We start from the raw sequence: 144179 nt of genomic DNA, 5'->3' as shown, positions 1-144179 counted from the left end.
ATAGCATTGTTCTTCCTGAAATGTCGAATAACGGATCTTCAATCATGCATGAAAGACAACACCGAAGGCTAAGATTCTGGAATAAGCTACTCCAAACATCCAACCAACTACCTACATCACCACAAAGCAAAATATGCAACCAAAGTGAAGTTCTACTCAAAATACTCCCATATTGTCAAATACTATGTTCCACCTTCCAAACTTAAGCAAAATTGGATTTCATACTTTCGGTAGGATGAATCTATACAATCTGAATGGAATCACTGAGTTGGGTTGCAATCAATGACAACTCTTGGATACACTCATCTACACTTATGCAGTGTCTCTTGCCAACAATAAATACCCCTCATTTTCATCAATCACAACTACTACATCTTAGTTTAATTCTGCATTGTTATTATATTGCAAGCTGCATTTATCAATTAACATTTAGAATATCATTTTAGCATAATCTTAGCATCACATTATACCAATCATGCAATTAGGATAATATCACGTAGCTACTCATATCCTAGGTAGTCATTTTGAGGATCATGCTACTACTGAGAGCCATATTAATAGATTTTCAAGATCCTTGGGATTAGAGGAAAATGGGACATTGCAAAGAGAGCAAATTTTGCATTTCTTAAACTTTAATTTGCTTTCTATTTTATATTTGTCTCATTTATGTGTTGTTTATATTGTTTAATGATTCACACACAATTCAGACACACATGTTGCATTAGCACAAGATTAGGTCACTAATGACTAGACCACATGACACAACCTAGTCTAGGTCTAGACCATAAGGCACAACCCTATTTGCATTCGCTTGTATCTTGTCAAAGCTCTATTACACTATTCTAATCATTATTCCAAATCTAGGTTTTAAATTATAATTACTAATCATAATATATTTGTGTGTCAGCATTAAAAGCCAAAACTACAACCTCATTAAAAACACATAAGCATTTTAATATCTTTAACTACTCAATTCCTAATTCTTAATCTAATTTATATATTCATAAGATTTGATAATTTAACTAAACATAGATCATAAACCAATATTTTCATGGTCTTAAATTGAAATACTCAATATACAATTAAATGTGTATTAAACATGAAGACAACTTAAAAATGAGTAATCCAATAAAACTAAATACTCCTAAACAAAATCCACAATAAAAATTGACTTACAAACTTTTTGAAATTTTCAAATCTCATATTTTAATATTAAATATGTATATTACTCCTTTATTAATGCTCTTGATACCATGGACAGCCGAATATCCGGACATTATCAAAATCTTTCATTTGTACTAACTAGTATACAACGCAACCATTTCGAAGCCCACTCCCAAGGAAAACCAAAGCCAAAACAAAGATCTCTTCCTCACCTCCTTTTCGTACACACTTCTTCTGTTGTAAACCTCACGTTTACATCCATTACAAATAGTCGGCACGTTGCTTCCTTGTCGATATGACATGCTCCCTGGATGACGTGGACCAATCAACACAAGCCCTTTCAGAAGCAGCTCGGTAAAGATTGCTTGAATTTTATTCTAAAAAAATCATTCACGCAGTTAACTTCGACGGCTCTACATACCACGAAAAGAAAAGAAGAAGCAGTGGACGAGGTCTCAATTGCGCGCAAACGGTGGCGATGATTATAACTATTTCCAAAACGCCTTCTCAATTAAGAAAGAGGAGGAAGGCTCTGTTTCATCCAAACATATTTCTTGTCAGGCTTGTGAAACTGAATTGCAGGGGAACAAGTTATAAGTTGTCATTAGACGTCTTGGAAAAAGGTTAACGTGGTTTCTCATTTCTGCCAAATACATTATACAGGTGAAGCGGGGTGAGAAGGCTTTATAATAACATATATAGGGCAGAAAGGTGGAACTTCTGGTTATCTGAGAGGGGTAATGAACGATGGGAAATTGCTTGGAAGGGCTGAAATGTTTTGGGGTTGGGAGTATTACTGTGAAGAGGAGGGTTGGTGAAGGAGAAGTGCGTATATTCAGGCAAGTGCCCAAGGCTACAGTGGTCAAAGTGTGTTTGCCCAATTCCAACGACTTCAGCGAGCTTGCCTTTGATTACACCATAGATGTTGAGTACAACCAGGTGCGCCCATACAACCTTTCATCTTTCCCTTTTCTTCATGAATTTTCAAAAGGTGGAGACAGGAGTTATCAGATTTTAATAATTTATGTAAATATTTATTTGTTATTTTTGGATTTGATGTGTATCATTATTTTTTGAATCACCATGATCTATCATCTTACATCTTTTTAAAACTCTTTCATTTCAATGATAGATCGTAGAATGTGATTCGAAACATTGATGATAAAAATTTCATACACAATCTAAAAATAACAAGTGAATAATCAATGTATGAGTTGTTTATGATGAAATTGAATATATGTAAATTATTGACTTGTTGATTCTACATATTTTTAGAGAAATGTCCATTTTTATCTTTATTGCATCTATACCACCTTCACCTTTCAAAGAGTATAAACAATTTATGTGTTGGAATCAATGAATCAATTATCATGATGGAACTGAGCTTCATACATGAATACTTGGTATGTTGATCCTACATAGATTTTAGAGAAGCATGCATTTTCATCTTTGTTATTGTTTATTACAAATAAGAGAGAATGTACTATTGTGTGCGCGCATGTGTTTTGGTTGGATTCACATTTCATTCAATTTAGTCACATGTTCCACTGAGACAACCTATCTATTAATGAATTTGGAATTGATTTTGCTTAAAACTTTACTCGTATAGTTGTTAAATAATTTTTTTTCATTTTTTGCTATGATAATTTATAATATTTTATTTTTTATTTTTTATATGATTAATTTTCTTAAGGCTAATTACATCCATGAGAGGTCGTTTATACTATTTATACATTTCAACCTATTTGATCTTGAAGTTTGTACTCATTGAACATCATTAATTTGTTTTACTATATAAAAAATATTAACAAGTGTTGACTTATGAGTCATTCGGTACACAATCTCCCTAACATAAAATTCATTTTATTATTCCCTCACAATCATATCTCATACAACATTCATTATATTGTTTGTGCATAATGATATCTATTAGGATGTTACTTACATTGATCTTGTTACAAGCTAGGGTTGTTGTTGCACCAAAAGATCGACATGTCAATGTCCGATACAACCACTAGACTTATAGAATCCATAGGAGGTTGTTAAATCATGTCATGAATCCCCGTGAGGGATGCTGGCCCACTGCCAACAATCCCCCTCCCAACATCACTAGCTGCGACTTGTGTGATTCGAACATGTGACCAAGCTCTAATACCACTTGTTACAAGCTAGGGTTGTCATTGCACCAAAAGATCAACCTTTCAATGCTCGATACAACCACTAGACTTATAGATTTCATAGGAGGTTGTTAAACGATGTCGCAAATCCCCGTGAGGGATGCTGGCCCACTGCCAACAGATCTTACACAATCATATATCATATGATAATTGCATTGTTCTTACGCTGCGACATCTATCACATGAATAGACACAAGTATGTACATGGTTTCCCTCAATTGGTAGTAACATTGGGGTTAATCATAAGCTCATAATTGCATTATCCTTATTTCATACCATTCATGTGTGCAATGTGATTATGAATCAAATGCAATGCCATCATACATTCAATTTGAGGGAGGCATATAGTCATGTATAAAAATATCTTAGCTTTACACCAATCTTACAAGAAAAACTTGCACATACATTGTGGGGGTCATGTTGATTCCAACTCCATAAATGCCCTATAGGTCATTATTCGTTTTACATTATTGGCCCTATGTAAATATTGCATGAACCACAATATTTCCAACTCTACATAACCCTATTTGCCTTAGGGCATCATGATAAAGGTAAGTGACTTTGACCAAGACAAGCTTGGGGCATCTCCTCTCCTTTGATTACAAGCCCCACTATCCTCTTCAATGCATCCTTGAAAAACATGTTGGGAAATAAATGCACAACATGTTCTAATGGTCACATCAATACAAAGGTAGACTAGACAATTAAAAATAAGATCACATGACATGATCCAATTTAGATTAGAATCCATGACACAACCTATCCACATCAACTCATATCCTATCATACTTTTATCACATTGTTATAATCATTCCTTATATGCAAATATTAGATTTAGATTACAATTATAATTAGAAAATTGTAAATCAACATCAAAGATCATACTCGTTATGTCCCCAAGATCTCAAACAAGATAAAAATACTGTTACAACAACAGTAATGTGTTCTCCCGCCTCGTGAGATTACAAACCTCCTCTGCCATTATGTAACTAGTAATAATAGAGGCCAATAACATGTCAGCAGATTTTTATTTAGTTATCTTGTGAGCACATTTGTTTTTTTAATCTTCAGAATGAAAATTAGGAGTTCCAAAAGCTGATTCCTGATTTGCTGTGACAACAAATTTTAATCAGTTTGAAGTCTTAACTCTCCGCTTAGCAGGAACTAAAACTATATTAACCTTTTAATCAATCTCTATCCACTCTATTTTTTCAATTCCTAACCGATTGGTTTATTCATAGTCAATCCAAATCCCGTACGGGAGTTATTTGAGCTTTTTTTAAGGGAGTTCTAATCCATGGTAATTAAGAACTGATTGGTTTATGCATAGTCAATCCAAATCTCGTACGACGGGGATTTGAGCTTTTTTTAGGGATTTCTAATCCATGGTAATTACGTATTGAACACAAACAGCATAAAGCTCATATCCAATGAAGACTCAAGTTAAAACAAATTATCTTCTCACCTTTTCGTACACACATCCACAGATTCAAACATTCGCGATTAAATCGCTCAGAAATAGTGGGCACGTAGTTTGCTTGTGGAGATGTTATTCTCCCTGGGTGATGGAGACCATCCAACTGAAATCTCTTCAGAAGCAGTTGAAGTTGATTTTTTTAATAATTGAAATAAGTTTACTTCGACGACTCCGCATACCTCACACAAAAACAAAAAATCAGTGGAGGCGTCTCAATTGTGGCGATGATAACAACTAGGTACTAAAAAAAGCCTTCTCAATTAGGAAATGGGAGGGCTATGTTGCATCCAAATATATTTCTTGTAAGGCTTGTGAAAGGAAATTGCATATGAACAAGTTATATTAACTTGTCATTAGCTGTCATGCAACAAGGTTGGCGTGATTTCACATTCCTGTCAAATACGTTGTATAGGTGAAGCGTGAAGCGAGGTAGAAAGGCTTTATAAATACTATGCATACGGCAGAGAAGTGGGGTGGGGCTCCTGGTTATTTGACAGTGCAGATGAACAATGGGAAAGTGCAGAAAAGCGCTTAAAATGTTAAGATGTTTCAGGGTAGAGAATAGAGTATGAGTGCGAGTAGGGAATGACTATCTAGTCTTTAAGATGCACCAATGTATAAGTTATCTTAATTTATCATAATTTATGCATTAGTTCATCCTAAAAACTGGATAACTCTTTTCACATGAGTACCAAGGATGTTGACGGATATGCTCATGTATTCAAACAAGTGGTCAGGGCTATAGTGATGGGAAATGGCTATCTACCTCCTAGGATCCACCAATGCATAAGTTACCTTCATACATCACAACTTAGTACGCATTGGTGCATCGTAAGAGTTGGATATCCATTTCCTATTTGTTGAAAGCCAATGACTTTAACGAGCTTGCCTTTGATTATGCCATAGATGTTGAGTGTAAGTAGGTGTGCTCATGGATCCCATATTAAGAGTATATATTGAATATATGGATAGTCTTGTATATAATAAGTCAAATGGATTTATAGACAATATAATTTTCACTTTCATTTCCATGCATTTTCATCTTCACTTTTCATTAGATCTAAGTAAGAGAGAATGCACAATTATATGGGCATGAATTCAAATTTTGCGAGTATGTGGTCTTCATTTTTAATAGAGTTTGTTTATTGATAACTTTAGGATTATATATCTATATTTAAAATCTTAAATATTTAAGATTTATATTTACATAAAAATTAATTATCGTACATTTATATATTTATGTCAAGAAGTATTTTAGAATGATAGTAAATATAGAATTTTGTATTGTATATATAAAAATTAAAATATAAGGACATTTTAAAAAATTTTGAATTTTATTTTAATGTTTCCCTTTAATTAAACATGACATTTATATATTTATGTCAAGAAGTATTTTTGAATGATAGTAAATATAGAATTTTGTATTGTATATATAAAAATTAAAATATAAGGACATTTTTTTAAAAATTGAATTTTATTTTAATGTTTCCCTTTAATTAAACATAACAAAAATTTAAATAATAAAAAATAAGACAAGTTTGCCAACTTCTATTATTACAAGTGCATTTGTTCAATGTATGGAATGCCATTGCTCATTTTTTTTGTAGCATGTATCTATTGAAAACTAGTGATTGATGTGCATATGCTAATCTACTAATTTATAGATATTTGGTGGGGAGGATAGATATCTAAGATTCAAGGATGAGATCTAAGGACCAAGGTGGTAATGTTCTATATACATGAAGAATTAATATCCAAGTGACCATATGACCTAATGCATCATGATATGGAAGATCATGATGAACTTGGCCATAATGTGCCCATAGGATCTCTAAAACATAAGAATTTCCCTGCTATTCAATAGAAAAATAATATAAAACAAGTGCTTAAAGTCACTCATAAATATTCGTCTAACAAAAAACTTCCACTAACCACAACACTCTTCATAAAAATAGGTGAACGAGGCCCACAACTTGTCATCATTTAAAAAGGAATATTACACAATTGCACGAATTTATATAAATTACAATGATTCCTATCAAAATACGCTTCTAGCATCAAAACTCATATATTTCTATATAAACTAACACTCAAGTTTGAAGGATGATTTGGAGAAAGACTTATTTCAAAGTGTAAAACCTAGAATTGAATGATGTTTGTTGAAATTATTTTTCATTTGCTTCTCTAATTTTTATTTTAAGTTGTTCTTCTTCTCTCTATTATTGCCTTAACATCCACATGATATGATTTCTTACCTTCAGTGGAGTTGGTCACAATCACCAAGTATTGAGTTGCCTATGTTGCTTACTCATGACAAAACATTGTCTCAAATCTTTCAACATATACAATCCTTAGTGCTCTATTCATCATTCCTTGACGTATCATTTATTTCCCTCCAAATTATAAATTTAGTCACGTGATCTAGAAATCCTATGTAATCTAGCCTAACAAATGTAGCCACTAGATACCTAGCACAATATATGTCTTCTATGCTAACAACATAGAAATTATCCTTCATATCATACCACCCAAATTAAGGTTCGGCCAAGAGATATTCCTATTGCATCGAATAGTGAATCCATTAGCCATCATGTTGGGACAAAGGTATCCCAATCTTAGAGTCTCAACATGGATAAATATTTGATTATTTTATTATATATTTCCTAAGTGTTAACTTACTATGTTGCTACATCACTTTGTGCGACTTAATTGTGAGTTGGCTTCCTACATGTGTGGTGAGGAGCATTACATTGTGCCACTTGTCACCTAGGCACTCATCTTGGGCAAAGAAATTTATAAAATTCTAAGGAGGTGTGATTTGGTAACATGTGTCTTTGTATGTCAAGAGTTAACTCTTGCCAGGATTGGGAAATTGTTGTGAAAAGTCTAAAGAGTCATGAGGAGTTAATGTTTGGTTGTTGGTATTTATTTTTGAGTTCTTTTTAGTAGGTATCTATGTGCAAGGGGTATGCCTAATTATGACTTTTTGGCAATTTCTATAATGGATGTATTGCATATGAAAAGATAACCATTATGGAAGAGATAGGCCTAAGTGGTTTGGAAATTGCTATTTGCAATGTGTCATGGATATGACAACTTGTTGTTTTGGACATAACTTGACTAGCTAGGTGTGGCAACTAGTTTTGGAAACCATGGGTGCCTACCTTTCATATGTGAGCTCTATAGTTATGTCGGTTCCTTAGTTGTTTGAAGAGACACCATGTTTAATTTCTGAGACATTGTTATGTTGCTGAAACTGCTCCATTATTCTATGTTGTTGTATCAAATCCTAAAAAGAATTGACTCTATTTATTGTAGTGTAACCCTTGTTGTTGTAACACAAACAATCTCTATGTTTTGGAGTCTGGGTTTTTTCCCATAAGGGTTTTCCCACATAAATTTAGTATTATACTTTTATGTGTTTATTTGTTTAAACCTAAAATTTAATGTGCATCTAATCTATAATTGTTCAAGGGTTTATAAGATTTTTTTTACATTTACTCTCCTCTTTGATTATCATTAGAAGTGTTATTCCACACTTAGCTTCTTTTAAATTCTTATCAAAGTCTGGCCAACTTTGTAATCTTTAAATTGGGTAGAAGGATTTTTTGTGTTGATCTTGTTTCAGTGAAAATTGTATATAGAAATTTTTTTGTAACATTGTTGCAGAAATTTTTTGGTAACATTGTTTAACATTGTATATAGAAATTTGTAATATCTTATTATATAAATATATATGTGGCTTGCCACTTTGCCAAAAAAAAAAAAAACATTGTTGCAGCTTTGAGATGGCAAGCAAATCCAATAAGATAGAGATGACGAAGTTTAATGGTAACAATTTTGAGTTGTGGAAATTCCAAATGGAGAATATGATCATAGATGGAGATTTATGGGCTATGATATCTACAACAAAGCCTCAAACTATAGCCAAGTATGTATGCAATACACTAGATAAAAAATCCAAGGGTTTGATAAGACTCTATTTAGCCAATTTTGTGCTCCTAAATGCCCATGAAGAGAAGATTGTAGTTGAACTTTGGAAGAAACTTGGAGATATTTATCAAGAGAAATCCATGGTATTTAAGTTATTCTTGAGAAATTTGAGTTGTATTCTTAGAAGATGGAGGAAGGAGGATTCATTGCAGATCACTTGAATGCATTCAACGTGATTATTACCCATCTAGGTTTTGTTAGTATGAAGATTGATGAACAAGACAAGTGCATGGTTTTTTAATGCTCTTTATCAAACTTGTGGGATCACCTTGTTATGGCCATGTTACAAGCACGACAATCACTTTCAAGATGGAAGATGTGGTTGCTTCATTATTGTTTTAAAAAATTGAAGGAAATCTTTTGAGATGGCTAAGGAGGCCCTAGATACTCATGGTAGATCAATGGAGAAAGGAAAGAAGAAGGAAAACAAATCTAAATCTAAATCTCCATGGACATCTAATTCTCCTAAAATAAATGCCAAGGTGAAATGTTGGAACTGTGACAAATATGGTCATTTTTGAAAAGAGTGCAAGGAGTAGAATAAAAAGAAGGGTAAAAAGGATTTCTCTTATTCTAACTGTAAAAAATCCTTCAAGATGAAGAAAATTATTTTGTAATAGCCTTGGCAACACATGCATCAAAAGATGTGTGGTTGATAGACTCACATGCCTCTTTCCACATGACCTCTCACACAGGTTGGTTCTCAAAGTATGAAGAGTACATGATGGCAAGAAGGTGTATCTAGGTGATGACTAATCATAAGATTATTATTCATCAAAGAGTCGGGATCCAATTCCTTGATGGTAGAGTGAAGAGGATTGATGGTGTCCTACATATCGCTAGTTTCTAACGAAACCTTCTTTTAGTGAGTAAGTTGAATGATGCAAGTGTATAGGTCATTTTCTTGAGTGAAGGATACAAGACGACAAGAGGAGTTATGGTGATGGCTAAGGGTGTTCAAATTGGCACGAGTTCTACAAGCTAGATGCATGCACTATTTAGTAGTTATTTTGATGTACCAAAGAAGATACCTTTGTACTCTTCATCCTCATTGTTGGATTGAGAAAAATAAATAAACTATGATTTCTACATCTGATGGTTTTTAGTTTTTTTCAGTATGCGAGGATGTCAATTATTTGGAGATGAAGCTCCCAACAAAGAAAACAATGTAATGGAACCAAGGACTTGGTCATATTGGTGAGAAGGGTCTTATAGCCCCAGAAAATAATAGCCATGTTGAAGGCCATGATGATTGTAATCTCAAGTTTGATTTTTGTGAACATTTTACACACACACACATACATACATATATATATATGGATGGATGGATGAAAAACAACATATTGTTTATTTTTATTCCAGTTCTTAGAAGTCTTCTAGGGTTTTGGATTATATTCATGCAGATGTGTTTGGTCTTGTGAATGTTCCTTCATTAGACTATATTTGTGTATTTTGTCTCATTCATAAATGGCTATACTAGAAGCACATCTATATATTTCCTCAAGAGTAAATCTAAAGTTTTTAGACAATTTAAGGAATTTAAATCCTTGGTTAAAAATCAAACTCGTAGAAAAATTAAGTGCTTGAGGACAAACAATGATATTGATTTTTATTCGACAAAATTTGATAGGTTCTATAAGGACCACATGGGTTTAAGAGACACAAAACTACTCCATATAGCCCACAATAAAATGGACTTGTAGAGAGGATGAACACAATATTGATGGAGAGGGCTATGAGTATGTCAAGTGTTGTTGGCCTTGAACAAAAGTTCTGGGTTGAAGCTATAGTCACTCCATGTTATATAATCAATAGATCTCCTACTTTGGTGTTAGTTGAAAAGACACCATGGAGGGATGGTATGGAAAAAATCTTATGATGGGATATCTTAGAGTATTTGGTTGTGAGGCATATGTACAATATGCCAAGTGATAAAAGATCAAAATTGGAGAACAATGTATAGTTAAGTGTATCTTAATCGACTACGATGTCAATGTGAAGGGTTACAAGCTTTGGGATCTAGTTGCAAAGAAGGTTCTCTATCCAGGAGAAGTGTAATGTTTAGAGAGATGAAATCTTTCATCGTTGATTTGAAACTAGAGTAAGAAGAGAAACAAAAAAAGGAGGTAGTTAAATTTCCACCTACTCCAATGAAAGATGAACTACACACTCCTATTGAATTTGATGATGAGGATATCTCAAACAACTCTAAGAGTTTTGAAGAAGAGGATGAACCTCAAACTCAACAATTGAGGAGGTATGTACGTGTATTGGGCAACAATTGAAAAGATTTCCTAGGACTGTTAGAGAGGCTATGGTTATGCATGATTTAGTTTCTTGAAGAGATGATTGCATTGAAGAAGAATGCTACATGGAATATGGTACCTTTGCCTAAAGGATAAAAAATTGTTAGTTGTAAATGAGTGTTCAAGAAGAAAATGGTTTTGATTGGAGTGTTGAGAAGCATAAAATATAATTGGTCATGAAAGGGGTATTCTCAAGTTGGGTGAATTGATTATGGTGAAATATTCTTTCATGTAGCCAAGGTGACATCCATTAGGTTCCTATTATCACTTGTAGTAGCTTATGATTTGGATTTTGACCATATACATGTGAAGAAAACGCTCCTTCATGGTGATTTAGAGGAATAAATTTACATGTCACAACTAGAGCATTTAGTGGTTAAAGGTAAAGAGAAACTGGTTTCTAAGCTGAAGAAATATCTATATGGTTTGAAACAGTATCTTAGAATGTGGTACCAAATTTTTTATACCTATGTGATGTCTTTTGGATTTCAGAGATTTAAATATGACCATTGTGTGTATTTCAAACTTGATAAAGGTCACATACTCATTATAGTCCTTTATGTGGATGATATGTTTATCAGGAATGGTAGAATTATGATTTTAGATTTGAAGTTTCAATTAGCAACACATTTTGAGATAAAGGATCAAGGTGTAGCGAGGTATATTATTGGGATTGAGATCATCAAAGATAGAGATAGTAGAAAGCTTAGGTTGAGCCATAGTAGGTATGTGAACTCTATGTTGGAGAGATTCAACATGACAACTTGCAGACTGTTAGTTGTTCTAGTATAAACAAGAGAATTTTTTTTTATGGAGGATTGTCCAAAATATCCTACTGAGATGGAGGACATGACTAGAGTTCCTTATGCAAGCATTATAGGTAGTTTAATATATGTTATGGTCTGTACTAGGTCAGACATTGCCCAAGCAGTGGAAGTCCTTAGTTGGTTTATGGATAATCCTAGAAGGGTGCATTGGGATGTGGTTAAGAGAGCATTGAGGTATTTACAAGGTACATCTAAGTATTCATTATTATTTCATGGTTATCCTAGTAGACCTCGACATCCTATGAGTACTCATGGATATGTGAATTTAGATTAGGTAAGTAGCATAGACAACTAAAGATCCACCAGTGACTATGTTTTCATGATGTTTGATGGTGTGATCAGTTGGATGAGTAGGAGACAAGTTGTATTCACTTTGTCCACTATAGAAGCATGATACATGATAGTTTACTATCTGTTGCAATAGTCAGAATGCCATTTATTTAGTAAATAATCTGACCTTCCTTGCTAGAAGAAAGCATATTGATGTATAGTTTCATTTTGTTCATGATATGCTAGAAGATGGAAAAAGTTGATACTTTAGCGAATGTTGCAAATACACTGACGAATCGAGTGAGCATGAAGAAGTTTAGATGATGTGTTAGTTCTATGGGCCTTGGGGTCTTGAGTAGATGATGGAGATTGACTCTTAACAAATTTTTGACAAGTGGGAGAATGTTAGGATTAAGGTGTCTCAACATTAGAGTCTCAACATAGATAAATATTTAATTATTTTATTATATATTTCCTAAGTGTTAACTTACTATGTTGCTATATCACTTTGTGGGACCCAACTATGAGATGGCTTCTTACATGTATGGTGAGGAGCACAAATTTGTGCCACTTGTCACCTAGGGACGAGGAATTTGTGAAATTCCTAGGAGGTGTGATTTGATGGCATGTGTCCTTGTATGTTGAGTTAACTCTTGGTGGGATTGAGAGGATATGGAAGATCTCAAATTTACTAATTATTAACTAGATTACATGGTTAACAAAGTGTCCACTTTTATCCTTATTGGTCTAGTGGTGGAGAACTTGTGCTCTTGAAATAGAGGTCGTGATCTTCTACACCTCTTTGATGTATGCATTGCACACCAAGGTGTGACTACTACTATTTAAATAAAAATAATTGATTAGTAAATGCAATTAAAGGATTATAATGTTTATTAGAATGTTAAGGAAAAAAAAAAAATAATCAGTAAAACGTGTATTATAATGATTCAAAAAAAGATATACATGATGAAAATGTCAAGCCCCTTCATTCATAACGGACAAATTCATAGTTTCCTATATCCCCTTACATTCAAAAATACAAAAAACGAATGTCCCATTCCCGACTGCGGCTATAGAATATCGACGTTCAAAAAAACATATATGAAAAAGCAAGTCGAAACCTACCACCACCTAACCCTCCTCCAACACAGCCTTGCCTTTCTCCGTTTCTGCCACCATTACCATCGCGCTCTAGCTTACGATCTCTGGGTCAACATTACAACCTGAGGACTCACCTTGAAATAAAACTCGAACAATCCTCGACCTCCTCTTGCCTGCAAGTCGCCCTCGCTTCCTTCTTGAAGGTGCCTGAGTAGCCTTCAAAGCCCGGTAATTCTCAAAGGGCCTCCATTTCGCCTGTCCTAGACGAGTCTCCCAAGCGACCAAAGACGAGATTTATTATTTCACACCTTGCATCCCTATCTGCATCGATGCCTTCCTCACCTCCTTATTGTTGTTTGCACTCCACAACAGGAATGGCCTAAGTGGGGGGCTGAATTAACTCACGTGTATCTACGCTCCTCCAGGACATGCAAAACCTTCCCTATCACGCCATGGATAGCAAACTCTCCATACCCTCCAGCTACCCTTTCTTCACACACCTTCTCACAATCTCCCTCACCAAGCATTTTGGCTTTAGTTCAAGACACAACACCATGAACATTGAGGCAATGTCCGCGTTGGTGCGATATCTAAATTCACCTCTGAGATATTCTTCCCCGAGCACAATCTTCACTCGAGTAATGAAGGTTCGCTTCTCAAAGGCAAATATGTTAACCGATCTGTCGTTCGTTACTTGGCCCCAAAATGCCACCTGTTGTTTGCTTGTCAGCAGCGAGAAGTTTGCCTCCATGCTCACAACACCACTCGCTAGCTCTGCCTATTGCTTCAACAAGATGCCACACTATGAAAAAATCTGGCCAACTATTGGGGATATAAGCAACTCAATCGTCCTTCATCATAAATGCCCCTTCCAACTTGGCACTGGCACTTGAATTTGGCAACATTTTCATTTGTACATCTTGTTTGTAGTGTAGTTAGGTGCTTCCTACAAGAAGTATGAGGTAGTATCATATTGTTCTAACCCATCGGTAGACCCATATACAGAGTGTTGGCATCATGGACTATTAAATATCTTACTATTCTTTATTTATAGATGAACCTAATTGTACCCAATGCAGTTCAGTGTTTGGTAAAGTTTATCATTTTGCCCACTTTGACATGTATTATGTAGCCACTCTTATGTATTTTCACTTATGTACATCTAGTTGAGTTTTAGTAGACCAATAAATTATAGCCTCCATCACTTAAATAACTCTTGTGGTTGAGATGGCCAAAGTGGCACAATTCTCTTTTAAGGGGTTTACCCACTTGTTGGCATGCATACTCTACTTTTCTTGTTACAACTAGATAATCATAGCTGACGAAGATAACTTGAAAACCACTTTACTATTGTAAGATAGGATATATACTTATAATTGAATGTCTTTTAGATTATGTAATGCTTCAAGTGATTTTAGAGGACCAATATTCATATTTTTAATGACATTAATATGAAATTTTAAATACTTTTAAATGATTGGTCAATTTATAGTGACCAAGAAACATAGCTAAATTCCTTAGCATAATGCATGTAGTGGTCTTGAGTAGCAAAATTATACTAAATCTAAATAAATGACAATTTATAGGACATTGTAGGGGAATCTTTTTAGCTACATCATTAATAATTTTGAATTAAAATATATCTTGTTCTAAGAGTAGTTGTAGAAATGGAATCATTAGAGGGTGTTATGGGAATAATGTCATTCTTGGGCCATGTTAGGTAATATCAACACTTCATTAAAATCTTTTCCCAAATTTCAAACCTTATAGATGTATTAATGAGGAAGGGAGTTATGTTTGTATAATTAAAATGAACAAGAACACACATTCAATGAACTAAAGATATACTTGAATAATTTATCTATATTGTCATATCCAAACTAAGATAAGGAATTTCATGTACATGTAGATGCCTCCAACTTTGCTATAGGGGCTATCTTGGCAAAAGTAGAACCTCAAGGATTGGATCATTCAATATTATTCGTATATTAGTGTCCAATATTGAATGATATTATAGTAATACAAAGAAAGAGGCTCTTAGCATTGTCTATTTGATGCAAAAGTTTTAACATTACTTTCTTGCTACTATTCACTTCCTACATATACCATTAAACAATGGTATATTTGGTGAACAAATCATTCATTCAAAGATGGGTAGATAGATGGTTGATGTTACTTCCATAATTCATTACAAAATTATTATAAGGCCAAGAAACACCCATGTCATTATAGACTAACTCTCAAGGATGAGTCAGGAGAACCACCAAAAGAGAAAATGCAAAATCTCTTGATGCTCACCTATTTGAGGGGTTGTAGCTATTCAGGCTCCAAAAATGCCCTATCGTACACCAATAACTTTTATGTTATACCATAGTGGGAGACAACAGCCATGACACTTCTTTCAAGCCTCGCAGCCATTTTGTGCATATTCTGCAGTTTTTGTGTCGACAAAACACGAAAGTTATCAGTTGTATGATAGCGCAGTTTTGGAGCTGGATTAGGCGTGTCCTATTTGAGGTACTTGTTGTACCAACATGGCATGACAACATTTGAAAATACAACATAGCTTCTAAAAAGACACCCCAATAGGAGAAAGATGAAGATTAGTAATTAAAGGAAAAAAATCAATTTCAACTAATGTATTGTTGTAAAAATGGGACTTGATCACATTCCATGAAGATGTGCAATACTTTAAGAAGTGAGAGGTGTCCTTGAATAAGCACACAAAAGACTCGCATGTGGGTGGCATGTGACCATATTAGGCTCAATAAGGCTCAATAACATAATACAAAAGACACTTTGTGTAGGTCCACAGTGATCTAGACATTGTAGTGATATTAAAAGCAAGAAGCAAGTGGTTGGATGTGTTACATGAATGACTAGATTTCATGTCACTACTTCTTAAATGATAAAGTTTATGAATGGAATAGGAAACAAGTCTTTAATTGTAACCATTTTTAGACTTTATATGTCAGCATATCCTTATTTTCTCTAACTCCTTTTGTGAAATGACTATGGGTGACACTCAAGCACAAATCTCAATAGGCTTTTAAATTTTATCGATTTCTTCCTTAACATTTGTTATATAACTTTGGTTTATTCAAGATATAACCTTCTTCGAGTTGGCTATGCTTTTGGTACAAAAAGAATCCTATGAACACAAAGTTTTGGTGGTACTCCCTTCAAATATTTGTACATCTAAATGAATAGATCTTTGTATGAAATGATATTATCTTGAATGATGTTTCTTATAACATAGAGCTCCAATCATCCTCAACCAGTAGATTAATAAAATCTTTCTCTCATACTCTACAAAACATTTTAAAGAGCATAGCTTCAAATAACTTAAAATATTTTGTATATTTAACCTAAAGATGTATTTTTCAATTTCATTTATGAATGACAAACTTAAATTTTAAGAAATTTTAAAAAATCTTTTATAAAAATAATACGAATTGTTTCCATGCTTGAAATCATAAAATTAAGCTAATTAGGAAATAAGGACGATCACAGATCCTTAACTAATCTAGCTAAAATCAAACACAAGGTAATAGAATAAATGAAAGAAATAGAAGATATATGTTGATTAAAGGTCCCTATTTCACATTTGCGCTTCCATTGTTCTTCTCCAAATTGTTGGCATGACTCTCGGGTATTGCACTGGGATTTCCTGCATAAGATCGCAATTGTTTTGAAGAGTGTGATCTTAGATTGAATCGAGAAAATGATCTTGTATTTATAGATTTTCAAATGAGATGGGAGGAGATTTGGAACTTAAGTGTTGATTGATAGATAACTAAATTTGATCGATCGGTTAAGTGGATTGATTGACTTGTTAACTCATTTGATTGAATTGTTAACTCAATTGATTGAGTACCCAACTAGATTGATTGGATAGTGAACTGAATAGATTAGCCATTTGACTGGATAGATTGAGGAGATGATTGATTAGTCAGAAAAGGTGATTTGGAGTGAAAAGGGGAGATTGGAGAGTTAACTAAGTTAACTGATTAGTTAACCAATTTGATCAACCAGTCTTGTTTTTCAACACGTGTTGTAGGATTTTTGAATTTGAAATTCAATTTCATGTAATTTGGATTTTTGAATGATGAAATGCACATGAAATTTTATTGAAATTTATTGGAATTTAGATTTGGTGAAATGTGAATTTGATGAAATGAAATTAATTGAAATGAGTTGAAATTCGAATTTGGGGATTTGGAGGAATGAAATTAATTGATTAAATAATTTTATTTAAAATTATTTAATCAATTGAAATAGGATTAATTAAATAATAAATATTATTTAACTAAGGAATAAATCATGATAATATTTAATTAAAATTTGAGAGAGGGAGTTAATGATGAATTGAATAAAGGATAGAAATTGAATGATTAATAGTGTTGAAGGGTGATGATTGAGGTAATTCAGAAGAATAATTAGCTTAATTAAATAATTTAAAGAATTACTTAATTAATTAAGATGAATAATTAGTGTGCGATCGATGAGACATTTTTAGGTGTCTACACTAATTATCGTTTTCAACTACAAATTCTCAATTACCTTTTTTTAATTTAATTAACAATTATATTTTTTAATAAATAATTATTCTTAATCTTAAAAAAACTAAAATTTGAAAGTCTATACACTATCATCTTACAAAAATAAAGATAAATTAAACCAAAACAAGTGTCATGTGCTAGTGCTTGTTGCAATAATAATATCTCTTGTCTAGTCGATAGAAGAGGTAATATCTAACAATTTATGTACTTGTTTGAATATTAATTAGTATAAATATACTAACATACCTATCTTTGGAGGAATATAGGCAAAGTATGCCGAAAGATATCATATTTCTTAATTATTCCACTTAAAAATTATTATATTGTAATTAGTATTAAATCATTATTATAATATGATATTGTAAGTAATATTAAATTATTATTAAGATATGATTATATTATTATGTTTGAATATATTCTTGTTATGATATTTTTATATTTTCAAAATAAAGGAAAGCATTTAGTACCAAATTATTATTATTATTATATATACATTTTTTTTAGATCGGTAATGCCATAAGGGGGTAGCTCTCATATATTAAAACCAAAAATAAGTACATAGATAATAGAAAAAAGGGATCAGTGATACAGATGTTTGATCCCCTTCCCAATCACTTTCAGCCTATCTACAATCTCTTCTAGAAACATATCACTATTTTCACTCATGAAGGCCTCAAATTCATCTAATTTATTTTTTTGGCCTACCCCAACTTTGGACAATTTCCATGCTTTAGCCATCTTGGTCTTCCTACCTTCTACATTAAGATTGAAAAAACATGGAAAAATCCAAGCATAATCTTTGATTGTGGCACAATATCAAGGGTCCCCAACGCTATTTTGACACTCCTCCACTATGCAATGCACTATACCATAGGTATTAATGGTGTATCTCAAGATTTGCACAATGGGGGAGAACATTTTCTCATAAATAATAGCAATAATTATTAATCCATCCCTCGAGTAATAAGTATGAATAAACAATTATTGATTCTCAAAAGGTTCTACACATGAGTCATCCAATGCACGGAAAAAAGAGAGAGAGAGAGAGCGAGAAAAATAAAAAAATAATAAAAGTGCAATAAAAACAAGTAGTGAAAACCTGGCAACAGACGCTATTTATGATAGATCGACTCCTTCATTTATTCCTACACTACTATATATCCACTTTTCACTATCATTTTTTTTATATTTATAATAAAAAGCCTTGTAACCATCTCAAGCACGACAATAACATCTCACCATGGCTTGGTGATCCTTGTATATATCCATCAAGAAAGGTCTTGTCAAGATTGGGGGCAAAATACTACACTCAGTGGGGGCAATCCGTTTAAGGCTTCAACATACAAAACAAACAATCGACAAATAGGGAAAAATGCATCAAAACACAAATCAAAACACAACTTAGTGTTGAACATAGAAACACACATTTCCAAAATCAATCGTCAAACTCAGCCAGTAAAACATAACATGATGGATGATCTATCCTGAATCATGGTTTGATTACTTTAGCATGAGGTTTGACTATTTGTATCTTGATTTTTGGTTGTCAGATCTCCAGAGAAACTCAAGGATGTCTTGAACTAGAGAAGAAAGGAAGAGGTTTAATATTTTCTTTGTTTGCTATCTATGAGTGGACATGCCCATCAGCCCAGAAGTCCATCCCTAAAATTTTTATCACAATCATTTTCTCCTCCTCATTCCCTTTGTCAAAGAGATGAGAGATCTACTCCTCTGAGGACTCCTTGAGATTGTTCATACTAGCACACAAACATTTAACACCAAAGGAATTCACCATCTTTTGTTCACGTAATTGTTGCAAGGTTTCCCTGCTTTATAGCCTACATTTTTTTATCAATGGAAACAAATCTCAAAATGAATCACTATTCGGGATTTGTTTCTAAAATATGTGCCAAAAAATCTTTAGTTTGCTACCACCTGCCTGGACAGGTCACTGATATTTTGATTGAAAGGATAGAACCCCCTCCTTCATCTACCATCTTTTATAACCTAAGCCTAAATCCATGTACCTTTGATTGCAAATATTGATTCTCTCTGAAAATTCCCATCAAATTAATTTGATCCTTGTTAGTTTTGGCAGATTCTTCACTTATCAAGATCTATTTTACTCATATTCTATCAATTCAATAGCACCACAAATGGCAGACTCTACCGCCATAATGAAGATATGCAATCTTAGGAAAACACATGCATTTGTAGCACCATGTGAGATCATGTCATGTTTTTCTTCCCTAGGTCATTGATGATGAAATTCACTTATCTCAAATAAAAAAAGCCTCATGAATCGTGCCCTTGAAAATATCAATTTGAATCATCTCTTATCCAATTCTAATCCTTTCTCATTGAATTGGCTTGAATATATCATCAACTAGTATTTTTTCCAATTCTTGCCATTTCGTACTGGTATCCAGAACTAAATATTTATTGTTTGCCACCACACCTAGATTTTCTAGATAATCAACCACCTTGTTCGCTTCTCAGAAGATGTGGGAGATCTTATAATCGTTAAGCTTCATCAACCATTTCTTAATTATAATAATTCATTTATTCAATTTCCAGCGAGGAGAAGAGCCATTAGTAACTCCCTTAATGACAATCTACGAATCCCCTTCTATATCCACCTCTAGAATTTCCTAATTAACACATAGTTGTAAACCCCTGGACATGGCCTCCAAATCAACTTCATTGTTTTTTGCAGTTCCTATTGATCGAAATAGAGCCCAAGCACACTTTCCCTCATGATCCCAAATGATACGACCCACCCCTATAGCACTTAGATTTCCTTTAGTCACTCCATCAAAATTGAGTTTCTATCTTCCATCAGTAGGTTTTACCCATCATGCCTCCTATCGTCTTGAATGTCCACCCACACTAATTCCAGGGGGTCTTAGACTGGTCCAAGTTTTTTGTATATCCTTGTCCCATCTCTTAATACAATCCACTCTTCTTTCATTATCCTTTGCATTCTTAATATTACAAATCTTATCCTCAATTTTGGCTATAAGCTTGTTCACCCTCATTGAATTGATGCAAAAAATAAGTTTATTCCTTTCTTTCCAAATTTTCCATATGGTCATGGAGGGGGCAATCATCCAGATGTCACCCCACAATGATCTTATTCTAGTAGTAGGCCAACTTTTCATGAAACCTAGTAGGTATCATTCCTTGTTGTGAACCAACTCAGAGAAGACAAAAGCCAATCCCTAATTTGGAAGCATTGAGACAGTGGAGAAACAAATGATTACAAGACTCTTTGTCTGAGAGATAGAGTGTGCAAATAGTTGGCCCTATGATACCATATTTCCTAAGCTTTTCACTCATGAGGGTCCTACCATGCATCACTATCTTGAGAAAGGCTCTCGCCCTTGGGTAAACACACTTTTGCCAACACAATCTTGTAGGCCAATCTATCCTCTGCATTTGTTTTCTTTGAATTTCATATCCTAACCGGGTTGAATAATTCCCTATTTTAATCATGGACCAAATCACCTCATCCTCTTCCTTTCTAAGGATGATCCTTTACTTATTAAGAATTCATGATAGAATTAGGCCAACCCAATCCAAAAATTTTAAGGTTGAGACTGGTTTCTAAGTTTTCAAATGACAATATCCTATTTGGATAGTGTAATCACTTACAAATTCTTTGTTTACTCTGATTTCTTCATCCACCCAATCCTTGTTTTCAAAGGTGTTGATGATTGCATTCTCCCCATTCCAAGAGTCCAGCTAGATTTTTTCCTTTTGTCCATTCCCTAGGTTCTATGTTAAATGCTCTATTATAATGGATCTAATTTCCCAAATAAAATTTCACACAGTCAATCCACCTAAAGAATTAGCCATTGTCAGAATTCTTGAAGGCTCTTCACCATCCAAATATTTCTTCCTTATGATTCTACACTATTTTTTTCTGGTTCTTTATATATTTTCCAAGTTAACTTAGCCCCAAGTGCCAAGTTTTAGAATTCCATGTACCTTAGTCCAGCTCCACCATCCTACTTAGCTCGACAAGTCATATCCCAATTAATTCGAGAGATGCACTTTGCTTCCTTTGCACCTTCCAAAAGAAATTTTTTCATGAAACTTTCCAGGGAAGATATCACTCTCTTTGGTAGCTTTAAGCATGACATTGTATAAATAGGGATTGTTGGAAGAACTGTTTTGATCATAAGTATTCTACTAGCCTGGGATAACCAAGCATTTTTCCAATCTGTTGTCTTTGCATTGCATCTGTTGATTATTTCCTCCTAATATTCAGTTATAGAGGCCCCAACAAATAAGGGAACACCCAGATGTTCTATAGACATCCTAGCTACAAGAAATTCCAGCGTATTGGCAAATTCGTTTCTATATCATCTTTTTAGTTTTAAAGAAGAAAATAACTTATTTCTCCTTTTTAACCTTCTAACTGGATACTACTGCATATCTTGTTAATACACTTTTAATCACCTTTGCCTCATTGCAAGAAGTCTCTCCAAATAATATTGTATTGTTTACAAATTGAGAATGAGTGATCGGGTCTAGCTCATAATCTATCAGGATGTCCCTCCATATCTTTTGCCTTCTTAGTCTAACTATATATCTTCCCAAAGATTCAACCATAATAACAAACATAAATGGTGATAAAAGTGTAACCGGAATCTATCGGGATACCATTTGTTGCTTTGAAAATCCATATAATGAACCATTTGCTAACACTAAAAAACTAACTGATGATATGCATGCCTTCAAGATTCTAACCCAATTGTAATCAAAACCAAAATTTTCTACTACTGAGAATAAAAAATCTAAGGAAACTTTATCATAGGCCTTGCTTATATCTAATTTTACCACCATACCTTTTATTTTCTAAATGGATATGGAATGAATAGTCTCCAAGGCAAGTATGATACTATTAGCTATCTCTCTTCCTGAAGTGAATCCATTTTGTTCCTCTGAGATCAACTTACCTGAAATCTTCTTCAATCTATTCACCAGAGGTTTATAAATGATTTTGTATATTGTGTTTCATAGTGAAATTGGTCGAAAGTCATTCATTAATTTGCATTCATTCTTTTTGGGAATCAAGACAACTACTATATTGTTAAGCTCACTGACAAAACACTTGCTCCTCCTTATATCTTCTGCTAACCTATGAATGTCAACCCCCATGAACCCCCAATATTTTTGATAAAACCTAGATGTTTTATCAAGATGTAGTTGAAATGTAGTAGCCTTAATCTCCACCAAAGTAAAAGGTTTCAATAACATTTTTTTATCTTCCTCCATGACTAGAGTGAGAATTGCATTTAAAAGTTCGCTATCTCTCATTATTGGGATATCACCGCTTCCTAGTAGAGATTGAAAAAAATTGACCACCGTCTCTCTTATCCTATTCCTATCCTTAATGCATTCCCCACTATCATCCATTATTTCCTCAATTCTATTTGCAACACTACGAGATTCGACCGAGACATGGAATTTTTTGTGTGTTAGCATCCCCTTCTTTAATCCATTTCTCCCTGGCCTTATCTCTCCAAAAGATCTTTTTTCTTGCCAAAAGCTCAAATAATTTTGTTTTTATTTCTTTTTATTTTATATACTTCTCTAGAAACATTCCATCCTTGATTACTTTCTCATTGCTCAAGCAATGTGAGTTTTGATTTCACCTCCTCTTTCTCCATAAAAATGTTTTTAAGGACTTCTTTATTCCAAATTATTAATCTACTTTCGACCAATTTGTAATCTCTTAATGAAATAATAGCTAGCAGTATTGGTAAAAATGTTGCTTTCAGTCCACCAATCTTCTAGAGTCTTTGTTAATGCTTTTTCCCTCCACCACATGCTTTCAAACTTAAAATATTCGCTACATTGTGTAGGAGAGTGACCAAAATCTAGTAGCACCAAGAAATGATCAAATATGGATGTAGGAAGGATTGTTCAGAGGAAAATGCCGTGTCCTCTCGAAGCCAGATAGGCCCAATAAAAAATGATCTAACTGTTCTACGATATTGGTAAATCCACATCACCTATTAATCCAGGTGTAGTTACCATTTTTTGGGATACAATCTATTGCCTCAATGAATCTAATGAAATTTTTGAAATCAAGCATAACCCTGTTTGTTTTATTCAACCCTCCACTTTTCTCATTGAGATCTAGGATTGCATTAAAGTCTCCACCCATAATATACCTATGATCATTGTAGTTTCTTGTTATTCCTCTTAATTCATCCCACAATGCCAACTTGTCTTCTATTCTTGTTGGACCATATACATTAAATAGATGGAAGATTAGATTGGAGTTTCTACGATACACTACATGCAGGGCCCAATTTTTGTTAGAATTTATATTTTCTATTTTACAAGTATTCAAATTCCAGAGGATACCAATCCCATTCGAATGACCTATTGCATCCATAAAAAACCTTCCCATCCTCAATAGTATGTGAGAAATTTCTTGCCTTCATGCTAATTTTTGTCTCCTGAAAAAAAACAATGTCCACCTTCATCCTACTCAATTGACACTTCATTAAGCATCATTTGTTAGGGGCTAAGAGACCCCTGACATTCCATGAAGTGATCTTCATTGCTTCCCAAGGGAGATCTTTCCTCCCTTGGTCTTTTTCAGGAAATCTGTGACACTGATAAAACCTTTCTCAATGGCTTCCACTTCCCTCTTCTGCTTATTTGTCTTTTGACCTCTATTTTTCTTTGTCATGCCTAAAAGCCTGGTTATAGATTGGCTAATGTTTCTGGGATCAATAATACCTAACTCATCCTTCTCTGAATAATTATCTTCTAATTTCCATCCTTTCGATTGCATTGCCTCTATGTTTTCAACCCACATTTCTTTGACCACTTCACTAATTACCAAATCTTTCTCATGATTGGATAAAATCCTTTGTGACTTCGAACTTGGAATTTTAATCCCCTACTCTACTAGGTCACTTTTTTCTTTGTTTTGGATTATTGGGCTTGGTTGATGATTCACCATTTCCCTTGATACAACCTTGTTATGATCTACCAATGTTTTATTAGCCTTCGTACCACTTGATGCATTTTTGGGTATCCATTTCCCAGGACTCTTTTACAGTCATTTATAGTTCTCCACCTTACGATTCCTTTGATGACATCTTACATAGTAGAGCTTTTCTTCCTCAACTTTAATTTCCCGAAACTAGAAAACATTATCTACTTTCAACCTAACTACCTTAGGAATTGTCTATACCACAACTAGTTTGTTTCGTGCGTACAAATACGAATTGCCATTCGCAATGTCAGCATTGATGTTTATTAAAGTGCCCAATGATCTGCCAATTTTTTTAAAACATTCCTCTAACCAATATTTGATAGGAAGATCGTATAGGCGAATCCATATCAACTTTTCATAGGGTTCCAAAGAAGTCGGGTCAAAATTTGAATGCCATCATTGCATGTATAATGGAAACTCCCGCATCATCCAGAGCCCTCCTTGCAATATTCTGTCTCTTTCTTCTTTGGTTGCAAATATGACTACAAAAAAACCTTTGGGGAGGAATTTAGTAATTTCCTCTATTTTCCATGTTTTTGTAATCCATTTTTTGATCTTCTCCTTATCCATTCTAGGTCCAATGAAATGGCAAATGATGACTAAATTTTCTAGAAATGCTAAATTTGTGTCAATTTCATTTGTTACATTGATTGTTTGCAACTCCTAACTTCCTTTATCTAACCTCCCTACTCTTAATCCATTTTTCTAATTATTTGGAATCTTAGGGTTTCCCTGCTCTGCTTCTCTCGCTCTGCTCATTGCGAGCCATTTTTTTTAATATTATTTTTTGATTAGTAATAGGTCGAAACTAATAAGGTGTGCATACCCTACACCCTTGTGAGATTTGAACTTGTGACCTCTCTTTCAAGGGCACAATTTCTCCACCACCAGGCCAACTCAGGCTGTACGCGAGCCATTTATTATTATTATATTATTACATTTTTATTAAACTCTTGACCAAAGCAAAAAACCTATTAAGACTACATCATTACTATTTCAACGTTGAGGAAAAAATGGATTTTATGTAGGGACATTTTCAATTGGCCATTATTAAGAATATTATTTATTTAAAATTATATATATATATATATATATATATATATATATATATATATATATATATATATATATATATATATATATAAACATAATCTTGTAATAAAAAAAATATTAAATAACATAATCTTGTAATAAAAAAAATATTAAATAAAAATAATAATAGAATTATTTTTTAGTTTTTATTGAAGAGGTTTTTCCATCCATATGTGATTGCAATATGACTTATGTGTAATTATTATTAAATTTTTAGATCCACATAATGCTAATCAAACTCCAATAAAGTATTAGTGGTAACATTCAAATAGTTAATTTTTATTTTAATTGTGTAAAATCAAATCCTATAAAATAGAGCCCTTTTATGCTAATTTAAGAATAAAATAGAGCTCTTCTATGCTAATTTAAGAATGTCTCAAGTTATGTTTTATTATTTTAATAGCATGAATCTAAAATCTATTAAAATAGCTATTTGATTTAATTAATTATATTTTGAAAAATAAGAAATTGGAAAAAATGGAAAATAAACATCTTTCTTCTAAATATTAAAAATCTAAAATCACTTTAAAATATCATTTCTTAAAAATTACAGTAGGTTTCCACAATCCTTAGTTTTGTTCAATGTTACTTATGGGTTAGATTGTGTGAAAATTTTTGCATCAACTTTTTGAATCACACTAGGTGATCCATCATGAGGTGAAGAATCCTTAGTTTTGTTTAATGCTACTTATGGGTTAGATTGTGTGAATTTTTTTGCATCAATTTTTTGAATCACACTAGGTGATCCATCATGAGGTGAAGAATGCTAGAGACGAAAAAATGAATATTGTTGTAGACTAGGAGACTAAAAAGAAGAAGAGGGGAGGGAGGGTATAGGTGACACAAAGGAACAAAAAAAACAACACAATATAATAAAAAAAGGTAATGATACAAACATAAAAAGTACAAAAATAATAATGAAAGTAAAGAAGTTAAATAAAATATTGCTTAAGTTTTGATAAAAAAAAAAAACTTATAAAGAAATCTAAAAAGTTAAAAAGCTAATAATACAAGAAATAAATATTAAAAAGACAAAGGATAGACATATAAGAAAACGAAATGACTACAAAAATATTTTTTATAAAATAAAATAATAATATCTAAAATAAGTAAAATTATTAAAACAACCCAACTACTCTTATTATTTTTATAAATTATAAAATTAATAATTAATTAAATAAATCCTTATAACTAGCTTAAAAAACTAATTTATTAATAACTAATTGATGCCTAATCAAGTATTAATAATCAAAATATCTATATTTGCTATGGCAACATTATTATTGGAAGTTCTATAGTTCCATTTGTACACAAAAATATTAAAATTTATAGAATCTCTTTTAACACACTATCATAGAATATAATGAAAGCAAGAAAATTTGTTTTCTTCTTTGACCTTTAAACAATATAAAAATAGAATATAAAGAAACATGTCTAATTATAAGCGAACAAAAATTGAGTCAACCAGTTAACAGGAGGATAAAATCAGAAAAAGATGAATTATGAACAAAAATCATCACGGAAACAAATGGCAAAGGTATTAAAACAATCAATTAAATATAGCTTTGATACCTGGAATATCCTCTGCCCTATACAGGAACATCTATATAACCACACAAACTTCAAACTCGCAGCCACTTTTGAAAACGTTCGATACACAGAGGTCGCGTGGTCGATCTTTGTTATCTTCGCCTTCGTCGAAAGGCGAAGATATATAACTTTTGAGTCTTTTTATTAGCTACGTCACATAGAATTTGATTTTTTTTCCTGTCGGCGTGTTCTTGAAGGCAGCCGGAAGCGGAAAATTTCAATAAATTGAAGGCACAAGCAGAATTTCTGTATGAATTTAAGAGGAATTTGTATGTAAAGTTGAGGCAAAGGAGGAATCTGCAGGCACTTTTAAGGGATCTGCAAGCCATTGCCAGGCCTGTCTGAAAATCTGTTTTTTAGTTTGATTTGATGGCGAAATCAAAGGGAATTTCTGAGCAATACGGAGGCGTCTCGAGTCCTCAGTATGTTCGGATGCAGGGCGAACCTCCTTTGGCTGCTTCGGGTAGTTTTCACAGGGCAGACCAGGAGCGGATCCGGATTTTTGAGGAATTGCCCCGCGCTACGGTGGTTGACGTCTCTCGCCCCGTATCAAATGACATTAGCCAGATTCAGATTCAGCTCGTCTACTTCATTCAAATTGAGTACAAGGAGGCATGGCTCATCTAATTTTTAAATTATTTGTTTTAATTCTCTCGAGAACATTGGACTTCTGTATTAAGTATTACTGGAACAAATGACACACTAGTCTACCGAAAAGCTGGCATGATTTCTCAGATTTTGGAAATTTAATAGTAAAAAATTGCATATTCTCGAAAATTAATTGGCACTGAATATTTATATATTGGAAATGTTGCACTTGTTAAAGTTTGTTTTTTAGGTTACGACCAAACCATCACCAATTTAGCGTATGAGATTCCCCCTTTTGGAAGCTCACAAGAAGATTTCTTGCTTTCTATCTTATGTATTTTTCAAATTTTGTTCCAATGCACCTCGTGAGCAAGCTCGAAGAATGCCTAGACGATTTACTTATACATGAACTAATCCAATAAATTACATCTAATACCTTAGAGTTGCTCTATATGAGTTTCTGCACAACGATTTTGTGGAAATTGAAGATGATGAATTAGAATTTAATGCAACGAATTGTAGGTCTGGGGAATTTAGTGGCATTAATCTGCATATTATGTAAACTTACAATATTTTAAAGGGCAAACGTTGCATTTTTAAATCACAGGCAAGGCACACCAAATTTGATGCTTGAGATGCCTCCGGTGGAAGCTCACAAAATAATTTCTTCCCTTTTACCTTCATGACCAAGCTTGAATTAAACTGAATTTTGCCAGTTCTCCTATATCCGGACTAAATTCCCTACTCCGTTTGTGTCTTACGTGCTATGGTTTCTCTAGGAGTTAGATGTATCATATGCACTGTAAATATTAGGTTGCCATATTAATCTAAGTGATTTTCTATAGCAGTTGAGTTACTTGAACTTCTAACCTTTGTCCGGTCAAGTTGAATAACAATATTTTCTTCCCCTTAAGGGGGTCATTTTTTATGGTTATTTTGATTTTTCGCAACAATTGAGTGGAGATTGAATGCGTGATCTTTGTATGCAATTTATTTTTATAACTGATGATTGCTCTCAAGATTGCCAGTTTGCAAGTGATGAATGATGAGCTCGGCAAGGCCGCGGCCATGAAAAATTCTGATACCAATGCCGCCTTGATAGGTTTGGCTCCTCAGTTCATTTCATTTCCTGCCAATGAATTGGTGAATATTTAGTGATTTTTTGTTGGAATTTTAACTCTTTGACTAGGAAGTTCCTAGGACTGAGAAGAGTTTTGAGGAAAAAAGCCCTTTCTTCAAAGTTATGCTTGATAAAGTCAGAGCTTGAGAGGAGGACCTTTCCTCAATCAAGGGCCAAATAAAAGAAACTAAGGTGATAGAAAGTCATTCTGGAGCTTCGAGAGTTGAAATTCTAAAGATTTGAATATACAAACTTTGGAGACTTGCAGTAGGAGTTTCGAGAGGATAAATGTTATGAAATGATTAAATATTTTTTGAAAGATGAAGTGATGTTGCTGAGAAGTTGGGCTTGGCAGTCCTTTTCAGTTATTTCCTAGACCATTAAAAAGTTTGCGAATGATGGAGATGATAATTTGAATGGGAAAAGCTTCGGCTCAAAATAGTCGATTGTGCTTTTCCCTTGCAATGTACTAATCAATGAGCAGCTGCAACAAAGAGGGCCCTTACAAAGCACAACGGATATGAATGGGGAGAAAAAATATCTGCCAAAATTTTCTGGAGAAGCTAAGGAATGTTGAATCACCTGCAAGTCTGCAACTATAGCAAGATTATCGAATACTGTTTTATAAGAAATATTAGTACCATTAAAATGTTCTAGTTTAGGAATAATATTAGGTAGTTATAAAAATAGTATTATACTGTAGGAAACCTTTATTTTTGATGTCACTATATTTTTATTTCTTTATCATGGCATAATTTGGGTCTTTACAGCCCACTTTAAAAAGCACTATGCATTATGTTCATTTTAGTTGATTACTTTAAAGTTAAACTTACCAATTTTACAAACTTTTAGTGTTTTTATTTAAAGATCACCTGAAAGAGTGGCTCAAATTTGCAAACCTTGAAATTTGAAAACTCTATCATTTCCAGCTGAAGTGCTAGCTTGCCTGAAGAAAATTAAGTGAACTTTATTTTCTTCCTTTTAGAGGAGCTATATCTTTGGTTTCATTTGAATCTTTGCAGCAATTCTGCAGAAGTCAAAGAAGGATAAGACCTGTTTATCACTTTTTTTTTTTGATTTCCCATCACAGTTGACCTATGTAATTTTTAGGAGATCTGATAGTAATGATCCAGTTAAAAGGTTTTTTTTTTTGATGAAGATTCTGATGGTAACTTTTTTTTCATTTGAGTGATATCCAAGAGAGTCAAAAATTATCTTAACCATATTTTATTTTGTATGGATTTTCTCATGTCAAACCTTTGAAGTTTGATTGAAAAAGTGACAAGTTTGCAAACTTTGCCCATTCGATCTATATCATGTGCAGCAATAGTTCTTTTTTTTTGTTCAGGAAGTACGGGTTCTGTCAGTTCCCACAACCAAAAATAAATAACAAAGTGAAAACTGAGAAATGAACAAACACAGCATATAAGTATTATAACAAGTGTTCAGTATTTCATGCTATGAATCTGCCTGGGCATCTAGAGCGAGGACTCACAGAAAATGCCATCATATAGTCAGATCAGTATCATATAGTCGACTGGCCTCAGGCTCATCAAGCTGAAAGTGTAGAAGTTTGAATAGATAAGCATAGCTTGATCAAAATTGTGATGCTTCAGTAGACAGAAAGGAACATTCATACAGCTTCCAAACATGAGCTCCAGCCATGTGTATCCCCTTAAGGTGTGCTGGTTCTCTGCTCTGGCCTGCTATTACCTCGGCTTTGTCTTCCTCTATTTGACTGCCAGCTGCTACTCTGAGTTGAGATGAGTCATTTATTCAGCTCAGTTGCCTCTTTTTGTATGCCAAAATGCTGCCTCAGTCTTCGTACTGCACTCCCCTTTCCTCTTAAGAAGTTGAGGCCTAGATATGGTCACAACCACCAACAAAGGAGGAGCTGAATATTCAACTGGTGAAGCAGTCCAGTGGATTTCTATCACTGAAAATGTTTTGAAGAAAGCTACCCTGCACTATATGCAGCTTTCACTTATATTCATTATGTCCTTTCACCATCTTCTTCCACTCTGCAAGCTGCTTCTCTTGAGTTACACTCATCTTTAGTTCCATTTGACCTGTCCCGTTCATAGTTTGTATACTCGGCAAGTCATCGAGAACTCATTATTTTATTTCACCTGCGAGTTTTATCAGTGTTTATTCACCAAGTTATTTTCCAAGTTTTTTGAAAAAATCGCCCAGTTTTTGGCGAGTAGTTGCCAAGACTCACCCAAAAATCCACAAGTTTTTCCATGTAACAAAGCAATATGTCAAAATCAAGGAAAAAAAAAAACATGGGTTAGACACTGCATAAAACTCTGGCTTTTTGGTTTTATAATCATTTGCTTTTGCCTTTTAAAAAATAATGAAAATGGTGTGCACCATGAAGGTTTGTGTGGTTTTGAAGGTTTTCATTTGGGCTTGGTGGGGATGCTGGGCCTAGACCCACGTGACAGGCATTGCCCCTCAATCCCACTAGGGTTGCTGCTTCTAGACCTCCACCAAACTGATTTGATACATTTTGTAGCTATATTTTACCTGAAAAACAGTGTTCCACTACCATTGGGGATGGGGGGACAAAGGGCCTAAGTTTGGGGATGTTGGGGGGTGGTGCTGATATACATATAGTACTTGAAAAATTAACTGTGAAAAGATGTATAAGAAATACATTTCAATTTAGAAAATGGCAAAATTGCAAATACGAAATACGAAGATTTCTTGAATGCTAAATAAAATTGTCAAATTGTCAAATTATATTGGAAATATCATAAAGATGATTACACCATTATAATGAGTAACACTAGCATTACAATTACTAGCATGGTATCAAAATAACACTTAAGTACAAATATCAAAATGTAGTGAAGGGAGGTCTCTAATCATCTGCAAACTCCTCATCATTGGAACTACAGGATTCCTCACAGTCAAGAACCTCCAAACTAACACCAACTAGCCTTGCATCTGAAGTGGCAGCATCCTCATCAACCTGTGATGGCTTCTCTAGATCTGCCTCCCATCATGCGGCTAGACTCTCTTTGTGCACAAGTGTCTTGTGGTCAATGAGAGGCAAAGCACTATATACGGCCACAAGCTTCTTTGATCTCCTAGAGGTAAGTCTATTCCTCTTAAGAGAGTGGATGAAGCTATATGTAGACCAATTCCTCTTAGCAGCTAAAGAACTAGAAACCTAAGATAGCTAACGAATTGCTAGAGTAGTAGTCAAAGATTTCTAATCATGACAATTCCACCACTAAAGTGGGTCCTCCTGTACCATAGTTGCTATATCCATCTTTGTTGCGTCTGAATAACCCCTAAGATTGGCAAATTTGGTCCACTCAGTGCGAATTCTGCTGATATCTCTAGCATCATACATCTTATCAATGCACCTAAAGAAACTTGTCTTCACCTCATCATCTTGAATCAGTGTAACTCTACCAGGCCTAGCCTTGTACCACTTAGGATTCAAGGCATAAACAACCACATGCAAGGGAGTGTTGAGCTTGTCCCATTTGCGTTGAATGATTGGTTGAATGCGCTCATTGTAGAATGCTAAAGTGGGGTCCTTCACTCGCACAACAACCTTCCTCTGGGCAAGCATAGAATCAATGCACTCATACAACTCTCCAAGGGTAGGTGCATCCCCATCCCCATCCCCATCCCCATCCTCGATGACTTGGAAAACTAGAGCAATGATGGAGACTATGTATTTTGCATCGGTCCAAAACACATCACTCTTCACTATCTTCTTCACCCTCCTCCCCTGCTTTGTCTTGGCCACAACCCACCTATTCCACTCTTTTGTCATAACCATGAGTTGCAGTGCCTCGGGCAAATCAATCATCCGCTCCAAGAGAAGTCCACTCGATAAAATACAACTGCCGGGGGTCCCACCTTTACTTTAGCGACTGATGATGGGACTGCATCCGGGACCGGGACAGGGCCACGTAGCTGCTCTGTGACACTCCTATTAGGTATAACCTGAGCTTATAGGGAGCTTCACTACGAACTATTGAGTAGATAAGAAGGAGCGAAGCCGCTTGTCCTTTTTTTCGGGCAAGGATTTCTTCATTCGATTGGGCTAACGGTGGATAAGTCGAGACGAGGTTCAAGGTGCCAATAGTGAAATACATGTCATTCCTTGGTTCTTTGGTGGGCTGATCATGAAAACAGCATGCTGAGGCTAAACTATAGATTCTAGAAAGTGGGTTGGGATAAACCTATATTATTCCCTCAATCGCATAGCTTAGGTAAGGATTAAGGTGGTACCGAATAGAAGGTAGAAGGATAGTTATTTATAAGTATTAGCATAGGTAGATTCGGTTGATCGAGACCTAACAGCATCAGCCCTCTATCTATATGGGGATACGGTTGATCCAGTTGTTTACCCATAAGCAAGGGCATAAGCTAGGACATAAGCTAGGACAGGTGGCATCAGTGGATTCTGTTTAAGCAGTCGATTATGCCGTAGAACTATTCTGCCCTCGTTGAGCAGGCGAGAAAATCTACGTGTCTATAAGGTGGAGCAGAGGTACTACCGCTCCGCGTATCAGCACGTCTGTGCTTGTAAGCACATGTGAGATACGTGGGGTATGCGGGGTATACGGGCCATTTTGCTCTTCATGGTGCTTTTGGCCTTCTATTGGTCGATTCTACACCAGTTCCAATTGCTAAATCACTCTACCATTGTCTGCGATTTAGGCTCAGTCTATTTGCAATCCCAAACTCCTCATTACCTTACGCACTTCTTTGATGGCTATCTTATCATTATTTTCCTCTCCCATGTCAGTCCCTCTTCTCAATCACATGTCATTATTTTTTTTTTATCACCTATTACACGGCTCCTACCTAGACTCTTCTTATCGGGACATAGCTTCAACTACGAGGAGGTAGCCATCTTATTCTTCATTACCACCCAGCGGGAGGAATATGATTGACTAAACCTACAACTACAGGGATCACCCACAGCGTTAGAGCGGCTGCAACTGGATAACCTCATAATACTACTATGGACCGTACAACTGGGAACCACATAAGACAGAGCAGCAGAGACACAAAAGCACCATGAAGAGCAACGAAAGCCCATAGACCACCTAATTGACACCAACGAGTAAAATCTCCTTGTGCTTCAGGACCCCATAATAGCAGCAAAGAATGTGCTAAACTATTAGCAGGCGTAGAAACTGCAGCAGTTAAAAAATTACAACCTTCCAAATAGGAATTGGCCAATCCATGAGTATACCACGAAGTCACAAAAGTTGTACCCGTGAACCATCCGCTAGAATGAAATAGGATGCATATTTGGTCTCAACTGGTTTCAAGAACTTCTTTGAGAAGGTCTTGAAGAGTGCATGTGAAGTGTGGTGGTTGTAGATAAGCATTTGCACATCTCTTGCATTGCTGACCACTCCTCTAATCCAGTCAATCATCCCCATGGCCTTGAGTGCATTGTTCATCGCATGCACACAACATGGAGTCCACCAAATATGTCTGTAGGCTGTCTCAATAAGTTTCCCTATAGCTTTGCACACATGTGTTGCATCTTTCACTACTTGGAACACGTTTTGTGGCCCAACCTCCTCAATAGCCTCCCCGAGGACTTGGAATTGAAAATCAGCATCTTTGTGATGCCCTGTACAATCAATTGCTTTGAGAAAGTATGGGCCCTTTGCACATGTAATGATAAGTGAACAATGGCTAATGTTCATCCTGCCATCCATAACTATTTTGCATTCAGAATCCACCCAACATGCCTTCATGTTCTCCATCGAAAAATTGCATGGAATATTTCTTATCCAAGATTGTGATACTCAATTTGTTCTCACCTAATGGCACATATGATGGTCCTCCCCTCGCCACCATCAATATCATAATAAGGAGATCGAGCTACATGAAATGGGATGCCATTGGCCAAGAAGAACTTGCCAATGGCATCATCTATCTCATCCTTCTACTGCACATTGAACAAATAAGCTATGGGGTTACTTTGCAACTTGCGTTTCCTTGTTCCCTTAGCCTCTTGTGATTGGGCCATAGCATAAGTGGACGAATGTCTTGACATCACTCCTCTCATCTACAATGTATGAGTAGAAGTATGTTGTTGGCCCTGTTGAAGCTGAGCCCTACTAGACAAAGTAGTAGGGATTGCAACTGTTCTGTTATCAGGAATGCCCCAAAGCTTGTTGATCTCAATTCTATATTCAATGTTTTTATTCCAAAAAATGACATGGTTCCACACTTTTTCCTCTCCAAAAGAGGAAGTGTGCATTAACTTTATTCATGCTGCCAAACCATGTAAGATCACAAATTTTGCATTGCCGCTTCCTTGTGCCATCACTTGTTCTTGATGTGCCTGCTATTTTGATGCAAACTGTTTGAGAGGAGATCTAGGATCATAAGGATCCTTAGCATACTGTGCCAAAAACTTGGAAGGGCAATCTGTACTAGTTGCTGCAGTTGCAATGGAACTAGATTGGGCTCCGGGATTAGCCCCATGGTCACCCCCCTCAGCCTGAAGTTCATGTTCTGAATCATTTCCACTATGAGAATTGATTTCTATCTCATCCTCACTCATGTCTTGAGAGCTCGTTGTGATAGTGACACTGCATTTCACAAAATCAAAATGAAAATAAATTCAATTAAAAATAAAAAATAAAAAAATGAAACAAACAAGAAACAAGAAATAACCTACTTTGTGCTTGAAAAATCTCTCCAATATGCTGTAGAATCCTCCTCCTCCTCTTCTTCTTGCTCCTTGTCAGTCCTCTTACACTTGCACTCACTCAACCTTTTAGTTTTCACTCCTTCAATCACTCTTTTTTGAGTTTTCTCTCCTCTTCACCTAGCTGGTAAAAAAATCAGAAATACAAATGTGAGTAAAATCATTGATTTTAGGGGGTTTTGTAATGCATAGGGGGTGTGGATGGGGCCCACAAACAATTAGGGTTCCCCACAAACCTGAAAAAAACATTAAAAGTAAGAAATTTTTTATGTTTTTGTGCGCTTTTATAACATTGGGCGACGGGAGATGCTCGGGAGTCTTTGAGACGCTTGGGCGTCTTTGAGACACTTGGACATCTCGCCGTCTCCCGCGTCCCCGTGGTTCACTACCAAAATATTATATATTTTTTCAAAAATTTAAGTATTTTTTAAGGTGCTGAGTTTTGCTGAGTACTTTCCAAGTCAATTTTTTTTGGCTTGCCAAGTACTCTCTGAGTCTGAGTTTGCAAACTATGATCTTGTGTGCATTGGTTCTACTAAGGAGGATTGATTTTTCAGGTTGTTGCAAAAACATATGCATTAATAGCTGCCACATTTTTCAACATGTTTAGCAGCTTCAATTGAAAGTTATCTTCTTGTGATTCAATCCTGAATATAACACTATCCTGGGCTCCAATATAAATTTGAAATTTCTCAAATTTCAGAGTTTATGCATCTGCTATTGTGAACCTTTGTGAGGTGGTCAGTAACCTAATAGGTCTTTTAATTCCAGAACTTGCGATGGTTTTGTATTTTGGACCAGACAATACATCTCCTCAATACCAAAAACCAGAGAAACAAAATTACCATTCTGCTCGCTAAGATGCAAATGTTAAGTCTCCCATTGGATCTCATCAGACTTTGCTTTAAATTATAGTGCAACATTTTTTTTATTAAGAATGCTAAGTATTTGGGATGGGGTATATTTATGTTTGTTAATCATCTCTAAAAATCTTCCATTTCCTTTGCTGCTTGGATTGCCACTTGAGGCACATTAAGAGTTGAACTTATTAAATCCACATGGAGGGCTTTCCCATCATACTTTCTTTTTTAATGTCTACTTTGTTAAGCCCCTTTAGAATGTGCAGTAACATTGCTGGGTTGCCACTGGAGCTAAATTTAAGTGAATATTTGCAGAATTTATGTTATGTCTTAAGACATGGCCTATCAAATTTTTACGAGCTGTCTTTTCATTCTCTTCAATACTAACCTAAAATTATTTGTAGGAGATTTGACAGTTTCTATTCACACAAGAACTGGTTTTATCAACTGTTCTAATTTCTAATAGCATCCCTGTATCATTGAATGGTAAGAGACTTCAAAGTATGCTATATTTACCAGAATACTAGTACAAACAATTGAAAGAGAATATGACTGATTCCTACTTCATCCAATAAGGAAAAAAATGCAAGGAAACAGGATCTATATTAATTTCTGTAGAGTAATGGCACAAAAGAGAAAGCAGGAAGAAAAGAAGAGAAATAGAACACATGATAGATAGAATATATGCTGGGAAAACCCATGCAAGGGAAAAACACTTGAAATGTGTTATTTATAATGTCCCTTTTCTGAAATAGGATTTAATGATAAATAATAAAATATAATATACCATAATTACAAGTTAATTAAGTTTAATGAAAAGTCAAGAGGCATGCTTTGAAGAGTTGTGTAATGTCCCCTATTTGTGAATGCTCTAATTTAGCCTTAAATCACAATTTCGAAATGAACAAGAGCAGGGTTAGATATATCTTTCACCTGATTGAGACCCTACAAAACAGGTTAGAAACCCTTTACAACATTAATGCATAAAACAGACCACCTTAATTAAGAATCATTAAAGCATATCACAGAAATATTAATTTAATCATACGGTATCTTAAATATGTTTAGGGAAGCTCAACCATAGGAGGGCTAGGATAAGGTGACTCGATAGGGTGCCTTAGAGATTCTCTACCCTAGGCCCAAGAGCAGATATACCATCCCTTTTGGCTCATGTGGCCTGTGCCATCCATATGAGGCGGTGTACCTAGTGAGGTGTTATATAACCATTCCCATGCATCTTGCCATCCGTTTCCCACTTCCTATGATTGGACTTCTTGGTATATTAATTCACCATGATAGAGGGATGAGGTGTATTCACAAAAGGATGCTCTGGAAGTCCATCCCTTCCAAGCCCAAAGGCAGTACCCCTTGTACCCCCTTGGCCTCATGGGACCATTCGGTCACAACCATGAGGTGGCGTCCTAGAAGAGTACCTTATTGCAGTTCCCCTCCTTGTAATTCCTCATTAGCCCATACCATGGCTGAAAAACAGAATATATATAGAACATCCTATATTATGTCACATTTTTTATAGAACATATATAGAACATGCTTGAAGAGCTCTAGGGATTAAATACTCTGGTTAAGTCATGATGGTTGTCACCAAATCCTACTTGTCAATGTTGTGGTGCTGCTTGTTTGGTTACTATGTTGCCTCGAAAATGTTTCAGTTTAACTGCCCCCATACAAGGAGGTACCTACCATGCAGCAAGATGTTACATACCTAAATGAATAAATCACCATAAGCAATTTTACAGGCGGAATTGAAGAGAAAGTAGTTGGCAACACTAGAATTTTTATGCTTAACACCTCAACCAGGCACTCATTGTTTCTCCTCAAATATGACCTTAGTAAATTTACATGAGATTTTTCAATTGTGGCAAATATCATCCATAATTGCTTGCTAGAGATTGCTTCATTAAAGGACATCCAACCATTCCTGTCTTGCCCTTTGCTAGCTGCTAACATTGTCAACCTTGTGGATGTAAAAGTTGAAACCAAAGAGACATGACAGTAAAAAGCCAAATCAGTCTGTGTTGTTGCTTTTGCTGTATGGGGCAAGGGCAAGCTTTTAGGGACAAGAGTCAAACCAACATAAGACAACAGAAACTTTTAGTGTCAATGTGCATTTAAGGACTTTACAGCAGTGCAAATTCCCTGTAAGAACACTCAAATAAATTTTATAATCATTGGGCAGTTTTTCAATACTGCATGGGCTCTCATCTAAGAGGAGTTGCTGTAGACTGGACCAATCCTTGTCAAAAGAACTGTGTTAGTAGCCTAAGTGGATTGAATTATAAGTATACAGAACACTGAGATCCGAATTACAACACCATGGCATAATAGAACACAGTCATGGAACCAACAACACACAATACAGTATGCGGAAATATATCAGATGTAACATAGATGTATACCATATTAATCTCCACCATCACGCACCTCCAAATGTGCTACAAGCTTACATATAAAGAGTTTGCGGTTGGTTAGACCATCAACCGTCATACAACCAACTACCTTGTAGTTATAACTTAATACTGTTGTTTTATTTTAATACATTCCAAAAAGTCTAATTTACTAATTTTCCCGCTTACATCATTCCCCCCAAAACTTGTCGTCTTCCAGACGACACAAAACAACAACAGAGAAAAAAACTATCTACTGGGATGGATAAGAGGGCGTCCCTGTTCCTGACGTGGCATGATCTCGGAAGGTCCTCAGATCTCTTTCAGCCGCGAGTTGTTTCCCCCGAGTTGCTTTAAGGAGCCTGAGTTCATCCATTTGATCCTTTTCGGAGGTAACCAATTCTTGCTCCTTCCCCGTCCTCATAGTCCTTTCTTGTGCCAATTCTTGTTCCAGAGCCTCGATTCTTTTCTTCAGTGCAACCTCCCTGTCCAATGGTAAGGTGTGTTCTTTTGCCACTTTGCCAGCTCTCCAAGTCATCCTTTCCAGCTGCAAAAATGTTGTGTGAAAGATCTGCTCCATGGTGGTGAGGGCATCCATCACCCTCTGATCCCCTGTGTGCTCCCTAAGGATCTGTGGCACACCCCAATCTGCTATCATTTCTAGAGTCTCCCTTTCCAGCCAGCCTTGGGCTCTAAGGCGCTCAGAGAATTCTCTTCCACATCCTTCCCTCATAAATGTCAATAGGGCCTTAGCTGCCCTCACTGCCATGTCCATATCTAACCCCTGAGAGTGATCTATCATCCTCTGCGTGGTCATCCTCATTACTTCTAGCTCTGAAAGGAAATGCTGAGCAGTGGTCTCAAACCCCATAGCGCCCTCCTTACAGGAAGATGTACTGTGCTCCTTTTCCCTTTCTCCCGTTTCTGCCGGGCTTTCCCCTTGTTGGCTGGACCCTAATGATGGTGATGGTGGCGGGATTTCTATGTCTATTTGAAACCTTGCGAGCAAATTGTCCGCTTCGGCTTCCATGTCCTTCTCCTCTGTACCCTTCCCCATGTCTCCTATTTCTGGCTCTTCTCTAACGAGATGCGTTTCTTGTTCTGTGTTCCCTCCATCCATAGTTGCAGGAGAGTCAGTTATTGGTGCCACTACCAATGCGATGGCTCTAGCGGCCTCCACATCCCTTGGTGTGTTTATATGAAGGGTGTGGGCCCCTGCACTATGTCTCCGCAAGTCTATTAACTGAGATGAGGTCCTTGCGATCCCTGGCACCAAGTGTGCCATGGTGGGAATCTGTGATGGCTTAAAAAGTACCTTTTTCTTTACTCCCCATCCTGGAATGGCTGGTATGCCCCCCATATGGCTTCCTGGCTCTACTTGCGGCAGATCTCCTACGTGCCTCCCTTCCTGTGCCATGCCCATTGGTTACAATGTTGCAACTTCTGGGCCTGCCCTATCCTCCTTATCACCTTCCAATCCGTGCATAGTGTGGCTTTGTTCCATACGGAACTCCCCTTTGTCTTCATCAGATGAAGATAAGATATATGTCTTTTCTTCCCCCGTCTCTTCCTCTTCCTCAGAGTTGTCATCTTCCTCCCCTCCATCCTCCGTGTTCCCTACAGGTTCTTGCCTTGCTTTCTTCTTGGGTGTCTCCGTGGGTACTACTGTAAAAGTGTCTAGGTGTAGCCAATAGTACATGGCTGGCTTGTAAGGCTCCACCCGATTCGAGGCCACAAAAACTTGTCGTCTTCCAGACAACACAAAACAACAACAGAGAAAACAACAATAGAGAAAAAAACTATCTATTGGGATGGATAAGAGGGCGTCCCTGTTCCTAACGTGGCACAATCTCGGAAGGTCCTGAGATCTCTTTCAGCCGCGAGTTGTTTCCCCCGAGTTGCTTTAAGGAGCCTGAGTGCATCCATTTGATCCTTTTCGGAGGTAGCCAACTCCTGCTTCTTCCCCGGCCTCATGGTCCTTTCTTGTGCCAATTCTTGTTCCAGAGCCTCTATTCTTTTCTATAGTGCAACCTCCCTGTCCAATGATAAGGTGTGTTCTTCTGCCACTTTGCCAGCTCTCCAATTCATCCTTTCCTTAGCTTTTTAATTCCCTGGCAACGGCACCAAAATGTTAGTAGCCTAAGTGGATTGAATTATAAGTATACAGAACACTGAGATCCGAATTACAACACCATGGCATAATAGAACACAGTCATGGAACCAACAACACACAATACAGTATGCGGAAATATATCAGATGTAACACAGATGTATATCATATTAATCTCCACCATCACGCACCTCCAAATGTGCTACAAGCTTACATATAAAGAGTTTGCGGTTGGTTAGGTCATCAACCGTCATACAACCAACTACCCTATAGTTATAACTTAATACTATTGTTTTATTTTAATGCATTCCAAAAAGTCTAATTTACTAATTTTCCCGCTTACAAACTGGATAGGAATGAGAATCCAATGAAGCTTACTCTTGTGTTTGCTAACAAGTTTGTGGTTCTATTCCCCTTCCTGAAGCAGATCCCATAGAAGTCGGTAAATCGTCTTCTTACCTCCTTGATGAGATGCACTAGCTTCCAATCAGGTGTCTTCTCATTGTATTGATAACCATAAGAGATCTCCCTCCACCTCAGTCTCTGGGAGCGTTATGAAGAAGGTCAGCTTGAGATTGTTTACGCCCAGGTTATGTAAAAGCCATTATGAAGGGAAACTTCTTTATTTCGGATTACATTTCTGCCCTCCACAACCATAGGTTTTCCCTTCAATACTTCATCAAAATTAACTTTCCATATGAACCTTTGGAGGGTGAGGCATTTAGTTAGTTTCCCAACCTTTGGATCTCTTATCCCTCTAATGGGGCTCAACTTTATGATATTTATGCAGCCACACCTTATGTAATACTATTCTTTTGCCATGCTAATTAGGAATACATCAAAATTTGCATGATGTACATATCTATGCATTATTAAGTTTAACTGTTATTCATTTCTCTTGCTTAGAGAACAAATTATGTCTGGCTTTGGGTGAGAAAGGTCAAGTTTTGAAAGGAAAATCAATGTGCTACAGTTTCTGCATGTCTTCTGAATAGGATGCTTTTTGAAACTTGTGTAATAGGCATTCGAATAGCTGATGATAGCTATGTAATTTACAGAGCATGAAATTGTTACTTATTTATATTGCTTATGTCCTATGTATATGAAATTTGTGGGACTGACTGATGAATTTTTAATCTGAAATTCTGAATAGCAATATATTTCTCAATATTTCATACTCTTGATGCTTGTACTTCTATATATTGTTGTTAACATTTCAAAAATTGAGGTCTCTTTGAGGCTGACATCTAATTGGCTTCTATATTTTGTTGTATACAGTTTAAATGGCAGCTTGTAAAGAAAGCCTCCCAAGTTTTATATTTGCATTTTGCTCTGAAGAAACGTGCAATTATTGAGGAGCTTCACGAGAAACAAGAGCAGGCAAGTCATGTCTAGTTTTCTCCTGTATAAGAGGAGAATCATTGATTACAGATTAGCAAACTTTGGAAAAGAATCTGTGTACTTTTAATTCAGGATTTTGTGAGGTTTAGAATATCTTAGTACAATATAATACTATTTCCTATTATATGCCTATAGTTAGCACAGTTTTTATGTTTTTGCTCTTTCTCATATCCTCAAGATGATTTACTGTGTCTGATTTTGGTTTGCATTCATTGGCATCATCCACCTTTTTTTTCTTGTATAATTATTGGATCTAAGCTTGCTCATTTATATCATAACTTAGTGACATTAATAAACTTGATTTGCTTATGCATAGAATGCAAAATTTGTACTTGATAATCTGGCAGTGTTAATTCATGTTGGATTTGTTTCTAGGTATTCTAACTTTTTTACCAATACAGGCTAAAGAATGGCTCCAAAGCATTGGAATTGGAGAGCACACAACTGAAGAGGTTGAAGGGCATGATGAAGATGAGAACGATGAAGATCTAGTATACTCACACCAGGAGGAAAGCCATACAAACAAAAGCAGGTGCTTTAGCTTCTATTTTTGTGCAGGCACCTTTTCAGTACATTTTTTACATCAATTTGACTTTTCAAGGCTTATATTTTAGGCATGTCTGCTAGAAGACTTTGATTAAGTGCATGAGTAAGTTGAGGGAAATATGAAAATCAGATGCTGCAATGACCGTTTCGGACTTGAGATTATTTTTTGAAAGAATGGAGGAATGTTTGTAGCACTTTGATGTAAAGATATTTTCATCTTGTGAAAAACATGACAGGAAAATATGAATATTATTCTGCAAAAGATGTTGGCATTGCTAGTTTGAAATTGTGATGAATGAGTAAGAATGAATGATTTATATCAAATGACCTCCAATTGAAAGTTTTGTCAACATTGTGCAAATTTGTTCGCCTACATTTTGATTGCAAAAACCACAGCTCGCTATCTTATATTATTTCCTTTGGCATTATACCCCTCTTTTTGTACATTCTTGTTTGGAAAATCATCCGTTACCAGTCACAACCTTATGAAGTTGTTACTTGTGAGGCAGGCTACCTGCTTGAGTCACAGGATAAGAATTTCATTTTGACTCTTTATCGTGTTCTGCATCCTTTATGTTTACTCCATCCTCCTCATATGTGCCTTGGGATAGGGGATTCTTTTGGACTTCTTACTGTGTTTTGCATCCTTTATGTTTTTCCCATCCTCCCCATACATGTTACATGGGCGTGTTGTGCTTAATTGCCACCCAAGGCGATCGTTTGTGCTTGAAATATTGTTTCTTTCGCAGAATTTCAAGGCTACATGGACGTGACAGATTGGCACTTTTTGGCACAGAGATGTTCCTTCGAGTGCTGCATTGCCAGTCATTCGCCCGGCATTGGGACGCTTGGAGTCTATTGCAGATAAATCTAAGTCAGCAATGCAAGGATACCTCAATCATTTTCTGGACAATCTGGATATTGTAAATTCTAAGGAGGTAAATCTATTCACCTTTCTCCTGTGACACCAAATTTTTATTTTTTTCATTTTATTTCTGCTTTTAGAAAATGGTCATATAATTGCTAGACTTGAAAACTTGGAGCTGTGATATGTTTACAGTTTTTCTTTCATTAGAATGCATTACATCAATTTTTGTGCAGTGCTTCTGAATGTAACAGTGATTTATCATCAAAGACATTGATTTAGCTATACATTGATAAGTTTGATCACTCTATGTAGCTGCAACGTTCATTTGAGCTAAAAAAAAATGCACTGCTGTGCTATTTGAAATTCTCCAAGTGGTTGCTCGATAAAGAGCCCAACAATTTGTATGTGCTGCTCACATTTAAAAAAATCTAAGCATGTATCTACATACAGATTTTTCTGTGATTGCATAAAGGTCTCTCCATCGAAGTTCATTTTGATTTGTTTAAGTTCTTGCACAAATTGATGTTGAAAACACGTTGGGGAGGACAATGCCTACTGTCCTTTTGGATAAGCTTGGGGTTAGAGGTTTATTTCTTCTGGCTGAAGCATGGCATACACTAACATCTAGATAAGGCTCTTTTTGTTAGGATTTACCATTTTTATAGTGGACCATGGACTTATTTTGCTAGTCCCAGCTTTGCTGGCATTTAATTTATTCTACCAGTGTCTTTAAAGCAATTTCCAGTTCTATGACAATTTTACTTTTGATTGATTTCATTGTTGGCTCAGCCAGTAACTTGGAGCAATTAATCTCAATCATGCTTTATTATCATGATGCTAACCCTGTTTTGATTGGTCATAGGTATCTAATGAGAGGGTATAACAATGTCTGTAAAAGTTCCATGCAAAAAGTATTTGTTAGAAGTAAAGGGATATTGATTTTGTCTTTTCTTGTACAAGTGACAGTAATTCCTAGAGTCCGTCCCTTCTAATTTATTGAATTATCCAAAAATAATTTCCATGTGTAGTGAATGGTCTTGAACCCAACCTCTAGTAGTTTCTTGGGAATCCGTTTGCTTACTTGTTGTGTACTCCCTCAAATTGAGGATGGCCTCTTTAGGGATGAAGCTTTGATTGCTACAAACTTTACCTTTGATAATGACCATCGAAATATCATTCTGTTGAAGATGTAGCTTCAGTCAGAATCCTAGGTCCCAATTCTGCAGATCAAATGTGTAAGTGGCCTATCGGCCTTACACATTTGATCAATAAATCAATAATATTTAAACCTATTAATCATATAGTATTTCCTATAATATTTATGCTCTATTATATTCCACCTATATCGATTATTGGCTGATTATGATTGTATTAGTTCAAAACATAATTCTCTATGATTTGATTAATATCAGTTATGTTATTAATTATGTTGATTATTAATCATAACCGATTCCATCCCTGTCATCGGGTTGCTTGGATGGTTTATAATCATTGGTTGTTTATAACCGAATGTTTAATATGATTTCGATTTAACATATCACCGATTATATTAATTGTTCTATAACAAACCATCATAGTATATGAGGCTTGGCGTCTCTTAGGATAGTCATGACTTCTATAAAACCCGTCGAGCTTCATATATATTGTGTGTTTCATTTTTGAAGAACTAGGTATGACAATACGGCAGGGAATTGATACAATATACTACATTCTATAATATCTTCTGCCGTTGGTGAAGATAATATAACACAGCGATAAAGGTAAGAGGTGAATATATATACAGCAGTCAGTACCCTTAAAGATACAACAATACATATTGGATAATACACAGCAGATCAGAGGTGCGAAAAACATACAAGCATCCGTAAATATATAGATTGTGGATATTAGACTCGTGTTGGATATACAACTGGTGGCAGACCAAAAGGAAGATCAATATCATACTCAGTGAATTGATATCGATCCATAAAAATTAGCGGACTGCATACACTGATAGAATACAATAAGTAAGAAACAGATCAATGTTTGACAGACAGCATATCACATCAGACTAAAACGACTTGCAGGCAGAGACAAATCAAACACGGTGAACAAGATCAGTTTGGATATCGACTGCAGCTAATCGTATGATTGAAGATCGAACAGTCATCAGGTTGATATTATATCAAACAAGAAACTACACTTCGGATATAGTGGCAATCTGATTGCATATAGACAAGTATCAAGGAATACTCTTCAGTATATCGTTGTCAACTACATACTATATTATAGATTGAGTGATTATATTGGCTCAGACAAACTATCTTACATACGGTACATATATCATTGGAAATTCTGATAGCATTCACAGTCCAGGAAAGTTAATAAAATTTAAAATTCCCTGCTCCTCCAAATCTGATCAAAACTCAACACATTCTTTTGGCAAAATGTTTTGAAAATGTTGGAGGTGCCCCTTGTAAAGTTTAAGCTCTGTTGTAGGTTGCACACTGAAGATAGGTTTTAAGTCTCCAAAAATAAATATCACAATGGGATGCTGACCATCTGTCCGCTATAGCTGAATCAGGTTGCAAAAGCACTTTTAGACACATTGGGGGCTATACCACTAATTTTTGCAAGATTCACTTAAAACATCTACAGTTATCATATAGTATTCTGAATGCATTGGTTGTGTTGAAGCCATGGACAAGTAATACAATCTAGCATGTAAAAGATGAATTTACTGGATTGGTTATACAACAATTAGTGGCTCCTGATATGCTAGAGAAAATTCAATCAGGGCTTTTGCAACTGATTGTTTCTTGGGCTCTATGCGACCACTAAATTTATTCCATTTTTTGGGTGTTGTACCTACTAGATTTACTATGCTAACAAACTAATTTTCATTTATGTATTATTGTATTTATCAGCACCAACGTTTTTGTTTTCCTTGTTAATATAGCTGGAATATTAGATTAATGTATTGCGATTCGAATCTAAAGCATGGCCTGTTGAATACAGCATGTATTCTGAGAATTTCAGACAAGCACACTCTGTGTATAATGTTCATCTCAAGCTTGTTTACCATTATATCATAGTCAAGTTGTTTGTCAAAAGCCATGGGTTGGGATAGCAATGTGCCATGAATCTTTGAAAGAACTGATTAAATTTTATTGAACTCTTCAGCAATAATTCAATAATGGAAGGCAAATGAATTATAGTTTTTATGATGTCAAAAGGTTTGTAGTCACATGTTAGAATCACCTGGTTCTCATGTTGGAGACCGAGATTCAAATTTCCCTAAGGACATTTTAGCACAGGTGGGCATGCAACAGTGTTATCCTCACATTAGTGGTAGTGTGTGGTAGGCTTGCAGGTGATGTAGGAGTTCTGGAGGAGTACAAGGACGGAGTAGTTGAACGTAGGAGATAGAAGATGAAAGTTTTCAAGCTAGAGGAGCAAAGCTTGAGGTTTGTCAGATGGAGATGATGGAGAGAAGAGGGTGGAGTAGATGCCTTGAAGAACGAGATAGGAGGGAAGAAGTAGGAGGTTTCAAGCTGGAGGAATCCGGGTAGTTGAAATGTAAGTCCAGTGGGTATCCATTGGGAAGGCTTCAGATACAGAGGTATAACGACAATATGTAAGGGTGGGGTCCCTGTTACCAACCCTCATGTTGTGGGGATACCTCTGTATCTGAAGCCTTCCCATTGGATACTACTGGACTTACATTTCTACTAACTGCACCCAGCTTGAACACTTGTAATTCCTGCCTAGTCATCTCCTATCTCCTTCTTCAAGGCTAATACACCTCTCTCTCTCTCTCTCTCTATATATATATATATATATATATATTAATTAGTGGGTGATTATATTTGGGCTCCAACACGAGAATAGAGCATAACATATAAATGATAAAATGACCTTAACAGTCATAACTGATAGGACTGAGGAACACAATACAACACTAATGGAGACACAAACTTCACCTACCAGAAAATGTAAAAACTTGAACTAAGGAGCTCAAAACAAACAGAGATTGCTCCCAGAAATACCACCATCTCGATCATAGACAACTGCAACTAAAAAATGAGGTGAGATCAACACATGCCAATGACTAGTCATGCCCCATCCAACCATATCTTGAACTTGAACCACACTTGCTTGATCACTTCTACCCATCTGAGATACCACACATGCAATGATAAGAAATGAATTCAGTGAATTTTTTTGTTTCCCCTCTGATACCAGTGTATTTTATATGTACAGAAGGTTTGGATGGTGTATTTACTTTAGGCTTTGAAGTGACCCTTGTTACGTGTTGCCACTGGTACCTCCAAGACCTTGCCAACATTCATACAGAGTGTTTTGAGGATCACTATTTCATGCCAGGCCAGCTTCATTTCATTGTTTTATACCAAACTCTCAGCCAACTCCTTTTTCCTAGATAGGTTGCCTTCCTTAGCAGGGGTCTTGCAACCACCTGGACAACACCTGTCATTTCAGCTCGAGTCCTTCCTATCTTCAAATTGAGTAGGAAGTAGGTGGCAGAGGAGCTGAATTCTATGGTCTGCATAAAAGATTACAGCCTTCAAATGTGGGTGCCTAGTAGGCCATTATCACTTAATGCTGCCTTCAACCCTATTGCTGCCATTTTAGTGCAAGTAAATGCAGTTGTTTCTTAGACTCTTGACCCTTTCTGGAGGGGTCATGCACATTATAGGCCTACCTTATATTAATTGTGGTGCCAAACAGGGACATACTATCCACAATGACAACTTACATTTTGCAAACAGAGATCACACTTATACCATACCCCTCACTCTGGATACAATTTAGAAGAGCCACCACATTCTTAGCTTAAAAGAAGACTCCTACATTTTCTTAACAAATGCTGGCAATATCACCTAATAACACATGGGTGAGCTATAACTATTTCCTTTGCCACCTTTGTTAATAATCCACATTATAATTAAACCATACTGTCTTTTTTGGGAATGGTACCATACAGTCTCAGAGGGAAGAATACGGTTATAGAGGTGTAAAACAGTAAAAATTATTCAGGTCTGCCCATGAGGATGGGAGGCCATTGTATAAGGCTGTCATTGGTTCTTGATCTATACCAGTGTTACAAGACTCGGATTCGGCTAGGACTATTACTCGGACTCGGCAAATTGAAAAACCCAATAAATTCAAAGATTTTTAAGGATTTAAAACTTGTTTCATGCATCCTTTAATAAATAAACCTTATAGACACAACAATCTCATCAAATAGAAGCTACTTTGAAGTTTGAACACATACACAAGTTCACATTGGTCACATAAATATAAATGCAATTAGCTTAAGGAAATAAGTTAAACTAAATAATACATTAGAAATATAAAGTGTCAAATGTCTACAAAATTCATGGAATATGAAATCCATGGCATCAAAAGTTCAAAACATATATCAAAATAAAAGCTAGAGCCTAGTAGTCTTCAAAGGAGCCAATATCAGTGACCACTCGACCCCACAACCCTCCTTCGTGTGCACCTAAGATAGGTCTTGGATGATCCTGCAGCCATGATATCTGCCTGTGTCTCAGGCTCAGCCTTAGTGACATCCGCATCCTCATCCACATCATCCTCGAGGTCCTCCAATGGGTCTTCTTGTGCTCTAGCCCCCTCCTCTGCCATCGCTATCGCCTCTGCCTCTCGGTCCACTTGATCAACCTATTCCAAGTCTTCATCGCTGAAGATAGGATCATAAACCTTAGTGTTCCACTCTGCTTGTGGATCAACCTCCCTTTAACTCCTTTAAATGTGTGAATGCAAGGTACTAACTTGCACAAACAATCAGCAATCACTACCTCCTCTTCAATCGATCTGCTGGTCTTCTCTTCAATGCCTCAATATTTTTGCTCAAATGTCTCTTTTTATCTCCTCATGTTTGCAAACAATAAAAATGAGCTTTCAAGGTAGGGAGACAAATATAATGGCCTTTTGGTCAAGTGAAAACACAACGTTTTATTTTCTTTTGCTTTTTATTCTAATTGGGCATGCCAGAGTCCGACCCTCGGGAGCCAAGTTTGGCAGACTCAACTAGTATGACTAGGCTTGGCTAGACTTGGCTGAAGCCAAGTCCAAAGCCTTCTGGACTCTGCAGAGCCAAGTCGACTCTGCAGAGCTGATCCGGCTCTGGATTTGCAAAGTCCGGGCTGGACTCGCAGAGTCTTGGAACTCTGATCTATACCACATTGACCAAGTGATTTGCGACAGCATCTTTGTGAAAATGAGAGAACAATTCTTCCGTAAACTGTTGACAGCGACAAAGCGCTTCCAAGAACCTCCTTAGCTACCAGCTAGGACAAGTATCCTTAAGAGTGGGTGAATTGGAATAAGAGAATCACCTTCAATAACAAGCAGCTGCAGTGTAATAGAGGATACTCAAGCCATTTATGTAACCATCCCTTCCCATTTTGCCTCGTTATTATTTTTCTTGACAGATAAATAATGTACAACCTTGAACAAAGCTGCCATCCTCCTTGTGGAGGACAATCCCCCTGACCACACTTCCTGGATTTCCCCAGGGAGCTCAATTAGAATTCAATTTTATTTAACCAGGTGGGCGGGGACTTTAATCCTTATTTTTACCAACTTGACCAATCTGTTGACACTGTAAAAAGCAAGAAACACTTTATAACTATCAGGTTTTAAATCTCTTAAACACTTGAACTGATGTTGGCATATTAAAAGTATTGGTAAAGTATTCAGAACTCAAATTCAGAACATATTTTTGTTGGTTAGATCTTGTCTAGAAGATTCTTACACTTTCTAGTTGTTAGGTTCCAGTGATTTTATATGTATCTTTAACAAAATCGGACATTGTACAACACAGGCAATAATATTGATCTCTGTATCAAAATTGCAAATATTGATATTGGATGTGGTTTATTTGTTGTTGTTGCTTACAAATCTAGTTTCGCATCTCATTCAACTGCTTTTTCTCTCCTACATATCTAGTTTGTTAATTCATTCAGCTGCTTTTTCTCGTTTAAAATCTAGTGTTTTTTTGTAAGTTAAGATTACTGTTATCTTTGTTGTTATTTAATCTCATCTGAATAGATTATTTAACTAAAAACAGACGCTAGCCTTAGTATGCTTCTAAGTAATATTTATAATAATTTACGGCAGTTTTAATTTTATAGATTTGAAATAGGTTGCATAGTCTTTTTAGTTGTAGACCTTCAATTTGTTATGTCATTTGGTTTATGTGTATATTCACTCCAGTAACATTTTAGGATGGTAGCTCTCAGCACAATAAGGGTGTCTGAATTGCAGGTGTGCAAGTTCTTAGAAGTTTCCAAACTTTCCTTTCTACCAGAGTATGGGCCTAAGTTGAAGGAGGAGTTTGTTATGGTCAGGCATCTGCCAAAGATACATGCAGAAGAGGAGAGGACACGATGTGGGTGTTGTTGGTGGCTTTGTTGCTGTTGTAATGAAAACTGGCAGAAGGTTAGATGATATTTTTGAAATTGCTAATCTGTCTTTCTTATGTTTATCATAAAAATGATTTTTTTTGCCTGTATAATTTGTTTTCAACACAAATAATGTATATGCATGTTGAAACTTCAAGTTTCCTGTTAATAGTTTTTGTTTCATGTGACATAATCACTTCATGTTGTGGGTAGAATTATTCTTCAGATTTATCACAAAAAATATTCAGGCATACGAGAGAGGTGTAGGAATTTTTTCTTTCATTCTTTTTGGTGTGTAACTGATTTTATGGTGTATATTGGTTTATAACATTCTTTATTGAATGCATTTATTTTGTATGCTTTTGGGAGTTAGTGGGTTATTTTTGTATATCATCCTTTTGTTTCCATTGTTTCATTCCTCTTGTTCGATAAAGGAAGTTTCGAATAAGAGTAACTATAAAAAAGATTAAAACTTTAATACTAATAGGTTGTTCTTCTGTTCTATTTTCAAAACTTGGTTGACTTGATGTCATATGAAACTGGGCTGGTCAACATGACTCAAATAAAATATTTCTCCACAAAATTTATTTGTGTAGGGATAACCTTTGCCAAACAAATTGTTTAACTCATAATTACTCATGATCACAAAGAAACATTTTACAACATCCCTAGAATGTTTTGCAATCATAGAACTAGCACACTCTAGTTAACATGGTGACATGTCCTCCTAAGTTATACTTATTTTAGATGGTGCAGTTCTGGGTTGTATTCAGGCAAAAAGCAATCAGTTCTGAAAATACAACTTTGACATGTGTTATCTCCATCAGCATTACGCAGAAAGAGAATGTAATATATCAAAACAATTTGTGCGAAATGAGCTGTCCAAAGAATGAAACAATACTTCAGTCTGGATCTTTGTTTTGGATATTAGTATATCTATCCTACCTCCATGTGGACTCCATACTCTCTGCAAGCTTATTCCTCAGAATCAGGGGTCCATGGGGATCTTGGAATGTCCCGGGGACAGTAGGACATGGATGAAATGTCACCTATTATCCTCAGTGCCTAGTGTCCAGCAAGGGGGCACTTGCTGGGATGCTTCTTCAGAATGTGGGCTTCTGTGGATTCCTTGTTGTCCCTAGGATGGCCCGGGGGATGTCCAAACATTTCTCAACTGCCTCAGGTATATTAGCCTTAGGGTGTAAGCATCATTTAGAAATCTATGAACTTCACGACACTCCTTGAGAATATGCCTGGAACTTTCAGTGCCAGAAAATGAAGATTCAATTGCTATGGCCTTGATATGAGAAAAATTAATATTCCAACCTGTGTTCGCTAGGATCATGTTTCCCTTGCGATTTATATCATTTACTCTCCAAGTGATCAGAAGTTTGTTACTGTATCTTATGATAGAATGGTGAGAATATTTCCTTAATATAGGGGTTGTGGTAGAGAAATCTACCACACAAATGAATGCAGAACTTCTTCCCAGGGAATACACAAAACATGGATGTCTCAAGTTTGTAAAGGAGCATTTAAAACATCTTGCAGAGATTAACTGTATTGACAAACATCAACAACTACCAATGCCTATTTAAAGTTGTTGCTTTGTTGCGCACTATGAGGATAGCAGAAAAGACAAAGAAGAAGTAAGATCAATTACAACATTCATGAAAGTCACTGCTACACATAACTCTTCAATAAAATCACAATTTTATGAAATAAGAAGGAATTGGCATATTAGAAGATTCATAGTAGTTAAACCAACTGCTTCCAAAAAAGGATATATTTAATATGAAAACTATAATTAAGTTTGCTTTAATAAAAGTAATGGGCGTGAGAAGTATTGTGCCTTTTGGAGAAAACAAGTTATTAAAGAAGATCAAGCAGAAGGAAATCATATCATGGAGAATTCATTTTATATTTCATTACTACTATTTGTGGAGTAAGAACTACAATTCAACCAACCTGAGGATGAAACCCTTTTAGGTTACAAAATAAAGAACAAAAATGCTTTTATTTTCCTTGCTGAGTTTGTGGACAAAAAACCCTGACTCAAGCAGATTAGAAGTTATTTAGCAAAGCCAACCGTTATAATCAACTGCTACAAATCCAAAGGAAATTGATAGTACTACAGAAAGTAATACGTGACATAATCTTGGCAGACTTCTGATTATTCAAAGCGATTTAATAAACATAATTTTAGTTAATCAGCCATTTAAAAAGCAAGGATATATTTTTTTTGATCGGTGAATGCTTTTGACTGGAGCTATGAACAGTGAGGCCATGAATGGGGGCCTCATCCCCGGCATTAACGTAACAACAACAGCCAAGTCCTGTGAGCACCCAACAGGGGACTTGGCACAGGCCTTAACACCTGTCAATTGCCATTAACGCTCCTACGGTTCACAATCAGCCTAGAGGGGATTTGAACCTTGGTGGAATCATTAACAATGCCACAACTTAACCATCATATTGCGGGATCAACCCCAAAAATCAAGAATTTTTATTAATAATTAATTGTACAAATATAACTGCAAGTTAGATATTATTATTTAAGGAAAAAATTAAGGAAAAATAAAAAAGGGACATTACATTGTTGTTCAAAGGCTTATGCTAATAACAGCTAAGAGCCTTATTTTAGATGAAGTTTAAGTCAACATTGAAGTGCTAAAGTGTGGGAGGCTGCCCACAAGCGTTGAGAAGAGATCCTTATCCTATGTTTGGTGGAGGAAATACTTTGAACTGTTCAAACTTTATAATCTCTGTTAAATGATATCGTCAATGTGTCTATGGGACTAGACAGACTAACAGGACAAGCTAACAAGGAGTGAGTTAAATTATTCAAAATCATAATTTAATCTCTTTCAGGATGACTTTGTGAATTAAAATTTCAGATATATCTGAATTTTAAATTTTAAAAGTTTTCATCTTTGTTTAGTAACTAGTTTGCCTAAGTTATTTTTGATATTTTTTAATTTATATGCATTTTAAAATTTCAAATATTAGTTTTTATATTTTACTTTAATAGCTGTTCCACTTTGATCCCCAAAATCCAGATAATTTCTCGCTCTCACTAAAACTTGGAGAAACACCGACCTGACACTAAAAAGAATGTCATCTTCAACTCACAGGGAAGGATATGTTCGCAGTTATAAGATTTTGGAGGAAATAAACATTGCAATAGCCAATAAGTTGTTAAAATTCACATATTAACAATGAGATGAACAACAGTATATGAAAAGATAATTTTTTTTTCGCAACTCATTGATTATTCTTTAGGATATCTCCCCAAATCATGCAACTAGTACTTATTTATGGATGCTTTGGCTTCCTGTTACCACTTCACAAACATGAAGCAAAACTATATTGCACTCATCCAATCAAGGTATATTGTCCAGAGTAGACGGAAACTCCTTTGTCCTTCCCTGGGCACGTGTATCCCTGTATTCGAAATGGATATGTATCCAATACAGCCCAGATACATGTCGAATATTGTAGCCATGCATGCCCAAAAAACTTTGATTTTCCAATCACACTGGATAATATGCGATTTGAATTTTTTAAAATTTGACATAAATCTTCCTAAATTTAATTTTAAAAAACATTCATGCATTTTAAAAAAAAAAATGGGTATAAACAAAACTTACACCAAATGAGAAAGACAAATAAAATGTTTTTCTATATCAGTGACCGATTTTTTGGGTTTGTCCAATGCAACTCTACTATTTTTGCATTTTTTATAATGTTTAATCAACTTATAATTATTTATGTAGCAATATGTGTCTATATTGCTTTTGAAGTAATGAAAATCTCCTCTAATAACTTAGAAAATTGTGTTAAATATATGTGTATGTGTCTTTTATGAATGACGTATCCAGCCGTATCCATATTGGGGGTCTTAAAAAATGGCCGTATTGGTATTTGATACCGTATCCGTATTTGCATCCATATCCGTGTCCATGCAACTTTGATTTTGTCACAATTGAAAATTAGAAATTGCATATATATGATTATCTATCCTAGTGGATATGGTTTGGATTCCTACATGTCTTCAAACCCAATTTCTTGATTAGTAACTGAGATATCAATATCCTTTGATTCCCTTTAACAGTAATAGTTATCCTAATATGATCCTTTCACTCATATTCAAACATGGAACAGATAGTCATTGATCTCGTTCGGAACATGCTCCTGCTGAAGTATAGAGTACCTCAATGTAGTTGTTGCCAAAACTTTTATCTGATGAGTGTTATCTATTTTGCTTTAACCTTTTCTGCTGGAGCATTTGGCAGTGACTTACTGGATCTCGTTTTAATTTGTTTCTATTAATGGTTTATGTTAATGTTATGTAGCTATGGTCGGATTCCTTCAGGCCGACATAGATGATATAAATGTCTAAGTGGCCTATCGGCCTTGGACATTTATATGAACCGATTTATTAAATATAAATGATATAATTACATGCCGACTTGCATATTAGATTTGCTAATGTTTAATAATTATACAACTAATAGGGCCGACTTGAAAGTCTGCCAACCCCTTGCGTTGGGACGTGTTCCTTTTGAAGGGTGCCGAGCCTTGGGGAAGGGTCACTATCGATGGGTATAAAGAAAGATTATATCTCCCTTCCTTGGCATCGAACACATACACAATAAGCAGATCGACTTCCTTCTATATCAGATCGAATTCATTCATCGTCTTCAGCAATCGCTTGGCATTCACATTAGATCGACTCACACTCAGCAGATAGTACATCATCTACAAGGCAGATCGACATTATACAAGTAAGATCGAATAACATAAGCAATCTGTGTATCTTACAGCAGTTCAGATTATACATACAGCAGTCTAGGGAGAAGTCATTTATACATAAAGCTTCAAGGAGTGAAGCAATCTTGTAAAGAATTTTCTATATTTGATAAATATAATCAGAGACTTTTGTTGCTGGGGTTTTCACCTTCAAGTTGGAAGGTTCTCCCAGGGTATATGTTGTGCAATTTTGTTTGAATTGTCTTACATCTACATTTCATTAATCCGATCATAAAAATAACATGGTATCAGAGCCAGGTTTGAGAAGATTGTGATCAGATTTCCTTATAGCTGCGAAGTTCTTTTTCATCTCTCACCTTCAAGGAACAATATAAAAGCCTCAAAAATGGTGTACGGGCTCAAGGTCAAAGATAGACTTGAAGGTGCTTCAAACTTCACTTCGTGGAAGTTTAGAGTTCTTGTTGCACTTGAAGAAAACGATCGTCTTCAGTTTGTGGAAGAAAAAGATTTATTTGAGCCGGAAGATCAAGCGGAGAAACCTCAATTCAAGAAGAATGCCATAAAAGTGATGAAGATCTTGATTGACTCCGTGAAGGATCACTTAGTGCCTCTCATTTCCAAAATAACAACTGCAAGATACATGTTCAAAACCTTGGAAGGTCTATATGAGATCAACAACACAAGTAGGGCTCTTGCATTGAGGCCACAACTTCATCAAGTCAAGATGGCGAAAGGAGAAACAGTCATATCATTCTTCATGAAGATCTCAAAGCCGAGGGATCAACTAAGCGCCATTGGAGATCAAGTTGTGGATAAAGATCTTTTCATGTTAGCATTGAATGGTCTTCCTCATTCTTGGGAGCCATTTATTCAAAGTATAAGTGGGAGATCCAAATTGCCTAAGTTTGATCGTCTTCGTGTTGATTGCATCCAAGAAGAATATAGGTTGGTTGCAAGGGGAATCTTCAAAAGCTTTCAAAATGAAGACACTCATGTTCTTGCCACTCATTCTACTAGTGTTCCACGGATGTTGGGGACGGAGAGACGGGGGGACGCAGGGACGGGCTTCGGGGATGGGGGGACAAAGGGAAAAAGTTTCGGGGACGGGTTTCGGGGACGGGGGGACTTGGGCCTGGGAGGGGGAAACGTGTTTCTGTGGAACACTGCATTCTACTAAGAAGAAAGGAAGAAATTGGAGAAAAGGCAACTTCAAGAGGAATAGAGATCGAAGATCAAACTTTGCACTTGATTCAAAGAAGAAGAAGAAAGATCTTTCTCACATTCAGTGCTTTAGATGTGACAAGTTTGCTCACTATGCAAGAGATTGTTTGACAAGGCCTAAGCAACAAATGACAAACATTAATAAAGTCTCAACTCAAAAGGAAGCAAAAGACAACTCTCCTCTTCATATCTATTTATCAAGTAATGTTCCCACGGATAGTGACACCTGGCTGATTGATAGTGGAGCTTCTCGACACATCACAGGCTATCGAGAACATCTTTCGGATTTGGTGGAAAGGGAGTCTAACCTTCAAGTGATCATTGGAGATGATGCACGCTATTCAATGAAAGGATTTGGTGCTACATCTCTCAACCTAGAATCTGGGATTCCCCTCATCTAAGTGATGTCTTATTCATGCCAGGAATCAAGAGGAATCTTGTATCTATTTCAGCCTTGGAGGACAAAGGTTATCAAGTAGCATTTTCAAAACGGAGAGTTCTTGCATGGCCAAAGAACTCTAGCATCAAGACTGCATGTGTGATCATTAATCGGCATGAGAGTTTGTACAAGCTTTCCATTCGTCTAGTTCAAGCTCTTCTACAATACTCTTCCAATTCCAACGAACTATGGCATAGAAGATTTGGTCATCTACATTACAGGGCTCTTCCATCATTGGAGAAGATGGTTAAAGGTATTCCTAAACTTAGTCATGTACATGATGGTACTTGTAGAGTTTGTGCTATGGGTAAAAATACTAAGAGTCCATTTCATAGCACTGAAAGTAGGTCAAAAGAAATATTAGATCTTGTACATTTTGATTTATGTGGTCCAATGTCAATGGCATCCCTAAGTGGATTTTTGTACTATGTAATTTTCATAGATGATTGCTCTAGGAAGACTTGGATTTATTTCTTAAGGTCTAAAGAGTCTGATGAAGTCCTAGGTAGATTTAAAGAATTTAAGGCTCAATTAGAAAACTTGTTTGGAAAGAGAATTAAAGTTTTAAGGTCTGATAATGGAGGTGAATACACTTTGGGAAGCTTTCGTGATTTCTGTTTTGAGGCAGGAATCAAGAGGGGGTTTTGTGTCCCTTACAATCCACATCAAAATTGGGCTGCAGAAAGAAAGAACAGATCCATTATTGAAGCAGCAAAAACCGTGATCCATGATCAAGACCTTCAAACATTTCCTTGGGCTGAAGCATCCAGGACAACAGTATATGTTCAGAACAAAATTCCTCATCGGATACTGCAAAACATGAATCCAGAAGAAGCCTTTATAGGTGTGAAGCCTGAAGTCAGTCACTTGAGAATCTTTGGTTGTCCAGTGTATGTTCATGTACCTAAAGATAAAAGAACTATGCTGGATCCTTCTGGCAGGAAAGGGATATTTGTGGGCTACAGTGAAACTTCTAAAGCCTACAAAATCTACATTCCAGGTCATTAGCATAGAGGTTAGTAGAGATGTCACCTTTGAAGAAGATATTGCATTTAGAAAATCTAAAGGTTCATGCATGGAGATAGATGATGAAGATCAAGAGACTCCTCAAGACATGGACATTGATCATACTCTTGAGATTCAGAGGGAGTCTACTGAACCAGTAGAGACTATTGATCCAATTGAACCCTTGGATCCTACTAATGGGCCTAGAGATATTATTGTGAATCGAAAGAGACCTCTTTGGGCAAGGAACACTATGCAGGAGGCATAAAAGTTTGCGGCTCCTAGAGGCACATTCAGAGAAAGTAGAAGACAACAGAGATTCTCTAGCTATGTTGCATTGATGTGTAATCTTATTGAGACTGAACCTTCCAGTGTTTAGGAAGCCTCAAATCAGCAAGTATGGAAAGATGTTGTGGATGAAGAATATCAATCCATTATTAAGAATGATGTTTGGGATATTTTACCTAGACCCGAAGGAAAGTCAATTGTATCTTCCAAGTGCCTATTCAAGATTAAACATGCAACTGATGGAAGCATTGAGAAGTACAAGGCTAGATTTGTGGCATGTGGTTTCTCTCAGAAAGAAGGAATAGACTATGAAGAAACATTTGCCCAAGTTGCTCACTACACTTCCATTAGGACCATCATTGCCATTGCAACAACCAAGGGATGAAAGCTACATCAGATGGATGTGAAGACAACTTTTCTCAATGGTGTAATTGAAGAAGAGGTCTACATTGAGCAACCCGAAGGTTTCGTAATTCATGGGAAAGAGTCTCATGTATGCAAATTGAAGAAAACATTATATGGTCTTAAGCAAGTTCCTCATGCATGGTATGAAAGGATTGACAAATACTTGGTGAGTTTGGGTCTCTGCAAGAATGATGCTGATCCGAATCTTTACTTCAAGATAGTCAATGGTGAAGCTTTAATCTTGGTTCTATATGTTGATGACTTATTTCTTATTGGGGAAGAACATCTCATCTTTAGATGCAAGGAGTTGACTTCTGAATTTGAGATGGACCTAGGACTCATGCATTTCTAGGTCTGGAAGTGTGGTAGAGGCCTAATGAGATCATCCCGAGTCAAGGAAAATACACCATTGACATCTTGAAGAGATTTGGGATGTTAGATTGCAAGTCTATGTCTACATCGATGGAAACTAACTTGAAGAAATTGAGTGAATCTGTAGCTAGTGGATCCCACTATGTATAGACAGTTGATTGGATCCCTGATGTATCTAGTTAACACTAGACCGGACATTTGCTATGCAGTAAGTGCACTTAGTCAGTTCATGTGTGAACCAAGGCAGATACATCTAGTTGCAGCCGAGCATATCTTGAGATACTTGCGTGGCATAGTTGGATATGGCTTGAAATATTCTTTCAGTGTGGACTTGAATTTGCAAGGCTATTTTGATTCTGATTGGGCAGGGAGTGTTACTGATCGGAAGAGCACCTCTGGTTGTTGCTTCAGTTTAGGATCTGCTATGATTTCTTGGTGTAGTAGGAAGAAGACTTCAGTGGCTCTAAGCATTGTAGAGGCAGAATACATTGCAGCATGTGTGGCAGCTCGCGAAGCAGTATGGCTTCAGAAGCTCCTTGCAGGATTGTTTGGACAATCATTAGAGCCTACAGTTATTCATTGTGATAACCAAAGCTGTGTGAAACTTTTTGTCAATCCTGTGTTTCATGACAGAACAAAGCATGTGGAGATCAAATATCACTATATTAGAGATATGGTGCAAAGGAATGCTATTCAGTTAAGGTACATTAGCACTGATGATCAGACGGTCAAATTCTCACCAAGCCCCTTGCTAGAGTGAAGTTTGTGCATTTTCGAGACAAGCTTGGAGTTGTGGAGAATGAAGCCCTTGTTGAGAGGGAGTCTCAGCATCAGTGATATTTTGAGATGTACTATAATGCATTTTTTCTATAAGAGAGAAGTTTGAGGTGCAAGCCCTTGTTAATGCATTCTTCTCTGTGAGAGAGAAGTTTGAGGTGAAAGCCCTTGTTCCACCCTCTGGGAGTAGCTATGGTGGATGTCATGTGAGAGACTTCATGACTTAGCACTTGTGCTTATTCACCCTCTGGGAGTAGCCATGGTGAGCGTCATGATGAGATGACGACATCACGTTGAGTGATTCCGTGATGAGCACTTGTGTTCATTTGCATTTCCATTCATGGGAGTAGCCATGATTGACCCACCCTCTGGGAGTAGCCATGGTGGATCACTACATGACTCAGACATCGGGAAGGATTCCTCCCTAGCTAAGAGGGAGTGTTAATGTTATGTAGCTATGGTCGGGTTCCTTCAGGCCCACATAGATGATATAAATGTCTAAGTGGCCTATCGGCCTTAGACATTTATATGAACCGATTTATTAAATATAAATGATATAATTACATGCCGACTTGCATATACAATTTGCTAATGTTTAATAATTATATAACTAATAGGGCCGACTTGAAAGTCGGCCAACCCCTTGCATTGGGATGTGTTCCTTTGAAGGGTGCTGACCCTTGGGAAGGGTCACTATCGATGGGTATAAAGAAAGATTATATCTCCCTTCCTTGGCATTGAACACATACACAATAAGCAGATCGACTTCCTTCTATAGAAGATCGAATTCATTCTTCATCTTCAGCAATCGCTTGGCATTCACATTAGATCGACTCACACTCAGCAGATAGTACATCACCTACAAGGCAGATCAACATTATACAAGTCAGATCGAATAACATAAGCAATCTGTGTATCTTACAGCAGTTCAGATTATACATACAGCAGTCTAGGGAGAATTCATTTATACATAAAGCTTCAAGGAGTGAAGCAATCTTGTAAAGACTTTTCTATATTTGATAAATATAATCAGAGACTTTTGTTGCTGGGTTTTTCACCTTCAAGTTGGAAGGTTTACCCAGGGTATATGCTGTGCAATTTTGTTTGAATTGTCTTACATCTACATTTCATTAATCTGATCATAAAAATAACAGTTAATAGTTTGAGGTTGCAACATTCTTCAATGCATACAGTTTTCTCACCTGTTGGCTACAGACGCCTTACAGGTTTGAAAGGTGTAATGTACTTTTCCATTTCTTTTGTATCTGGTCCAACTTTCTTTCAGGTCAATCGGAACCTTCTTTCTGGCTTGTGAGAATGAACCAATTCTGGATGTAGTCTCCAACACTATACCGCTAAGTGTCCATCCTTCTTGCAGTGCTTGCATCTTCCTTTTGCAAATTATGGTTGCACATTGCTGATTTGATGAACCAATATCCTTATCTGTCTGTGCCAGAGTCCACCAATAAAGAATTCAAATGTGTAGCCCCACACATTTTTCTCCTGTTTCAGTCTGATATAGAACTACTTATCACTTGATGAGTTGCTCATCTTTGTATTTGATAGGATAGAACTGAGACTTGATCAGTTGCTTACATTATTCCCAATTTCAACAGGTCAATCTCTGCTTATGGAGGTTAATCAAACTGTAATGTTGTGCCTTTTGAACCACAGTGCCTACAAGTTTTTGTCTTGATGTTCTTTCTCATGAACTAACAAATCTCACAACCTTGTTACAATATCTGAGCAAATATTTCCCTAGGCATCCAATGTAATTCACTGCTTTGGGTGTCTTCTGTACAATATTTGAGATGCAGATGTCTTTTTGGATCCAGATATTCTAGATAAAATCAACACAAAACCAACTTGGCATTTGTTGATATGAATGAGAAGCAGGTGGTCAAGGAATAATGTCTAACAAAGTTTTCATGTGGGGGATGTCTTAGGCCTTTTAGAGGGTAGACAAAAGCTTATGGGGGTTCAGAAAACACATTAGACATGGCTGGAATCAAGTGGAGATGTCTTAACTGAGAGTGAGATTAAGATCATGAGGTGTGGTTGTGATACAATTCACCAGATAAATTCAATGAAGCTATTTATGAAGGGCAGCATTTGGAGGCAGATGGGAAATCCCCAAAGAGAAGGCAAAGATCCAATAACCATTTCAATATTTGATTTTTTGACAGTGTAATTTCCTACAACATTAATGGATATTTGCTACATGTTTTTGAGACCTCGTTATTTTGAAACATGGGATGAACTTAGATACGAATATAGACAAAATATATTGTTTGAAGCAAGAAAATGTTAGTGTGTTTGAATGTTTAAATTGAATTGAAATCACCAAAGAGAACCTACTTCATGCTCTCTGGAAGATGTAGCTTCCTGACTGTCTGCAATCATGCATAGAATGAGTATGATGGTGGCACCTCGGCAATCCTAATATTTATTTCTACATGCAGATCATTTTGTTAAGAGTTCTTATATGCTATACCAATATATTATATTACACGCATGTGTAGCTTCCTGACTGTCTTTCACCCGTGCAAAGAATGAGTATGATGGTGGCACCTCAGCGAGTCATAATATTTTCTCCACATGCAGATCATTTTGGATAAGAGAGCTTATATGCTATACCAATATATTGTATTACACACACAGAGGCGACATATACACATGTCATTCATTCTTAATATGTTTGTTTATAGTGTACCATTGCTATATAAAGGAATTCTGGTTAAACTTTTTGATTCCCTCTTTCTGTCTCTGGTTATCATAGTCAAAAGGCAATTCATTGATCTTTCACGCATACATTTTTAACCTCCTATTTATGCAACATTATAGAAATTCAAAGTTATGCATTATTGCTTTTTTTTCTACTTGCTTTTGTTTTGGATGCACCCTTGGCTTAACTTTGTTGGAGAGTGCTAACGGCTCTTTGTTTTTTGTAGGTGTGGGCTGTGCTAAAACCTGGGTTCCTTGCACTTTTGGCAGATCCCTTTGATCCTACTCTGTTGGATATCATTGTCTTTGATATTCTTTCTCCTTCAGATGGAAATGGAGATGGTCAAATATGTCTAGCAAAACTGTCAAAGGAACGTAATCCTTTGCGTTATGGATTCACGGTGAGTCTGAAGAGTTTATGTTTTCACAGTTATGCTAGTTTTAGCTTTAGGTGTTCAAATGATTATTTACTTTTTTCTTTGTATTCTGCATCAGTGACCTCAGAGAATTGAAATAATTAATGATATAAATGTATTTAGAATGTGGATAATCAACTGAGTAAATACTTTATTTTGCCAAATTTGCTCCATGTCAATTCTGTGCAGGATACAATATTATCCATCTGCTCCCTTGATTTGTAGACCATCATGGATATTTTATTGATACGTCATAAATGAAAGATTAATTGAGGGGACAACAATGATTATATTAGCTGAACACATTTGTAGCAAGTGTTAACAGAAAAATGAGAACAAGCATCATCATAGAGTGTAAACACAGATTTCTCCTAGAGAAACCCACATATGGGACTAAGCTCCAGCAAAAATGTGAGTGAACTTTCACTTAAGCTAACTCTTACTGGCAATGCACAGTTGCAAGTTGCTCTTGCTTGAAACGAGCATGAATCACGTACTGACTCCACTCCTATGGTCCCCCACAGCGCTCTCACTGTTGAATTTAGTGATCAGATTTAGATATAACTCAAAAATAACACAAAGCAATCACAGAAAAGAGACAAGACACCAAGAATACCCTGGGAAAACCTCCCTCTTGGAGGAAAAATCCAGCATCAAGTCCAGATCAAAACCTTTTTCATTGATTAGCAGATTACACTTATCTGATCAATGACAGATGCACAGTCATCTAGCTTGTTCCAATGCCGGTGTGCAGATCGAAATCCATCAGCAACTGAATCTTATTCAATGCTATGTTTGTATGAGGATATCGCTTAGAGCATAACTCCATTTTGCACAAGGTGGTGAGCCCGGTTTGTGGTAGATATTCACAATATATATTGCCCAGCTAAGTTCGCACAGGTTTGTCAACAATGAAGAATACCATTTGCAGTTCGAATGCATGCAAGTCCGCTCAGCAGAATAGAGTGATGAATTCGCTGTGTAGACTCTGAAAATAGCAATCTTAATGTTTTCACTGTGTAGATTCCAAAGTAGCAATTTGCTGTGTAGACTGAAGCTGAATTCGCATGATAATGGAATGCTTGTGCTTTGAATGTGTAGATTGAGTCTTGTTATATACAAGACTCAATCTCTCTTTGGCTGGGCCTATAAGGCCGACTTAAAATTTTTATTTTTTATTTTATTTCCTTGCTTTTGGCACCACCTTTTAATTTACAAATTGGGGCCACACTTTACATAACATTGACTTAGGGCCCAATTTAAAATTACAATAGCTAATCACTCACATATTACTTAAATTTTAATTGCCAAAGGCAACATTAAAATTTAGCATAGTAGAATCCGATACTAGCTAGATATTTCAACACTCACAACCCCACTACGTTGGTACTTGCTCAGCTGTCACATAATAACTCAGAAAATGTTTATAAACTATTCTAAATCCCTATTTAGATGTCACCAGAATGATCAATTTGAGTTTACAATGGCTACGTATAGCCTTACCTCATATGAAGAAGTCAAAAGGACTAAGAGATGTCATGGCATGTTTTTCTGAGCACGAGTGAAACTGTCTCTTTGAGCAAGGGTTGATTTCAAAGAATCAAAACCACTCTGGCCAGTTCAAAGCCACCACTGACACTTGCGAATGTGCTTCTTTTGACGGCTTTTGTTCTCCAAATTTTGAAAGCCATAACTTTACTTATGAGCTTGAAACAATGTGCTTCCTTTTGAAATTGCACATTTTTTGAGAGGAATCCAAATATGCAATGGTATTCAGTTTTTGGTGGAATAGAAAACCTGTTCTAGGAATTATGACAAAAGGTATCCTCAATTTGCCATGGAGTCTAGAACAGGGCTGGAACCATTTATAGATCTTAGCTTCTTAATACAGAGGCTTTTGTTCTCCAAAAGCGATAGAGATTTGACAAGAGGGAGGATGAACCCTTCCATTGATGAGATGGCTGCTGCCTTGTCTTGCACCACAAAATAAACATTCATCAAAATCTGGAACTTCAATTTCCCTTGTAATGTAATGATAAAGTGCTTGAAGATGAAGGAATTTGATCAACATTTGTAAGCAAACTACATGAAGCTTTTTCCTCCCTTGATGAGGTGGTACTCGATTTCCCATTGATAATACACTTTTTTTTTGGTTATACATGTAGGCTTTACCAAATAAAACAACACATACATCCAAAGGAGCAACATCTTCAAGTAGCTCATCAACAAATTTGAAACCAACAAAAAGCTTCATTCTACATTGCATTATAACAAACAGATTAACACTTTGTTTGATCCAACTCAAAGCATAATGCTTGGGGTGTTGATAAGTGTCTAGGTCAATTCTTCTAACAAAATCCTGGGAAATTAAGCTAGCTTTGAGAACGATAATAAAAAGTGCATCGATTCTAATGCCATTAACTTCATTTTTTATGTGAAACGATGCTTCATGAGCCAACAAAGCAACTTTCTTAGTAGGTCCAAGTAATTCTAGAATCCAACTTAGAAATGAATTCAATTTCTTTAACATCTATATCCTTTTAAATGAAAATATTTGCATGTTTTCTTACGTGGATGCCAAAGACGTCTTCTGTTGGGTGAAATAAGACCATAAATTATGTGAAATAGTGAAAATGTGTGGGTTCTATTTTATCCCATTACCAAGCAAGTTCATGCCAAGAGCTCATGAGTCTCAATGAACAACTTGGCTAAGTACCAAGAAAAATTTGGCTGGGTACTTTACTTGACTCACTCTTGTCTTGGCCTGTGAATTGCATTGACTCAGCTCAGCAAGTTGGAAAATTTGCGAGTTGCAGCAAAGTCAGTCAAATACTTGTTGAGTTTTCCTACTATGGTTGTGAGGATTTAGAATGAATTGGTGGAGTCAGTGTACTTCTTTTGTAGTATTCTGGACTCATTCAGATTGGGTTTTGAAGATATCCCACAAAATGATTTCGCACCTAGGGCCTTGCTTTGTAAAGCATAGTGCTGCGAACTTCCCTGCCAAACACCTTGGAGGAGAAAATAATGTCCCATGCCACGAGGAACTTTCTTTGTATCTGAATTTCTTTGCTACATAAAGGTTTTCTTGAGTAGCTCGGAAATCTTGCTTGTTTTGTTGGGTATCTCGAGGCAAAGCAGCAAATAGATCAGGATTGCAGAGAAGACCGATTTCAACATGAGGATATTGGCAGCTAGAGAGAGCCACTTTGTTTTCATGAAGACATCTGATTCTAGTAGTTTTTTAGGAGATTTCCCTGCAGGGAAGAGTGACCAGGCCCTTTGAAAAGTGGAAGCATGAAATATTTGCAAGGGAGGGTATCAATTGGGTATCCCAAGCACCCAACAATTTACTTTTGTCTGCTTTGATTCACATTGACAGTCTCAAATTTGTGAATATTTCTTTTTCTTGAGGCTAAAGTATATTTCTCCAAAATGTTCCTCATTTGTACTGCCCCACTCAAGCTAGCCTCACTAAATAGGATTGTATCATTTGCAAATTGCTGATGTGAAATCACATTAATGACATTGGTCATCTGGAAGGCCGTATACCTTTCCACAACCTCTTCTTGTAGGACATCTGTATAGAGCGTTGAGAAGAGCTTTGATCATTATAATGAAAAGAAAAGAAACGAAAAGAAAAGATTGGACTACCTTGTCTAGGTGTCATTAAAATAAACCTCAGAAATTTTAATTAGATCTGTTAAAATGGGTCTAAGATCAAAATCTACACTCCACTGTCAGGGATATAGCAACTAATTGATAGCCACCTCAAATTCACACAAACATAATGAAAAGCACAAGTCATAGAACACATATTTATTTGCAAACATGACATTGATAACTGTTCAAGATTGATAATGGTCTGTACAAGAACATAGAGTTTACATGTAGGTGCCAACGCTAGAATGAGAATGGGATATCCCTTGACCTGAGTGGGTCTGTTCCTTGGAGTGTCATGATCTGAGGTAGATGATCTGAAATCTCTGATTGCAGTTTCCCAAAATGTTGCGGGTCTTCTCCAGTCTTTAGAGAATGAATTGAGGTGTGGATCTCTCAATATGTCACCCCTTAAATCACAGGTCGCTTGGTTAGCAGGTGTCCTTGATAGTCCTGTCGTCTAGGAAATTTGGTACTTAGATGAGTCAGTTCTGAGTACTTGTAGCAGCATCTTACAATGTATCTGCAGGTCTGATCTGGAAATGGTTGCTAGTGAATGGAATCAAACCTTTTGCTATGCACTGGATCTGCCCTTTCTTCTTATGAATAATGCAGCGCTTGGAATATCAATTCCTTGTGTAGGTGCACTAGATTACTGGGTCTGCCCGCTATCAGCAAATCTGGTAATGGTCCTTGTTGTCCACGGAAACCCTTAATGGCAGTCAAAATATCAGAATAATTCGGAGTGCCAAGAAATGACACTCACCATATTAAATCTGCATCAGAAAATGGATCACAACTTAGGTAAATAGAATGCATAAGTAGGAAAATTCTTGAAGGGGTTAGGTTTTCATCCGACCTCTACACACTTGACAGGGTTTTTGTCTTGCAAGCGTCACAATTGGGAGACTTGCCAAAACAGCATGCCCTCCAATGGCCAGCAAAAAACAATAAATACAAGCTCCTTCATGTAGTGTGTGGCCCATCTTAGGTCCCAAAATAGGAACCTGAAATTAGGCACCCAAAAGTTGAAATCATATACTAAATTAAATATTTATTAATATGTACAAGGGCCGAGTGTTTAAAATCACTTTCTTTTATAGATTTTGTTGTTAGAATTGCAAGTTGGTCTTAGGAAATGTGATAGTCATATCCCCCTTTTTCTATAATTTATGCGGTGAGCCAAAATGCTCATTTCCTAACTCTTGCATCTTAATAATTAAATATTATGTATGTATTCCTCCTTTCCATTTCCCATGTGTCTAAGACCCCTAAAATTTCTAACTATGAAGGCATGGCCGATCTTCTAAGTTTGTGTAAGTTCTCGAAGTTTCTAGGTTCCTCATCCATGTTTTCTTTCTTGTCTCCAAACTTTCCTTGGAGCCGGCTGAACTTTTGGACTTCCTCATCTTGGCATGTATTTTCTCCAATCTTTGCTTTTCCTTTATGCTTGTTTGAGTGTCAAACTTATCCGAGTGTAACTCACATCTATCTTTGGCCTTTACTTCCTCTTTCATTGAGACTTTAGAGTTTCTGATATCGTCATACCTCTCTGCCAAACCTTGCTTTCTTGTAAACCCTTGCTGGAGAGTCGGACTCTCACTAGCATGCCTCCCATCCCAACCTTGAACCTTGATTCATGCTATGAGTCATGGGTATCCCCAACACTTGAACTCCAACACTCTCGCCTCTTCTCTCTGTTCATCCTACACCTACCTCCTTGTGTGATTGGACAACCACTAATGCACAAGTTGACGATGCACCTTCTAGAAGGGTTCCAGTGGCTACACAAGTATCAGTTAATAATGAGGACGTGGTTCCACATGTACATTGAGTTGTACAAACAAAGAAGACAACTTCAATTGTTTCCAATATTTTTGAGGATAATTGGAGTTTGCAGAGGACATTTGTCCATGCCTTTGAGGCCATTTCTACAAACCTAAGCATGTTTCTAGGCTTGATTCAAGGGGAAAAAATGCTCAATAAGTACATTTAGTACTTGTGTACTACTCTTGTGACGATGGAACATATACAAAAATCCTAACCAGAACTTGTTGTGTGCACAAGTGTTCAAGCACCTTGATCTGTGGATGAAAACTGGCAGATTTGGAGGGGGTTGAGGGCAAGAACCTTGTAGATATTGTGTCAGAATACGAAACCCCTTTGGCTGAAGGAGTGGTCTCACATGGAGAGCACATTCAAGCTTTATTGGTGATGGATCTATAGAAATCTCTAATTGGTTCAAATTGCAGGTTGCCTTGGGAGCAAGCCATTGTATTTCAGCTTGTCTTGTAGTTGTCTAGCCAGTGTATCTATTATCGAGGCATATTGTTGTGGTTGCTGCCATAACCTCATTTTTTAATGGGTTTCAATCTTGCATAATGCAAGTTAAGGCTCTATAGTTTTATCTTGATGTTAATCCCATTTATATGCCTAGGTATCAATGAATGCAAATTAATGTTTACATTCTTAGATTATTAAATTTAGGTGTACATCTAAATTTTCTGTTTATCTTATTTGTGAACCAATTGGGTAATATTGGGTATTTAATACTGCATAAATGTAAAAAGGGGAGTTTTTTGGGTTTGATAGATTCAGAGATAATAGATTAGGGTTTGTTATTCTAGGTAAAATAATAAAGTCAAGAATATGGGGTTGATAATGCTGCTGATAAAAAAATGTCTCCTTTTAGGGTTTCTAAGGTTCTAAGTTAAACCTTGAATAGGAAACGGCAAAATATTTGCCTTAGTGTTTAGATTTAATTTTGGACTTGGTTAAAATTTCAAATATATTTAAATTTGTTTACCAATATTGCATCAATAATTGCCAAGGACATTAAACTAAGGCCTTTGGTAGGTTGAAAAAAGCTAGAAGGATTGACATTAATAATTACTAAAAATCTTGGGCAGGAGATGCAACCTTATATCCATCTATCCATTCTCGATAGAAGCCAAAATTTTCCATCATTCTCATTAAAAGCTACCAATCTACTCTATTGTAAGCTTTATTGATATCTAGTTTGACAATCATGCACTTTTCTTTCTTTGTAAGTACTAATGAAGAGGCTCATGTGTCATTATAATGCCATCAGTAATAGATATATTTGGAACAAATTTACTTTGTTCCTTAAAAATGATATCCAACAAAAGAAGTTTAAATTTGTTCGCTGTGGCTTCAGAAATAATTTTATACATTGTATCACACAACAAAATTAGTTAATAATTTGCAAAAGATGAAATATTGTCCTTAATTGGAATCAGAGCAATAAAGGTGTTGTTATGATCGTTCCACAATGTTTTGTGTTTCTATATTCTTTAGTAGCCACCCATATCTCCTTTTTGACAATCCCCCAACACTTTTGGAAGAAGCTTGTGGGGAAGTTCATAATAGAATCCTTATTCGGATGCAACTATCAAAGAGAAAATTTTATCTAATGTTCAGTGAAGGGTACCATCATCATATTGTTGTGATCTTTATAACCAATCTTGGGATATGGTTTAGTAAATCACCTTGATTTCTCAAGTCTAAGCTCTCCAAATTTTTTAATAATTCTTCAAAAAATCCTATTGCTTTAGTGTTGATCTCTAAGGGATCTGTAACAACCAATGGCATTTGGCAAAAAGAGAAAAATACTATTGACGCTCCTTTTAACTTTGGTTGTGTTGTGAAAGAATTTTGTATTTTTGTCTCCTTCTGTTAACCAACATTCTCTAGATTTTTGCTCCTAAAAGATTTCGTCTCTAGCCAAATTTTTTTACATGTCATGACATGAACAATTTCTTCCTATGGTATAAATTTTGGTTCACCCTATTGATTAGGATCTCTTCAATGAGTTTTGTCAATTCAGCTTCCACATATTCCTTTTTTGCAAAGATATTTTTGTTATGTATTTTGTTCCATTCTTTCAAATTCTTGACATGTATTAGGTTCTTGAAAAAAATATACATCTATGGTCCTTATACCCTAGGGGCATTTACCCACCAGTTTTGGCTAAATCCAAGAATATTATAGCTTTGAATCATGTATTTTAGAACTTGATGTGGCTCCTTATAGGTTGGTGGTCATTCAAAATGGAGAGTTGGATTGGATGGTGATCCGAGCTTGAGATGGGAAGGATGGAACTCTTTGACTAAAAGGAAGAGTTTAGCCAATTATTACTATACAAATAACAATCCAATCTTTCAACAATATTGCTAAATCCAATTCTTTTACTAGTCCATGTGAAGGAGCTGTTTTTGGGAGGTTTATCCGCTAATCCATTGCAATTCACTAATTTTGAGAAGTCCTTTTATGATTGTGTGGCCTATGTTACTCCACCCCTTTTAACAAAATCACCAAGGATGGAATTGAAATCCTCACCAATGCTAACCGATTCGTCGATAAGAGGATACAATGATCAAGATTTGATCCCAGACCATTTTCTTACATGCACCATCAATTTGCCCATAAACATTGATGAGAAAATAAATAAAGCTTTCAAGAAAAACTAGGCACCTTACTAACTTACCAATTTCGCCCTACAACTATGACTGCGACTAAGGTTGGAGAGCAAAGGATGCCAAGTCCCCTAGACGCGCAATTTGCTTCCACAAATTCACTATTCTTGTTTTTGCAGTTTCTTAGCAAGATACTGGCTTCACTTTGATTCAGTTTTGATTCATGTAGAAGAATTATATCTACATTGGATATATCCTTTTGATACTCAATTAAGTTTCCTTTTTGGGGTCATTTAAGCCACTTAACATTTCATGAGATAATCTTAACTGCCCTTTAGGAAGGGATATACTTCTAGATCTTAGATTCATGGTGATAAGTTTCAACTGAGTTTCCATTGCCACTTCCTCCTTGTTGAATGCCTTTCCTTTTCTTTCTAGCTTCCCCAAAATTGGCTTTGTCTATGCATTATACCATTTGGCTAAGATTTTTGACTTCCAAAATGTTGATTTCCTTGTTGTCTAGAAGTTTGTTTTCAAAATCCTCAAGCTCCACTTCCTTGACTAGAACATTTAATTTTTCATTCACTACAGATTTGCTTACAGGTAAAGAGAAAGTCATGTAGTGTGTATAGATACAAATTTTTCTAGGACCACGTCCGATATGGATGCTTGAGTCATGATGATCTCTTTACTTAGTTTAACTACCTTATTTCTCTGCCAAAGTGTGGGAATGTTTTACTGAAGTACACCCAACAATAGAAAATAGGAATGAAGTGCACCTCTCAAATGGATTTGCCATAATAAACTTCTGTCCAGCTCATGAGAAAAGACACCAACAACATAAGTAAAGTGTGCCTACGAAAGATGATAATTTTTTTTAGGTTGACTGCATATGTTCAAGAGTTAATCCTAAGAAAAATTCTGCTAGCAGTTTAAAGAAAACCAGCAATAAGTTTATAAATCTGCACCAAGTATAACTTGGCAATATGCCTAATGAAGTGTGTCATAGCATAAGTCAAAAAATGGCTGTCTTATGAAATCTGTATTTAAGTGGAGTGTTATGCCAGCTCATTTAAGAGACACTTTATGATTGACAAAACCATCACTAAACTTTGCCAGACATCAAAAACTTGGCAGTAATCTCATGAACCTCACCCAATCTTAAGTCATAAAGCAGGCATGAAGACAACAATAATAGGGCACACCTTTTAGATAGTTAAGCCATCAAAATACTCTCTCAAGCATCATAAATGAGCTCAAGAAACCAAGGTGCACACCAATAGTGGCTTTGCCACTCAAAATCTCCTCCATTGCATCTTCATTTTGGCCTAATCTAGAGTGATGTGCACCATACTATGTAATGCCCCGCCAGGAACCCTAAAGGAAAACAACACAACTAGGCAACTAAAGGGTGAAATATTTTTTTTTTTTTTTTTGTTAAAGAGTAAGTGTACTAACTATAATCATTGCACATTTAACAACACAACGGAAGTCTATCATAAGTTTTCGTAAGGGTAACCAACGAAGATTAATTTTCATAGATTGATTATATTAACACCACAGTTAATCCATTTAATTAAATAAATTGAACTCTTAAGTTTAAAACTACACATACATCCAAATTTCATAATAAAGAAATAAAAGTATTCCAATGTATCCAATTTCCATAAACCATTTAAACATAAGATCAAAACAATAACATTTATTTCACTGACATAATAATATTACAATATCCATAAATACATGGCTTCCAATAATATCACTGGTTACAAGGATACAATATCAAGGTTACATAACAGTCTGATACAATGACCACAAGGTCTCAACTGAACAATGATCTCGAACAAGAGTTGGTACATAAACCACGATCCAAGAACACCAGCAAAGTCTTTCCTCGCCTAAAGATACAATCCAGAACATTCGATGGGAAGTGGCACTACCACCCGACCATGTGATCTCGAAATGGAACCACCCCACTGTGCTAGGAGATAGTAGAAAACCCTCAAGCAAGCAAAGCAAGACAAGTACAAAAGGACTACAAGACTCTGCAACCATCCATGTAACACAACTCACAAAACACTAGTGACTCTAAGAAGAGAGTGTCATCGCATAGCTTGATGGTTACCATGGTACAGCCTCCATAGGTCCCGGCCCCCATACTCAGGTTTCTCCTGGTAACTTCTCCCGAGCCTCCGGTTCCAACTAAGTCTCATGCGGACCCTACCAATCCTTTCGTGAAGACAAGGTGGTAAGTTTGCCATTCCAGGCCTTCTCGTAACATCATGAGCCCTTTACAAGCACTCATCTATGCACGAGGCACATTTATCTTAATTAATATTTAAATCTACCCACCCCCTAATCAATTATTAGGTTATCACTTTTTAACTAACTTTCGATGGGTTATCCTGTCATCCACTTTGGGCACGGCCCCCGCTCGAAAGCCACTCTCTCTCTTAGGACACTAATAGGAAATGTTTCTCTCTACGAGAACTCTATGGCGAAACAGGCAACCATAAACAATCCTGACAAACACAGGTGATGGATACACAAATACCAACCCAAGAATGACCATTTGGACAAAGACACACAATGACTCATATCAAATAGGTTATACAACAACACCTGGTCTAGGAGAAATAATATCATAGGACACAATGACAATTTAATCAAAATTGCAATAAAACTTGACTGAGAACACATTATACGCAAGATCCTATTACAGGCAATCTTTCCTTAAAAACAGTCAAAGCATAAATGACATGCAATTTACAAATTTCCAGATAACAAGAATTTACAACTTTTTAAAAAAAAACATTCACTTTGTCATTTGTCCAAAAAGATTTAAAATACAAATAATTCTCCTAATGTATTTTCAACATATTTATTTATATTAACATTCCAAACTGTAATTAAATAATATTTAAAATATTATAATAACTACCAAAAGAAACATATCTATTATTATATATATATATATATATAAACTCATATATGAATATACATATATTTATCTATATACATACATATAATAATAATTTTTAATTTATTTAATCCCCAGGGTCCGAAACTCGAAACAGTGAACAGGGTTTAGAATTTAATTTAAAAAGACAAAAAAAAAAAACACTTTTACAATTACCGAAAAGCCCTATCATGGTAGCCTATGCTACCGCCGGTAGCTAGTACTACCGTTTGGTAGCACTGCTACCGTCGGGTAGCACTACTACCGTAGGTAGCAGCTACCGCCGGTAGCACTGCTACCGTCGGTAGTACTGTGTACTACCGCTGATAGCGGATGCTACCGTGCAGTTTGTTTGTTTTTTTTTTTTTTAATTTTTTTTTTTTATAATTATTTTATATATATTTTTTTTATATATTTTTAAACAGGAAAATAATTAAACAATATTTTTTTTTTATAATTTCATTTTAATAAAATTTTAACAATAATAACAAAAAACAATATTTTTCCAATAATTCCATTTTAACAAAATTTCAATTTTTTTTTTTTCAAATTTAATTAACCCAAATAAATTTAATGTGTAATTAAATTTATTTTGTTAAGGTAATTAAAACCATTTTTCAGGTAAATACCTTTTCTCCTATTTCTAATTTTCACAAAATTATGTTCTTTTCACAAATTAGAAATACACATCAGGCATGAGTTTTCAAACAAAACTCGAATTCACCAGAAGAGAGTTTTGGATTTGGCAATTATTTTACACACACATCAAGTAGAGAAAAATAGAAACATTTTTAATAAAACACAAAACTAAGAATTCATCCAACTTGGTATAGCTTTCCTGGAAGAATTTGTAGAAGAGCCCTAATCCCTTCAATATCTTCCAATAAATTTTCTTCACCTAAATTCTTGACCTGTTCCTGTGTGTTCCTGTCTGTGTTTCTAAAGTAAAGACCTAATCCCTATTTAAACTAAAATTATAGGTTCAATAGCTTTCTCACAAAAAACCTAAATTTAGAATAATAGTAATTTATTTATTTTATTTTCTAAATTTATCACATGCAATAATTTAAAACATTATTCTTTCATTACTTTTCTCATGCACATTAATTAACTTTTTAAATAAAGAATTAATACAATATTTTAATTCCAATTAATTAATTTTCTAAATAAAGAATTAAAACAATACTTTTAATTCCAATTAATTAATTTTCTAAATAAAGAATTAAAACAATACTTTAATTCCAATTAATCCTTTTATTCATTTATTTAATTATAACTTTAGAATACAATTAATCTAATTTATTTTTAAAATAAAAATATATTTTTAATACCATGCAGCTTAATTTAATAATTCCTTTAATTAACTAAATTTATAATCTCAATGCATAAACAATACAATAATGAGATAATTTCATAAACTTAATTAATTAATTAATTAAATCCACTAAAACACTCAAATTAAACAAATCTCAAGCAATTACCCATAAAAGATAAAATGACAAAATACGAAGACCGAACTAACTGACAAAACGACTAACTGACGACACTTATACGAGTGTAACTGAGTAAAAATAGGGTCAACTACTATCTCCTCCACTTCCATCGGAAAATATAAGGCACGCTCAGACCTGTGAAGCCAGGTGGAGACGATACCCCGTACCTACCCGATACTTGTACCTGCAATATCCTGCATCACCGAACCACACATGCATACATATATATAATATAGAAAACACGGCAAACACACCGATGAAGGAGAATTGCGACATTCCCTGTCTCACCGAAATGAGTGAAGGAAAATCGTCCCCTTGCATCCAATACACTCGCAAACACACAACATATAATTTCACATTGCATAATTAAAGTAAAATGTTAGTACATAGCAATAATACATAAAATGCCATAAATCACAAGTACTGAAATACTGCAAATAAATTATACATCTCATCTCCAAATAAAGCATAATGTCATAAAAATTTGAATAATATGTCATGGTAATGTATCCATTGAAAAACAACCAATAAGAAAATATGAGTCTAATGAGTTCAACTAGTAGGGGTACTACATACTACATATAGTTAGCTTTAAAGTAAAAAATCGTGGTTTGGAAGCATGCCAAAATTGAAATCCCAGTGCCTATATATGAAGGTGGTTTGCCTCCTCTGTTCACAGTAGAAACAAGGTTGTATATTCATGTTTTTGCTGGTTTGTGTAATGTCCCCACTTTGAAATAGAATTTAATTGTAAATAATAATAATAAAATAAAAATAAAAATATGAAAGAATATAATTAAATATAATTAAATTTTAATTAAGTTAATGAATGGTCAAAAGACATGAAACAAAAAGTTGTGATTCCCTCAAAAATGAGATATAAAAGGGAGAAGAGAACCTCATTTGAGGGGGATAATTTGGGAAATCAGATGTGCAGATCTGATTTAAATAAAAGTACAGATTGGATTGTGGAAAGTTGTGTTCCTTTCAAAGGCCAGAAATAATGAAGAGTTGCACTCTTTCAAAGGGTGCTAATGATGAAAGGGTGTGTCTTTTGCCAAAGGGCATACATGATGAAGAGAGGTGACCCCTCCCTCTCATTGAGAGATATAAAGGAAAGGCATCAAACAATGCTGGAAGAGGTGAACATAATAAAGAGATCGAATTTGCAACTATTGTTAAGATAAGACTATATTTTGGTATGATGTTTCGTGCATATTACTATTATCGATAGCAGATCGTTGTTATGATCATTCACTGCATGTATTCTCCAATCTGCTCATTTATGAACTCATACTATGTGATCTATTATGATCAATATGATGATATAATAATGTTAAACTAAGGGAACTTGTAACACCTACAAGACTTATAAATTGCAAACTCATTGCTTAATGTACGTGGGACCCTCTCTTAGGTACACCACTCCATAGTGGATACCTAACCCCTGCTACATGGAGCCAAGAGGGATGAAGCTTCTGCTCTTGGGCTTAAGAGAGGAGGTGGTTGTGATGAGGGGGAACAGCAATAGGACACCTCACTGTGTACGCCACTCCATGATGGATGCTTAACACCTGCCACATGGATCCAAGAGGGATGTAGCATATGCTCTTGGGCCTAGGGTGGAGGGTCTCTTGGACACCCTATCCAGCTAGCCTACCCTAATGCACTAATAATTGGATAATAAAGAATGACAACTAACCTACAATCTGATTTTATTTAACAAATATAATACTAATGGTAATTAATACATTAAAGAATTGTACCACTCAATCTAATTCATTTGTATATGTTTCAATTTATAAGTATTACTTCATATTGTTGATTTTAATTAGGGAATGGCAGATTCCAATTGCCTTGGGCAACATTGGAATCTGCCCAAAGGGCCAGCCCCTTTCCTAAAACGTGTAGGGCAGGGCCCTATACCTCACGGCAACTTAAACCTCACACCATACACTCAACGTGTTGACAAATAGGGCCAACCCTATTCACAAGGCAATTTGCTAAAAGGGAAAATAATAATTAAAGATAATTATAAGGAAAAGCCAACCTATCTAAAGGCTTCGCTCCACATATAAATAAATGTCAAACCTCACATTGTTATTCATTCATCATCTCTCCATGTGAAATATACCTCTATTAACTGCGAAGGTTAAAGAAGCTAATACATCCATACTTCGGTACACTACAGCAGAGCATCTCTATGTTTGCGAAGCATATTCAGAAATCAGTGAATCATCATTAGGAGTCAGCAAACCTTCTTGAAGGTCTGCGATCTAGGTTAAAGGAGCAGCAAACATCAACCCAGTGGCAGCAAACTTCATCCATGTGACAGCAAGCTAATCTTGAAGGCAGCTACCTCAATCTGCCATCCTTCTTGTGACAACAACATCTGCATCTTCAATTACTTGAGATAAGTGTTGTAATGATTAGATGACTATAATCCATAATCAGATCTGAGGATCTTTTCTGGCTGGGTTTTTCCTCCTAGGAGGTTTTCCCAGGGTAACTGTGTCTTGTTTTCATTTTGTTCATTTCTATGTTGTCACTAATCTCTAATTCTTTCAGCTAATCAAACTAATTAGAAACTAAATATAAATTCTGAGTTCATACCAATCTGAAAGTGTTAAAATTAACACATATGTGTTCTCTAATATTGTGTTGCAGGAAAACAGTATACAAAGGTACTCCCATAAACTTAATTACCTATTTTAGTTTTGGGCAAATTTAGGTTAATTTAAAGTATAACTAATTAGGGGACATTACAGTTTGTAAATTTTCAGAACCATAGTCGAATGTTTTCAAGGTTAGCACCAATTGTGAAGGATTTTCATCATCATCATTCTTCAGTCCTTCAAATTCTTTTTGTTTTACTCTTCTGTAGAAACCTCCCTATCCAAATTCTTTCAAATCCACAAGCTGTTTTTCATTCCCAGCAGGACGCTCGTTTAGATTCTTACGCTTTAGAACTGCAGGACAGGTTCACACAGTAAAGAGGTGTAATGTCCCCACTTTGAAATATAATTTATTAATGAATGATAATAATAAAATTAAAATACAAAAGAATAAAAATAAAAAATAAAAACATAAAAGAATATAATTAAAATTTGATTGAAGTTAATGAATGGTCAAAAGGCATGAAATGATAAGTTGTGACTCCCTCAAACATGAGATATAAAAAGGAGAAGAGAACCTCATTTGAGGAGGGGGGGGGGGGGGGAATTTGAAAATGAGAAGTGCAGCTCTTATTTAAATAAGAAGTGTAGATCTGATTGTGGAAGGTTGTGTCCCTTTCAAAGGGTACAAAGAATGAAGAGTTGCACTCTTTCAAAGGGTGCTAATGGTGAAAGGGTGTGTCTCTTGCCAAAGGACATACATGATGAAGAGGTGTGACCTCTCCCTCATATTGAGAGATATAAAGGGAAGGAATCAAAAGCATCTAGTGTTATCACCATGGATCAAATGAGATCAGAACTGTTATTAAGTTGCAGGCAGTAACATCCTTGTTGTTGATGGTATGCTTGGGGATGTGCTTAATATGTATGCTTAATATATGAAGCCTAATAATGTTCTTATGCAAAACTAATAGTAATATTAATATGCACTATCATATGTATGGAAGTCATACTTAACTTCATATATATTCATAATACATAAGAAGTTAGTATACTTATAGTCTGAATTCTGTTATTATTGTCAATATTTAAGAAGATGGGAATGAGATGTTACAGAGAGGGGCAGTCTAAATCCAAGCAATAGGTTAAGTCCCAAGATAAGGTGGGGATCAGCGACCCATAAGTCTCGAGGGTATAGACCCAAGATAGGTAAGGTCTTGGATCTGTAAACTATGAGGGAACCTATTGTATTTGGTCTCTAAACGCTTTGGTAACATACATAAGCCCTTCTCCCTTAAAACTGTAGTAGCAGGGTTTGATATCTATATTAAGAACTATGAATGATGAAATTAATCATCTAATGAGGAAAATAAAGAAGCACTTGTTAATAACTAATTGAAAAATATCAATCAATTTTAGTATTTTGAAATAGATCAGCTAGGGGACATTACAAGAAGTCATCTTATGTGTGCAGTTGGATAGTTGTAGCCTGGGAAGATTGAATTAAATTGTTTCTGAAGTAGGGTTTCAAATTCAAAGGATAGCCTTATCATTATTCTGGTACATCAGCCAGTTTCAATGCCAAAATTGCTTCAAATTCATGAAGGTCACTTATGAAGAATTGCTATTTTAAGCAGCAGCTGTATCCAGCATTAGCTATTTTGGGTGGTGTATGAGAGCCTATTTTAGACCTTAAGTGTCTTATTAATTGTCTTATGGTTAGTTTGCCCTAAAGTTGGTTTCTTTCTACTTTTTTTGGCTGTCAAGTATAGGTTTGCTTTAAGTAGGTTTATTTCTGCCTTTTTTTCAGCTGAGGATATGTTTGCACTTTACTTAAAAGCAGTACTTGCTGGGGTGTTCTTTTTTCCTCAAGTCTCTGAAAGCTATTTATTGTTATTTAATAATTTATAAATAAGTGCTTTGAGCACATAAACTCTTAATGATAGTTGAAGCTAGGCTTGTGTTATAGAGATTGTCATTCTACTGAAGTGATTTTATTTCATCAAATAAATCAAAAGAATATTGCATTTAGTTGAGCTTTGTGTTGGCAAGATCTATGTTTTATAGGTAGTTTGCATGTAGTTTAGCTGTTTACATCCTGAATTTATGTGTGCAATCTGTTTTCCTTTTAAATCCTTGTTTACAGCCAAATACTCTTTTTTGCTTTAGCTAGTGAGAAGTTGTGTTTGTTTGTACTTGGATTATTTGCTTTCCGTAATATCTGTAAATCTTGTTGTAGGACTTGATTGTTAGTTATTGAGTTATTTCCATTTTATGCAAAACTGTAAAGACATATAACGTTCTAATTTCGATAATAGAATGAAATACTCTTTACTCTTTAATAAACTCATAAATCGTTTAATAAGTCTATTTACCTCAACTATACTAACCTTAGCTCTATATGATCAATCCATTGATATCACAATAAACGCAAATTTCTACAATCGAAATAATGATTCTTTATTCAATAGTCGTTCTTAGTATTCCAGTCGTTCTATGCATCATTCAAATCTACATTCAATACTTAGGCCTTTTAAATGCCTTAAGTTCAAATAACAAGTATAATACAAAGTAAAGGATGAGATGCATCCATTGATCTTTAATTCAAAGCTATCTTCAATGCAATCTTTTAGAAATGAAGACGAGAACAAGATTGAAGTGATTTTTCCACCCAACCTTGAAGCTTACACTTCCCCGGAATTCTTAGTCTATAAAGAATACCTGACCCTACACGAATTGCTTAGCAAAAGGAATTCGATAGACAAGATGGAATCTGGTGCGTGCCTAGAATGATACATGCATTTTCTATTTTCTAATTCCATTAAGAAACAAGCAAGATCAGCCAAGGATATGGTAGAGAGCGTAAATAAATCCATCTATTTCAATGGTCAATAAGTTACTTGGCTGAGTATAATGCCATGCATAGCAATAAAATATAGTTTGGAAAAGAAAACTATTCTCTCTATAATTCCACATTTGGCACCCATCTCGGAAGGTAACTCTCCTAATAAACACATGCTAGATTATCCTAACATATCTAGTCTTCCTATTGATCATAAGACATCAAAATGATTTAAAAAGAACACAATCTTTCATTTTCAGTTTAACAAGTAAATTAAAAACAAGAAGTTGTAACACATGTATGCATATTTTGGCATATATATTTATAAAATGCAGAAATAGAAGTTATGAGTACAGATTCTTTATATCTATTTCTCACAAAATCAAAAAAAGCTTCAACATTCAATAATTTTTTACACTAGTATTTCATCTTCTTTGTAGTTCAAATTCGAAGTTTATAATGCACAAGTTCTCTATCTTTTTATTTGTTTCTAGAAGGTTTGGTAGTCTAATTTCTAAGATTTACACTTATGTTTATCAACAAATTTAGAGAAAATATTTCCTTAATACATTTATGTATATATATAATTTTCCAAGGAATGTATTTTGATGCCAATCGACAGGATTCTCATAATCAGAAATCTAAAAACTATGACTTTAATTCTTTCCTACGATATCATCTTCTATGTTTCCTGAATTCCCTATGGTATGAACACAAATGAACAAGAGTCATTAATTCCACATGTTTCAAATAACATCAACTATTTCAGATTTTCAGAGTTTTATTCTCTGATCTTTGAATTGTTTTCAAATCAAGTTTACTCTTCTACAATGGTGTTTGTTACAAGATCTAAAGAGATTTACACAAGTTTATATTGAAAAACTATTTCTTTCGTTGAATTCACGTGTATATATATGTAATCTATATTGCTTTTATCCCTAGCGTACATCAGATAGATAAATACTTTAAGATCTAAAATGTATGTTATAGATACAACAATGATTCAATTTTCAGAACTTCATCAAAGAGAGATACCAATCAAAATGAATTCATACATCGAATTTAAAGACTTGTGATTCTAATTTTCCTATAACTAAATCTCATTCAATTTTATATCCAAAAGAAAATTAACTTTGTTTCTTAAAAAGTCCTCAAGAAATTACCATTCAAAAGAAAGCCTACCTGTGAATTCAGAATCAAATATCAGAAGATTGTCGCTGTATTTTCACCAATTCTTCTGTCGAAATTCCTTGACTGCATCCATTTTCTTTTTCTCTGCCTTCCTTCTTATCTTCTTGTATTCTTTTTGTTTTCTTTTTGGCTGTGTTGATTGTTTTACCAAAGCAACAGTCTTATTTATGCTGTTTTCCAACTACAATTTCTCCTAGTTTTTGGGTCTTAAACCTAAATGTTGTTAATGTTTACTGTGCCACCCATGCGGCACGTCTAACAGTCTGCATGGCCCATGGCCAGCGTTGGTACCACGTAGGCTAAATCCCAATGGCTTCCACCACGTAGAGACCTTGCTTTACGGCACAGTCCGTATACTTATTCAAATGCAACGTGATTTTTCTTTGCAAAGTCCGTGTTCGACTTAAACACTATGTGTCTGTTTTGTTGTATAGTCGATATACTCATCGACTCCCATTTGCAAGGTGTTTTGTTACATGGGTTGTCGATGGCTTTGTAATGTCCCCACTTTGAATAAGAATTTAATGGTAAATAATAATAATAAAACTAAAAATTCAAAAGAATAAAAATAAAAATAAAAATTAAATTAAATTAAATATATTTAAAATTTAATTAAGTTAATGAATGGTCAAAAGACATGGGATGAAAAATTGTGACTCCCTCAAATGTGAGATATAAAAGGGAGAAGAGAACCTCATTTGGGAGGGGGATGATTTGGGAATCAAAAGTGCAGATCTGATTTAAATAAGAAGTGCAGATCTGACTGTGAAAGGTTGTGTCCCTTTCAAAGGGCAGAAATAATGAACAATTGCACTCTTTCAAAGGGTGCTAATGGTGAAAGGGTATGTCTCTTGCCAAAGGGCATACATGATGAAGAGGTGTAACCTCTCCCTCTTGTTGAGGGATATAAAGGAACAGAATCAGATGGATCAGTAATAGATATTGGACACATATACGAAAAGATAACTGTAATTATTGGAAGTAATTAATCACAGAAACACCCATCGTGGAAGTTCCCAGACCTCCGCAGAAGTGGTAAGTTGCATTTAGGCCATAAGGAAGGGTCACAGGTATGAGCCATGACACTGAATATTCACAGCATTAACATTAAGATAATAAAGTAATTAAATTCACAGTATTAAAATAATAATTTTAATTAAATTCATAGTATTACTGTATGATTGTATGTTTACAACATTATGCTGATATCTTTACTCACATTTACAGTATCACTGTATGTTCACAACATTATAATAATAACTCCAGTCTGTAACAGAATTGAATATATGTATATATTGCTGTTTGCTTACAACTATGGAATAAATGGATATTACATTAGATGTATATTTCTGAGTACCATTAAGAAATGTGAGGATAGTGTTTCAACTCTATCTTGGGGAGAGCACTGGAGAAGGTAACCAGTGGCAACGAGGGGCTGTCATGTGGTCAGAGACCCATGGAGTCAAGGAGCCAATTACAATCTCCCTGCCAGTCTTCCCAAAACAGAGAAGATATTTGAGTGTTTGAAAGTATTAAGGTTTAGAGGGGAAGCATAGGGAGACTACCCATCTAGCAAGGGGGTTAAAAGCAACCAGCCCTTGGATTTGGTAGACCAACAGTCCCTGGCTCTCCCTTTTTGCCTATGATACTTTTTCTCTATCTGCATGTTAGTACTGATAGTTTAGGCCATCCTATAATATGTATATGCTTGTAGGTATTGTGTGTACATCCTTGTGATTGCAGGGTTATTCATAATCAAGCTATCGGTTGCAGGCTTAAGGTATGATCTGACTTATGTTACGAGTCTTCCCTTTATTGTAAATCATGCATAATAATCAATTAATGCCTAGTCAATGATCAATACGAAATTATATTCTCAGATTTAATCAGAAATGTCTCCTTAAAATAGAATTGATAGATACTACAAACATATTAAATAGAATTATTACTGTTAATCCCTGATTGGGGACATTACAAACTTCCATTGTTATAAATGCAGTTGTTATGTTATAATAACATGCTTATTAATAAATCCGTCACCATTAACATATATATATAGAAGTGAACAAATAAGTACATTATTTCATCCATTCACTCATATTTGCACACAAAATCATATAAATCTACGATCAATAATCATTTTAAATCTAATATTTAAAAAAAAAATAATAATTCTTGCTTTGAAATAAAACATATCATTTTACAAATCAGTCATGAAATTTCAAATTCAATTCAATCACAAGATCAAGTTATGCAACAGATACACATATTTATTCTGAAGTGGTGTGTGAGATCATCTATTCTACCGATGTCCATGAGCTAAGACAACTCTACCTGAACCAAGTTCTCGCCTTCATCCACGTTCACCTGTTCCTGCATTCAGTTGCACTCGATTGTTTATTAGCAATGACAAATCCCAAATTTCATAATAAAGATAATTTAAATCATTCATTTGCATTTAAATTTCCATCCTAATCCATATCAAATTTCAATTTCATCCATCTAATAAAAAATATAAGTCATTTCCATAATTTAATAATTGCAAGTAATTATAGATAAAACGGTTTGTGACAAAAACCCCCATGAAATCTTGTACAAGTGCATATTTGTAAATTCTGTTTATAGTTTTAGTCTATGGTTAGTTTTGTGTTTAGTTAAGTTTGAAGAGCTTCCCCTTACAAAGTTAAGAATGGTTCTATTAAATGTGTTCATCCATTTTTTGTTTTTTCACAAGATACATGTTAATGCTAACACAAACACACTCAAGCATAGATACAGGTTTCACCCTCCATAACATTGTCATCCATCTTAATGTAAGATCCCAAGGAGTTTTCAATCATGGCTGGTATTGGGAAATCCCAATATTCCGTAGAAAGATTGAACAGGTGTTACCAGATGGGGGTTTCCAAAATTATGTGCTTTTTTTGGATTGGTTTTCTTCCTATTTTGCAGTTAAAAGCTAATTTTGTGCATCATCCATGGACCTTGTGTGAGGATTGCTTTTTTCTTTTCATCAGTTGGGAATTTGATCATGAAGAATCCTTTAGTGAGGGGCTTTAAAGGAACATTGTTCCCCAATTACATGAGATCAATTTCAAATTTATTCTTTAAGGGGCAATGGTTCTCTACTTAGCAATAGATGCTCTTTCTTTCAAGCATAGGGTGGAAAGACTTAGAGCTGTTTCGTTGAATTTAATGATAGTGCTTTGAGATTGAATCTCTACTTTAGTATCTCTGGTACTGTCAATAGAATTGCATTTGTGTCAGATGCCTTCATTGAAGGAATTGATTTGGAGTCCATGTCATTTTCTGCAGATTTGTTAACCCATTGCTTGTTAGTCATAAATTTTTTAAAGGTGCTCGACTTAAAATCCTTCTTCCAAAAACTTTTGTCCAATGTGTTTCTTGGAGGAGGGATTTGAAATGGTAAGGCATTCTTTAGATCTTTAGTAGAGTCTACCATCTCACCTTCGTCCCTATGCACTCAAAATCTTTTTCCGTTCATCTTGTTTTGTGCTCATTTTGTGTTCCATTCTTCTTTGACTCAAATTTTCTGCAGCTCTGTCCTTGTCTGTTGTTTGATCTCTTTTTTTGTGAGTCTCTTTGCTGACCTTTGTGTGCTTGTTCCACATTGGATAGCTTCACTTCCCAACTTTTTCTGCTTTGTGCTCACAAGTTTTCTTCCTGTCTGTAGTTAGCATACAATGTTTATAATTGTGTTATGATAATATTGGTTATCTGACTTGTATTAATTGTTCATATTAAGTGTTTGTTGCCTTTGGGTAGTTATAAACATCAGGTTGTTATAAGCGTTGGTTGGTTGTCTTGGCAATTGTCAGGTTGTTTAAATATGTTATGTATCATCCAGGAAAGTAGTGTGATCTATATGGATCAACTTTGATCCCTGGACGACCAACTTTGGTCTTCTTCTCTAATAATTTCATGTGCAAATAAAGATATATTTTACTCTTGTATCTGGTATATATTGTAATCTTTATTATTAGTTCATGTATTCATTTTATCAGAGACCAGTAAACAGTTGGCACAATTGCCTTAAAGAAATCGGGTCAGATTTGAGTGATTCTTGCTCTTAGATCCTAGTAAAGGTTAGAAGAGGCTAAATGTTGTCAAGACCATGAGAGAAAGCAATCTTTAAGAATCATTGAGCAAAGGGAATGAAGGAGAGGATTACGTGAAACGCTTAAGGAAAATATGACTAGATGATTCCCAAGTTGGAGCCCTTCTTGATAATGTAGGCAAGTGGAAAAATCAAGACAACCTTCTCTAGACAAGGGAGGTTGGGAGATGAAGTCACGTTTCTTCACAAAATTGTAAGAGAGTCGCCTTTGGGGCATTGAGAGGTTTACAATCAAAGGAGAAGTTGAGAAAATTTGAAGGTGAAACAAGTGCATAGAAGGCTGAAGTTGAGAGAAGAGTTGAGGATTCCTTTGTAGCTGAGAGTGCGAGAGAAGCACTACAATGTTCAAATCAAAACTTCTGAGCAAGCAGATTCGAGGTGCTAGGTTTGCATCAGAATAAAACAATGACAAGCCCTAGTGGAGAAAAGCAAAAGTTGCCCAAGTTTATAGGCAATGGATTGTAGGATCTTGTTAGACACTATAAGGTTTGTGGGACGATTTAGACAACAGATGGGAAAGATGATAAAGCAATTTGGCTATGATCTTTTCTAGCCATCTTATGATGTGTAATGATCGATTGGTATGCATAAATTGACCAAGGCTCCATCAATACATGGGAGATATTAAAGGTGGCCTTCAAAGAAGAGTTTTAATTGCTTTGTGATGATACTGAAATAGTAGTAGAAATATACAATATAGAACAAGGTAAGCACGAAAACATAAGATCTTATAATCGGAGACTTAAAGAATTGCTAGTAAAATTGGAAACATAATCAATTAATAGTCTAAAAAGCGGTGGTTCATTGAAGGTTTGCTTTGGTTATTAAGAAAACAATGAAAGCAGTATCATGCTGATCCCATTTTGAAGCCTACAATCAGCTGATGGACATAGAAAGTGAAGATAAAATGCTCTCGTGCAGGAAAGAATAATGGAAGAAGATGGAAGTTTGGATGACAATGATGAGAATGAACTGAGAAACAGTGCAAGCACTTTGGAGGGACATGCTTTGAATGGTGAAAGATTTGAAGGTGGAGAAAGAAACCAACAAAGAAACTAACAGACTATGATGTATTGAGTAAAAAGTTGAGGGGCACACAAAAGATAATTGACCTAGAAATATGTTTTGTGAGAGGTCATTCAGTAAAGGAGTGACCATACAATTTGAAGATCAGAAGTACACAAGTACTCTTCACATAAGGAGAGTCCACCTCTTTGAAGCCACAAAATGCATTTCCAGGTGGCTAACAAAATCAACGAGGGAAAAATCAAATACTATACGACTCCAAAGGATGTCCTGTCATACAATGTCAACAATGTAGTGAATGGGGACACTTTGTGAGAGATTGTGAGAACAAGCAAGACAAAGTGCAATTATTGTGCAAATGGTGTGGACCGGGTGACCATGAAGACACTGATTACCCAAAGAAAAAGGGTATTAATGAGTTGGATGTGGAGGAACAAGATGAGGCAAATTTTGTCAATCACTAGAGCACAAATGAAGAAAGCCATATACCTAGACCCTTCTAAAGAGAAAAAATGACTCTAAGAAGCCAAAGAAAAATTAGAACAAGCGATGGTGAATGAACAAATAACTTTCAATGAAATTGCAAGTACCTCCTTGTAGTCAAAGTCAAAGAACATAGTATGATAGATGCTACAAACAACCATATCGATCAAGGTGACAATCCTTCTTCAAAGCTTGCCACAACTGAGAGTGGAAATTACCAACATGGTCTGTGATGACCAAAATCAGCGGTAGGAAGGGACAAATAAAGACATGATAATAGAGTCACCACCCTACGGAGAACAAGTCATCGACTCAATGTTGCCAACAGTGAACATAGGGAAGAAATCAATTGATGTTCAAATGTGAATCATGGGGAAGAACTTGAGGAACACTATTTGTCGATGGAGTATCAGGAGCCAATGTTTTGTTGGAGGATACATGGAATACCTTGGGAAGCCAATTTCTCTGGCCATCGACCTTCTAACTAGTAGGCATTGATCAACATGGAATCAAGCCATTGGAGACACTGATGGTGCAAAAGGTAATGATTGGGACCCCCAACAATTCCTGCTGAATTTTGTGGTCATTCCATTGTAGAGGAAAGCGTATAATGCATTGCTTGGGAGAGGATAGCGGATTGCAACCAAGGTGGATCGTTATTGGAAAAAGAATACAATATCCATTGAAAACAAGGTTTGGAAGTATGTAATTGATTTGAATAATCAAGTAGTTAGTGAGGAAAAGAATGGATGGAGAGTCAAGGTCTGATGGAACCAAATAAGGAAGGAATTTTGGAGTTACAATCATGTTTGAAGGATGAAACAAATTCTCTTTGTGGCCTATTTCACTAGCAAATGGAGGACTATGAGGTATCTTTGTCAACATGTAATTTCCTCAAAGCCACGAATCTTAGTGAAGAGCAATCAATGAAAAATGATACAAAGGAGGGCAATTTTTGTGTGCTAGATGTGGTCCATGGTTTGCAAACAATGATAGTTGCTACGACGGCATCAATTTTTAAAAGCATGCAAAATTACTGACAATACTTCTCAGATTACAAAGAGCTATTATAAAGAATTCAATTCTAGTGAAAAATATGAAAGGGACAATTATAAAATGCAGCCACTTAGTTATCAAGTCATACAATGATGTATAGTAAAGCTGTATATAGCAAAGGGAATAAATGGTAGCAAGAGCCAAACAAAGTCATTTATTTATTGCATTGTACAACATAAAGCGAAGGTGATTTCAAAGAAGGGACCAAATTATAAGTCGCATCCAAGTAAGAAAAATGCCCAACACATCATACGACCTCCAAATTTCATCTCAATCATACAATAGTCTCTATTAGTGACAACATTCCTACATTGTACATTGACTTGTGAATATCATCATGTGGTGGTGGTATTTTAATTACATCGTACAACTTGTACTCACATGACAACCAATTCATATTGTATGGCATATACTCACATGAAGACCAATTCATACCGTACGACTTACTTCTATTTTCCCTTGCTCATTGTACTTGTACGGTGGTATTCATTGTGCAACATACATTGATGTTCATTTTTAGTATTCGTCATCATAATGAGCAACAATCTTCACTCTTTAGCATCAGTCCTTTAGCATTAGACATCACACTATATGGAGTTATCCATTCTTCAAGGTGAGGCATCATACTGTATGACAACACTTGTATCATAAGACCCTCACATATGACCCCATTTCTACATTGTACTACAACATTTGCAAATTCCTATATGACGACCTCTCCTTGCACATTGTACAACTCCCTTCATTGTGATGGCCCATTTTCTCCCTCATTCAGTGGCGAAGGCATTTGAGTTTGACCGCATGGTGGTGATGTTTGTAGTTGGCTATATGAAAACACCTCCTCATCTCTAACGTATGACATCGAGTGCTGATTCTTGTAGCTATATGCCTTCCACTTTCACATGTTGTATGACTAGCACTTTGGTTCATTACATGACATACATCAACCCATTTCTGTAGTGTTTGGCTAACACTTCATTCCATTGCACAGTGCAAGTACCCTTTCCTGCAATGTATGACCTAGTTACATCATTGGACATAGACAATGCATCACACAACAATCAACCATTGTATAACTTCCTTCCCTAGTCGACATCATACATTGGGTAAACACTCCACAATATCTATTTTATGGATTTGTCAGCATTGCTTTTGGCCTATAAACAATCATATAAATGATGTGTGTGATGGATTTCTATGTGGTTTTGGAGGCCTTAATTTGGGCTTGGTGGTGGGGCTGTTGCCCCTCGACCCCGTGTTGTATTGTGACAAGGAGCATGCTAGGGGTGTTGACCTTGGACCTTGCAAGGGGCATTGCCCCTCAATCCCATTGGAGGTGTTGCTCACAAACCCTCACAAGGGGCACTGCTGCTCGATCCCATTGGGGGTGTTGCCCCTAGACCCTCGCAAGGGGGCATTGCCTTTTGACCTTGCATTGCACTCATTTGATTTTCCAAGCATAGTTCAAGATTGAGTTTGCGAAGTACTAGTCATTGTCTACACTATCATTATTGGTATTCCCTCATGTTACTTGATGTTTACTTGTCGTCTACAAGACGAATCTTTCTTTTGGGGGGGTTGTAGTCAGCATACAATGTCTATTATTGTGTTTCAATAACTTTGGTTATTCAACTATGTATTAATTGTTCATATTAAGTGTTTGTTGGCTTTGAGTAGTTACAAGGATCGGGTAGTTAAAGCATTGGTTGATGATTGTGTTTGTTGGGTCCTTTAAATATATTGTCTCTTGTCAAGGAAAGTAGTATGATCTAATTGGATCAAGTCTGATCCCTGGCTGATCATCTCTGGTCTTCTTCTGTAATAATTTGATGTGCAAATAAAGATATATTTTACTACTGTATCTAGTATGCATTGTCATCTTTATTTTTGATTCACGTATATATTTTATCAGATAGAGCAGTAAACATTGCCTATTATTGTTTTTTCCCCATTTCCCAGCAAAATTGCCCCTCAGTGCATATCTTTCTTGTTGATACATAAAATATCTTTGTCACTCAAATTATTTAAAGTGATTTTAGAGTAATAATTCAGTTGACTCCAAAAACTTGGACCCAAAAATTGTATAAGCAAGGAGAGAGGGGCGGTCAACCATGTGTTAGGCTGAGGCATTTGTACAAACTTTTACCACATTTTGGAAAGGTTGGGCATGCACCTACATTCGGTTTTGACAGGGTGATAATCATCTCAAGGTTATTTCCAGGTCATTTTTCTTGCACTTGCTTGTGACTGTCATTTATGCAGAAAATAATAGTAAAAAATTGTGTTTTCCATTTCCAGCAAAATTCTTCCATCTTTTTTCACCATTTAGTTAGGAACTGTACGGGGTAGTCCATCTAGAATCTCTCTTTGATATCCTAGGCCAAGGAGAAGAAACTGGTAATATTCACCTGTTCCTGCTACCCTCATTGCAGACCGCAGGGGTTAGAAGGTCCTGGACAACAACACAATGTTGTGAACCCCATGATGATCTTTACTCTTCATTTTTGTTTTTTATAGGAGAATAACCATGGAAGCAAATTTCTATTTTGGAGATGCTTTCCAACATGAGAGTTAGTGTCCTTTTATAATGTGCATTGCTAATATTGTGCATTGCGTGCATGTGAAAATTACTTATTTTATACATTTATTTGATTCATCATCGTAGATCATTTTTTCTATTGACTAATGGTATTGTTTATATAGTTTAGTAGTTGTGTGTTTGACAAAATAATATGCCTTGGAGGATGTACAGGTGACATGTGGGAACAGGACTGTGAAGATAAGGACAAAGGGAGCTAGCAGAGCACGAGATTGGGTTGTAGCAATTAATGATGCTGGGTTACGGCCTCCTGAAGGGTGGTGTCACCCTCATCGCTTTGGATCTTTTGCCCCCCCAAGAGGTTTGACTCCTGATGGCAGTGAAGTTCAGTGGTTTATTGATGGAAAAGTTGCCTTTGAAGCTATTGCTTCAGCTATTGAAGACGCAAAATCAGAGGTTAGCTTTGCAGAAATAGTTATGCATGTGCTGAATGTGTATAATATGTGTGGCATCAATTCATCTTGCTTTTAGTGACGGGAATGTGTTAGTGAGTGAATTATTTTATCTTTTACTGCAGATATTCATAACAGGTTGGTGGATATGTCCAGAGCTGTATTTGCGCCGTCCATATGATGACAATGCATCATCTCGTCTGGATGCTTTGCTGGAAGCTAAAGCAAAGGAAGGAGTACAGGTATTGTTTGTTTCATAACATCTTTGTATTGCTCTCTCATTATGTTTAACATGTAGGTTGTTTCTGCATTGAAAGTGTGAGGGTTTCAGCACGGTGGATTGTAACAAGAAGTAGACAAAGAAAACTTTGTATTGCTCTCTTTTATGTTTAACATGTAGGTGTTTCTACAATGAAAGTATGAGGGTTTCAAAATGGTGGATTGTAACAAGAAGTAGACAGAAATTTACAAAATGCTTTAAAGAACAAAATACGTAAGGAATTGCATTAAGATGAGTGTTGAGTATATAATTGCATAATCATGAAGCCATATTTGAGGGGAAAAAATGTGTAATATGAAGGGAAATGGAGTTCAAGGAACATCAGCTCAAACTGTTATTCTGGGGGTGATTCTGGTCCTCATGCTGTCCATTTCTGCAAGGGCTGGAGATTGATTTGTAGAGAATTGAGCATGTTTAAATATCACAATGGCAATTATCCATAAGTGAATAAATAAACCATGTCCATTCTGTAGTCATGCCAATGGAACATGTATAAATTTGTCAAATGAAAAACCATACAGAGTATACATTCACAATGAAAAACCTTTATTGTTTTTCATTGTAGTGGTATGGGTGTGTGTTAAGATTGTTCTTCATTTTTGCAAGTAGCAGCCATGTTTCTTAGTTTCTGTCACATCTTCTTACTTCACCTGCATCTGTTGTTCATCTTGTACACATTTTTTGCTTTTTTTGTTGAAATCTGTATCATGTCATTGCCTTTTTCTCCTTTCTAGCTTTCAACTATAACAGTTTTTCCTTCTCATTACAGTTCATTTTCCTTTTTACCCTGTTGCCTATCCACTGTTATCTTTTCATCTGAAATTATTCCCTTTCATATACTTAGTCTTGTTTAGCATTTCAGGAGTTCCCTCTGTTAATTATTCTCACCATCTTACATTCTATACCATCTCATTGTGAATCAACATTATTTGCCTGTTTGTTTAACCAAACTTCATTCTTTATATCCTATAAATTTGTGGCAGCAAATAGCAGTTTGTGTAGTTTTTGTCTAAATCACAGCCTTGACCAGGCTTTTTAATTAAAAGTCGATGTATGGCAGTGTAATGATCTCTGTTGAGAGATTGGCCAGATGTTGGAATTTATTATAATTATCGGCCCCTTATTTAAAGGAATTTGTAGCTACAATAGAAGGTCACTATTATCATGTTTAGTGGTTGAATTGAAAAGGATCTTACACTGTCTGAACTGATGGTCAATGCTGAGTGCACCTTTTTAACTATCCTACAAAGTGTCAGTGCCGCATCTTATTACACCACCTGGTTTTGTCATCTATTTGTTGAACCATTGAGGTTTTTAACTGTTGCCAATTCCTTTACATTAAATCCTGCCTCCTCGTCAAAGACAACAATACTCTGAAATTTGAGCTAACACCTAATACAAAAAAAAATGCCAAAGCTCAATAAGCACTATTTTTATAAGGCCTCAACTCTTAATGAGGACAACCTAGTCCCACATAAAGGCACTGTGGTGCATCTGTGGGTTTTTTTGGTGCCTGGCAAGTTGATATTTCAGTTCTAATAGGTTTTATTTCAATGCACATTTATGCTTCAAGTTGGCAACTTGATAGATTATTGTTAAACTATAATGTTATAACTTATGAGCATTCCTGAATTCTCCAATAATGTATAATATGGTCATCGTATCAAGTATGTTGGTCAACTGTCTACATGTGACATTTCAATATGGTATGGGGTATGTTTGGACTTTGGACTGCTTTCTTTAGATCTCTTAGTATCAGTCAGGCTCAAATGCACCTCCACAAACTTGCCAATGTCTGCTGGAGATATGGATAGCCTTTACTGTGGTGGGTGGGTTGATTTTGACCTAGGTCACACCCTTATGAGTGTCCCAATTATTTTTACACCATAAACCCTTGGATTATAGTCCAATACAATGACACAGTTTAATTTAGTAGAAGTATGTCATAATATTAACATTTAAATAATTTTTTTCAAATACATTCTAATTTAATCCACATATTATAATAATCATATTTTAGCATACGCTTTTTTTTCAAATGCTTTAAGTTTTACTTATAAAATATGGTCATTTTAAATTATGCAAATACTTATTTAGACATATGAAATAAGAAAGAATGCATGATTTTCCTTTCCAAGCTTATTTAATGTTTTCGTAGCCTATTTCTGTAATATCAATGTTTTTTTCTGAAATTTATCTTTGCCTTTCAAAATCATATTCATATCATATAACTTGTGTTTTCACGTGGTTCAATTCGAAACTCATTATAATATATTTGCAGCCACAATATGTCAACAACATTAAATCGTAGGGAAACTTAAATAAAAGGTTTTCGGAACATTCTTTTTTACCTTTGATTTTAAAACACAATTAATGAAAAGTACTTAGGAATCAAATTCTGTATATCACCATCGATACATGAACTAGATTGTTCTGAACACAATGTGAACTGTTCACAGAATTTAGAAAATTAAATGGCACAATTTTACAAATAAACATTATTACAATAGAATTACAAACATCCACTTCAATTAACTTGACATAAACAGCCAAGATAAGATGTTGAAGAACAGAATGTAAAAATGTCTTATAGTATGGACCAGAGCACACAAACTGGGACTTAGCAGACCAAAAATTTCTGATTTGGCAAAAGCTTGGCAATTTGAAAACAAAAAAAAAATTGAAAAAAGAAACCAGAATTTTTATGCAAAATACAGTTACAGAATGTATCAAATGAGTCTATAAAATGTTGGGGAAGTGTTTTCTATTAAAATTGAACACAAGTGGAGTACAAAATTGCACATGTGAATACAACAGCAAGCTGATAACTGTTATGAATTTAGGATGATTCTCTTTGAAAACCATCGTAAATTACATCAAGCAAATTACAAATCGCAAGATTTTAATTTCCTTTTCTCTATTCTAGTGAATATTTGCGGAGAGAGTCTAGTCCTCACACTCAGCTTTGGCACCTTGCTCAGCCTAGAAGGCTACCTATGGCTCCACACTGGTACTAGATGGCAGTAACTTTTTTTGCCGCGTGTTGGACACCATGTACAATTATGTCATTTGAACCAAATTTTCTTGGTTTTGCTGCATCTTCATTCTACCTAGCTTGCCTCTCAAAATCAACAATATTGCTTTTTGTGAACATGGGTGTTTCCTCATCCTATGCAATCTAGTTGTAAGAATCAAAATCATCCAATCCTACAAGCTCCTATGCAGATCTATCCACCTTTCTCGTGTGAAATTGAAGATTGTAGTGCACAAAATGAGGTCATTGATGTAACATGCTAAAATTTTTGAAAGAAATTTAAATTCAAATAAACTAACCATTGCAAATATAGCCATTAACAGAAACATAAACATGGCAAGAAGAATTTAAAAAAACAAAAAAAATAGGATCATGAATAACGGTAATTGAAATGTCATATTGAACCAGAAATTAAGCATACATTTAAGATTTAAGAAATAAATAACTTGCAAGAAATTAAAAGGGATAGGGTTTAGAGAGTACTTTTCACTGATGCTAAATTCTGAACTTCAAACTTTGTCATGATACTGGTGAGGAGGGAAAGTATCATTAGGGCGCTTTTCTGCCCAAACACGGACTATCTAGTCCCCCGTGCCATGTCCTTCTGGACTGGCCCGACCCGTCGCAGGGAGGTAAAGGAATACGAGAACTCAATGCCATCTGAGACTTGGTGTTAGGACCTACACACTTAGTCGGTCATACACTAAGGGTAACTCCCTACTAGTATGACGCTTTGACTGAGGGTGTATCTGGTACTAAAGATCAGACTAGTGCATGCATTACGCAGCACCACCTTGGCCAAGGTTTTACACTTTAAGTACGAATTTTCGCGCTGTCAATGATCTCACCCTTCTCGGCAATAAGTCTGGGTTAAGGAGTTCAGCTAAACTCAAAAGGAATCTAAGGACCATCTTGGGGTTAGCATTCAATAGTTATAGTATAAGTATTTCAAGTGTTATCAACCATTTCTTCCTCACACAACTACTATGTTTTCAACATGTTTCAACTGAACCCTTGGCTTAGGAAATTAGAGGCATAGGAGCCGCCAATTGCACGTACAAATCCCAAGTAAGGATTTAAACCTGCCGAACATGTCACTGCTGTCCAGCCACTTGAGAGTGACCTCCCAAAAATGATGCTACTGCATCATGTACAATTGCGATCTTTCCCCCACTTCCTTCCTAGGTTGGGGTATGGATAAATTTCCTAATTCTAGAGCAGTTGATCTTATTATAATAAGTTTATTCAAGTGCTGTCGTAACATCTCAGTTTTAAAAAGTTTTGGAAGCTTGGTTAGAGGTCAAATCTTCTTTAGGTTGACTCAGAAAAGAACTCTCTTCCTTGGAATGATGCAGATCCGCATCGTTATGTCGGAATATACTTACCAGTGTATGCCAAGATACGTATACATGTACACATGAGTACAATTACCTTTGCGTATAGGGCAAGTATTACCAGTTATTAACACACTAGTACATACTTGCCGTATATGCCCAAGTATGGTACATACGTGCACCTGTATCCGCTCCCTTGCAGACACAATGAGTACTCTTGGTGTCTAAGATTTAAGGCTTAGTTTACTTTAATCGTAAATTAACAAAGGCCTTGTCCTTTGTGTTATACTGTCTTAAAATTTCATAAAGAGCAGTGATTCTGCGGGTAAGATTTATTCCAAACTTTAGTTTAACTGCGATTTACAAGTGAGTCTATAAAATTAATTCACAGTTTGCTGTTTCGTTTAGTTGTTCTATCGAGGTTGCTGAATATTTAATTTCCTTGTTTTAGGAAGATAACAACAGGATTATCGTAGTAGAGATATCTTGCCTTCTCAAAATAAATTGCTCTCTCAAGGTCATGCTTCTACTTACAACATATATAATAGTAATGACATTTATTTCTCCCTTCCTTAATATTCCCAACAGTAAACAAATCTGTTTAATATAAAAGTTCTGTAGAGAATAGACCTGTATTTTCTTTTTATACAAGTTTAACCCTCAACCAACAGAGGTATGAGTTTTTTAATTCTTTTCCTCTCTTTTCAAACATGTTTTAAAGGGCATAATAGTAATTTCCAGACCTGTAGGCATCCTTGTATACATATTTGTGTATAAATTCCCATTTATATAAACAAATATGTATGCAAGAATACCTCCCTTCCCATTTCATTTTCAGCTACCTGAAACCCCTTTCAAAATTTTATGGACTAATTTCGAACTGAAAATTATTTACTAAGAACTGAAGTAACAACATTATGTTTCATAACAATGCATAAGGGTTTCTAACCCGTAAAAATTCCATGAAATATTTTTAGACTTTGTGTACTTTACAACCACAGACGCATATATGCATTTCTTCCTTCTAATATCTATCTGAGAATCAAATAACTGTAAGAGGAAATCGTAGGTCTGGGAGATAGAATGACCTGAGAAAAGAAGTTACCCAACCGAAGACCCTCAGAAGTGTGAAATAACAGTGTTGATAATGACAGAAAAACGCACAACCACCCTTACCCTCCGCCGTTTTCCAAAAGCCAGCCGAAAATATAATCCCTCCTCTCTTTTCCTTCTAGTTTTTATATATCAACGTAGTCTCAATCCCACTCCCTAATACCAGGCAGGATTATCAAAACCCCCAAGGAGTCACGCAGGGTATGCTTATTCCCTCACGTGATCTACATTTTGGCTTCCAAGAGAAGCTTCGACCCCTTCACGCCAATAATGCTTGATAAAATGAAATATCTTTTTCCCTCCCAATATGCTCGATAAAAATTATATCAAGGTTGAGAAATAAATCGTTTTAATCTCCTTTACTTTTTTTTTAATTAATACCTCCTTCATGCTCGATAAAATCACAAGGTAAGGTGGAGCGATGCAAAATGATTTATTAAAAACTTATTTCCCTCTTGGCATATTTAAAATATTCCAAGCCAATTAACTAGCAACTATAGGAGAGGTTAATTTCATATCTCCCCCTCACATAACCTTCACTTGCATAATTGAGTTGCCAATTAAAGTTGGCAAAAATATTAATTTATTTAATTACAATAATCCTTGTCATGCAAATTATTAATTGATTTAAATATACTTATTTATATATATTTATATATGTGTGACCCATACATCCTACGTATACCTGACTGCGGTAGTACGTATACGACCAGGTATACGTACTACCGTACCCAAGTACTCGTATAGGATATATTTGTAACGTATATATACACATACATAAATATATATACCTATACACTAAAAGTAACATCAGTTCAGTCAACTTAATTAATATTTAATGAAATAATTTATTAATATTAATAATTAATAATTAATAATTATTACAAGAAGCGACAAACCTTAGATTCTATGTACTGACCTACCAGGTTACCTAACGCACTGGCTAACAAGGTCTGACAAGATCAACCTAGGTTTACCTGGCTTAGGCTAGGGTTTCCAAACGGCATTGAGTTCTTCCTTCCTTTCACCTCCCGACCTGATGATACTTTCCCTCCTTTCGTGGAGGATGACGATCTTTTGCACACACTTGGCCCACGGAAATTGGTTAGATCCAATCTTGTCTAGTTCTGACAAATAATAAATCTTGATAAAAGTGAAACATGATATCATATTGTTAACTGCTATTCATCAATTTACTAAATCAAAGTACATCAAATTAGCATAGAAAACATAATTATCATTATTCACATTTGCATAATCATCTGAACAAATCCATCATTTAAAACATAAAACTAGGCACATTATACATCATACGAGTATATCAAAATGCACTAGGGTTAACATGTATCAGGACGTAAATACTGCACAAAATCAACTAGGGCACAAGTGGGATGTAACAATTGAGGCATTGTTGATTCAAATTATTGGTTTTTTTCATGTGAATGGACTGAAACAAAGTCTAATTATTCTCACATCTGCAAGCACTACAAGGTTGAGACAAAATTTCGAGGGCTATCTTTTTAAGATTGGGGCATTTTCAGCTCAATCTTTGCTCTATGAATCTGCAAATAAGATATTCAAAATTTTATAGGAAGCAATTGTTAGGAATCCGTTTTAGTGTTCACATGGGTTTGTTAGGGTTGTTACATCATTTGTGATAAGTTTGTTAGAATTAGAATATCATGTGTATAGGATAATAAATATGATTAGTTGTATCAACTTGTATGAGTGGTTGTAGGTGTTGTCCTCATTTTTTGTTTTAAAAAATGATGGACCATTACATAAAATTTTTTGTCAAAAAATGAAAACTTTACTCTATGGAATGCTTCCCGAAGCAGAATATCACTTTATCTTTTAGACTGGACTAATCCTTAGTCCATCCTTGAACCACGTTTCGAATTTCATCGCATTCTGGGTTCGTTTGCTATGTTTTTCTTTCAATTTCGGGTTTTTTCTGCCTGACTATAGGTTGAAAACTTTCCTTAAGTTGCAAGTTTTAATGTTTTTCTTTGTTTTAGTCTTTGGAGGGAAATTTTAAGTTAATTACAAGTGCACTTTATGAAATTAGAACTCGTAACTTACTTTTTATTCCCCCCTTGATGTTTTTGGCTTGTAAAGTCATAATAGGAACTTTTTGGGTAAGTTACAAGTTAATTTTGAATTATAAATTTAAAAGTCACTTGTAATTCTTTTATAAAGTTCCTATTTAAGTGATTTTACATGTAATAGGGATTTTATTTCCCTATTACATGTTTATTTTCTAGTCACTTGTAAAGGGAATTTTAAATCCCCATTACAAGTTCTTTTTTAAAGTTGTTCTTTTTTAAAGTTAAGTTATTAAAACTTGTTGAGGGGATTTTATTTTCCTCTTAAAAGTAATAATAACTTGTATTTCTCTCACAAAAACCTGATTTTGCCTTGTGCAATGAAAAGTGACATTTTAAACTTCTAAATGAGTTCCAGAAACCCGATTTGCTCTAGAATGGAGATAAGGTTACATTTTAAACTTGTAATATGAAGAAAGGAACCCGATTTTTACTATTACAGGGAAAACTGATACTTGTTGTTCACTTCCAAGAACCTGACCAGCCAAGGAAGGCGAATTTGTTGAGGATTTCAAGCAATTTTTTGTGGAGAAATCTTAGGAGGTGAAAGGCGTTTTTGATTCCTCCCTATTTTCATGCATTTTCAAACACGTCCTAGGTCATGATCGCTGGTTTTATGGTGATTAACAGCCAAAAACGTGTTTGTAAATGCCACGTTTTTCCTTAGAAATTTGCCATGAATCCAATCTCTCCAAAGTTGTTTTGGCTTCCTTCACCTAGGCGTGGGGTTTGGATGGAGATTTGACCCATTCTACTTGCATTTTGTAACACGTTTTTGCTGTTCATGCTTCAAATCCGAGTTTGAAAAAACATGGCAAGGGTTTTGGAGTTTATTTCTATTTGAAGGATTGCTTTCTCCATTCAAAGATTGTTTCATCTCTTGAAGAGGCCTCTTGGATAAGCAAGGTAAGTTTTCTTTTGGTTTTTGCTTTCTTGCTTTGTTTATTTTCTCTTCTTATTTGATCTTTCTAGTTGTAATTTGTATATATGTTGGTTTTGCCCTAAAATCGTTTTTGTGAGAGAGATTTTCCCCTTTACAAAGCAATTTGTAAATTGCATTGATCTTTCCCATTTTACCTCATTACTTGCAATCGGGATTTTAAATCCCGATTACAAGTAGGATGAAAATAATTGATCTTCCCATGTGATTAGAATATTTTAATCATTTTATGGTAAAATTCCAATTTTCTAAGTGGAAAAATACCCATTCTTTCAAAATTGGGTTTTTAGAACCGGATTACATGTTGAAAGTTCTTCCCATTTTCTTGAAGATGACATTCCCAAAATCCTTCCATTTTTGTTCATACTCATTGCCTCTATCCGTACATTCCATTCACGCCATTTCCCACATGTCAAAATCTCATTTTTCACTCATTTCTCCATTTTCCGTTTTACAAGTATACTTGCATTCGGGTTTCAAAAATCCGATTGCATGTTTGTTCTTCCCTTCTTGTATACTTGTAAAACTTTCCCCAAGATCCGAAATTGGTCAAAGTCAAGTTTCAAACATTCCCATTTATTTCCCATCTTTCTCTCACAAAGTTGTGAAGTGCAAGGGTTGGAGTATTTCCCATTTGAAGAAGAAAAAATGTTAGCTGCAGCTGATTATGATGTTGCTTTAACACTTTTAAGTCTTCATTGCAGCATACCAGGTTGTTCTTCAATGTCAGATTTACCATCATCTTCCATTCCAAAGAAGATGAAGTATAAATATGACAAGTACCAGAATGAAGTTTCCCCTTCACAAGTTTCCTCTTCTTTGGATCATATCAAGGATACGGAGATAGGGCATGTTGACATGTTAGAATTCATTAAAAGGGTGGAGGATCCGCAGGATAGTAATATGCAACGGTTGTTGGACAGCCACATTCATCATGCATCTTCTTTTCCAATGGCTGCCCTAGAACCTAAATTTGTTCTTGCTTGTGCTCACCACTTCAACAAGGAGACGAGAACCATTAGAAATGATGATGGTGAGGCAATAATCCGTCTTGATGCGGATACTGTTGAGAAAGTCTTCAGAATACCATCGGCACCTGTGTATATGGAGATTTCAAAGGATAGTGCAGTTGAGTACTATGTCAAAAAGGAAAAGGATTGCAAGCACCACATTAATAGATGGATTAATGAGCCATGAGTCGCTTTCACAAGGTGGGCTAAGTTGTACCGTTGTGACTTCAAGTGGGAAATTGGAGACATCATTACTCTCTTCAGTAGGATGATGGGTCTTGAGCACTCTAATGTTTTTGAGCCCTAGATGTATCAGTTTACCATGTTCATAAGATAGTCCCATCATATATCATGGGGAGAGATTATCGGTGACGCTTTGTGTGAACAACTTGCAACAATCCCTACTACCATGACATTCTACATGAATTCATACTTATTGTATTTGACAACATCACTTAGACATTTCCCTGGTCTTTCTACCAAGGGTGATTGCTCGCTTATACCTGTGTGGGAATACTATGATCAGCTGCCCTTAAGACCCATCAGATTACATTTCAGGAGGGTTCAAGATGCATTCTTTGGTTGCTTCATGTGCCAATTTGATAAGACTCTGAAGAATAGAAGGGTGTTAGATGAAGCATGGGAAAGAGTGAATGAGTTTGGTTGCTTGTTCCTTCAATTCCCCACTTTCACTTATATAAGAGTTGGATGCTACAATGGGCAGCCATACATGCTTCCTAGATTACCCGACTGGTAAGATTATTCTTATGGAGTTGGGAAGACAGATCATGGCTATGCACATCAACCTGTTAAACATAAGGTTGGGATGGGGATTTCTACAACCAACCCATTAAATTGGCCGGCACTCCCTTATCACATCCACCAAAGTTAAAGCTATGGAGACCGAGATGCAAGAGATTAAACTCAAAAGGTTTAAGTCAAGGGCAGATTTTGACTACCGATGTATGAAAGAAAAGATCAAAAAGTCCTTCATACATGTGCATCCAATTGAGGATATATGGGTGGATCTCTGTACAGAAATGGAGGTTCTCAAGATCGACTACTGCAGGTTCACCCTTTAGCAAGTTATTGATTTGAACCTGGTGGACATTCCGCAAGGGATGATTGATGATGGGAATGTGCTTGATCCAGAGTATGTCTCATGAAGGGTTGATGAAGCCCCACTTCCTTTAATCCAATGGTCACATAAAGAATGCACTTCCATTCTTGAAAGATTTCAGCCTATCCTAGCTAACACCAACACTTGGCTCAAAGGTAATGGTGTTAGATTCATCAAGATCAAGGTTGGAAAAGAAGATGACTCTACGGGGCCTCTTGGACGTAAGTCTAAGATTCAGATCGACAACAAGGAAGGTGCATCATCTTCAGGCATTAGGATCAAATTACGGGTTAGTCGGGCAATAGTGCTTCCTTTTGAGGAGGCGACAGTTCGTGGAAAAGAAAAGTCCTAGATTCACATTCATGTGATTGATCCTGATGATCTGGAGGAAGGACAACAATCAGATGATGCTCCTAAGTCACTGGCTTCGGAGTCACCTCATGAGATTCCCTCATTAGTGGTGGATGAGTCTCCCCAGAATGTCGTTCCTATTTTAGCAGTTGAGCCACCTCTTGATCATCGACAAGAGAGTTTGCTGGAAATCTTTGAGGATACTCTTGCATGCATTCATTTGTCAGAGATTGATACCTCTACTTCCAGCTCTGAAGAGTTTATGAGACAATCTTCATGCCCTTTGGTTACCGAGCAAACCATGGTTGTCATCGAGACATATACTTCTCCCAGGGTGACCACGACTGTTCAAACAAAAACTACTTCTCTTTTACCTTCGGTAGCTACTAGAGGAGAACTAGTCGTTTTACCTCCATGGCTTAGTTCTTTCACTCCCAAGAGGAAGAAGCAGGAAATTTCTCCCGATGTCTTTGATTATCAGCAACTCAAGCAATCTAGGCCCAAGGTTGCTAAAAAAGCCAAGACAATCTCAAGGGTAATAGTAATAAGATGAAGGTGGCTGAAATTGTTGAGCCTCTTGCAGATAAGCCACGAGAGGAAATGTAAGCTGTTGATTACAGGGATACAAGGATAGAATTGGGTAAACAAACGCATGAAGTGGTCAAGCATGATGCCCAACAATCTGTAGCTTCACTAGTACAACAGTATGATGAACTTCTGACGAAGAAAGACAAGCTAGAAGAGGAGAATAGGCAACTTGTTGCAGTTGTTCATAAAATCACAAAACCTGCTGGTGAAGGGAGAAATCCTTCAAGTTCTTCCGGTTTACAAGAATCAATTTGGGGAGTTGAAAAAGCTGCTTAGAAAGTGCAAGCGTTGGATTCTTGAGTGGATCAACTTCATGATCTGTGTGCGCAAGTGCTAAAAGACATATTCCAAATGATGGTTAAGTTGGAAATCATTGAAGAAAAAATAAGTCATACCTCCGAGACTTTCAAAGAGAACTTGGAAAGGGTTGAAGGTAGCTTGACGGTTTGGCGCAAGATTCCTTGACAACAGTTGAGTGTTCTTCAGGAGCATGCCATTATTCCTTCCAGGGTCATGTATTTGAAATTTGATGAGCTTCTAGAGGACAAAGCCCTTGTTCTCAAATCCCTCATTGAAGAGATCGATGACGCAATGAGATTGCAAGTTGAAGTATTCCAAGGTGTTGTTTCTCACTGTCAGAAGGCCTCTTGCAATATCATGGGTCAGAATGGGGAGTTGATACCAGTAGAAGAAGTGATCACAGATCTACAAATGAAGATTCATAATGAGTGGAGGAGTGAACAATTTTCATCTGCCTCAATTCAAGTTTTGATGAAACATCAAATCTTCTTGCATGAAATCCAGTCCACTTTGGAGAAGAACAACTCTATGCTTCTTCAACGCCATGATACCATTGTGAAGACCATGATTGTTGCCAAGAACACCCACGAGATGAATCCTGTTGATGATCATCCAGAAGTTCGAAGGATTCATGTCTTCACATGCTGCAACTTAAGTGTTTTTCAACACTTAGTTGCATTTTTCAGAATTGTAATCTCTTAGTTGTAGTTTTTCTTTTGACAAGTTTACTTGTAAAAACGTTTTGTAAATTGCAAGTCAAGTCATTTCTTGCACTTTTATAATTACAAGTAGACAAGTAACAAGTCAATTTAGAATAGGACTTGTAACTTCAAATAAGTCATAGTTAGTTATTGAATAAGTCATGGTGGTTGAGAGAATTTCTCAAGTTAGTTAGGATCCTCCCACCTTTTTCTCAAGACTCCTCTCCTATAAATACTTGAGGGGGTCTATTGTAATCTTTATCTTTTTGAAGGCAAGCAAAAACTTTGCCAAATTTGCAGCAAAAAAGACTTTGAGCTTTTATGTGTAAATTAAAGAATTGAAAGGAATAGAAGAAAATTACTCAAGTATTGAGACTTTGTGCTATATTCTTGAGTTTATGTTCAACATTACCTTTCTTGCAAGTATTTCTTAAAGGGCTTAATCAAATTTGATTTGTAGACTTTGTGCTGCAAGTATTGGAGATTAATTTAGTTAAAATAGAAGTTCTATTGAGAAAAGCTGTAAGACTTTGTGCTTACACCAATTCTTGAGAGAGATTAGAAGTAAATTTTATAATAGGAAATAGCTGTGAAACTTTGAGCTCACACTAGTTCTTGCTGTTTTGTGTAGAAAGAAATAAGTTATTTCAGACTTTTTGTTGTCATAATTTGTTCTTGACATCATTAGAATAGAAAAGGGTAGATAGGACTTCACATAGTCAAGACTTTGAGCTTGATATTGCTGTCCCGTCCCGAAGGAAGTGATGGAAGTCTTTGAGCTTTCAGGAAACTTCATTTCCTTTCTCTCATTTCATTTCAAGAAGTTGTTATTGCTGTTTTATGTTAAATTGCTATCACTTTTCTGTGAAGAGAAAAGGATATTGGCTTTCTTGAAAAAAAAAAGAAGATTGTTGTTCCATCCTATTTTAGTTTTAGTATTAGATAGATAGGGGGAGCCTTCCCTTAATTAGGAGAGTTTTACTCACACACTGTGGTTGAAGCCACAATTTTGTATATTTCCCCAAGTGTACAAAATTTTCAACCAATAGTAGGTAGATTAGTTGTTAGAAGTTAGAACAACTCATATAATTAGGTAGTGGTTCTTATAATGTATGATATTAAACTCCTATAAATGTGTAATATGTAAAAGAATAATATCACTTGTGTGCAGCTCTTTGAAAACCAACATGGTATTAGAGCTGGACTGGGTGTAATTACCTCATGAGAGTACCTAGGAAGATGAGAGTATTTTTGCAGGATGAGATCATTTTTGTGAGTTTTTATTTTTATTTGTTATTTTAATATTTTATTTTAATTTTTCTTGAGTTCAATGTCATCATAAGCATAGCTATGATATTTTGGTTAAATAAAATGTCTTAGGATGGCCACAAGTAATTTACCTTGCAATAGCGGAATGGACTCTAATTTGAGTGCTAGCTATTCAGGGCTAGGCACAGTCATTTACACAAATCTCTTCAGTCTCATAAATTTTAGCAACACTTTTTTAATTTTCTCTTGAATGCTTTTGTGCTTGTGGTTGTTTGTGCCATCAGTGTGTAGTTCATCAACATCCCACAAACAAATGTTGTGATAAAAAGATGAAGGGGAAGGCAGAGACATGGTAAGTATGGTTAATTCTATCGTTTTTTAGTTCTTGGCTGAAGGAGATGAAGGGGAATACATGGCTGTGCTGTTTTTCTTACCTTTGTCTCTTTTGTGGCTATTAAAGTAAAACTGTGCATGAAAATGCTCAAAAGGAGTGCTTGCACATGGGTGATTGACACCAACGCCATCATAGAAATGGGCTTTTTGGAAGAAAAGGAATGGGGTCTATCAAGTTTGCAATCTAAGGGATTGGTGACCTTGGCCAATGTGGCCAAGAATGGCATCCAAATGGGGGAAGCTATGATGAGGAGTGATCATTATGAAGGGCTATCTCAAGAATGTGCAAATGACTACTAGCGCTACAGAAGGTGGGTGGTTTTGTATCAGGGATGTTGTGGTCATCCACCTGGATGTGTATCTACATATCAAAGATCGGACAAAAAAAAAATTATTTCTAGCAAAGAGAATCTCAATAGTGTGAAGGGTGATTGGTAATGTATTCACATCCTTCTATTATGGAGATTGTTGTTGTCACCAGTCTGGATCCATTTAAGGGGGAGACACCTTATGCCTTTGTTAGTATCAAGAATCATGCTGAAGAAAGTAAGATTCTGCATCAAAATATGTACTTTGATGGCTACTTGGAGTATGATGTTTTAATGGTTGACAAGGTTGTAGATGGTGGCTAGAAATGAAAGGGACATGAGAAAAAATGTCAATATCCAAAGGTACCTTGCTGATTGCAAATGCTTGAAAAAATCCTAATGGGTTCATTATGCAATTAACTGCATGTTTTATGACTTATCATTATAAGTATTGCTGTCTCATTTCTTTTTGTTACGTATTTTGTTGAAAGCAAGAGTACAAGTGGAAAGGAAGAACTATACTCAAACACTATGCTATACAAATGATGTCTCTGGCCTCAAGAGGCTATTGATGATTTTTGGCATCTTATTCAGATAGCAGAAAGTAGGCATCCATTTTGTGCATTCATTTTGCTCAATTCTGTAATGCAAAGAATTCCGTCATTGTTGTTAGAGAATTCACACCTCATAACTTCCTCTTAGCTTTCTATTGATTTTCTTTTGGTGTCTATTCGTGCTTTCGTTTTGTGTGTTTTGTTTTATATGTAGAAATTTCACATTGTTGGGGGGTTTATAAAGATGAAAATGTAGTGCTTTTGTTGTGAATCTTGCATTTGTGAGTCTCAGTATCACACTTGTTGAGTACTTGCACAACCTGTGCCAAAAGTCACCAAAAACTCAACCTGCTATCTTTGCAAGAGAACATAGCAAAAACTTGCATAGGAATTTTTTATGCAAGGATTTGGTGACTTTGAATTTGTAAACTATTGTATGGAGAATAGATGATGCTTCTTGCAAATTATAGAAAATAAGTTTGGACACTTGAAAGACGACGAGTGTTGCTAAGGGGAGAGAGATATAGCACTCAAGAATGTGTTGTTATTTAACTTTATGTATGACTGAATTCAATGCCTAATTGCTGTTAGAAAAAGGTGCTATGCTTGTGCTCAAATATGCAACTGATTGCTTATGCTCCCTTAGGTGTTTGAGATAGCGAATTAATTGTAGGAAAGAGAAGCATGCCAGAAATAAATCAAACACACTAACAAAAGACAAGGAAATAGAAGTAGGCAACAAAGAAGTCAAGCACATTAACAAAAGAGAGAGACACAAGAAGCTGCTCCGGAGAAACCCAATTTGGGAAAACTCCTGAGAAATGAAACCATGCTTCCTCATCTGCACTATCATCTTTGCCATTTTACAAATAAGTGCCCCCTTGAGGCTTTCAAGGACACCAACATCAACCAACAACATCTTAACACTTGCAAGTGCATTCTGCATTCCCCTATGGATATCTTGCTTTCTTAACAAACCTTACTATTATCCTTCCATCTTAGTTGTGTAGTCTTCTTCAATCTCACAATTGAGTCTTCATCATGTTTCTGTAAATTTGGATGAATTGCCTTACATTTCATGCCTTACTTAAAACTCTTCAACATATATGAGTCAAGAAATCTAGAGATAAAATGTCTCCTCCTTGTTTACTCTTTCTATGCATTGCACTTGGACAACAGTGTTGCTTAAACTGGGGCAAGACCACTGCTCATAAAATTGGTAATTACATAACTGCCCCTATGGTTGGAACATTGCTAATTTTTAGCAGATGGGCAGTTATATAACCATCACTGATGCATGTGTAGCTACCACCTAACCATGCAAAAGTTCCTACAATCTGAAGAGGCCATAACTATTGCACATGGATTAAAAATGACCATTGTTTTTTTGAAAGTGCATGGATTTTCAAGAGAAATCCATATATGCAAGAAAATTCCACATTAGATGCTTCCCATATGCTGCCTTTTTGTCAATATGAAATCTTAGATCTGCATATATGTGATCATAGCATTTCTTTTGTCTTATTAGCAGCTGATTAACTCGACCTAATTTGATGAGGATCATTTGTTTCTCACCACCATGTCTGTATACAGATACGTGAGAGGTGGTCCATAATAGATATTACTTGGTTATTTTACAATTTGTATGGTCCTTCATGTTTGTTCATGCATGTATCATTTTTTTTATTATGCATAACATCGTTTCCATCATCTTTATCTATAGAGGAATCCGGTTTTCTATTTGATCTGTAGTCTCCAGATTCAGTGCTGTTTTATTGATTCACTGCTTATAAAGGGTTGGATCAGAATTTTTTTCTCAGTTAGGCAAATTTTGGAGAAGTGCTTTTAATCTTTTGTTTTATGTTCAGATGTCCTTCTTTTGTGATTTATTGCTTTTGTCTTCTTGAGCTTCATGCTGCCTTGAGGGGTTCTTGTCTCATAGGACAATTAGAACTTAGCTCTAGCTATTTCAATTCGGGGTTTAAACCTTTTAGGTCATGCTATCATCATGTTCACATTTTTTAGTGCTTGGTACTTTTTCTTTTTTTTGTTATCTATAGCCCTTTACTCTAGTACTTATCAGTTATCTACTAAATCTGGAAGTAATTTTCAAGACCCACTGATCTAATATTGGTCGTTTATTGACACTAGTTATAATTTGTTTCTTTCTACTTTCTTTTACTTAAATTATTACATTTTTTCTCTCCTATAGCTAGAACTTACTTGCAGCCTGAATTCTGATTCTAGGCAGCCTTGGAGGGTTGTACCAGTTTTTGAATTGACCTCATGAATACTCTTCAACAATCTAGACAGTAAGGCAGCACTATAGTTTGAAACTGACGGGCTCAAGTCCATGACAATAAAAAGATGCAGCTTAGAATAAACAAACGTTTCCAGGATTTGAAGAATAAATAAGTGGAAAGGGAATTCCCTAGTTGGTTTTTACAAGAGAAGCTCAAATGTCAATTTCAAGTGTGCTGGCTGGGCTTTGGCCTTGAAAAATCACTCTCATTAACAGTGACAAAAGTTTTTTCGCATTTCTATATTCACCACCTAAAAATATTCAATGCACTTAAATATCTCTCAATTATTTGTATATTGGCATACCAATTGTTCTGTAGACATTGTACTGTCTAGAGGAGTCTTCTTTACCATATATTAAAGTTGACAGGCTTGGGCTTATACTTTTGTTGAATTATCTTCTATATTAGCAGTCCGAATAGTTATGTAGATATTATACAGTCTAGAGGTATCTCATTTGCTTTTGCTCTCTCTTGCTGAACTCAACAATTCCAGCCGTGCTTCTCTAACATATTGATCTGATCAATGATTGCATGCTAACTGTTTTAGTTTATATTGTCAAAGTACCAAGTTGTCTGAGGTACATTTAAACTTCACATAGAACTTAGGAGGAGAGTTCTATTCATGATTTTAAAGTTTGATTGATACAATAATGACTTCAGTGTCTGGTTTTCTAGTGAAATTAGATATTCAAACATGTTTACCAAGCAATCTATTTTGATCTGTTGGAGTTTGCATCTTTTTATTTCAATCAGGTATGGAAGTAATAATCAACAATATGATACCCTTATTTTGCAGATATACATACTGATGTACAAGGAAGTTGCTCTTGCATTAAAGATTAACAGTGTCTATAGCAAACGCCGTCTTCTCAGCATCCACGAGAATGTGAAGGTGCTACGTTACCCTGATCATTTCTCATCTGGTGTCTATTTCTGGTATGTTATGGATCTAGTCATGATGATTTGTGTTGATGGTGTTTAAATTTACCCTCATTGAGTTTTGGTCTATTTGCATATCGCCATATAGCATTCATATTATTAGAGTTTTAACTGTTTTTATTTTGTCTCATAGCTTTTAAGTAGATTCATCTGTTCGCAGAACAAACACTAATAAGCAATCATCCATTTAGAGAGCGTTTGAGAGCAGATTTAATCTAGTGGCAGAGAGTGTTGGAGATCCCATGAGATCAATAGTTCCTCTTGCATAGAACTGACTCTATATAACCCTACACTTTGATAGTTGTATAAACTTGAGGGATTGATTAAGATATTCAACTGATCATTGGTGTTATAATTATCTTCATGTATGAAAATGGCTGGGGCTTAATTATTTTAAATTGTCTTAATATTGTTCTAAATGACTGATTTTCTGCTGTAATTGTCTGTATACAGGTCCCACCATGAGAAGATAGTGATTGTTGACTATCACGTCTGTTTTCTAGGAGGTCTTGATTTATGTTTTGGCCGATATGACACCCCTGATCATACGGTGGCTGATTTTCCTTCTACTATATGGCCTGGAAAAGACTACTATAATCCTAGGTGCTAGTTTATTCTTTTGTATATTGAGTAGAAATATTATGCAGTTTTTAAGGTGATTCACAATATGCACCACAGTTATTAGAGATTTAACAGAGACAAGTATCATTGAGTTTAGAGTCTTGTGATTTAGCATTATCTTCTTTTGTTGTTTTAAATTAGGGAATCAGAACCTAACTCATGGGAAGAAACAATGAAGGATGAGTTAGATCGTCAGAAACTTCCCCGCATGCCCTGGCATGATGTGAACTGTGCACTATGGGGCCCACCATGCCGTGATGTAGCAAGACACTTTGTTCAGCGCTGGAACCATGCAAAGGTCATTTTTATTTTCAAGTGATGATGTCATATTATTTCTGTAAGGTCTTTTACCATGATTATACTCCTACGTTTTTGAATATCTTTTATCAATACTGCAGAGAAACAAGGCACCGTATGAGCAATCCATTCCACTGCTTATGCCTCACCATTTCATGGTTATTCCACACTATTTGAAGGCGGATGAGAAAACGGAAATACTGAGGGAACATCAGGAAGAATTGCAGATAGAGATCAAGAAACAAACATCTCTTTCTGCAGATTCATCATTCCAAGATATTCCATTGCTTCTTTCCAAAGCTGATGACGAACATGATAGGCCTGGATGTCACCTAACTTTGAATGGACTAGACAAGATCAATGCTCAAGCAGATCATTCCAGAAGAAGTGGAGATGTTCTACCTTTTCTATATTCAAAATCAAATGGTGAAACTTTCTCCCTTGACACGCAGATGACAGGTTTTGTAGATGATCAAGATTTAGAACATCCTCAGCATAGAAAACCTCAAAGTAGGATAACAGGATTGAAAGAGAGTCTATCTGATAAAGCATGGTGGGAGATGCAAGAGAGGGATGGACAGTTATCCAGTGAAGATGAAGTTGGTCAAGTTGGACCTCGCACTCCTTGCCGTTGCCAGGTTTGCTTTTACTATATGAGATTGTTTTTGATAATTATTCTCACTATATATTTAATTAAGACAATTTAATAACAATGGAAGTTGCCTTTCAGTTTTCAGTTTTCATTTTAGATTCATTATAGACCAAACTAATAATATTCTTTAATTTAGGAAAATCTATGCTGTAATAGAACTTTCAAAATTTTGCTATCAAGAATCATAGTTCCAGAACCCTTGACTTGCCAATACTTGGCAGCCCCAATTTTGACTGAGACTTGGAAACTCGGCATCTTAAATAAATACTTATATTGGTTAAAAGAAGATAAATTTAATGCAAAATCTATCAAGTGCAACTGTAAAATATTGCTGAGGTGTTTTCTATCATATTTGAATACAAAAAGAGTACAGCATTTTATCAATATGCAAATATAACAACCAATGAATATGATATGTATCATGATGATTAAAAATCATCATAAAAAATTACCTAACTTATCAGGTTGCTCTGTCCTTGGCACTGTCGTCATGCTGGATGGGACAGGTTGGGCCTTGGTTCACACAGGCCATGTCTTTGTTGTCCTGGGTGATTAAAATTAAAAATAGTTATAAACATAGACAAGAAAAGAAAGAAAGCTGGAAGCATAGTGGGATGGAGATGGAGAAGGCACTGGTCTCTTTATGACGTTAATGCTTTCTTGTGGGTGCCCAAGATAGTGTGTTCACTGTCAAAAGCAACAGATGATTGGAAGTAAACCTTCTTGCAATATTCGGGGGAGGGCATTTTGGTTCAGATGCTTTTCTAGTTTTTAAACCCAAACGCATTGTCTAGTGCAACCAATTTATCACTTGGCAGCGGCCAGTATTATTTGTTTTTATCTTTTTATTAAGTCGCCATCTTTTAACTTTTTGTTAATGCAAAATTACAAATAATGATATTTATATTTTATGTTCAGTGTAGTTTCTGGGTTTGATTGTGTGACAGTTTTTTGCATCAATGTTTCGAATCACACTACGTGATCCATCATCAGGATGAACATTGCTAGCCTTGTCTTCCAGCATTCTTCATCCTGATTATGGATCATGTAGTGTGATTCGAAACGTTGATGCAAAAAACTGTCACACAATTGAACCCAGGAACTACACTGAATAGAACTATGGATTATGGATAACTAATATCGTTATTTATTTTATACTTAATATTAATTAATTTAATAAAAAATACATAAAATCTCATATTTAATTATTAATTAATGTGTTACATATAAATTATTTAATCATATTTCTATTATCTATATAAAATTTTCCGGTGAATTATGACTTGGGAGGCCAGACCCTTTGAGTAAATATATAACAAAAAATGAAATGTTTATGCATGCCCTGTAGGTAGGGGTGCATAAGAAGAACAACTGATGGGGAGAGCCCTAAGAACTATTTTGCCTCTGGATTCTGCTTTACCATCTTATCATGGGAGCAGCAGTCATTGGAAATTTACCAGATATTTTTGTTTTACAGAGCCTTCTTTCTTCTCTTAACAGGAGCCTGGTCATTAATGTTTTGCAAACACGGATCTTTATTTCAGATTTTTGGTTTTGTAACAACACCTCTTCCAACAATGGTTACATGGTTTGTTTATTATCTCTCGCAGTCTCTGCTGCTTCAACCATTGCACTGGGGGCCGGAGCAATAGGGTTAATACATTTTGTTCAAGTTTGGTCCTCGACATCCTCCTTTTAGATGGGATAAATATAATGGTGGCTAAGGTTAGTCCCTATCCACCAATTATCTTGCTTCACAGGGTTTGTTACGTGTGTGGGGCGAGAATATTTTAAACAATTCTTCACAATTTGCCCTTTTCCATAATAACATACGTATCTAAATGCAATGCCTTTGTAATCCACCATTTGATTCCATATTTTGGAGCTGTTTCTTATTTTAATTTTAGGATGTAAAGGTTTTGAAAGATCTATTTCCACAAAAATCCACACAATTGTGAATAGTGAAGATGGGAGGATTGAGACTTAAAGATGCTGGGCATGAGATAAATTTTTTCCAATAGAGTTTTCAATGGGGTGGAGACATGAGGATTCCTAGAGATGTGGTGGCAGATATGGAAGTCACCCAAATCAATTTTTGAAGAATTTTTTTGTAAACAGGTTGAATTGTGGAAACTACAGTTTCATTACTAGGTAAGAATTATCCCATGCCCAAGGACCACTCTGTGGTAGCATATATCTGTCTCTAGGAAGTTTTCCTGTCAATTAAATTTTACAAGGGCTGACAAAGTTCACCATCCATAAAAAGTCTGTCAATGTTTAATAATCCACTCATTCAGACCTACCAAATTTGACCAGAAGTTATGAAAATGATAGGTCAACTGATGTTTTTTCTGTAGCTCTTCCTCCACCACAACATTCCCAAGATCAATAGTTGGTGTATGGCTTCCTAATTGTTCTATGTCCCTCTTTTTGCTGAAAAACCAACCTATAACTCAACATGTCTTGTAATTGTTTGTATATTTCTGCCATAGAGTTGTGCCTGAGGATTCTCTGAAAAAGAAAAGGCTGCTGTTGCCATGATCCCCACACCTCCACAAAGCTCAGCTCTTACCTGAATGTATAAAATGCTTTATTACATATAAAATCATAAATAATTTTCTATATCTATTATCTATTTATATTTTTCCAGTGAATTATGACTTAGGGAGCCACACCCTTTGAATTATTACATCTCCGAAAGAATGAGAAGCAGTGTGAGGAAGTTTAGGTACCTGCCTGGAAGATAAATTCTCGGAATCAATGAGTGTGGAGATGGAAGACAGTTGCACCATCTGCGAGGTTCTTTAGGCCAAAATTACTATAGCGATTGCATGATTTAGGGACAGAGGATAGGGCAGTGGGTTAGGGTTTTGGCAACATTGTAAATATTTGGGAGCAACATCATGTTTTGAATAAATATTTTTTCTAATTATTGTTAAAATATTTAGATGATAGGCGATACTATGTGGGAGCTTTTGACCAGAAAGTTGTCTCACACCTGAAAACAATTTCTAAGTAACCATTAAACTATCTTCAAGTCACCTGAAATTTGCCATTTTTAAATATGCAGGGTAATACAAAAGCAAATCATATCCTATCTGATTAAAATACAAAATTAGTATCCTCCAAAATCAAATACTGTCTCTGTCAAATCTTACCTTTAAATGAGCACCTGCTGCTTCTTTGTGTCTCTCATCGAAATATCTTTGGTCTATTTGCCTTTTATCCACTGCCATTGAACAGGGTATAAAAGAATCTTTGAACCACTACAGACATAGCATAGCTTCTAATATTCATTTCCTCCATCAGGTCCCCTATCTGAAGCATATTGTCGTTCCATTCCTCTACCTTGAGCTGCCCACCACAGGACTCAAACTAGGATTAGAGCCACCTCGTTCACAAATTTGGAGCTATCTGATCTTGTTGCACAGAGAAAATCGAATAGCTCATATTCCAGATTGATAACTAGCATTACCACATCTTGCTTTGTCCTCATGGTGGTAGGAGCATCACTTGTGTGGTTGAAGTGAAAGAAGCACAGTGATATTACTGAAGATTGAGAAGTGGCCTGGTGGAGTACTGGCCTCACAGGTTTAACTACATTTTTATTCGATTGATTCCAGCAACCAATATAAATTCTTTACCAGTTAAAAAGAAGGACGAGTCTTCATAAATTGCAGTGGATTTTGATAGAAGCTGTTGTTAAAATTAGAACCAGAAACATAAGACACAGAAATCCGAAACTTAGCAAATCTCACAAGAACAAGATACACAGAATTTTATCTTGGGAAAACCCTCCACCTGAGGGTGAAAAACTCAGCAACACCAAAAATCAACCTTTATTGAAGGAACAAAATTTGAATACAATGCTCTCAAGCAAGATTCTTAACACTTAACAATCAATGGTAGAAGCTGATAATATATCAGAACTAAAAGCTTCTACAAAATATACAGAATAGCAAAAGAAGAAGATACAAAACTCTCAGCTTAAGTGATCACATATAATAGACTCTCTCTTGTGAACTTCATACACCGACACAAACAGCAACACGCCTTTTTAAAGGCAAGGCTTCAAACATCTCTAAGATGGAGGAAGACGAATGGCCAACACTTCATACGTGCAAAACCCAAAGCAGCAGTTACATTGAATGCCGTTACATATTCTGCCACCAACAGGAGCCGAATACACCATCACATTGAATGCCGTTACATTGAATGCTGTTACATTGAATGTCGTTATATACTCCACCACCGACAGGAAAGCAACAGCAAGGAGATTTTACATCATTGCAGGTATAATGAAATCTCCTGCAGCTAATAACATTAACAGCTGTTATAAATGACATAGACTGTGGATTTCAATATAAACTTTTCTAGCAGCATAAGAAGAAGCCTGTAATTTGATGAGTTGGTTTGAAGTTAAGTTTTTACTGGTGAATGTAATTGTGAATTTTAAATCCATCCACTAACATTTACTATGACTTTAATTGAAATCTTTGAAATCCACATGGTGAAAAATGACTCAAATGTAATATCAAATATCAAATACCAACAAGGCGAGTCAAAATGCCATAACGGAGGAAATGAGTGGAAAATTCCATCGAAACAAAATGGGTGTCGAGAGAAAGAAGGGAAGAGAGTTGAAATATGGGAGAGAAAAGACATGTTGCAACAGTTAATAATAGCAAGGTGAGCTGGAATGTTATACCAAGAAAGAGAGCCAAGATGAGGAATAGAATTTTAAGGTTTAGGTAAGTAATTTTGATATTAATAAGTAAACTTTTCATGCCTTTTATTTTCTGGTTTTCAAGTCTTCTTTTGGTGTAGGAATGAAATTTGCCAATTTGCATCATGTGAAAATTTCTAAATATCATTTTATCAAACCCATTCAGTGATTATCTTTTAATCATTTCATTTCATGGAATTTGCATTTCTTTTCTCAGTATATTTGTCATATAGCCTTTATACTTTCTTTGTGCCTGTACATGATGTATACATTCTTTGAACCTCTGCATGCTACATGCACATTTTTCTGGCGAGGACACTGGCAAAAAGAAAAATGTGGAGTCAACTCAACACCTACCATTTGTTTTGTGCCTATTCTAATTTATTTAGTATTGTTTGAACTATCATTTCTTTGAGTCAATATGTCAATCAACCTGCGTGTCTGGTCTTTATATTCAATTCTTGTGCTTTGCCTGCGCTTCTGTATTGTTGCATGTACAAAGTGCTCAAATCCTGTTATTGATTTAGGAATTTGAGTTTTATATATGGAACCTTGATCAGTTACATTGGAATTTTAGAATATGCTGTACTTGAAAGATTTATTGGTTGTCAGAAATGATCTTTAAATAGATTTAGTTAAATAAGAGCAGATCATGGTAGCTGTCGGTGTTGGGAGATTGGAAGAATGTGGATTATCTTATTTTAAATGCTCGCCAGAGATTGGCACGGGAGTGAGAATATACAAATTCATGTGACACATATCTTGCAACCTTTACCCTTTATTATCCCTGGATATCATTGAGAACACAATACAATTTTGCACAGAAACTTGAGTTAAGTCTTTTTCTATGGGTTCAATGTATATTATTTCTTGGAGATCTGTAATTCTGGCTGTGTTTTATTTTTTACCCATATCTAGTGGAGCATTCTTTTACCCGTTACCATATCTTTTTTCATATCTAGCGGGGCATTCATTTACTTATTCTTATATGCATTAATATCTTTTTATTATATTAAAAAATGATTTTTCAAATATTTTCATTGTAGAAAAAATCAAGCTGAATGAGTGCCCACACAAAATTATTAAAGTCTCTTTATGAGAAAAAATCAAAACTTAACAAATCTGTAGAAAAATATTTTTTTGAGTTTGTATTTATCCTTAGGAAATTTCTAAGTAATTCTAATCTTTACAAAAGATTGGACATTTTAGTGTGATACATGAACTCTGATTTCATTAATTAGTAGAAGCTTTGCGAGTTGGGCATGTCATATAATTAATAATGATATTAGGAAACTTATTAACCTTCGAAAATTCTAGGAATTTTTCAATATCTATGCCAACCCTATTATATTGATCTTTGCAAGGATCGACATAAGTATGAACAGCTAGAATGGAATTTAACTATTGGATACAGACCATTCATCAAATAGTTCAAGTACAGTACAAGTATGATTTTATCTCTATAGCCTTCTTATAAACTTCCTTTTAAGGGCATTTTGTTGCATTGTTTCAAATCAAATAATTATGGTTATTATTGTCAACTAAATAGTTTATGGTTAATGATTGTCAATATCGATTTTGATGGTTGTCTGGTTAGTCATAGATGCTCTAGTTATAAAAAACTGAAATTAATTAATAATTAATTAGCTAAAAATAAATAAATTATTTTTTATTCTTAACAACATGATATTTCTAACTTTAAATGCTGTATATCAAAATGTTATTTTTACTTAGTTTTGTGAAGGATTCTAAAATAAGTAATATTAAAACTGTTAAAGAATATTTAATAAAACTTATAAATTATTTTAATTATATGTAAAAATAATATTTTCCACTAATTAGATTAGACTGAGAAAACAATATCAAATTATAATACAAATAAGTCTAGGCGTAAAGTGTCATTCTTTATAAAATCAACATAATCATTACACCACCATGACAATCTTGTTGTAAAATTCATAGATAACCTAAAATTAAGATTGTATTTCAAAATTGTATATGCAAAAAATAGGCTTCTATACATAAGATATTGTAATTTAAATTATTGTATCTTTTATGCACATATAAAATTATACTCTCTAATATATTAACTTATATATAATTTTCTATTGGTGTGATTCTTGTACCTCCTTCCAGTGCAAGTGCTAGTTATATATTATTAATAGAATATATATTTTATTAATTTTAATATATTTATATAGTTTTTCTGTGTATTTATATATCTTTTACTTTATAAATGGTATTAGCAGCGAATGTGCTCATTAGATCAATTCGTTGAACCAAAATTCAAAGTATTTCTTTCAAATCAATAGAAAACTCCCAACGCACTGTCTCACATAAAAGCATCCACATATAGTCACAGAGAGGTGCTGGTCACAAAGCCAATCAACCATTCAAAGTGTAGCAGTCAATACTATAATCCTATATTTATATTTGTTATCTTGGCATAATCATTTCATTCACCATATAAGACCTCCCACTGAAAAGTTGTTGCCAGTCATAGAGTTTTGCCAAACAAGAAAGTATTTTAGGGCATAAGAAGGTAGACTGGCATGACCTCTTTATGCCAAAAATATTGAACACATGCTCAAGAAGGGGGGAAAATTATGTAGGTCCCCCTTGCCCACCCAATAAACAATTTCTTTGTAGTTTTTGAAGCCATTCTGGCTTATATCTAGGATTAAGAAAAATGATCCATCAATGTTTTGCAGAAAACAATCTGTAAACCAGTTATTCGTAAACAAATTGTCTAGGTTTAGATGAAAGTTTCCATGCAAGATTAAGAAACCTTTGATCAGAAGCTTCAGCTAGAAGAAATTCATATAAGCAGAATAAATGGTTTTCCTGAATAAATTCAACAAAATGGCTATAATACTGATGTAGATTTGAGAAGCTACTGCATTCTAGTAGTTGTAATGCCAATTTGATGAGAACACCTACATTTAAGTTACTCCAAATCTGTCAATGATAAGACAAAATGGAGTATGATGAAAAATAGGAAATTTCTATAATGTATTTATACCTTTCAACATGTGTAATTGCTAATTGTGTCTAATTCATGCACAATTGCTCCAGAATGGGAAATTTCTCCAATTCATCTATACCTTACAACGATGCATCATTGCTGATTGTTTCTAGTTCGCTCACAACCCACTCTACATGGGGTGTCTTTGCAAGCAGTTTGTTTTGTGGTGCTCGCTTATAAATTGTGTCTTAATATGTGCTACTCTCTTATTGGGGCTCCCTTCTTGGGTAGCTCAATGACTCTTTATATTGTGGGAGTTTCTTCAATTTTTGAAAGATATGTCACAGTTGTTGCTTAAAAATGAACCCATGTATGAATGTTAGTTTTTTTGGGATTTGTTTGCATCAAGGAAAGAAAGGTGTATCATTGGCAAGCCAGTGGCACTTTGAAGTACAAGTTAAACCGCAAAACAAGTATGCAGGACTGCTAAAAGAAACTACAAGGGAAGATGAATTGTTGTAGAGATGTAGCACATGCTTTCATATGCTAGCGAGGTCTCACAGAAACTGATAAACAAAAGCATAAGTTTTGGCTATGTAGGAGATTGTTTCTGGCTTTGATATAGACAGTAGGTTTAGTTTGGTGTTGACCCTGGTTATATAAGTATAGCTTCTACTTGGATTGCTATTGGTTTAAATGTTGAGCATTGGATTTTATAAATATTGAAGGATTCAAAATTCTTGAAAGAAAATATCTCACACATTTTGTAACAAATGAATGGCATCTAGTGTCTTACCAATTATTTCTTTCTTTGCTTCCGTCCATTTATAAATTATAACATCTACTCAATCTATATGCATCTATATATTCTTACTGGCAAACAATGCATGTAGCTTAGATACTCTGTTTATAGTAGTGATATTTTGTTTTTACTGAAGACTTCTCTATTGTGATTGAATGGATTTTTTGAGGTTCATCAAACTACATTTGGTTAAAGTATTCAATTATAACTTTTTCTTGTCGTTTCATTGAAGGGCTTTCTCGTCTTTATTTGTAAATGTGTATGTCCTGTAAATGTTTGTAGTGTAAACTATGTGTTATAGTCATCACTGATCCTTTTGGTCTTTTAGTTCTTCTGTCTTAGCTTGAATATCCATCTTCTTGTATTTGTGCGATGTATGTTCCGTCTATCTTTTTTGTTTTGTTTTGTGCTCAGAATCTCTTTGGTCTCTCTTTTCAAGTTGTAATTCTCATTACATTTGTAGAACACGAAATCATTTTTAACCAAAGATTGATCAAATCAAGCATTATATTGTAACAAAATAGTATTAAAAGATGGAAATAAAAATCTGCTTTTCTGTTTTTATATGCTGCTGGAGTACCCATATTGGCTAAAGCCATCCGAGTTGAAGAGGTTGTTTTTGTCTTCCTCAGGTGTTGCGAAGTGTTGGTCAGTGGTCAGCAGGCACAAGCCAACTTGAGGAAACTAGTATTCATGCAGCGTATATTTCCCTTATTGAAAAAGCAGAGCATTTCATATATATAGAGGTAAACAGCTATGGTTCGGATGCAACTTTGAAGATTGATGCTTGTTGGATGTTCATGACCTTTGGTTCTCTAGCGTGTAACCAATGCATATGGATTAGGTTCCACATGCTAGTAAGCTTGTCTCAAAGTTCTATGTGCACATTTATAGGGGTGCTACTAAGCTACTTAGCATAAATTCCACTTCTGTGAATATTTATGAAAAATCTTACATTAAAGCATTACTTAGCTGAGTAGTATTTTGTTCTTTTTAATTGACATGTTTTACAGACTTTTGTGGAACATTTTTCTTCTCACTTTTTTGATTTCTAGCAAACATCCCAAAGTACAGAGTCATGAACCTTGTGAGATGTAGGCTCACCAATCTAGAAAATATGCAATTTTAATTTTTATCACATAAGTTCATAACTACTGGATTTGAACATTCTTTCTTGTTATAACTGTTAATAATCATTTTATGAAGTTTTGAATAAATTTATTGGTTAGAATAGTCTTTAGATTTGCTAGGAATTTCAGTAATTTCTTGCTTTTTTTTCCTAATTAGATATGCCTTACAAAAACATATTAATATTTGTATGGGGTCGTTGATTATTTATATCTGGTGGGAGTCCTAAACCTGGATTTCTAAATATAAGGTTTTTAAATTGTGATCTTTCTTATATTTATAATATCGTTTCTTCCAATTTCTATAGTAGGCTGAAGGGATTAATGACCTTGATAACTCTAGGGATCCCCTGTAGGCACTGCAAATGATACTGACAGCCTCCTAAAGAAAAACGAAGTACTGCCCCTGATCAGCGTACTGGAAGAAATCCAATAATGACTGCTTAAGCCTTATTAGTTATTACAGACAATATGATGTCATAAACATGCCCCTGCATAATATCATTAACGTGCAAACACAATATTAGATAGTAGTTTAAATATATTATCCATTGATTTCATTCTAGACATAAACCCAAGTGCCAAAACAAATGAAAAAAAAATGACATAAAGGTGGAGAGATGATCTACATAGTCTGATATGAAATGTAGCTTCAGGAATATCTTGTCTGTAATGTTTCATATTTGATCATCCTCATGTAGCACTAAATTTGGAGCCCTGTCGTTTTGGTAACATCTTGAAATCCACATTCCATCACATTGTTTATCCATTCAAATTTGTTGTATTCTTTCAAACCTGAAGGTGAAGGATTCTATGCACTAAAACTCAACTTCATTTATCCTTTTGAGATAAGTCTTCTTTTCAGTATAGTGTATAAAATAATGGACTAGTTTTTCTGAACAAGGAACTAGGAATTAGCAAGAACAGTTTAGCGTTGAGCTGTATGAGGCTTGGCATTTCATTTCACAGAGTCTCCACTACCAAATGCATTATTTTGATGTTTATTTAGTTGAGTTCATTAAAATGGCCTAAGGTTTCAATGTGGAACACGAAGTATTCTAAGAATGCTTGCGAATACTATTCTTCCAGAAACTAAGTGGAGAGTCATTTTTGAGATGGATGAAATATCAAGATCTTGACCATGTAGAAATGGATGGGGATGTGCCCACACGGTTTCCTGCAGTCCTGAGGATGGGTGGTGTGGTGTTGCTGGGCTCAGCATGACTACATTGTTAGTTGGACTATAGATTTATTCTGGGGGCACAACAGTGTTTTGTTTTCTGCTCTATTCTTGGCAGACTGCAGAATTTTGTTTTCTGATCTATTCTGAGTAGACTGCAAACTCTTCTTAAAGTTCTGCCATATTATTTTTATTCTTGGCTGCTGATTTATTTTTAGATGTTTCTTTTGTGATTATTGACAATCTAAGATTAAGTTTGGTTTTTTTAAAAAAAAATTTAGTGTGTCAAGTTTGTAGGTTATTTATGACCTTGTGGCATCTGTCTTTGGCGTTCAATTTTTTTTCCGAATACTAATTTTGGTTTTTTTAGCAACTAAAGAATTTTGATTTCATTTTCTTTGTTTTTCTTCAATTACTTTCAGACGTTTGTGCATGCAGGTTAGTGCACTTCCAGTTGCAGGTTCGTTGAAGATTGAGTTAGTCAATTTGGTTTAAACTCTAGAATGCAGAATCTGCATATCATGTACTAAGTTTAACCATTGTTCCATGGACTTTTGGAATGGGGGGATCAAGAATTTAAATTTGGGGATATTGTGGGGATGATGGTTGGTGGTGCATATATACATAGAAGGGATTTGAAAGTAGAGCCCCTTGCAAGATCAAGGGGCAGCATCCTCCATGGGGGTTTGGGGGCATTGCCCTTGGTGCATTCATTCTTGTGATACGAGATGGGTTCAACAAGTGGAGCCCCTGCCAAGACCATAGGCACCTTCATGGCACACACCATCTTTCATAATTTTAGGAGTATGTTTTCAACTTATCTTCAACAACTCACTTTTTCTGACCAAATTTTCATTTTTTAACAACAGTGAAACTATAGAATCTAACTGGTCTAAGTGATGAGGGCTATACAAACGAAGACATTAATATCATCATTCTTGAATCTTTTCAAATAATTAAACAACTTCATAAAGTTGAGATAATAGAGTGTGCATCTAGGTAAACAAAAACATTAACATTTGTTTTAACTGTTTGTTTTTTCTCCAACACCATGTAAGCATTCATACTTTCTTCCAAGGTCAACCACTTGTACATACAATCATGTTGTTTATCTATTCAAAGATTTAAAACAAGTCCAAATATTATCATGACACAGAGAAACTATGGAGATGAACAGCAATTTTGGGGATGTCATGTAATTGAAATCCTCCATGTTCGTGAATGGAAGTGCTACTGCCTTTGAGAAGGAGGTTCCAGAAGGTTTTAGTGCCTTTACTCCAATGGTTGAAGTATATTGGATGAAAGGTGTGATGCGCTAATTGCTCCAAAGACATGATTGTTGATTTGCAATTTTAATAGGTTGCTGATCTGATTTGATTTCAGCTGATTTGTTCAATTTTAGTGTTTTCTAGCAACTGTAGACATGACTATTGTCTTAAAAGAGCGTGACTGCTAGAGTGTGCTTCAAATTTACTTCTTGTAACTGCAAGTTGTTGAAGAAGTTGATGTTTGGGTCTTTGTAGCAAACATGTTGACACCTCCAACTGATCTTGTTTAGTTGGCTGAACTTAACAAGATGTTGGGCATGACAAAGTTCATCATCTTGGATTTGTGAAGCATCATTCAATTCCTTGCATTGTTGAAAATAAATTAGCAAAGGAGATGCATGATATCTTGACCACTCTGAATCAGAGTATGGACATCCCTCATATCAGATACATGAGTTACAAACACAGTAGCCGCATTCCTAATGAAGATCATAGAACTTTGTCATCAATAGGATGAAGAGTTGGTACACACAACCTTATATGGGTTTTTTCCATCTTCCAAACCGTTTGTTTGTACTTATGAGAAGCTTCCCACCTCTTGAGAAGCTTTAGGATGTTATAATTCAGGAATAAACTAGATTGGAAGATAGTTAGAATCCATCCAAAAATGATCCCTAATAATTTTAAATCAGTGCCTCTCTAGATATGTGGAAAATCTATCTGCACTCTTTCTGCTGTAGTATATGGTCTATTCCAACTAAGGACCGATTTATTTGCCTGTCCCAGAAGGTTCATTTACATTGCCTTAACATTGAGAAAGTGAAGGCTTACAATTGCCATCTATAGAATATCGCTTTTGGCATTATTGAAATAGTCTTTGCCCCTCTGTCCAGCAAGGTATAATGAAAGAAATGGAGTTTCTCTGTAAATTGTGCTCTGAGAATCTCTGTGGAGAGGCTAAGTGCTATTCAATGCATTCCTCTCCCCAATGTCAAATTTTGACTGAGATATTGTCCAAGATGCAGAACACAAATCTCTCTACCCTGTATAAAGAGTTCTAAATAAATTTGTGCAGGTTTCTACTCAAAATATGCTAAATCCATAGTTGTGAACAAAGCCTACCAGCAGCAGAGCCCTAAATTTTTAATATATCCTCTTTCCCTTCATTTTGCTGTATGAGAGGAAATATTCAACCAATCTTGGCTTATACACAGTTCTGACAAGATGTTTCCACACTCTCTTTCTCATCAGCACTTCCTCAACAAACTCTCCCCTGCTCTTGAACCACCATGCTGCATTCAATCAAATTTGCAACTGTTATAATGCTGTTTAACACATCAGTCTGGCCCAACCATCTCTTAAAGTTGTCTCCAAGTTTTGCCTATAGATCTGAGCACTCCCTAGTCAGAGTGTTCTCAATGCCAAAGTGGCTCTGATTTATGTCTAGGAGGGTCTGAATAAGAGTTTGATTACAATCTAAGGACAACAACATCAATCCAGGAATATACTCGAGTGGACTGCCCTCATTTCCATGAGTAGTGAAACAAACTGAAACAAGGAGGTCCTGAAACAACTTGAAATGGATAAATTCCCAAGATTTGAAGTTAGAAGACACAGCTGAGCATCTTCTTTTGCTGAAGAAGTTTCTGTGAGGTGTAATTGTTTTAACTTTTTTTGTACTTCAGGCTCTCTTCTGAAAATCCATGACAAACGTTGTTGCATATAATTGATATCTGTATATGAGTTTTGGCTTTCTTTCTGCTCACTAGGACCCTGATCAATTGAATGCACTGGAAAGGTATTGGGAACCTTTTTGTTTCAGTCTCTAGCTTTCTAGGTTTGGTTAAATAGTTTCTTAGCTTACCATTCTGATCAGCAGCTCCTTATAATTTCAGTCATGAATTTTATTAAGGTGTTTGGACTTACAGATTTCATTCGATGCTTTGAAACTGTCTCTGACCTATCAGTTTCTTATGATTATGTAGTTTTAACATATTTACCTTCTTTCTTGTAGCTACTCTTTTTATTCTATAAAATTTTGCTTCATCGAAAGTAGGAGGGAAAATATATATATCTTTATTTGGTTTCTCTTAGGTGCAATATTTTTTGTTTCTCTTTATACTTGTGGGTATTTTATTCTAATGATCAATCTTCAAAGAAATTATTGTAAATCTACTGTATAGATAATGCTTCTAGAGTGGCTTCAATAGTTGAACAAATGAAGTTTTTTCTTGTTGGAGTGAATGGAGAAGAAGATATGCATAAATATTCTATTTTAGAAAATTATGTACTTATTTACTTAAAGAATTTGTGTTTTGCAGAATCAATTTTTTATTTCAGGTCTTGAAGGAGATGATATTATTCTAAACCGCCTATCACAAGCCATATATGATCGTATTATTCGAGCCCGTAATGAGAAAAAATGCTTTAGAGTTATTGTGCTGATACCGTTATTGCCTGGTTTCCAGGTAGTTATTAGAAAATATTGTTATTGTGAAAGATCCTTATATTACATCCATTGTAAGTGTTAAATCATCTCTTTACTTGATTTTTCATGCAGGGAGGTGTAGATGATAGTGGTGCTGCATCAGTTAGAGCCATAATGCACTGGCAGTATCGGACAATATGTAGAGGAAAAAATTCATTATTAGAGAGGCTTGAAAATGATCTTGGCACTAAAGTTCGCAATTATGTTTCCTTTTATGGTCTTAGAAATTATGGTAGACTTTCTGAAGGTGGTCTATTAGCCACCAGCCAGGTATTGCCTTTGTTGTAATGCTGTTAGTGCTAACTCAGTTTCAGTCTTGATGTCAGAGTTTCAGGAGAGTGCCTATGATTGTTAATATGGACATGTGTTTTCTTAGCGTGATTGAATTTGAACTCCATTTTATTTTCTTTGTCATCTAGTAAATTATCTTATGCAATCTGATAGATAACTTTGTTTAATTTGTATCTCAGATTTATGTGCACAGCAAACTAATGATAGTGGATGATCGTGCTGTCTTGATTGGATCCGCTAATATAAATGATAGAAGTTTACGGGGATCTAGAGACTCTGAGGTACTTTATCTGTTTACCTGCAGTACCTATTACTGTATTACATGCTTTTGAAATGGATTGCCGTAGTGTTGTCAGATGTATTTTCTCCATATTCTCATTTGGCACCTAAATATTAGTAATGAGCATGTAATTAGTTACAAAAATTGTCTGTTCTTCAATTTCAAAGTACTAGGTTCGAAAATCATGAAGAATATCAAATTTTGTATTGAGAATTTGTCGAATAGATATTAGTAATACGTGAATATCTTCCAGTTCAAGAAGGTACAAGTGATTGTTTTTTTTAGTGAACTATTAAGTACATAATATTTTTGACCTTTAAAATCATATTTTGTTTGGGTGCAGAGTTTTGCAGGTTAAAAACACTCTAAAATAATCTGCCTATATTATATGTGGTGGTTTTAGTGATATTGTTTATGCATGTTTATGGCTATAATGATCATGTTATAGTGATATTGGTTATACATGTTTATGGTTATATCTTTTATGAAAGCTTATTTTGTGTTTGCTTTTTAAAAAATGGTGATCTTCACCATCAGATTCACCAGATGTTTAACATTATCCTGATACAAGGAGTAACCTTCATTTTGTGCTATGTGTACATTAGTTTGGCTTAAAGCCCCAAAAATATTTTCTTTCATACCTTGGAGAAAATGTTAATTTCAATTTCACCCGTAGAACCTTTCAGATACAAGTGGATGCTTTTCTATATGGCAAATTATTCAGGGTACAAATTTGTGGTCGGAATAGCAGTTTCCCATTCCATGAGGTCCATCAAATATCATCTAACTTGCTGCTCCAATGTATTCATGCATTATGATCCAGTCAATTACTTTGTAGCATTGAAGTTCTTTTTCTTCATAATGAGTTTTTGTGTTTTAATTTTTGGTTGAGGAACAATATACCTGGTGTTTCACATAAATAGCAATTACCAGGAGAAAAGGTAAATGGGTTAAAAACTTAAAATAGAGATGAGAAGTAATTGCTCATATCTAGTTTATGCATCTCATTTTGTTTGCCTACGAATATCATAAACATAATACTGGTAACGAATATTGTTTTCATTGTCTCTTAATGCCACACAAATATCATGTCTATTGCTAAGGTGCCAATCTTTTGATTTTCAGATAGCCATCCTTGTAGAAGACAATGAATATGTTGATTCATATATGAATCAGGAACCTTGGAGAGCAGGTAGATTTGCTTTTAATCTTCGATTGTCACTCTGGTCAGAACATCTTGGTCTTCAAGGCCCAGAGGTAAACATTTTTTCCTTCTCTAACTTATGCAGTTATACTCATTTTAATGCATTTCAAAGTTCAAACCTTAGTGATATTAATACCATTTTGAAGAGGAAGTATACAAAACTGTGAATTGCTTTTCTATTTTATAGTTGAGAAGAGGAATTTTCCCACTACATGTGAATTATTTGAAAACTTTGTTAATAATTTCTGAGTATGTCAATTTGTAAAAGCATATACACTGTTAAAATGAGTGGTGATGCTTTTGGAAAGTTCATACTCAGGTTGCCTAATTGAGCATATCAGATTATTTTTGTGGAATTGAAATAACCCTCACTTTTTAAGTGAATAAATTTATGGTGCCATATATTGGTGTCTAAAATTTAAGTCCTGCAAAACTTTCCTTATTTAAAAGAAGAGAAGAACGGAAGAAATAATATTAGGGATCAGCCGAAGAGTTAAGTTGCATATGTATTAAGGAAACCCTTTAGCTTGTCCTTCAACAAGTTCAAAGTAACAATAAAATGCATATAAAGTTATGTACTGCTTGCAAGGCAAAGACATATAATATAAATTCAATGTGTACAAAGTACAAACCAATGTTTCTTTGTTTAAGATGAAGAAATCACTATTACCTTCCATCAACCCTGAAGTTGTCCTTTTCATCTGTGCACATCCAGGAAACACCACTTCCAAACCCATTACTACTTGTCTTGAGCTGGGAATGTGGCATTTCTATTGTGACCTAACATAGCATGTGAAATAAATTTGCAACAACCTATTCCACTATGGTATGCAATCCATCAACTGATCCATTGAGCTAGGTTTCAAAACAAAAAAAATCGCAGGCTTGGATAAATGATTACCATGATTAGTTATTTATCCAAACCAAGTAAGTGTTCATAGGACCAAAGAGAATCACAACATGCCAGTGGCTTCACTATCATTTTGATTGTAATAAAAAATTTCTATGATTATGATTTGAAGAGTACTAGTTGACAAGTGGAAACCAACCTATGTGTCCCTCTTTAATACCTTAATGAAACACCCACTTAAGACATTGTTGAAAGAAGGGAAATGATGGGTTTCAAATTTTAGAGTCACTCCTCTATGAAGGAATATTGTTGATCACCCAGTATTAAATGCAACATCATAAACCCTTTTCTTTTTGAAACTGTGGGGTTGTGAGTTCCTATAGAAAAAGGAGAACAGATTTGTGATTTTCTTGGTCACTTTAGGAAGGGATATAAATTCCCTCAGTAGAGTGGTGGTCTTCTCGTCATTACATCCGATATCAAGATTCTGATAGCAGTTTAATCCTTTTAAATGCTCCAGGCAATCAGATCGAAGTGGTATGAAGCATTTACTCTGGCAACTTTAGAAGGAGTTTCCGATTCAATATAACTATATCAAACTCTAAAATTAAGTAAATTATGAGTGTCAGTAGAAGCCTTAGGTGATTGAGTAAATCTTAAAGGTAAGCATTCCTTTTACAATGCCAATGACTAGACACAAATGTGCTCAAGACATTAATTTTGTAACAACCCCCAAATGTAACTCCAAAATTTTTCCTAGTTGTAACAATTTAAATAAAGCATGCACGTAATGAAACAAGTGCAAAGTCCAATGTAAGCGAATATAGTCATTTCCATTACAAATTTACAAGTGAAAATCATTTCATACATGAGTTTCAATAAGATCATGCTACATCATAACCAATGTTACATCCAATGAATTTAATACATCAATATAGGCAACATTATTGGCAATAGCCAAGTATGACCCAAATTGTAATATAATGTTAAGTCATGTGTATGTAAGCATTTGTTGTGTAACAGTCCTCCAACATGTCAAGCATTAACTGTCAAGAGGAGGATAACATGAACTCACACATTGAACAAAATCCGATCCTCCCCATCCATCCACTTGGCTTGAAATGGTGAAATAGATACTACATAGTCAATGTAATGATATATTATTATTTTCTTTTCTTGTTATCTTATGCAAATTTACAATCACGAGCCAATAGAATACCCTACCATAGGGCAACATTCACAACGTTTCACAACACTTTGTGATAGAAGATTACATTCAACATTGACAAGACTATATGGAACATCAAAAGACACATTGAACATTCACGACACTCTACAAGCAATACATAAAGGAATTCAACTTAGTACAAGACTTCACAAGTCGTCCCAAACAAGTGAATCACAAAATCAAGTTACCCATTAGCTATTAGAGTGATTAAGTCCAACAACTAAGCACATCAAGACAAGCCATGTTCAATGATTGATCCAAGATCCATCAAATCCAATCATGATTTGAACACACACGAGACTTTGCAACTTGTCTATAAAATGTCAAATTGACACATTTTCAACTTGGAATTAATTAAACTGATATCCCAACAAAACCACACTGAACTGGGTACAACGAGTACTAGCAATATCAGTCTACCAAGCTCCCCTATCCTTTTCAAAATTTCTGTACTATTATAGGTAGACACCCTAACTTTTGGTAGAAACTAAGAATTTAAGTCATAGGATTTACCCATTGGAGAATCCCTAGGCCATTGTGGTGGATGTACGATATGAATAAACTTGACTATGTCTCTATACAATGCCCCCATTTTGACCTCATGCGATACAATGTGTGCATAGCGAGATGAACCATCGCTTGCTAAGTAACCAGGGAATATGACTTCCCATTGATCACAAAATATAGTTGTTGTAATAATAGGATCTATTCTACATATTTTCACCTAAAATATCAATATCTAATAAACATAAACACAATTTAAAGTTCATCCTAATGAAAAGTTTAATCAACACCTAAGCTTTCACCTTACATACTTATTTAGTTGACTCCTAAGGGAAGTACTGACAATTTTATGGTAATCATGACAATAAAAACAACACATATTTTTAGGACTTGAAATCAAGCTATTTCAAAAACTTGAGTGTCTAGAATGGATTTGACCTCTGTGACTCGCAAGATCAACCTCAAGGGTCTTGGGAATGACCATGAACCTTAGGCGTTTTTGTAGGTTTTGATCCACCTAGAGATAAAAGTACATATTTTGAAAACTGTGAAATAGCAGCAATAAGTTTATAGATGCATAATCATGCACAAATTCCCAATTGATTTACCAAACAGATTTCTCAGTTTCAATTGCTTTTGTTTAGGTTTTAGGATTTCTCTCTCCCAACACTAGCTCTTGATTTCATGGTCAGGTCTGATTTTTTGACTTAAACCTAAGTTGCCAATCTAGGTATGTAAACAGGCATGGGTTTGAGTTTGGGCACAACCATATATCAACCTCGAGGACACATCCATATTAAGTATATCATTCTTCTGCAGCCATGAAGTCCTCCTGAGCACCATCTTTATAGCTACCAGCATCAAACTATTTGGTGCCAAGAACATCACCTTCACCCCTAAATGACATATCCATATTATAATCTATATATTGTATTATAATAATATTATGATATTTTAATAAGTATTATAAAATTATATTATAATGTAATATAATCTCAAATATAATATATAATAATAATATAATCTCTAACTAATGTTTAATACTATAGATATGCAAAAGCTAATCAGAGGCAAAATCAATGAACTATCCTTAAATTTGCATTACGCAATATTTATAGTTATACCAAGCCTAGTTCCACCTCCTTCACTTAACCTGTACCTGACACATCATAAATTGAGATATACCTTAGTAGCAATGCATTATAGAATAAAATTTGCATAATAAATTATCTTATTAATTATTTCATAACCTTCTTAAGCCTCAAATACAATCACTCTCTAATTGTAATCATGTGAATGACCCCAATGTCAAACATCACTATCAACCAACAAACAAGCAAGGCGAGGGTTCTCATTTCAATGCCCCCTCTGGACAAACAACAGTGCAAATCAAATGGGTTGACAATTAGGGTATTTAAATTTTCTATTTTTATGCTAAATTATTTGAGTGGAATGGATTGAAGCTTTCATTAATACATTAATCATCACATTAATACATGTATGCTGTGCTGAAAGTTGCTGGAATTCAGTAGTCAGTCAGAAATTGTGTTATGCATTTTAGAATTAAAAAATTAAATCATAACTTATGCAGCTCATTTTCATTTGCAGATAAACAAAATTAAGGACCCTATATCTGAGGCAACATACACACATCTGTGGAGAGAAATTGCAGAGGTGATCTTTGGAATCGTTTAGATCCATGTTTGTGAATTCTTATTTGCAGTTATGCAGTTTGATTTGACATTCTCTGTTTTTTGTTCTAATTTAGAACCAATGATCATTTTGATTCCTAGTTACTTTCTATAAAGCTTGTTTGTTTCTTTTCCGGAGCTTCCCATATTACTTTTACTAATGTCCCATCTGATGGTGATTTCTTTAAGAATAATTGAGTTTTTCTTGTTATTGTTTTATGCACTTCAATGATTTCTAACTACTATGCATTGAGGTTCTTTGTCATTTTGACATATTCATGCTCTCAACATATTTTCAGAACTCGGCAAGAATATAATAGAATTATTTATCCCAATTTGAAGGTAAAATTGCATGATGGGATAGTGCGAATGAATGCTTCTAATATTCCACTACAATTACAGGATCTCTAGGATTGCTAGAGAAGACAGGAGTACGTTTAGTTCAAGTGATATCTCAAAACGATGTCCAGTCTAAAATTGCCAAGTAGAAATAGTTCGGCAACATGTATACAAAATTACAAATTTAAATGAACTTTGTTGATTTAAAATATTGGAGGCTAAATCAATCAAAATAAATAAATATTGGAGGCTAAACTAAAGATACCAAAGAATTTGAAATTCTGAAATGGGAGATAAGTTGTTATTCCTAAGTTTAAGATATTAAACCAAACAATAATTAATTGTTTTTTTTGAAAAGATCAAATTCTTATTTCATGTGATGATCATATTATCAACTGCGTGAAGATCTAAATGTTGAGGAGGAAGCCAATCTTGTCTTGAAGGGGCTCTATGCTGTAGTCAGCATTTTAGCTAGTGGATAGCTACTGGCCCATTAAAAAGCAACTAAGAAGCAACATCATCTGCTACCTACCACTTAGCAACCCTGTTGAAATATATAATGATGCAAATGGATTTTACTATTGCCTCAGATATGCATATGATGAGAGGAATGGTTGTGTTGGTGATCACATGGACATTAGTGTCAGTGGGGCACAATTCAATCATTACAAAAAAACAAGGATGCAAGTGACTTTCTATTGGCTAGATCTGAGAGTAACTATGTCAAATGACAATGATCAATTATAACATATGAAAGACGAAATCAGCAAATGTGAAGTATCACAGTGCCATTTACTTTATTGCAGGAAAGCTTCCGTAGTGATACAAAAAAATGTGTAGAATTAAGTCCTATGAAACCATTTTTGGTTAACACTCCACTGAGAGGTGGAAGGAAGTTAAACTCCTTCAGCTTACTGACATATTGTTGAGTGTTATTGTGGTTCTGGCAAAGAATGTTACTTGTCACCCTTGTGTAAGGATTAAATAGGTAACATGTTTGGAAGTATCATCATTGATTGATTTTCCCAGAGAATTTTTTTGAACTGCATGTTGTCCTTGATCATCGTATTACCATTACTTCTGCTTGAGGGAGAATCTCTAATATCCAATTCCTTTTACAGAAATAACTGTACCAATAGTGTAGTCAAACAGATACAATAATAGTTTCTTTTTTAAATGTTGGGTAAGTAAATTGTTCATCGGCAATGAAATGTCTTAGTATGCACCTATATCTTTTTATTTCCGTAATAAAATTCAAAAAGCATCAGCGGGATCAAATCTAAGCTGTTATTTCTTTAATGGTCATTCTCTATGTTGGTTTTTGTAGTATCTTACTGTGATTTCAGCATTCAGCTTGTATTTGAAATTTGAAACTGTGTTTGATTCATAATTTATCCAACACAAGCAATGGACTATTATTGTGTGCTACTAGTGGATTTTTCATGGCCTTGATTCAATAAAACCCTGTGCACTATTCTATGTGTATATGAAAGATCCCTCATCTAGTTTTCTTCTACATGGTGTCTTCAATTGTAGATTAACAACAATGTAGTGACATACTTGATGCTACTTTTGATGCAGACAAATACAGCAGTTTATCAAGACGTGTTTGAGTGCATTCCAAATGATCTGATTCGTTCTAGGTAAGCACTTTTGACCATTGATTTCTAGGGTTTGATAAAATATTCGGCTCATAAAACATTGATACGTGCCACATCTTTCTTAATTCCTAATTTTTTATACAAATATTTCTAAATGGTTTCAAATTTTGTAGGTTTGCTATTAGACAAGCCACAGCACAGCGGAAAGAAAAAGTAGGGCACACAACCATTGACTTGGGTATTGCTCCTGATAAACTTGATGATTATGAAAATGGGTGTTATAAAGGAACTGATGCCTTGCAAAGATTGTCGGAAACATGCAAGGGTCATCTAGTTTCCTTTCCATTGGAATTCATGTGTGACGAAGACCTGCGACCAGTATTCAATGAAAGTGAATATTATGCATCTCCTGCAGTCTTTTACTAGTTGTATAGAATAGGGATGATGATGGCCTTTCTAAAATTATTTTAGTTCAATAACCTTATCTAAGGGTGTTAAATTATGTCTTCTATGAATAAATGACTGATTAGTAACAGTTGTATCTCCAAATTCACTTATGGTAAAAGCCAATTCTTTGAGCTTTTATTCAGCAAGCTCTGTACACATAATTTATGTTCACCAAATGACGGATTTCATGAAGGGGTAACTCTGAAGATATTCACATGAAACAAACTTAAAGTTGCCACATGACTTTCTCATTCTTAATATACTATACAATTTGAAGAAATTAAAAAAATACAATCAAGTACTGTTTCCCACATAATGCAACCACCTTTTAATTGGCCACATGATCAAGAAAGCAATGCATCCAAAAGAAAAAAGACCACAAAAAATGAAAATAGCATGAATTACATATATAGACACTAACAATAAGGTCTTGCAGTAGATCCTCCTTAAAATTTGTGTGGGAGGGTGTTCATATGCCATGTGTTTCTTAGAATCAGCCTGAGCAGCTGTTTTCATTTTTGAAAAAAGCTTACCATAGAGAATGTTCTCTCATTACTTTGTGTGAAGATTTGTGTGTGGGAACATGTCACACGTCTGTGTTTTTAGAATCAACCTGAGCACATGTTTTGGTTTATCAAATAAATTACTATATTTAATGTTTCCTCGTTTCTTTTGAATCTTCTGAGGAAAATTTTAAATAAAATTTGTATTTTATATTCTAAGGCATGGATTTTATTCTATAAAAAATATAGATTGTCAAAAAAAATGTTCAATTTATCAAAACCAATAGAAGTGAAGAATTTTAAATGAAGTAAAATATTTCAGAAAAAATAGAACTAGGTACAATTTTTTTATCAGGTCTTATTAATCAATAAACATGCAAAAGTTCAATAGAAGTATGAACGTAAAAAACATTAAATATAGAAAAGTTGAGTGTTGTAAAAATTATCGTCTTTTCTAGTAGAAGTTTACGGAGGTCAAGACCTTAATGACTTCCAAGACCTTAATGACTTAATATGAAAGATTTAATTCAGACCCTAATCCTTTACTCATTCATATATATATATAATACTAACTTCTTTATAATAGAAATGGTGTAAGGTTTGGAAACTAGAGAAAGAATGTCAAGGGTGGAAGGGTGTTCTAGAAATGCCATGTAAGCATGTAAGTGTCTGCCTTACATGATATTGATACTTCATGTTCAACTTCTTTATAATATAAATGGTATAACGTGTAGAAATTATATAACAAATGTCAATAATGGACACATGGACACATGGGCATTACTATAATATCCCACAAAACCAAATGGAGAAAGAGAAGTAGAAGAGCGCACCAGTGAGGTGTCTAGAAGATAAGAGAAAGAAAGAAGAAATGGAGTAGAAAAAGCAAATGTAGATTAAGGAATAGACATAAAGAATACAAAAATTGAAGAAATTTAGAGGAAAAGAAGATTGTGTGCTCGTCAATGGAATGTTGTTGGATTTTATTGGATTATATTAGCCTTAAAAGAAATCCTTGTAATAAAAGTTGAGGGTGAGGATTCAAACCCATGGAATAGAAAGATGAAGTTGACAATCTCCATGGCAAATTTTTGAAAAACTGCCAAATGTTGTTAATATGCATGAAGGGTTCGCCACAACTAGGGATGTCTTTGGAAAATAATAATTGTGAGGTTTGAGGTTTGTTGGGGCTAGGGAAAACATTGGTTCAAACAATGAAGGGTTTGGTTATAGAAAATATTAATTAGAATTCAATGTTTGAATTTACAATGTATAATATAATAAGCAAATTTTGTAAGAATAGTTTTATCCAATTTGGAGAGAAATGGGAGTATATATGTATGACAAATATAAATGAGATAGGGCACATGAATTTATAAGATCTTAAACTAGTATAGATAAAAGAGAGATTAATATAATGTATGTTAATTAATTATTGATAATTAATTTATATGTTTTTGATTAAATAATTAATGTATATGTTATATAGTTTTTATTATTCTATTATGTTAAATGATAATATATAGTGATTGTTAAATTGTTGAAAACTAAAAAATTAATATGTTATTTGGCCTTTTAAAATGGGGTTATTCAGATTTGATGGAGACTCATGAGTAATCTAGGGAAACCAAGAGCATGATGCCTAGTCATTGGTCACAATGAAAATGTGTTATTCTTTTTATAGAGGTACCAAGGATACAAATAATGATGTAGGGGCTTTCACTGCCACCTTGACCATCAAAATGACCATTCTTAGAATTATCCTAGGTGTTTCACAAACATTATAAATGCAATAAAGAAAGGAAGATGCTAGGAATATCATGTTATTACATGCATGGCAAAATTTGAATCGATTTGAGGTAATTGTCAAACATTGCATTCTTGAGATAAATCCACTAGTGAATAGATTAGAAATGCTTGTACTAATGATAAAGAGGAATTAATGATTGGAAATAAATTTAATGAGCAGAAAGGAATTACTAAAGCATCATAATAAAAACATAAACCCAATCCCTAATGGTAGGTAGTATGAATGAAAGGAAGTTGAGATGATGGAATCACATCGTACAATAATATATAAGGAGAGATAATAAATAGAGACATGCCTAATAATTCTAGATAAGAAAACAATAAATGACTTACATGCATAGACATGCAACCTATAAAAACATAGTTGACATAATGTTTTACCCTAGGAGAGCCCTTCTAGGAAAAGATCCAACCTCTAAAGTAGGACTAATTGTATTATCAACAACTATAATGGTTAGAATACAAATTGAGGTTTAAGCCTTTATAGGAGAATATATAAATTGTTAGGAAAGATATCACAACCTTGCATTCTAATGTGAAAAACATAGAAAATGTAAATTTTGGTGTATGGAACAAATTTTTTTTTTTTTAGGCTATAGAGAACATTTTTAGCTTGACCAAAAGAAGTCTAGATGGCTCATAATAAGTTCTCTACTTATGGGGACATGTATCTTTGAGCTCTATAATCGTAGAAATTGGGCTCAATCAACTTTTTAAATAAAAATTTATGGCCTCTTGCATAAAAAATGTAAGAGCATCTATGACACATTAAGGGAGATGTAAGAGGTTAATGACCAACTTATGTTGCATGTTATAATACATCATATGACATCTTTGAATGAAGATAATGAAACAAAAAGTGGAATGCCCTTAGTGAGTGGATTACGAAAAACTTACGACAGGTGTTAATAAATCCTATTATAGCTCATGGAATCATCTTGGGATTTGGGAACCAAGTATTTAGTGGTTTTAGCTCATGCTTTTCTAGTCATAAATTGAGAATTGTATTGCTTCTATTTATTGGGTGCTTGAGATGGATGTTACATAATAAGTTTTATAGGTATTTTTATGCTACCAAAAATAGTTTATATCGCTTGTTAGTGATACATAGTGTATTGTAACTATTGAATATTGAATAATACATTAAATTTCTTTGGAGTGTGGATTATTTATCTCGAACTATATTTTCCATGTAAATCAATGTGTTATTATATACTACCTTTGTGCTCATTTTTTTGTAATTGTATGATTTGTTTAATTTTTACATGTACCCCCTCTTATAGATTAGTGTAGGAAGCGTATTTTGATCCTTTGCTTCTTTTCAATTTTAATATATTGATGGAGAAATCTCAACATAATTGTATTTGCAAAACCTTTTGGCAATACTTCTAAATTAGTTACTTAATATATTTAAGCATGAGCGAAACTAGAAACCATGAATAGTTTCTAAAACCATGTGTCAAAAACTACTAGCTAAAATTTAGGCATCCATGTCTAGGCACAAATCCCAATGCCCAAAATAAAGATTAATTATTTGATAAAAAATTAGAAATTTCCACAACCAAACTTGGTGCTTAATTAGTCTTGTAATGCCTTTTTCATAACTACTTCATGGTTTTTTCAAATCCACAGTTTACTCTCTATCATCACGCTTTTTCATTTTCAACAACTCGTTACCTTAAATGTTGTCATAGTTGCAATTAGCAACTTCCATGGCATTATGTTTGTCTTATACTTGTCAAATTATAAACAAGTGACATCAAGAACTCCACATGTGGAGTAAACAATTAAATAAATGCTTCCAATATTGGAATATTATAAGGTGTATGCCACGCACCCCAACATTTTCCTAGTTTTAATATGCCTCACATAATCAAAATGAAAATTACATCAAATTTGTGAACTATCTACTAGGGGCTGAGATGACCATATATTCATAGCACCACCTAAAATTCTATATGCTCATAGGCTATGTCAATGCATATACAAAATTATCCAAAGTGTTACTATTTCAAGCAACACCTTCCTATACATCAACATGCTTCATTTGTGCATGAAATAGTGGGTTCCTTTCTAATAGGATTGTACTCTAATTGTAGCATCTTAAACGTGTTTGAACATAATCTCTTAAGCTAAATGGCCTCCGTATAGGCATGCGTAGTTGTCATATACTTTGTCTCTATAATGGACAAAGTAACCACCTATTGTTTGCTTATCCAATTGATTACATCACCAAACAAGCTAAAAGACATAATCACTAGTAGATCTCTCGTTTTCAACATCTTTTGCTCAATCTAAGAAAATAAATCCTTGTATATCCACCCTAAACTATGAACTACGTTTTCCATTGAAGATCCTTGTTGCTAAATCCCCCACTATTGGCTAATGAATTTTGGTCTTGTGGTTGTTGAAGTCCATGCTGACATATATGGGCTTGATGAAGGTGTTTGATAGAAAATATAGTAATTTTTAATGTTGGCCTCATTTTTTAATCAAACTATTTTAAAACTTTTTGTGCTTATTGCCCATCAATGTGTCATCATTTCAAACCTCCATATCAATCTTGGACATTTGAGATGAATTACCTACTCCTTTTCAACATGTAAATCATTGTGTTATAATAGACTACAATTAAGAAATCAAGTGTTCAAGGATTGGTAATCACAAAAGGCTAAGACATCTTTACACATATATGAAAATGGTCATTTCCACCAGGTGGTTTATTGTGGCTATGTTTTCTTGGTGCTCGTGGATCACGTACAAATATAAGCCTAGGTTTATTTACAATTTAGATCCTAAAAATGATGCCACTTAAGTTCCTCCCTCAAACATCTATGCTGAGGTGAGAAAATGGGGTGAATTTAAAATGAGAAGGAGATTGGTCAAAGTTAGAGGAATTAAACAGACCTGTAGATGAAGTCAAATTGAATGCCATAAATTGGTACATGTTTTTGGTTTTTGTATAGAAGACATATCACACCCATAGACAAAGGTGCTCTATATGAAGTCTAAAAAAATGACTTGAGATATAAGGCATGATATTTTCAAGTTCAAGACATCTACCTAATGATGATTAAAGAAACAAGAAAAAGAATTATTCGTCTACCGGCATAGTGAGGGATGCAATCCAGTTCCATCATTTGAAACAAAGATAATATTTTTGGAGATCATTGGTGATGCTAAGTGAAGCAATTTATCTTTGATGGGGCCAATGTTTTCCACTATCATAAAAAGTGGTTATGCTACATCTAGAGATCTAGATCATATTGTTGCTCTCATCTCTTGGAGAATGGTATTATTTCATGAGAAGTTGTTGGTAATTTCCTAAAATTAGACGAATTCCTTGTGTTTAGGTTTATGGATAGACATTCATCTTACACCCGTTACAAGATGTTGTGAAAAATCATTTGCTTATCAATTTGAATTTGGAGTGTATCATTATAAAAATCATGGTTATAATGTTTTAATTATTTAAATGTTATGTGAATGAAAAAGTGAAGGGTTTTATTTCATGGTTTATAATTTATTTTCAAGAATTAATTATGGAGGTGGGAAGATATAAATTTAATAAGTTCTATTGTACATATATATTTTTTGAGGTTTCTTTGGTGAGTGCTTATGGGACGAGGATTTTTTTTCTATAATTTTGTAACATCAATTGACTATCATTTTGACATAGCCATTGTACAAGGATTTTTGAGATACCTTTTTCTCAATTTATTGAGGGACTAAAGGAATATTTTATAGCTTTGGGTTTATTTATTTTCTTCATTGATTGTAAGTTTTCTTATGTTGAATTGTAATTATTCTTTGGTGATCGCCTATCATGTATGACTAGTTCTAATTTAGTTACATATTCTTCTTATGTTTATTATGTGACCTATTTATATATTAGGGAAAGGTAGTTTTTATCTTATTGGTTATCACTCTAGGTATGAATTATTAAACTTTATTTCATTGTTTGTTCCCTTTCCTTTTCTATTGTATGCCCATCCTTTGGAACCCTGGATGTATTTCATATATGTTTCATCTAAGGTTTCTCTCTTTTCTTTTTTATACAATTTCTTTTATTGCTTTTTGGTCAAAACCATACCATCAAAAATCCAAATCAAATCATATGATGGAGATGCCCCTCTCAAATGTAGAGGAAGATCACTATTCTATCAATGATCTCTCGACCAATGTAGGTAGTTGTGTCACCTTTCCTTGGCAATTTACAATTTTCTTATCTATTTCAAAGTGACAAGTTTGTTTACCAACATGTAGCATCTTGGAGAGATATAAAATCCTCTTCACCATAGTCCAATGAGCCTTGTTATGACTCAATAATTTTACTTCTTGGGTAATGTCAAGTTTAGTGCAAACTCTAGCATACATCATCACCAACTGCACTAATAGAAGGGACATGAGACACATCCTCCATCTCACAAGGTGTAGATGGGTACTACTCAAGTGATAAGTTTGTACCCATTGGAATAGGAACATTCTTTGGTCTATTGTTTATCATATTTAATTATTTCAACACAGACTCAACACTATTTCTCTAGTCCCACCAAATATTTTTATTTTTTTCTCTTTCAATATTCAATTCTAAGACAAACTTAATGTAGGATTTTGCCAAGATCAAGGGCACAATGAAAAGCATAAAAGGAGAGACAATAGAATGACAAGAACAAACTGTATTCTCATCAATATGCAAAATCAACTAGATTAACCAATACAATGAATATAGGCCTGCTTATATAGGCAAGGCCATATGGATGTACGAGCACACAATTATGACATGTGGCTCAATGAGAAACAAGGGTAGGTAAGAAATACTAGGGGTAGGTAGGAGAAATAATATAATATTCCACAAGAGGTGGATGAGCCACCGAATGTGGAGTGTAACAGCAAAATAAGACCACAAAAGGTGGAATTTCTCCTACAAGTTCTATCCCTATGTGCACACTTCCCTAAGTGTCTCAAATCCAAACTACGAAGAGATGCATTATCCTAAGTTAACTTAAGTAAAGTGTAATAATATCCAAAATGAATATTTATTTACACCAACACCCCCCCTTAAGTGCAACTTAGGGGAAGGAAGACTCAAGTCAACAATGCAAGATGGGTCCCAGCTACTAGGCCATGATAGGTACCCATGTACAATATGCAAATGTAAGCAAAACTATGCAAAGCAATCTCTCACAAATGGAGAAAGGGAGAAAACCCAGTGGGAAAAAACTCCCCCCCAAAAGAGAGATGAAAGTACAAAAGACTCTCAAAGAAGAAGGACAAAACTTCAATGAGGAAAAAGTCCCCCCCCATAAGAGAGGAAGGAGAAGTCAGCTGACCCCCCCTAATGACACATCCCACACCCCCAAGAGAGCTCGCAACTGCTGGAACTTGCTCTCGGTGAAAGGTTTGGTGAATATGTCAGCAACTTGCTCCGCTGTAGGACAATACTGCAAATCAATGACCTGCTCCTGAATGAGCTCTCAGATATAGTGCATATTAATCTCGATGTGTTTGGTCCGCTGGTGCTGGATCGGGTTCTTCGAGATTGCAATAGCACTCTGATTGTCGCAATGTAGAACTGTCAGCCATGGAGTGGTGAATCCAAACTTTGTGAGAATCTACTGGAGCCAAATGGTCTCAGTCGCTGCGTTAACAGTGCCTCGATACTCAACCTCAGTCGAAGAGAGAGAAATAACATGTTGCTTCTTTCTCTGCCAACAAATGGGGCCTGAACCAA

General features: G+C 35.2%; 1 protein-coding gene across 1 annotated transcript; it reads left to right on the top strand.

Annotated features, from left to right (window-relative positions):
• The first annotated feature begins 27597 nt into the window (after positions 1-27597).
• On the top strand, positions 27598-136221 carry LOC131032568 (phospholipase D zeta 1). The gene is made up of 20 exons (XM_057963580.2): positions 27598-28195; positions 42654-42755; positions 43178-43308; positions 44119-44260; positions 51484-51657; positions 63852-64025; positions 92692-92934; positions 93056-93172; positions 111430-111569; positions 112026-112175; positions 112335-112491; positions 112592-113128; positions 122268-122381; positions 127532-127678; positions 127771-127968; positions 128169-128270; positions 129395-129526; positions 133664-133729; positions 135667-135728; positions 135860-136221. Exons 1-20 carry the CDS (start codon positions 27953-27955, stop codon positions 136110-136112), a joined length of 3384 nt encoding a protein of 1127 aa, XP_057819563.2. The 5' UTR covers positions 27598-27952; the 3' UTR covers positions 136113-136221.
• Positions 136222-144179: the final 7958 nt, after the last annotated feature.

The sequence above is a fragment of the Cryptomeria japonica genome, chromosome 2 (genome assembly GCF_030272615.1).
Source record: "Cryptomeria japonica chromosome 2, Sugi_1.0, whole genome shotgun sequence".
NCBI lineage: Eukaryota > Viridiplantae > Streptophyta > Pinopsida > Cupressales > Cupressaceae > Cryptomeria > Cryptomeria japonica.
The sequence above is the reverse complement of the archived record's forward strand: the minus strand, read 5'-3'. Positions and strand labels throughout refer to the sequence as shown.

What these genes read in the sequence shown, in the direction of transcription:
- LOC131032568 (XM_057963580.2), top strand. Translation starts at nt 27,953, where the DNA reads ATGGCGAAATCAAAGGGAATTTCTGAGCAATACGGAGGCGTCTCGAGT. An exon ending in TCATCTGGTGTCTATTTCTG is followed by an intron (nt 111,570 to 112,025) that starts GTATGTTATGGA and finishes GTCTGTATACAG; the next exon opens with GTCCCACCATGAGAAGATAG. An exon ending in AGCGCTGGAACCATGCAAAG is followed by an intron (nt 112,492 to 112,591) that starts GTCATTTTTATT and finishes TCAATACTGCAG; the next exon opens with AGAAACAAGGCACCGTATGA.